This window comes from Ruditapes philippinarum, unplaced genomic scaffold, assembly GCF_026571515.1.
Source record: "Ruditapes philippinarum isolate M1 unplaced genomic scaffold, ASM2657151v2 ctg252_1_1_1_1, whole genome shotgun sequence".
Taxonomy (NCBI): domain Eukaryota; kingdom Metazoa; phylum Mollusca; class Bivalvia; order Venerida; family Veneridae; genus Ruditapes; species Ruditapes philippinarum.
The window spans coordinates 325660-448054 of NW_026859757.1; the positions used below are offsets into that span (position 1 = coordinate 325660).

General features: G+C 32.3%; 2 protein-coding genes across 8 annotated transcripts; both read right to left on the reverse strand.

The window, feature by feature from the left end:
* Nucleotides 1–2905: 2905 nt before the first annotated feature.
* Nucleotides 2906–29476, reverse strand: LOC132757819 (microtubule-associated protein RP/EB family member 1-like). The gene is made up of 8 exons (XM_060749254.1): nt 29313–29476; nt 26607–26744; nt 19849–19862; nt 18907–19034; nt 13684–13894; nt 10410–10549; nt 6631–6777; nt 2906–5791 (listed from the first exon to the last, which is right to left on the reverse strand). Exons 1-8 carry the CDS (start codon nt 29471–29473, stop codon nt 5738–5740), a joined length of 993 nt encoding a protein of 330 aa, XP_060605237.1. The 5' UTR covers nt 29474–29476; the 3' UTR covers nt 2906–5737.
* A 34447-nt stretch (nt 29477–63923) lies between these two features.
* LOC132757820 (adhesion G protein-coupled receptor L1-like) lies at nt 63924–120271 on the reverse strand. 7 transcript variants are annotated; one of them, XM_060749261.1, is made up of 23 exons: nt 120125–120271; nt 118417–119235; nt 113652–113868; nt 113184–113290; nt 102844–103083; nt 97252–97349; nt 96270–96464; nt 95718–95901; nt 94709–94849; nt 94022–94230; nt 92346–92395; nt 91935–92058; nt 91125–91228; nt 90005–90107; nt 89446–89599; nt 88959–89025; nt 86302–86368; nt 85435–85541; nt 84754–84810; nt 71082–71250; nt 70569–70694; nt 70274–70343; nt 63924–68724 (listed from the first exon to the last, which is right to left on the reverse strand). In XM_060749261.1, the coding sequence occupies exons 2-23, from the start codon at nt 118478–118480 to the stop codon at nt 67937–67939; spliced, it is 3441 nt and encodes a 1146-aa protein (XP_060605244.1). In that variant the 5' UTR covers nt 118481–119235; nt 120125–120271; the 3' UTR covers nt 63924–67936. The 7 variants fall into 7 exon arrangements, with proteins under 7 accessions (XP_060605244.1, XP_060605238.1, XP_060605241.1 ...); XM_060749255.1 differs by lacking the exon at nt 113184–113290 and adding an exon at nt 103978–104084 and having other exon boundaries at nt 120125–120270; XM_060749258.1 differs by lacking the exon at nt 113184–113290 and adding an exon at nt 103978–104084 and having other exon boundaries at nt 120139–120163.
* Between the last annotated feature and the right edge of the window lie 2124 nt (nt 120272–122395).

Consider the following 122395-nt stretch of genomic DNA (forward strand, 5'->3'; position numbering starts at 1 on the left):
GGATCCTGATCAGACTGCGCGGATGCGCATGCTAGTCTGGATCCATGCTGGTCGCAAACCCATTATGTTGGTTTTGTCGTGACGCGGCTCATATGATCATTATAGTGTCGATATAACTTAAAACACAACAAACAATAATTTTTCTCAATGCAAGTCATTTTGCACAATTTCAGCAGGGTTATGACAACATATCAGTTTTGTGAAGTAAACTATTTAAATGTATCACTATCCTAATGGTGGGATATCTTACATAAAATATTCACATGATGCAATTATTTCATGCACCATATAATATATGTCTTTCGGTTGGATAGACGATGGTATATCATGGAGGATCATTCATATATTTCATTTGCGCATTAATAAAATGAGCTGTGCAGAGAAATAATAAATTAAATGAATTTTTTCACAAGTCTTTATCATGACACCTTTTGAAAATGAAACTATCTCTATTTTAAACGATGTAAATGATACTCATGAACAAGACCATTCTAAGTGCTTGACAAAAAGAAAAAGGGCATACTCTGATAAAGGTTACTCATAGTCAAGGGACATGAAAACTTAACAAAGTGTTACGGCGACGCTAACGGGAGTACAATGGCTCTCAAAATTTTTCCAAATATATAACAATATCTCAATATATGTACGCTTTATGTGTAAAGGGAAGTAACCGAGCAAAAACATAGTAAAACTGCCTTACAGACTACTGCCCCTTTTTTGCATTACAGTTGCTAGTTATTGGTTCCTATCCAAACATCGAAAAGCATTCAGGACATCAATATTTTTGTATCCAATGTTCAAGTTGTCAATAATCTATTCAAATTTTATTGTTTTGAAAAGTTTATTGCCTTTTGACAAGTAATGCAGATACTGTCAACGTTCAAGCTAAATGTTAAGTGGTTTTAAGGAGGAACGCACATCTGAGTAGAAGTAAGATAGCAGGAATGCTTCCTCAATTGAAATAATATTCTAACAGAAACGAACAAGTGATTAGAAGTCAGCGACTTTAACCACAAGACAACAGAGGTTACTTATCCAATTATGTATATACTAGTCAAAGCTTGCTAAGCACCAAGAGTATTTTGTACCTATCTTATGTTGTGTGCCAAATATTAGATTCATTTCTGTTCTTATATATGACATAGATATTTATAAACATCATTTGTTACCAAATTTAATGTGTTTTCATGTGGATTTGTTTTCATTGTAATGAAATTGAGTTTTGGACGGATATGGTGGAATTTGTGAAAAACATTTAATAGCCAGTATGTGACCCAGTGTTGTCAATGACAGCTTGGCACCGTCGTTGCACACTCCCCATCAGGTTTCTTAGGACGGCTTGTGGAATGGTATTTCACTCGTCGACAAAAGCGGCACCAAGCTCATGGGTGGTTCTTTGCTGGACTTGACGGGCTGAAATACGGAGCTATAGCTCATTCAATACATACTCAATGGGATTAAGATCCGGGATCGGGCCGGTCAGTCCAAACGAGTAATACCCTGTCTTCGAGTATTGGACGACATTAGCTGTATGGGCGCGGGCATTATCATCCATCAAAATGAACCCATTACCAATTGCACCAGCATACAACCTTACCTTGGTGTCGAGGATCTCATCTCGATACCGCTGGGCAGTCAATGTGCCTCTGTCGAGAACAATGAGATCAGTACGTCCATCCCAGCTGATTCCACCCCAAGACCATTATTGATCCATCGCCATAGCGGGCGTGTTCCGCAATGTTTGCTGTATAGACCCGTTCCCCTGACCCTTTCCATACTATAGCCCGCCTATCTGTGTAGTCCAGGTAGTACCTGGATCGTCGGTGAAGAGGACAGCCCGCCAGCCCATCCTACTCCAACCAACATGGTTCATGGCTCAATCATATCGGATCCGGCAGTGGTCTCTAGACAGCGGGATCCGTATATATGGCCTTCTCGATCGCCGACCACTTTCATGCAAAGGTGTACGTATGGTTTGTGTTGACACACGCACTCGTGAAGCATTTGGAAGGTCAGAACGAAGTTGGGTTGCAGTTGAAAAACGGTTTCTTCGTACCTAGATGACCAGACAATGGTCCTCAGCCTCAGTAGTCACCCTTGTCACCAACATCTCGTCTAGCAGGTGTACCATGCTGTTGTAACCTTGCACAGGCTTGGGTAATAACAGATGCTTCACACCAAACCAATCTCACCCCTTGCTCCACCATAACAACTGCCCGCCACAACTCTGTTTTGATAAATGCCTTCTAACATTTGCATTCGCCATTATGCAATCTTAAATGTTCAATATTTAAATGGAAAATGAAGAATGAACACCCTCAACCTGTCGGTATGTGTATGCTGTGCCTAATAGACTATCAAAATACAGGGTCACCTTGTTTGTGGAAATGGCCTGTCATTAAAGGTTATGTGGACACAGGGTACACTCCCGATACATTACATTATAAGATGTAGAATGCACGATATGTGGAAAACTTGAGGCTAAGCAAACTTTGAGTAGTATAAGTTGTTTAAAATGATATTCTTTCTAAAATCCTGTCGACTTCTACATAGCAATTTCCATAAAATAAAGACGTATTAATGTATAAATCAAGTTTGTTAATCATTTGTCCATAATTTGAAGGAAAATTGCTCTGTGATATCTGAATTTTTATGAAGAATATAGGAGAGAGGACCAATCAAGGCAGCTTTGAAGTAAAATTGTAAAGGGTCAAATCATTATTCTTTCATCAGTGCACAAGTACAACAAAATAGTTCTTCTGAGCATGTTTAAAGTGGATTAGGGGACTTGTTTTAGGGGAGATAAATGTTGTACAAGATTATCATGAAGTTCACCTGTACCTCTGTTCTCCATTACACTAACAGAGAACTTAAAATCATTCAAGGAAAATAAAGAACACCAACAAAGAATTATGCAAATGTATTATCATTGTAACATGAACTCTAATTAATTATAACAAATACAAACTGATGATTGATTTGGTGCAAAATACAGCTTAAACTTGCAGAGCACAACTGAGTTTGTAATAAATAATGTAAAAAAACAACAGGTGCAACATTTATTGGTTTGTGTTTAAAAGTCACAATATCTAACACATGTATAACTTTGTACTGAAATGAAAATGTATTTTATGAAAGAAAAACAAATATCTGTACACAAGTTATTTTATGACTGTAAAAGTTTTCTCTGATAATTAAAGTTCTGATTACCAAATTAATCAACCTGGATATTAATCTTTTTGTTACAAAAGTGGTGTAATAAAATTTTATATTCGATCTTACATTTTTGAATAGAACATGGACAATAATTATGACAGTAAGAAAAAAAAGTATAAAATAAAATAGAAAATTCACACTACCTTCTATTCATTTAATGACAGCGTTATTGCTAAAATAAATGGAGGTTGATGTACAAGCATATTTTGTTTACTGTTTCATACTCATTTACAGATACAGTTTTGTTAATTAACAATTCAAAATTTTAATTATAAGTATAAACATTTGTATCATATATTCTCATATTTCAACAATTGAGATTCTCACTTGTTACTGTAACCTTTAAACTTGTCTAACATCATAAAACCTGCTTAAGTAGATTATTCTTTTCACTGTAGAAATAAATGATTATGAACACTTGTTAAAAATAAGAAAAAAAATAATCTTATATAGGCTCTGCAAATAAAGTCGAAAAAAAGGAGGTAAGCATTTCATCAGTGATGACACTAGTATATATATAATACATTTATTGAAATAAATAGATCTAACATTTATATATAAATGGTGTTGACATGTCCACATTCAAGCTTACAATGAATATTGTATACAAACATAATTCTTAACAAGAAACATTAAAAATTTACATTTAAACATGGTGAGCTGTGATACATGTATATATAATGTATTGTTATTTTTCTATATTTTCTACTTTGAAGAGCAATATAAAACGCATTATTCCCGACTGAAGAAAGCACAACTTAATAAAGAATGCATTTATGCATGCTTCAAATAATCACCAATTCCCAAAACAAAACAGAGAAAGTCTCAACAGTTCAATATCCAAAAAGAAAAAAATATAACTTTATTGTTAAATAGCAAAATACAGCTATAATCAAGTGCAAGTTCAAGAAAACAGTCTAAATTTTTTCTCAAATAATCTAGTTTATTTTTACTTGTATAGACATGTTATACCCTGATTACCATGGACACATTAATTATAGTTAACTCTTGTCTGTAATACAATTAGATTCAGTACCTGTGAGCAACTACAGCTAATAGTCCTGTATCTATGTATGGGAAGGTCATATTTCATCATGGATAATACGAAATACGAAAAAATTGGCTACCAAATCAAGAAATATGGGTAAGAGGGACAGACAAAGAAATCAGTGACAAGTAAGATTTATACAAAACAAGATCAATCATGTAACATTGTTTTTGTCCAGATTATTGGACAAAAGAGGAAGTAGCAAAACTAGCAGGACTGATGAAGTATTAAAGCACTTTGACTATGGTCTGTAGAATAAAGCAATGGTCAGTACATGCACTGGTGGGAGAGAGGGGTGGGGTATATTTAAAAAGAGCTCATGCACATATAATGAACAATAGCACTTAAAATGATCAGATCTGGTACAATGTCTTCCATTTCTGTGTCTCCATGGTTATACATAGCATCTATGACTGTCATGATACAAGATTACAAGTTTTCAGAGTATTATTCTCAGACAATGTTTTCAATGGTAATTCTCCACAAATTTATGAAGTAGAAAATTATCAAAACAAACAGAGACAGATTGAAAATAATGTTATAAGGAGGAGGAATTTTGGCATTGATGTATATACAGAAAGTCAACTGTATGACACAGATAAGATAACATTCCTACATGATAAAAGCCTTGTATGTCCAACAATGTCAAGGTGTAATGTATAAAACATGTTGACCACGGAACATCCAAAAACTGTGAACATTTATAATCACTTTCTTACAAACAGCTTTTACGTAAGCATTTGGGGATCAGCAGTGACATGGTTTATTCCATGGGGTTTAAGCTCCAATTGTTGAATTGAAAAAAAAAGCAACAGAAATCGGTTATTATATAATACATTGCTTGAAAGCTATTAGATATCAAATTAACATTTAACAAAATTTCTATGTATACAAAACTACCCGAAATTTAACATTTCTTGAAGCACTTAACTCAAAATATACAAATAAATAGCTAGAAAATATCTGTAACATATAGTGTTTTTTCATATTATTATATATTGTACTGCTGACATACACATGTAAACACTGGCACTATCAGATCCCTCTAGGTTAGCAAACATTTATGTTATATTTGTATATATTCACCAATTGTTGTCTCATCCTCTATACATGTTTATAACAAATGATCAGTTCTCAAAATTACAAGGAGAAAATAAAGTAAAATTCATCATTAAAACATGTCTGACAGCTCAAGAAACTCTCATAAGCAATCCATTACATTTCAGCCAAATGTTCTTTCCTTCATTCTTGGTATAACCACTTTTTTAAGCTATATTTTCAAAAAAATTCGAAGTCCACGCTATCAACTAAACTGATTGTTTAAACAATTTTACTCTCTTATCCAACTGCATGTTAACCTAAAGCTCTACAGTAACTTTAGTGTATATTTTGAACAAATCCTTCCAGATTGCGGTGGAGTAAGTGGGTCGGACAGACAGATGGAAATAAGAACAGACACAAACATAGTGGATACTAATATTCTTCTTCTTCACCATTAGCATCTTCTTCTGGTGGAGCAAAACCATCCTGTTAAAATATAAAATTATATATAACATGAGGCTATGAAATATAGAATATATCAACACTAAAACAACACAGTCCTTTCCATAGAGAATATAGCTAAGGCAAACTGATATGAAATGTATTTCTCTTTAGTTTAACATGGCCAAGATTCAAACATTTTATATCTTTTAAAGTACTTTGTTTTGTCTGTACAATAAGAACTGTTGGTAGGACAGCGTGCTTGACTATTCTCAGTGCTTAATAGTAAATAATGGAAGAATTTTTGAAGTTTAAAGAGGGATATAATTCTGTCAAAATCCATGTTAGAATTATTGGCCTAGGACAATGACCTCTTACTACGCTCTCAAATACGTGTGTGCAGTTTTTTCATCCCATTCCCTTCTGTAGTGTTGGAGATACCAACTTGCAAGGGAGTACAACAGCTCTCCCGATTCTTCAAATAGTCAAGCTTAAAATGCTGACAAAGCAGTGAAAACTTTTTTCGTCTCCAGAAACATGACATGTCTTTAGTTTTATATTCAATAAGCTCATTCCATTATTTTCTATACATTCCATATGTATATTTTGTGCACAATACAAGACTGAAATGATTATATACAAATGTTTGTAAGAAAGAGATACCGGTACTATAAAGCTTAGTTGATTATATTCCTCATGGGTACAAGAATCTATAATATCTCTTATATTGATGGGCAGTCTATATACTGCAGTTTGCTTAGTTTTAACATATTCATTTTAAGATATCTTAAATTAAACCACAGAAAATTCTAGTAGGCAAGTCCGCTACAAAAATTTAGAGTGACAAAAGGTAAATGTGGATTGATAAATAAGCCATCACTTACTTCAGTTGCATATAAAATTTCCATAATGCGTTTGTTAGAATCCGAGCTCTCATCTTCTTGACATATAATCTCTATATCTCTTAGTTTACCAAAGTAAAAATCTCGCTCCTTCTCTAATCCTTCCACAGTAAACCGCAACTCATTTAACTGTCAACACAAGAATAAACATTATATTCTGTATTTATTCCTTGTTTTCCTTATAAGTCAAACATAAATTGATCTATTTCGATAAAATGACTGACATGTTGCTATTAACGAACGAAAGTGATTCAGTGATATGCCACCAGAATAGAGCCAGGCCAGCCAGCATATCTGTGCAGTGTGACCAAGCTCTCTATATTGTTGGCTGACTAACTTTAATTTTTTATCTCGATACTCTCAAAGTTGATAATGGACAGTTCCAAAATTGAATGTTGGAAAAGTCCATTTTAGAAATTTTGCAGGTTAAAGATAAAGTCAGATGATCATTTCTCAGCACAAAAGAAGTTACTAAATTTTCTTTCAACAATTATGGCTTCAGGTTTGAAAAGGAACAACTCTGCACAGTTTACTCAACATCAGTCTTGACAATTTTTTTTTAAAGAGGATATTTGAAAATGTCAGTCCCTTTCTCTAATGGAACAAGCAAATTCGTTGAATTTATATCCCCCGCCGAGTACTGGTTATTATTAACACAACAACTGAAGACATAAGGCTTTATTTATATATTAATCATGGCATAATAAGTAATATTCTTTGAACTTGATAAATATTCAGGGCAATAACAGAGCCATAACTTTGTGTTAAATAGTAAAATCTGGAAATGCCAATGAGATGTATGCATACTACATAACTAATCAAGGGCCATAAATCTGAGTTATAAGTAACTGACCGGAACAAGGCGACTATATGCACATCTCCTCTTAGTATCCCATAAAGTTTCATTGAATTCCAGCCAGTAGTAGCAGAGAAGTAGCGAGGAAACAAATATTTTTCTATATGGATACTGCATAACTAATCAAGGGCCATAACTCTGAGTTAAAGTGTCTGACCGGAACAAGCCGATGATATGCGCATCTCCTCTTGGTATTGAAGGTTCCCATAAAGTTTCGTTGAATTCCAGCCAGTAGTTGCAGAGAAGGAGTGCGGAAACGATTTTTACTCCATATGCATATTGCATAACTAATCAAGGGCCATAACTCTGAGTTAAAGTGTCTGACCGGAACAAGCCGACGATATGCACATCTCCTCTTGATATTGATGATTCCCATAAAGTTTCCTTGAATTCCAGCCAGTAGTTGCAGAGAACTACTCCGGAAACGATTTTTACTCCATATGCATATTGCATAACTAATCAAGGGCCATAACTCTGAGTTAAAGTGTCTGACCGGAACAAGCTGACGATATGCGCATTTCCTCTTGGTATTGAAGGTTCCCATAAAGTTTCGTTGAATTCCAGCCGGTAGTTGCAGAGAAGTAGCGAGGAAACGATTTTTACTCCATATGCATATTGCATAACTAATCAAGGGCCATAACTCTGAGTTAAAGTGTCTGACCGGAACAAGCCGATGATATGGGCATCTCCTCTTGGTATTGAAGGTTCCCATAAAGTTTCGTTGGATTCCAGCCAGTAGTTGCAGAGAAGTAGTGCGGAAACGATTTTTACTCTATATGCATACTTCATAACTAATCAAGGGCCATAACTCTGAGTTAAAGTGTCTGACCGGAACAAGCCGACGATATGCCCATCTCCTCTTGATATTGATGATTCCCATAAAGTTTCGTTGAATTCCAGCCAGTAGTTGCAGAGAACTACTCCGGAAACGATTTTTACTCTATATGCATACTACATAACTAACAAGCAATTATCATAGTATTGCAAGCAATCCATAAGTCCCCTACCGGTTAGAACCCCATCAACATTCTGAAGGGCCATTGGCCATTCACTAGTGTTTCAATTTTTGTGTGTTTTTAATTTGTTGGAAAAGTTCTTTAAAAGTGATCACAGGAAACAGTTTTTATGAACAGACAGACAGACGGACTGAAGGACACTCTAAAGTTAATATTTGAAACATCCTTGTTACCAAAATATAACATTTTAAAAGCAAAATTCTTAAAGAGGAGATAACTCTTGAATTAAAGATGCAATTTCATAAAAATTTTCAGCTCTTTTTGACTAATCACAAATATTGTTATATTTGCCATGTTTTAAGCCTATTTGTTGCCAAGGCAACTGATATTTTTTCAAAATAGGAAGAACAGATAAGACATGCATAATCTCAAGACTGCTATCTACCAATATGTCAAGTTTCATAAAAATATTTCTAGTACTTTTTGAGTTTTGTGTAAAATTTGCCATATTTTCAGTCTATGTGTTGCCATAGCAACCAGAATTTTCAACATAGGAAGAAAAGAAAAAGACGTGCATAATCTCAAGACTGCCATCTACCTATATGTAAAGTTTCATAAAAATATTTCCAGTTCTTTTTGCATTATCACTGGATCCAGTTTATGTGTAAAATTTGCCATATTTTCAGCCTATTTGTTGCCATAGCAACCAGAATTTTCATCATAGGAAGAAAAGAAAAAGACGTGCATAATCTCAAGACTGCCGTCTACTCATATGTCAAGTTTCATAAAAATATTTCCAGTACTTTTTGCATTATCATGGGATCCAGTTTATGTGTAAAATTTGCCATATTTTCAGCCTATTTGTTGCCATAGCAACCAGAATTTTCAACATAGGAAGTAAAAAAAAAACGTGCATAATCTCAAGACTGCCATCTATCCATATACCAAGTTTCATAAAAATATTTTCAGTACTTTCCAGTTCTTTTTGCGTTATCACTGGATCCAGTTTATGTGTAAAATTTGCCATATTTTCAGCCTATTTGTTGCCATAGCAACCAGAATTTTCATCATAAGAAGAAAAGAAAAAGACGTGCATAATCTCAAGACTGCCATCTACTCATATGTCAAGTTTCATAAAAATATTTCCAGTACTTTTTGCGTTATCGTGGGATCCAGTTTATGTGTAAAATTTGCCATATTTTCAGCCTATTTGTTGCCATAGCAACCAGAATTTTCAACATAGGAAGTAAAGAAAAAGATGTGCATAATCTCCATACTGCCATCTATCCATATACCAAGTTTCTTAAAAATATTTTCAGTACTTTTCAAGTTATCGCGGGATCCAGTTTTGTGGACGGACGGACTGACAGACGGACGGACGGACAGAGGGTAAACCTAAAGTCCCCTCCGGTAAACCGGTAGGGGACTAATAAAGGGCCATAACTCTTGAGTTAAAGGGTCGGACCGGAACAAGCTGACGATATGCGCATCTCCTCATGATATTGATGATTCCTATAAAGTTTCGTTGAATTCCAGCCAGTAGTTGCAGAGAACTACTCTGGAAACGAAATTCGGACGGACGGATGGATGGACGGACGAACAACGCCAAAACTATATCCCCTCCCGATTCCATCGGCGGGGGATAAAAAAAAAAATACCATAGCCCATATCAGCCTGTTTTTATATGAAACATGTCTATAATATTTATACAAACTTTGAAAACAGTCACTTTAAGATCATTCCTGTGAAATTCAATTGAAATCTGACTATCAGTATTTTAGACATATGCTATTAATGTTTTCTTTTCTATCAGCAATAGAATTTGTCAAACAATTTGAAATGGAATTTTCAAAGTATTATTTCTGTAAATCTCATCAGTAATTGGCATATGATGTTTTAGTGAGTTTAAAATATACATGAAAAATTTGAACACTGCATAACTATGTTACCTGAGTTTCTAAAGCGTGAATTTTAGCCGAATCTCCTGAAGCTTGATGACCGATAACGGCTGTGGGTTTATTGGCAGCAGGTGCCCGCTGTGGTGCAGCTGGACTTCTCTGAGTAGTTGTTGTTTTACTGCTTGCTGTCACTGATAATATATAGAGGATATTTGTTTGCTTGTGTGTAAGATGAAATTTTATTTCATCGAGTGGGCTTTAAAAACAGTATTCTCATGAGTGGCGTCGCCACTCGTGAGAATACTGTTTTTAAAGTTCACAAGATGAAATATAATTACATCTTACACAACAACAAAACAAATTTTTTTTTTATTTTATGCTTAAAAACAAGTTAAAACGAAATTTCCATTATATTAAAGTTAATATTAAAATCTGTTTTCCCCATTGAGAGCCCCATTAAGTCGGAATTTCTCATTAAATACAAGAAGTCTTGAGCTGAAAAAATAGTTAACTGACGGTGATATTATTCATTTTATTAAAAAAAATATGAATGATCGCTTGTTTTAATAATAAAAACAAACAATTCTTGTAGTAGAAAAAGTCCAACCATTAATATGCCCAAATGTCATCAAGAGCAGTTTTGCATGTGGAAGGAATGTATTTTTCAGACTGTAAAAATGAAACAAAGAAATTTAGAGACGAAATTTGGTGATTGGAATTTGAATGAATAGAAGTAAGTTTTCTTCTTTTTATTACTTTTGACATTTAAGTTATTTATTAATTTCAGCTTTGCTTTTCTTTAAACAGCCTGACATTGTCAGAATTGTCAGCAAAAATAAAATTGAGGTACCACATGGGGAAAATCTTAAAAAAGTAGTTTCGTCATAGAAAAGTGTGAAATTATATTTTGATAATTTTCACTGTGATATTATCAAATATAATTTTCACGGATAAATCAGTAATCCACTGAAAAGCTTAAATTAAATAGAGGATATTTTTTTAGTTCAGTGTAAGATCGGAATATATTTCACCGAGTGAGCACCAAAAGGTATATTTCACGAGTGGCGCAGCCACGAGTGAAATATGAACTTTTGGTGTTCACAAGGTGAAATATATTTCGATCTTACACTAAACTAAACAAATTTTCTTTTCATTATATGCAAATAAACGTTTTAAAAAGACATTAAATCTAATACTGAATGAAAAGCGCGCCAAATTATAATACAACGTGACGTCATTGACGACGTCACGTCATTAAGTTGGTACCCAGTACTGTGCACGCTGGTATTTCACTGAAACAACGTAAGGGGCTTAAATTCAAAACAGTGAAATTATCAAAGTGGTAATTTCACTGTTTCAAACAGTGAAATTACCAGTTTTATATCACTGATATATTTCTATAAACCACCGAAAAGCATGTAATAAAACAATTTCTTTACTGAGTTTTTAGTCACAAATATGCTTATGGCCATTTTCCATTTTTATGGAAGAAGACCCTTACATGCATTATTCCAGGAATAGTTGGCAAAACAATAAAACCACCGAGATTATTACAAAGGGCTTTTTTTTATTTCTATAGAAGGGGCAGTTTAAGGGCAGCTGCCCTAAAGAATAATTGTTTGAAATAATGCAGTTTTTCCCCAAAAATTGAATTGACAGCATGTTTTTTCTTTCCCTTTTATAAAAATACCATTTTATTTTTTCCCGGGGAGAGGCTGCTTCCTCAGCCTGAAGCCCTGAGATAACTGGGTATCTTCTTCATGTAATGAATTAAAAGACTATATCTCTTGAAAATGTATTTTCATATCAATCACTTCACACAAAAATACATTTTAGTAAATAATCTAATTCACATTGCCACTATCCTGACACAAATATCCTGACATGCCACTTTGTGAAAGAAGTTTCATGCTGATATATTAAATGTTATGCTCTAGATAAAATTAAGTATGGAAATTAAAAGAAAGGGCAGTAACTCAAAATTTAATAAAGGTAACTAATGATTCTTGGGAAATGCACTTCTCCTCATTTAGATTTACCCATCTATGAAGTTTCTGGTTGATATCACCAATACTTTTTGAGATTAGCCCAAGACAAGCAAAACCCGATGTCTGGTGGACAAGCAGACTGCCAGATGGACACACTGTTGTCAGTATACCCACCTTACAACTTTGTTAAACAGGGGGTTGTATCTAAGGGGCCATGATATTTCACCTCAGTCTACTTGCTCAAAGTTATTGAAACATACACTCAGACATACAAAAATTTATAAAATCCAAACCTAACAGTGACTTCTAGAAGGATTGCATTGTTTTCATGAATTTGACATTGTGATCTAGTTATATCTAAGCTTACCAAAATTAAATCTTGTCAAAAGTAAAAATACAACACAATTTTGATAACAAGAGCGATCAGTGATCACATGTGTCGCCTCATGATGGCCAATTTCATGTTGGGACAAGTTTTGTGACAGACGGACAGACAGACAGACAGTGCACAACTAGACTTGGTACTGATCATTCCTGTAATGTTTGGATAAAATTGCACCAGTAGTTTATGAGGAGTAGTCCGGACAAGCTTTTGTGTATCTGGCAACACACAGAAAAAAACACCTTTTTATCAAAGGGCAATAACTCGGCCAAAAATCATTCAACCAGAAAACCCATGCAATATGCGCAAGGACTTGAGCTACAGATCAATCCTGTAAAGTTTCATTGAAATTACATTAGTGGTATAAGAGAAGTAGTCCGGACAAACTTTAAAAATAAAAATTATTAAAGGGCCATAACTCTGACAAAAATCATTGAACCGGAAAATGCTGACAATATGCACAACTAGACTTGGTACTGATCATTCTTGTAAAGTTTGGATGAAATTGCACCAGTAGTTTATGAGGAGTAGTCCGGACAAGTTTTGTGAGGGACGGACAGACAGACGACGGAGAAGTGATCCCTATATGTCGCCACTACTCCGTAGAGGCAACACAAAAAAAATTGCTGAACAATTAAAGAAAACTGACCTAGACTAACCCCCTTAAATAACTGAATTCATGATGCTCAAAAGTAATCATACCAATTTACTGCAGTCACTCTATAAACATCTTGAAAAGTTTTATGTTACATGAACTTACAATTTCGTTTAGAGGAGGTATGATTGCATTCTTTAAGCTTTCATTAGAAAACCTAAATTACAATACCTACAAAGCTTAAGCAGTTGTATTGAGTGTTTTGACTGATGGACGCACAGACAGACAACAGAGAAGTGATCCCTTTATGTTGCCATTACTTTGTAGCAGGAGACACAAATATGTGACCAAAACATTTACCTTTTGTTCCACCTTTTGCAAGTTGAGACACTACTTGTGGCTTTTTTTTAGGAGCAGCTTTACTAGATGAGCCTAGTGATTGTCCGTCTCGGGCGCCTACAGCGTCATATTCCTGACCTTGATAGTTAGCATCAAAAAACCTCTTGAACCATTGAACAAACTCAAAATTGTCTTGAAATTTACCTTTTACCAATTTTTCTACTGGTATCATCTGAAAAACAAATAGCAATCTTTCCTCAAAATAAGCTATAGTTCTGCTAAAAAAACAAGTGCTCTAAAATTCAATAATTAGGAGAAAAAATATCATTTTATGGAACATTTTAATCATGCATTTAGGAAAAAAAAAATTATCAAAATATTTTTACAATGTCCCTTTTTTCTTTTTCGAAAGTACTTCTCATTTAATTCTCATTAAAGAAAACAAAAACATGTACATAAAAATTCAATCTAATATATTGGCATCATTGGTGTGCATTAAACTTCAAAGCTTAATTCTAACAGTAGTATCAAACAAAGGGACTGGTCCAGGTTCCATTTTTGGAACTAGGGGATATAACAATGAAATATTGAAGTTAGTTAGCAACAGTATAGAGCCTGGTCAGATTGACTGGAAGTGCAGGCTGTACTGGTTATATACTGGTGGCAAACAATGAGTACAAGGAATTGTTACCATAACAGTTTGCTGCCAAATTAATTTTTGAACTTATTATGTTACCTTAATCTTTTAATTGCAAAGAAAATAACTTATGTCGAGTTATCAGAATAACAAATTTTCTAACCATAATTCACCTATGACAACATCCGTAACCACTTGGCCAAGGATGCTCAATTAACTCATTTGAAAGACTTTTTAATCTTTATTCTTCTAAATTTTGCCATGTAATCGTCCATTGAAGATAGATTAATATCAAAATCAAGCAGACTTGAAGAATGAAGAATGTGTAGGCTGACCATGGCCAAACATAGACCATCTATTATAGCATCTACATGAAGTTATTAATAACCGATTCCAGAAAATGGTATTATGGTAAACATTCCTGTGTTAGATATGATTTATATTTAAATGTACACTGTTTATGAGTAATGACAATGTTACAGTGATTCTTCAAACAACTGATCTATCAAAAATAAAATCAATCATCATAAAAACAAGTCATATATGAATTAACAAAACCATACATAACGAAACACCAAATCATCAATGTAGTTGAAAATGAAAATGATATACATGCTGATGGAGAATAATTATCATTAAAACTTTAAAACAGACAAGTGGTTAACAGAATTCAACCAGAATATAGTACTATGTGTAAGATTTCTAATATTTAAATTTCTTCCGATAAAAACAACATCCTATCATAAACATTGGTACTATGCTAATATTTATCCTAGTAAGTTTTGTGCACCATATCTCAACACTAGTAACATCAGCTGGGCAACATACTGGCTTATTCCTTTGATAAGTTCAGACATTTGTACAGTTATAATAGGGAGTAGAATCTATCAATATTAAAGATAAGATTACTTGAATACTGGCCATTCATAAACTTACGTAGACAGCATTCTTTGGCAAACATTATCACTTAATTGTATTGATTAGATGAACTTTTCCATTGTAAACTTAGTACTGATTCATCTAAATTTTAAAGCACATTCACCATTTCCTATTTACATAGTTTACTTACATGTAATTATCTGTCATTTGGTTGATAAAATTAACACTTGGAAAAAAAGTCATATAAGTAACATTATAAAATAGCTTTCTTAATAAGAAATTTTCTTCACACATCTTGGTTAAATATCAATCATCACTTTAATTCAAACTATCTCAATAAAGGGCAATCTTAAACAATTTCTGAACCAGTTATTTCACATTCAGATTAAGATATTTTGAAAAACCTGATGAAAGTGATAGAATAAAGACTAGCTCATCTATAGTGAATTTAAATCTTTCACACACTTAGTTGTATTGCAACATTGGACGAGACCTTGTATTATTTCAGAATCAAGCATATATTAGGTAAAACCATCAAACATTCATAATTTTGCAGGACATATAAATTCTACATTCCTGAAAGAATTGTAACTTATACAAAAGATAATTTCACTTAATCAATCATCATGTAGTAGTAATTTAAGATGTATAAAAGAAAATGTGTTAATATATAAAACATATTTGTAATTATTAAAAACAATTAAAAATATTAGAGGTACTACTGAAAATGTTAATAAAACAAACGAGTGCCACCATATCATTAAAAGAATATAAACATACCATCACCAAACCATTCAATGTATATACACTAAACAAATCTTATAAGTGTGCCTGTATAAATGGCCTAAATATGTGCATCAATATTGGTCATGCTGAAATATTCAGTATAGCACACACATTTTGACCCATTCTATGTGACACATTCATGTGATGAAGCTGACAGACTGTGATCAACAGTCGGGGTAGGCATACTTGTATAGCAGGCAACAAACATCATTCTGCAGCATTGACTTTTCACACACCATAACATTTATTAAGCATGTGTGTTAAATTTCTGAATGTTGTGAAATCAAATAAATGGAATATCATTTTATCATATGTCTCTCTACTACTGTAAGGATTGAAAATTTCAGCATGATCACTCAGGTCATTATTAACACTCATACTGAGCCCATTTATAGATGCACACTTAAAGAAATATGACAAGAAGTCATTTAAAGTGAAATATCAATGGACCATTTAAAGATATTTCAGCTAACTAAAGATTTTTTAAGCTCCTCGAAAGGGCAACAAAAAAAAATTATTCGAGCAAATTGATAAAGAGGACAAAAAAAAGCTGTATGTAGGGTTTTAGTTGCTGCTTAAAAAGGCTGGCAATATTTATATAAGCACACTTAATAAATAATGTACCATCAAAAAGGGTTACTAAGTTTGGTGATAATTCTAGAAAGCTTAAAGCTATCTATCAGGAAATAAATAAAGTTGACCATCAAAGGATGTTATAGTTCAGCTTTGCTAAAAATTCATACTCTGTTAAATTCATACTATGTTTCTTGTGAAAAAGTCATGTAAAGGCTTTCAAAGTCAGATGTATAAGGAAATTTTTATGTAGGATGGGAAATTTGACCAGTACTGTCAGGAGCTGACCATTATTGATGTTCTTTGACAAAGCAGCCAGTTTATGTTTGTTTTTCAGTTCTGTTGAATTCAAAACTTGATGGCCATATTCCTTCTTATATGTTCGCAAATACTGTATGATTTATAACAAAATTAGTCACCAACAATAATCCTTACACAAATGCTCTACTCAAATCTTTAATCTTAATACTCTATTTAGATAGAATAGCAAATGAAAGGTTCCAATTGAGTACTTAGTATTACAATAACAAGTCTCAAAATTATCTAAAAAGCATTATGAAGCAAATGTTTTCTAGAAATGCTTACTAAACAATTTCATATTGATCTGCATAAAAAAATAAAATCTACAACAATGTAAACTATGAAAGTAGTTGATTGAATTAAGATTAATTAAGCATAACGTGTGTGCAGTAACATATGTGTGTGCCAGTCTGACTAGAAAATATGTGTAACATATGGTACACAAAGATATACAATATATACAAAAGGAGCTACAACTAATGGTGAAAATTTGAAATAATAAATTGCCTACAATAAATCAAATCTTTTGTAGAGAATAATCATAATTTAAAGGTAAAAACCAAGCGGAGACAACAAATTTACTCTGACATTTGTATAAAGATTTGTAAAGTGTAGGATTTCTGGAACTGTAAAAAAAGCTATGACCAAATACAAATATGTTTTCTTTCGTTCTTTAATAATCTACAACAATTTATAATGTTTGAAAGGAGTGCTTATAAAGAAAATATGTTCAAGGTTTCAGACTTCCATGACCAACTAAAAAATAAATTAATTCCCTTTAAGATAATAATAGAATTATCTATGGTAAATGTGTAAATACACAAAATTATCATAAAATATCATAACTGGGAATAAATGACCAAGAAAAAACAAAAACTTCCCACAATACACAAGCAAGAACCTGTGAATGGACAAAAATACATGTGTAGAAATTGAAATAAGTTCAAGAGATACACACGCAAAGTATTTATAAAGGCTATAGTGGCACGATCGAGACACATTTAAAGTCACGCCGTTTCCACTTACCTTGTCCACGCCTAATTTTGAGAACGCTGATTGTAGAAACTTGAAATTCTGGATATATTCATGTTCTAAATTTGTACCGAATTTCACTTTTTTAAGCAAAACTGACCCTGCAAAGAACGAAAGGAAGAGAAAAAGGTTGTTAAGTATATAAGGTTATGATTGATTCAATATTGTAGTAATATAACTGATGCTAGTAACTGTAAAACATATTTGTAGTTAGTAGGCATGCATCAAAGTTTAGTCACTCATTGTATGGATTCTGATGTCTACGTACTGATATAAAAATTTCTCCCACAACCATACTGATCTTTTCTTGAAAAGAAAAACTCTGCTATATTGTATCTGTACTATCAAACACAATGAGACATCAAAATCCATGAAGCATATAGGGGTATAAATGCAGCATGAATCCTATATAGTAACCTTCTATATATAACATACATGTACTACAGATACCTGAGCACTCAATTTGTATCTTTAACACCCAAATCATAACATTTTACTTCCAAAGATATATAATACTCAGATTTCCATGTATACAGTTTTAGATAAGTTTGTGCAAGAGATGAAGTTTAATGCCAATATGAATATATTGTGAAGTGATTAAAGGAAAAAACAACAAAGCTGGACAGAGGACTGATGGTTATGATTATATATAGAAGGAACATACAGGAGTACACATGACCTGAAAGTATATAGCTATATAATGTTGTTTTTTTGTCAAAGTCTATACTTGTCATGCCAACACCCCCAACATGCTTGTGTTTCTCCACTGGTTGTAATTTACCTGTTTCTTATATAGATCTCACCTCTAACATTCTTTCTCCAACCCTCTTTTTAATAAATGTACATAATATAAATAAATATCACTGTACATCATTACAAAATGCAACATATTGAGAAAAGGTGGATAAGTGAGCTATTTTATAAGCCCATTAACAACCAGTGGAGTTCTACAAAGAGTGACATATATTAGCACAGGTAACATGTAAGGCTCTTGATTGGTTGCTTTTGTCTGGAAGGTTTCCACCTTCCCCCCTCACCTTATCCACTCCGAGTTTGTTGAAGTTCGACTGCAGTAACTTGAAATTTTGAATAAACTCGTGCTCAAGTTTCGTGTTGATTTTTACTTTTTTCATAACTAAGCTGCCTGGAAATTCAAAATTTTTGACTTTATATCTTCATCATGTTTTTATGTAGAGAACATTAAAAGCATAAGTACTAACAGAGTGAGTTACTGACTAAGCTATACAGTAAGCTTTAGAGTAATAATACACTGTTAATACACACATATGTAATCTAAAGTTTAGGTCACTTTAAACATGAAAATAAATGAGCCGCATCATGACAAAACCAACATAATGGGTTTGCGACCAGCATGGATCCAGACCAGCCTGCGCATCCGCGAAGTCTGATCAGGATCCATGCTGTTCGCTATCAGTTTCTCTACTTGTAATAGACTTGGTAAGGGAACATCATGGATCCTGATCAGACTGCACGGATGCGCAGGCTGGTATGGATCCATGCTGGTCGCAAACCCATTATGTTGGTTTTGTCATGACACGGCTCAAATGTAGTATACAGTATATAACTATCAAACATTCATGACCTAGTGTTTGTATTGGCAACCTCACACGCATGTTAAGGATACTCAATGGACCACTTCATTTCCCAATAAGATTGTCAGTATTGAATATATTATTGCCAGCTGTGTGTCACAGTTCATATTAAAGATCCCGTTAAGCACACATTTAGTATATTAAGTCTGCAGAGTTAAAGCCTGACACTTAAAATAGGGAATATTATCAAGCAGATGATAAATAAAACACTTCAACATAATCCACTATTGCAATAATTGAAATGTTTTAAAACATTAATCAGGAAGTGTTCATGAAAGCATTTTATACAAGTGAAGTGGAAATATAAATTGAGATAATTTCCATTGTGTAAATTGTCTATTCCTTATTAACTATAAGCCTGCGGGCAGAAACAGTACCTACTCATGTAACTTAAGCAGACCAAGATCATCTTGTTGCATTGCAGAAAGCAAGAGATGAAAGGAAACTATTTTCGTCTAATGATCATTATGACCTTGTATCTAAAGAATTCCACTTCTGATCACTGGCACATAGCAAATATACATATGTAGGCAAAACAATTCCGATCGGGTGGGGGCCACTAAAAGCTTTATTTATACATGTACAATCAGTTTAAGACCCATTCCACAATTTCATGTCACAAATATTTGTATTTTAGCAAACAAGTTACATCCTTGTATTATCAGGTTCAGAAGATTTTACTTATTCTTGGAGAATGTAGGTTTAAGAAAAGTATGGGTAATGATGATGTATATGACAGACTTGAGGCAATCACCAAAGCTTACCTCTGAACACATGAGTAATGGACTAAAAATGCTTCAAATTCAATAATGACTTATTTTTAACAAGTAATGCATTGTTCTCCCTATTTTTATTCAAAATACCGAAAAGAAAAATAATATAAAATTGAGTTAAGTTTATAGTTTATATGACATTGTTTAAGTTTGATTGTGTTTGAAGCTATAAGCTTATTGAAACACTATAGAATCCTTTTCTGAAACGGACCAGTACTAATTAGTGTAGTTTCTTACTCAAGGAAACAATGACTTGCCCCTGATGGGGTTTGAACATACTTATGAATTTAAGACCTTAAATTTCATGTTTCTTAACTTGGGAAGTTGGATTAAGTCTCAGATGAAAAGCATCCACTAAATTGTTGTACTTCAGCTAATACATGTTTATTGAAGTATTTCATTTATATATTTCTGGGTAACTTGCCATTATCAACAAACTTTTCAGTAATATGATTACAAATTCATCATACACATCTCTTGATTTAGCTGTGGTATCTATACATAAAGAAATGATTGCCTTAAATCAAATCTTTAACTAGAACTATCACTAAATGTGATTAATACCCCCACAAGTCTGCTTCGGAAATGAGGATGTTACTAGTAACAGAATACCTTTAATAGAATTGAAACATAGAGTTATGGTTGTGGGCAATTAAAGATAATTGTGGTTCATGTATGTTGCATTTCCTTTCAATGTGGTTGGCCATTGATGAAGTTTAATTCAATTACTCTGTAATAAGTCCAGAAAAGACAAAGAAAAAGAAAACAAAGGGCAATAACTCTATAAATACTGAAGATAAGAGTTATAGTTCTTGTGCACTGCACTTCCTCTTATTGTGCTTTGACCATTGTATGAAGTTGTTTTGAATTCCAACCAGTACGTTTTAAGTTATGCTCCGGACAAGGAAAAGTATCAAAGGGCAGTAACTCTGTATTTTTGTCAAAATGGAGTTATGGCTCTTGTGCACTGCACTTCCTTTTAATGTCTTGACAACTGTATGAAGTTGTACTGAATTCCAAACAGTAGTTTTCAAGTTATGCTCTGGACAAGGAAAAGCAACAAAGGGCAATAACTCTGTAATTAGTCAAGATGGAGTTATGGTTCTTGTGCACTGCACTTCCCCTTATTGTGCTTGACCATTGTATGAAGTTGTTTTGAATTCCAACTAGTAGTTTTCAAGTCATGCTCTGGACAAGGAAAAGTAACAAAGGGCAGTAACTCTGTAATTAGTCAAGATGGAGTTATGGTTCTTATGCACTGCACTTCCTTCAATGTGCTTGACCATTGTATGAAGTTATAATGAATTCCAACAATAAGTCTTCAAGTTATGGTCCGGACAAAAGAAAGCAATGGAAAAATAACAAAGGGCAATAACTCTGTAATTAGTCAAGATGGAGTTATGGTTCTTGTGCACTGCACTTCCCCTTATTGTGCTTGGCCATTGTATGAAGTTGTTTTGAATTCCAACCAGTAGTTTTTAAAAGTCATGCTCTGGACAAGGAAAAGAAACAAAGGGCAGTAACTCTGTAATAAGTCAAAATTGAGTTATGGTTCTTGTGCACTGCACTTCCTCTCAATGTGCTGGACATTGTATGAAGTTATAATGAATTGCAACAATTAGTCTTCAAGTTATGGTCCGGACAAAAGAAAGCAATGGAAAAGTAATAAAGGGCAATAACTCTGTAATTCCTTTAGATGAGTTATGGTTCTTATGCACTGCACTTCCTCTCAATGTGCTTGACCATTGTATGTAGTTATATTGAATTCCAACCATTAGTCTTCAAGTTATGGTCCGGACAAAAAAAGAGAGAAGGCAATGGAAAAGCAACAAAGGGCAATAACTCTGTAATTACATTAGATAGAGTTATGGTTCTTGTGCACTGCACTTCCCCTTATTGTGTTTGACAATTGTATGAAGTTGTTTTGAATTCCAACCAGTAGTTTTCAAGTTATGCCACGGACAAGGAAAAGTAACAAGAGCTGTCAGAAGGACAGCGCGCTCGACTTTTTTAGTGCTTGCCTATAAAACAAAACTTTGACAGTTAAGGGCACACAAGACTTTAACTAGAACTATCACTAAATGTGATTAATACCCCCACAAGACTGCTTCGGAAATGAGGATGTTACTAGTAACAGAATACCTTGTGAAAGAATTGAAATATAGAGTTATGGTTGTGGGCGATTAAAGATAGTTGTGGTTCTTGTATGTTGTTGCATTTTCTTTCATGTGGTTGGCCATTAATGAAGTTTTATTGAATTACTCTGTAATAAGTCCAGAAGACAAGGAAAAGGAATAAAGGGCAGTAACTCTATAAATACTGAAGATGGAGTTTTAAAGTTCTTGTGCACTGCACTTCCTCTTATTGGTGCTTGACCATTTTATGAAGTTGTTTTGAATTCCAACCAGTACTTTTAAGTTATGCTCCGGACAAGGAAAAGTATCAAAGGGCAGTAACTCTGTATTTTGTCAAAATGGAATGGCTCTTGTGCACTGCACTTCCTTTTAATGTCCTTGACAACTGTATGAAGTTTGTATTGAATTCCAAACAGTAGTTTTTTCAAGTTATGCTCTGGACAAGGAAAAAGTAACAAAGGGCAATAACTCTCTGTAAATACTGAAGATGGAGTTATGGTTCTTGTGCACTGCACTTCCGCTCAATGTGCTTGACCATTGTATGAAGTTATATTTAATTACAACCGTTAGTCCTTTCAAGTTATGCTCCGGACAAAAAAAGCAATGGAAAAGTAACAAAGGGCAATAACTCTGTAAATAGTCAAGATGGAGTTATGGTTCTTGTGCACTGCACTTCCCCTTATTGTGCTTGACCATTGTATGAAGTTGTTTTGAATTCCAACCAGTAGTTTTTTATGTCATGCTCTGGACAAGGAAAAGTAACAAAGGGCAGTAACTCTGTAAGAAGTCAAGATGGAGTTATGGTTCTTGAGCATTGCACTTCCTCTCAATGTGCTTGACCATTGTTATGAAGTTATAATGAATTCCAACAATTAGTCTTCAAGTTATAGTCCGGACAAAAGAATGCAATGGAAAAGTAACAAAGGGCAATAACTCTGTAATTACTTTAGATAAAGTTATGGTTCTTGTGCACTGCACTTCCCCTTATTGTGTTTGACAATTGTATGAAGTTGTTTTTAATTCCAACCAGTAGTTTTCAAGTTATGCCCCGGACAAGGGGAAAAGTAACAAAGGGCAATAACTCTGTAATTAGTCAAGATTGAGTTATGGTTCTTGTGCACTGCACTTCCTCTCAATGTGCTTGACCATTGTATGAAGTTATAATGAATTCCAACCATTAGTTTTCAAGTTATGGTCCGGACAAAAGAAAGCAATGGAAAGTAAACAAAGGGCAATAACTCTGTAATTACTTTAGATAAAGTTATGGTTCTTGTGCACTGCACTTTCCCTTATTGTGCTTGACAATTGTATGAAGTTGTTTTTGAATTCCAACCAGTAGTTTTTTCAAGTTATGCCCGGACAAGGAAAAGTAACAAAGGGCAATAACTCTGTAAATTAGTCAAGTAGAGTTATGGTTCTTGTGCACTGCACTTCCTCTCAATGTGCTTGACCATTGTATGTAGTTATAATTGAATTCCAACCATTTAGTTTCTTCAAGTTATGCTCCGGACAAGGAAAATGCAACGGACGTCTGGACCGACCGACCGACCGACCGACGGCCGCTCCGACCGACCGACCAACCGACCCACAGGGTGACTCCTATATACCCCCCCAAACATTCGTTTTTGGGGGGTATAACTAGGGGAATTTTCTAAGTACAAATCAAAGAAACATTTTCACAGAGTTATCTTCTCTTGCTTACAGATAGGGTCTCATGATGGCACATAAGAACTCCAACCTTTCCAAAGTAATATCTCAAATGGTTAAGTCAACAAGTGGACAAGAATGAAAATCTTAACTGAGTTTTTAAGTCAAAAAGGGCCATTAATTCAAATAAAATCCTTAACAGAATTACCTTCTCCTGCCCATGTTTTGGGACCATGATGGTAAACAAGTATTCCAACTTTCAAATTAATATCTCAAACAGTTCAGTCAAAAAGTGGACTGGTACTAAAAACTTAACCAAGATTCTAAGTCGATAAAAAGGCCTTAATTTTTTAAAACAAATCCTTGACAGAGTTACCTTCTCTTGCGTACAGATGGGGGTAATGATGTGAAATAGCATTAAAAGTTTCAAAGCAATATCTCAAAGGGTTAAGGCAATAAGTGGATTTTACCCATATTCAATGTATTTTCTAAGTCAAAAAGGGGCATAATCTGTCAAAAACCTTGACAGAGTTATGTCCTTTGTCTGTTGATGAAGGTCGTGATGGTAAAACAAGTATGGTCAGTTTCAAAGCAATACCTCCAATGGTTTTTGAAATAAAGTGAGGTGGTACAAAAAACTTAACCAAGCTCAATACACTTTATAAGTCAAAAAAGGGCCATAATTCTGTCAAAAACCTTGACAGAGTTATGTACTCTTGTCTGTAGATGGAGGTTATGATGGTGAACAAGTATGGTAAGTTTCAAAGCCATACTTGTAATACTTCTGAAATAAAGTGGGGTGGTACGAAAAACTTAACCAAGGTGTGACGCCAACACTAACGCCGACGCCGGGGCGAGTAGGATAGCTCCCCTTTTCATAGAAAAGTCGAGCTAACAAAGGGCAATAACTCTGTAATTAGTCAAGATAGAGTTATGTTTCTTACGCACTGCACTTCCTCTCAATGTGCTTGACCATTGTATGTAGTTATATTGAATTCCAACCATTAGTCTTCAAGTTATGCTCCAGACAAGGAAAATGCAACGGACAAAAAAAAAGCAATGGAAAAGCAACAAAGGGCAATAACTCTGTAATTACTTTAGATAGAGTTATGGTTCTTGTGCACTGCACTTCCCCTTATTGTGTTTGACAATTGTATGAAGTTGTTTTGAATTCCAACCAGTAGTTTTCAAGTTATGCCCCGGACAAGGAAAAGTAACAAAGGGCAATAACTCTGTAATTAGTCAAGATAGAGTTATGGTTCTTGTGCACTGCACTTCCTCTCAATGTGCTTGACCATTGTATGTAGTTATATTGAATTCCAACCATTAGTTTTCAAGTTATGCTCCGGACAAGGAAAATGCAACGGACGTCTGGACCGACCGACCAACCGACCGACCACCGGGTGACTCCTATATACCCCCCCAAACTTCGTTTTTGGGGGTATAATGAGGTCTGATACCTTATGCTTTCCCTTGCTAAGCTTGGAATAGACACAAAGCAGATTTTATGAAAATGCTTTAGGGAAAGACTTTTAACAGTTTACTATTAAATACTAACAGTTTTTCCACCTTTTTTACGTGAGTGAATTACTTTTTGATATTATTTAAAAATGAAAAAAAATTCTCTAAGGGATTTTAAAATCTTGAAAAAACAAAAGTGTGGCAAGGGAAAAAATTCCCAGGAAAAAACTACCATAAATTGACATAGCAGACCTGAACAAAAATAACATCTGGGTTAAAAAATAAAAACCCCAAATTTTTTAAAAAATGTAACTCTGTTGCTTCACTGCATCGTAAACATGGAAACAGTATCCAGGCAAAAAACCCCGGAAAAAAAATTAGAATGTGTATCAAAGAATGTAAATAAAGTGTACCCTTTTTCAAAAAAAATTAAAAAAATGGCCAAAACTTTTGTTAAAATTTTTTGGGCTAAAAAATGATCAGGTATCAAATTTAAGGGAGAAAGCGCAAAAAATCGATATGACATAAAAAATTTGACATGCAGACTGAGTTATTACAGTTCCAGTGACTTTGACCTTTATTTCCTTGACCTGAAAATTGGTAGAACTCATCAGTGTACTAATGTACAATCTACATGCAAAGTTTGAAATTCCTAGGTTAATACACTTTGACTTTATGGTCAGTTTTATGTTTTGTTGCAACAGATCCCAACGACATTGCCCTTTGAATTAACAGGAACTCATTATGGTAACATCTACATACTGTACAGTGTTTGAAAATCATAGGTCAGTGCAGTTTGATAAAATAACCAGTTTAATGTTCTGTTATTAAATATCCAAATAACCTTGACATTTGACCTGAAAATGAATGAAGCAGGTAAAACTCATCAAGGTGCATCTACATACACAGTTTGAAAATCTTATTTATGCAATTTGATTAAAGCTGTTTTTAATGATCTTTTTAATCATGTATGAAAGATGGTTCTCGTGATTAGTAAAGAAATACCACTGATGAATAATCTTGTAAATTGAAGTGACATTGCTTAACAGTAAAATAATCCAGTATGCATTAATGATTAATGAAAACTAACAAAGCAAGCAAAATGAACTTACCCGTACATAATTCTTCTATTTTACCATAACTAGTTTGTAAACTGTCATTAACCCATGTGAGAATATCATGTCTACTGAGGTTATCTTGTGTACAACTCGTACTGTACACATTCACTGCCATTGCTTCTATATTTCTGAAAGCACAAGAAAATAGTTCCATAAGTATCCTCTTTTTTATCTACTTGTAAATCCCAATTTAAAGTTGATTTTGTTGAATAACAATGAATTAGGTGTAAATGGATCAGAAATCCTGCAAGAAAAAAAATCACATCAAAGACCATGCACTGTTGCACATTTATCCTCATCTCAGTGAATTTAAGTAATGGACTTGTCTTAGCATCAACTTGGAATTGTCCATTTTTCAATTAAGAGATTTCAAAAAAATTGTCTAAAGTGTGATCAGCCGACCAACAAGTTTCTTGTATGACTGTAATGGCATGCAGGTTGGCCTGGCCATATACTAATGGCATCTAGGCAAGTCATTATTCCTACAAGTATTCAGAGAAATCAACATTGATTGTATTTTAACAAATCAATGAAGCAGGTACTTATGATTCATCAATCTCTCCAGACTATAACTCACAATGACAAATTTTCTTTTACACAAAACTAATACAAGTGTCTATAAAATGAACTGTAAATTTACTTCTTTTTCAGTGTTTTCCTCATTTTTACAGTTTTCAAAAATTAAGATACAACAATATAAACTCCAAGCATAAATGACTTAGTTCAAAGATGAAAACTCATTGAATAAATCTTCAACTTAATAAATCTTAAAGGCGGTATTTACTTTTTTACACATATTTCAATTGCTAGTAATTCTCAGATTAATTTATGTCATCTATTTATCAACTAAGTGGCGCACATGGAATTTTGATGCTAAATAATTTGTGGGATATAATGTGAACTTCTATGTTGTTTCCTGTGCTCTTTATCTAAATGGAAGGAAAAACCAAGCAGCAATCAAAAACTACTTTCTTTAAAAAATGAAGTTTATTTAAACAGATTCAACACTAAAATCATGAGACTGAGTGAGTTTGGAGATAACTTTATTCATACCATCAATGGAATGTTATTATTGTTGTACTATGTACCAGACAATAAAGGTTATCTCATGATAAACAGTGTGATAACAATACTATCACCACCTCTGATATTTAATTAAAGTTCAGCATCTAATATTAGAAATAGTATGAATGTACATGATTACAGATTTAATGTATACATAGAGGATATTGAATGGGTGTACAAACTGTAGGTTTAATACTAAATTTATTGAACGAGTTGAATAAAATCATATTATGCGAGCCTCTGGAGAGCATAATATTGTTTTATTCAACAAGTTCAATAAATTTGGTATTGAATCTACACGAATATATATTCTTTTTATCACATATACAAAATAAGAATGGTTTACAGTTAAATTAGCCATTTGTCATTGACGCACCTACAATGAAATGCTAACATTAGCGTGCTTTAACACTATGTTTGTATATAACGCAAATGACATCACGTCAAAGTGTTATTACACTAGTGTAATATCGTTTTTATTACATGACTTTATTTCACTCCTGCGTCTTAGTGTATATGATAAAACAAACTTGTCAACTCAGTCACAATTATTGTTCATTTAAGGTGTTAACACCCAAATTATTCATTATAATAGATTTTTAAATGAAAGCAACAACACATGAGAAAGTCAACGAAAACAAACCTAAACACAGAACTTATACATACTTTCCGTAACCAGGCATATTTTACTCTAAAATTACACAATAGTTCCAAACTAAATTGACTCTTTAAGAGTTCTATTTTCCATTTCTATAATCTTTAACATACAAGTTTAAAATGTGTCAACTTCAAATGCTCCTTCAGGCATAATGTTAAGTGGGCATAATGCCAATTACTCTTTAATTAGCGTTTAGTTTAAATCAATTGTAAATCATAGGGTGGAGTATATCTGATATACCATATCCCTTATCATGACAAAATATGACACCAGCCAGACAATCTACTTCGTGCACAAAAACACTACCTTTTGCCACTCAACTGTTCCCCATACTGTATAAATTATAACAAAATGCATAAATTATATCACAAAATGATAAAATTATTCCTACAAAGCAATATTGTTTGTTTACTGAAATAACAATTTAAATTCAGTGTTGCAGAAAATACTGATTTTTTTAATAATCATTTTTTAGATTTAATCTATTTGTACATTAAACTTGAAACTGTTGACAAAATAAACATGCCTGACCAAGCAAGCTTTATATGCTGAGTCAATGAAATTAATCAATTCATTTTTGTACCTCCAAAAATTATTCAATCACAGCCTTTTCTAACAATTAGCTTACTCCAATCATTTAGCTTATTTTAGGCATAATAGCTTATTTTGAACAAGCATTGAGCTTATTTTAAGTATATATCTTATTTCAAAGACTTAGCTTATTTAAAGCATACAGCTTATTTCAATAATTAAGCATATTTCAAGCATTTAGCTATTTCAATAATTTAGCTGATTCCAAAAATTTAGCTGATTCCAAGAACCTCACTGATTGAAAGAATTCAGCTTATTTTAAGTACTTCACTCTAGACTGTAGAGCTGTGTAACATATGGTGAGACAATATTGCTTAAACACACATTCCACAGCGAAAATATATCCAACACTTTCTCCTGTATATAAAATCCTTTTACTCACATAGGATGACATGAATGAACATTTTGGTACGAATGATAAGGACACTTGTAGGATTTAGTTTGCATAGAGTTACGAGCTAGTCCCCACAGTTCCATGGCACGCTGTCGCCGTAGCAATCTATCGCGTTCATCTGACGGAGACTTCCACATATTTTGCTTCATTTAAACGTATGAATTCTGATTAATCCATATTGATATGTAAGTATGTTTAGGTGTGTTATTGAATGTTACATCGACTTTAGCTACATCTGGACCTAACGGCGACATATGGGAAAATCACATATAGATAAAACTATTTATTGTACATGTCCCATTGTAATCATTATCAATACAAATATACGCTAAATAGAGTGGCAGGTTCATTCATTTTTGAAAAAAAAAATTGACAACAGTTGGTGAAATTTTTCTCACATTAAAAAATCGGATACTAAGAATTAAAAGGAACTCCCTTAGACTGAAAAAATCATAGAGGTGTCTTTTCTTAAAAACAAGAAAGCAAAGCAAGTTTTCAAATTAAGGGCAAGTGACACTCAAGACTTGTTTATTAATATCAAGTTAGACTGCAATTAGTCAAGACTGCAATCAAGTCAATACTATTACTATAAAGTCTCAGGTAATGTACTGTCTAATAAACAGTTCAACCAGTGTATGAATTCACTATGGAACTGTTTCTTTAAAGATCTTGTTTTTTTTAATGTAGGGAATTTTCTACCAAATTCAGTTCCGGGAAATCATATATAGTGCCATAATGTAGTGATACAGCTTATTCTGTTTGCATATATTAACAGAACCAAGACCTTCTGGGCAAACAGTAATTTCATGTCCCATAATGCAACATCAAAAAATACCAGATGCTCTGATAAGTTTGGTACCATTCACTTTTCTTATAATTATGCAAATAAAGCCAAATATAACATTTCTACATCAATACTGACTACTAACAATGACTCATGACACCAAACATGACAATAGGTTGAATAGTAATATGGATTAAGGAGAAAACAGGAAACTGTGACACACTGTTGTCTACATTATGCATAAGATTATATCTTCTTAGCTATATAAAACAATCAATATGATATGCTATATCTTTTCTTCATACGCATTGTTACATAATTATACAGATGAATGGTTACACATTTTTTTTATATTTTTTCCATCTATTTTTTTTTAATTGGAGAAAACATATGAGCATCTGCGCAGTCTGATCAGGATCCATGCTGTTCGCTATTAGTTTCTTTACTTGTTATAGGGTCTGTAAGCTAACAGCATGGATCCTGATCAGACTGCGCGGATGCGCAGGCTGGTCTGGATCCATGCTGGTCGCAAACCCATTATGTTGGTTTTGTCGTGACACGGCTCATATGCTATCTATAATTGGGAAAGAGGCCATATTTTGGTCCCTGGTGATAGATGCCTTGGAATGCTTCTCTCACCTGCAGGTTTGTCAAAGTATTTCAGTGTAAATCAATAAATTAAGGCTACATGAGCAAAAGTGAAAAATCTATATAAGCATGTTTCACAGTGAACCCTGTGACACCTTATTCCCTTAGTGATTACCTACCAAATATGACATCAGTCAATATAATTAATGAAAGCAATATGAGCACTTTTGCCCTTAACCTCTGTGATCCCATATTCCACATTCAGTTAGAGGACCACACATGGTATGTTCCTATCAATCATGAAAAACATCAGTCAATAAAATTATAAAAGGTGTTGGGGTAAAGGTTTTAACAATCTATATATAACATTTTTGCACTTAACCCTTGTAATCCCTCACTGCAAATCTATTTTTAGCACCAGTGACCTTGAATTAAATTTGTAAGTGAGCCCTAACTGCACACAAACAGGACCACCCAAGGCACCTACTAGTAACTGCATGTTTATAATGTGTAAAAATATATATGTGACCTAAAAACTGAACCCAGTGATCCAAAGTCAGTCTAGCCAAAGTTAGAGGACTATCCAAAGTCATTTGTATCTACATACCAAATATTTAAGATATGGGCCAATAAATGAAGTTGCTAGGAGAAACTGTAGGAAAGCATTCTTTATTTTTTTCTGATTATTTTATTAAGATTTCATTGAATAACTGAAGGCATTGCATTTTCTTCATTTTACTGTACACAATCACCGTAAAACTTTCTTTTGCCAAACAACAAACAAATATTGGCCTGCTTTAACATTCTGACACAAACCGCAATATATTTTACAGAGAATAAAGCAGTCTTGTAATATTTGCATCTCTCCATACTCTGAAGGACTTGGAATATGTTTCATCTTCATTATTAAATTTTAATCGAGCTAAACACAAGAAAGAGTAAATGGCTGTTTATAATGCATACTGTATTGTTTTTACGAGTAAAAATAATGCATACTAACAACAAAAGACACTAAGGTTTGATATGTTCTTATGTTCTTTATTTCTCTTGGTACTTGAAACTACAGAACTCGGAGGGTCTGTGCAACTTTTTACTAGAGATCGGTAGTTCGAGCCAACCGAGGTTGAACTATTATCATGTAGGACAAAGGCATAAATGTTTTATAGCTTACATTAGTCGAATGATAAATATGTCAATATAATTGTTTGTTAGTACATCAGTCCGTCGAATACGTCTTTTCTTTTAAATATTAAGAATTATTATCGCAGTGTTTTCAAATGAGTACTAACGGTACACTGTGTTAATCTATATTCATGCATATTGTAAATGGTTGAGTTCGATTGGACAATCATTTTCCAATCTTGTTGAACAATGTTCAAAATATATTTATATCTTTATTTTGGGATAAAATAAATTTTAAACAACGAATAAATAAAACATTTAAAATAAATTTAACAGCAGCATTATTTGTATTCATTTACTAAAATAAACACACATACAAGTATCATTCTATAGATTGTCACGTTACATTCACTACGGCTGTAATTAAAGTCGTCCCGGTAAACGTCATCTATTGACTGACTGCACATTTCACTTATTTCACAAGTTTTTTCTTCTTTTAATCTTTACTAAAGACAGCAAATAAACAAAATTATCATAACAAATAAAACACCTCTAATTTTGTATCAATTAACCTTAATTTCCTTTATCACGATCACAAGGTGTTAAAAACATGTCTCGCCGGCTGTCACTTATTTAGAACATGTCGCCCCCAACTTTTGTTGTCTTTTTGTGTTCAACCGAAAAGGTGTGATTTTAACTAAATTTCTGCCGAAGGGACCAGAGATCAGGTTCAACAGTTGGAGCGATAAGTGTTCAAGCAATCTGAGGTAGAACAATAAAAATTATATAGGAATTTTGCCAGGACTGGGCGATTAGTTCGAGCTCAGGGAGGTATTCGATAGGGCTGTCATTGAATATCGTGATATCGATATATCATCGATATTTTTTATCCAATACAATATCGATACACACTTTCACATATCGATCGATACAAGCTAAAAAAATTGTTTTATTTTTGTTAGTTAATATACCTCTCTATTTTGGCTTAAAAAGAGAAGTCACTTTTTTCTAGTTTTCTTGGCTAACTTGAACTTTATCTTCGTTTTCAAAATTTAATGTCAACGACAAGAAAAACATAAAAAAACAACTTTCTGTTAGTTTGTACTGTTTGTAATGTGTAATACAAGTATACATAACACCATGATCACAATTTATAACACATGTGTAAATGTTTTCATTGTATCTACTCAGTGTCAAAGTTGATATATTGTCCATATTTGTCTCTCGATATATCGATACAAAATTTTCCATCAATGACAGCCCTAGAAATTGAGCGATCCTAGTTCGAGCGAACGAACTTTAAGTACAGTCCAACCTCGTTTATTCGAAGTGCCTGGGACTGAATATTTACTTCGAATAATCGATGGGTTCGAATAATCGAAATCCGAATATTGTGATAGACGAAAACTACTCCACTTTGACCAATCATAGCAAAACTACCGTTAACAACACACTTACTTCCTGTAATCAATTGAGAAAAATAAATATTAAAGAAAAGATGCGTAAAAATTATTGTATTGACATTGAAGACATCAATACTTGCATTTTATTCAACATGACGTATCGTTTCATTTCGCGCAAAGCCTTGAAAATGGCCGTGTTGTCACTACAGTATTTACAGCTAAACTCTGGTATTTTCGATTAGGAAAAAGGCTATCATGTAGCGTTACAATTAATGAAAACATGTTTTGGATGTTTTGACAAATTTACATATACGGTATGTATGAAAATTTTTGCTGTCATCATAACAGTAACAAAATCGGACACGGTGCATTGCTTTTCATTTTCGGTGTTACAAAGAGTTATTATCATGATTGTCTAAATACACGCATGACTGATGTTTTTCACAAAGTCGACCGGTCAGCCAGTGGATCTGCGCCAATTAGTCTGGTTTCGAATAATAATTAGGCTGGCTTCGAATAATTAATAGGTGTGAAATTCTTTCATAATTGTATAATCGGGACCGAAATTATACTTCGAAAAATAGGAGGTATTCGGATAATGCATTTCGAATAATACGCTCGTATTTATATTGATTTGTATAGAGATAAAAACGGGACCGCCGATCTACTTCGGATAATGCCGGGTATTCGAATACAGGGTTGTCCAATAACCGGGGTAGGACTGTATTACACTCTTTGGTTTTTTTATCAAATTTAAATTATTTCTGTGCGTCCAAACTGATGCAAATTTTCATTTTCTAAGGGTCCTTCAGGTAAGCATATACATAAGAAGCACAATTTTGCTTCAGGAAAAACTCTGAATTATGAAGGATATCACAAAACATAAAGCAGCAGGCCTCCAGAAGATAACAGAAATATTGTCGTCTTACTACCAAGTTATGAATATTGCAAGGATCATTTTGCATATAGACTTTATAGTCACAAGAAATATTTTTTTACATGAGAACATCTTTCTGTACATTGTATCAAAATCATAATAATATTTTTTTTATTTGAAATTCATACTGATCTTTATAAAAATGTCTGCAGAGGCAAAATTTCAATGCCGAAGAATGTCCTATGATAATGTCAACATGTTTGATAGGTATATTTGTATTGGTGCTGGACTTGTTTTGTGACTCTAAAATCAAATCAATTTTCAAACTGAATCTTACAATTTTTTCGATCTTTTCAGAAAAGGAAATGAGTCAGGTCACCTAGAAAAATACAGTGGTCAAGGCCACAGTGACCCTGACCTTCAACTACTGAAAGGGAAATCTAATAGTTACATGTATGACCGACCACCACACCTAATCTTAAGACTTTAGGCTTATTAGTTCTCCCTTTTTTGTACAATTACTCTATTCTCAGGTTCACTTTATTTTTCTGTGTTTATTTATCTATTGTGTCCAACAGTCAAAATTATTGTTTCTATTTCAAAATAACATTGTTGAGGCAAACTTTCCCTTGATATTAGGCTTGCACATGTGTACTTTACTTTGCTGCCAATCACAGATGCAAATGACATTTTTCAAATACAATTTTTTTTGTCTGAAGTTTTTCAAATATTATAAGTAATGGAGTGGTATCTTAAAGATATATGCAACACATTTTTAAAAAGTTGATATATATAACAAAATTGTATTGATTCCGGTAAAACACCACCAATGCCGGTATTTTATTTGATACAATTATAATTATCCTACAATATAATATCTTTCAATTGACAACCGAGTTAATTCAAATACATATAAAATACTGCTGCTCTGTTATTGTATAGTTATCAAAGAAAAATAGCAGACTTTGCAGGATTTGTAACATGAAACTTATTTATAAATTATTCTGATGTTTGAAAATTATCATATATCAGAGAAAATAATTATATCCTTGTCTGGTACTACACTTGTCATTAAAACCATTACATCATTCTTAAGACTAAAGGACTTTATAATTTTATGCCACACATTGAAGCTTGCAAATTTATGAAATTTGAAAAAGGAAATTATCAAAATATTTTAAAAGGTTGTTGAACATCTAAACAAGACCTTCTACAGACAGCATACTCAACATTTCTCAGTCCTGGATAGTAAAATATTTGCAACATAGAAAAGGGGGCCTCCCCTGCCCTTAATGTTTCTAGTATGAGGTATGAAAAAAAAAAAATCTTCCTTTTAGAAATGCATTCCAATTGAAACAGTTAACTGAAAAAAATATTCTAAGTTTGGAGTGATTATACTGAACAGTTTTTGAGAAATTGACCTTAAATAGAAAATACTATATACTGTGCTCCTCTTAGTTCACAGTACTAAACGCTTTGAAACAAGAAGTAAAACAATGAACTTACAGCACAAAAAATATTAATAATTTGTAACATTTAGGTATTGTCTGTTATATGATACAAGAAAACAATCACATATTAAAATCAATCAAAATCAGATTCAATGGGCCAGACGTAGACCGTTGGTATGCCATTTTGAAAACAGTTTGTCAACATTTAAATCATGATAAATGGTGTTACAATCTAGATTTTTCATGTTTCAGTTAAAATTACTAAATGTTATATTGCTCAATTTTTAATATTAAAGTTATCTTTACTGTGTAAGCCAATATTATTTTTTTCAACAAATAAGAACATTTAGAAAATGATGATTTTTTTCCGGACGTATGCTAATATTATAATGGACTAATCACTAAATTGTGATTTATTGAGAAATTTGCGGTATGTCTTAAAACCGGATCGCAGATATGACTTAAAATACCGGATATGACTTATATTTTACAAAGTAATTTTTTTTTTATTAATTTTTTTTTTGAAATAATAAAATGATTTTACATGCAAAATATTGTTAAATTTGGTCCATAAATAAAAAAGTTATAAGTTATATTCGAATTACATTCTATAAAAGACATATCCGTAGCGGACAGGAGATACCGAATATGACTTATATTTTATAAATGAATCATTTTTTTATGAAAATTTTTATAAAATATAGGTCATATCCAGTATTTAAAGTCATATCCGCGGATATGAGTCATATCTGGTATTAAGTCATACCCAGAAATTTGTAAAATGTTGCTCTGTTTCATGTTAAAAATAAAATATACAGATTTAAAATATTTTGCACAAAAACTTAGTTGTTTAAGAGTATAACTAAAATATGTCAATTTTGACTAATTTAACACTAGTCATATGGAAATATGCCATTACTGATCAATGCGAAGTTAGTGATGTTGAGTATAGGTCAAAAAAGGGGCATAACTTTGAAAAAATAAATTGTAGGATAATCTGCCCTTCTGAAATGGTGTCATGTTTTGATAGTTAGAGAAAATGGACCTTAACAAAAAGGTTACAGGTCTGAAAATGGTTGATCAGGATTAAGTATCTAAGTTGAAAAATGGGGCTAGTCTTTGCAAAAAAATAATTTTCAGTTAATCTGACCCTTTGAAATGGCGTTTTTTATAGTTTGTCTGAAAAAAAAATTGGACCTTAAAAAAAATGCTGACGAAAGGGTCATGACAATAGCTCTTTTTTTTCTTTGTAACATAGATTAATAAATGAATTTATAGGGGTGAATCTTCTATAAATTACCAAGCTTGGTGTGAAACTTTTTTAGAATTGAAACTTCTTTGGAGGGAAGCATCTGACATTCCTCTAAATCACACATCTTGCAAGTAGGAAATAGCTTCAGGATTGATAGTATATCATAACTTCAGTTAATATTGATGGCAGAACATATAATCGTGATCTGTGATGGGTTAAAACGACCGATTATAATAACACCGAGAAAATATTCAGTCCCAGTAAGTGGGTGGGGAACTATTAAAAGAAGCTTACAGAGAGTAAATAGACATAAATGGCAAATACGCTTGTTTATACAGAAATCAATAACTTAAGTGCCTTAAATGTACTCATATAAAATACTCTAAGCCTTCAATGTACCTTTCTTGACGTCAAAATACACACTTTTCCGGGCCGAAATGAGGTTCAAAATTTTTGTAAGTCACGTGACAACATGGGGATGGTAACAGTGCTTATCGCCGTCACGTTCTTTACCGTACATGACTCATTTTTTTAAAAATAAAATAAAGTTTTATTTTGGAATTTTAAAACGTTCATGTTGAGAATTATAAACACACGACGCCAGTATTAGTGAGAATGCGTTTATAACGTAATCGGGTAACGGGAAACGGGAAACGTGAAACGTGAAACGATTCACTGTACAAATTAAGAGAATAAAAATAAATCATTACATGAAATACAAAGATAAATATATCAAAACATACAAATAAACGTACGATCATCAATCAAAACATTTGTATTTACCTCTCACATAAATTAAAACATATTTTACTAGAATTACAGTACTGTACAGCACACTTAAATAATCTTATTTAAGATATTTTCAATAAAATCCTAATATAAATTATCATTTTTTAACAAATAAATAAACATACCAACTATTGCGGCGTTTTAAATGTATCGTCGTGATGCTTATAAACTGTATGAACGTTTTTAAATTTGTTTTGATCATTGCGTTTCCGCTTACATAAAAATATGACGTAACGCGGCGTGTTAAGCCGCGCCAAACGATAACGTTATATTTGGTACAACAAAAATATCAGTAAATAAGAAAACGATATTATGTGAATTAAATATATGTAAGAAATAGAAAAATGTAAATATATAACAAAAATATAATGTTAAATCTTAATAAATTCAAAGAAGAATTTAATAGTATTAATATGTTGTATTATTATGAAGCAATACGACATCAGACAATTAATTTAATATCAACTTTGGTTTATCTGAAATGTTGTAGGATCACATGCATATAAACACTGTAACTTATAAAATAGTACCCAAGAGCTATAAATAACGTCAAATATATAACCAGGGTTTTTCATAGAACTGAAAGACCCTGATAAAATATTGAATTATATCTAAACTGTATGATCAAGTAGCATGCTATTATTATTATTTTATTTTTTTGATGTATTAAAATTTCAGGATATACAACAAAGTATATGCTACCTGCTCCCCATCATTTGAACAGTAATCTATAATTAACTGACGAAATAATATATGTAAATTATTTCTCACTTTGCAATTGAATGCTTTAATTTATATTCAAAGTGCTCCTTTTCTGATATGGATGAGGAGGAAACGTTACAATTCGAAGAATGATTCACTTCTCTTCGTGTATAGAGGTCATAATATTATGTCTATCGCAATTAACTTTTGGCCATTTCCTTCAGTTATTATGAATAATGGCTGAAGAAGATGTTCAGATTGAATATTTTGCCTGGGGAGTCAATTTTCTTAAAGAAAAACAACCGGGATTGCTTGTCTGTCCTAATTTTATATATAGTGAAAGTGACCTCTTTTCTGAAAATACCGCGAGTGTGAAATAATGCAGAAAATGATTGCCGTATCACACATAATTGACTTTTGACTTAAACATTATTGAACTATTGCAAACGTTGTTAATTACGTCTACATGTAGTAGGTGTTTAAATGTAATCGCTTTGTCCGTCAGTCTGTTTATTCGAAATATTGTCCGTTATATCCTCATTCTCACTTAATCACGGCATTAGAATATCTTCAATATTCTATTAATTATAAACCCGAATATTCCCGCGAAATGTTTTGACATCTTGTACTGTATTTATGAAATAATTTGAGCGCAAATTGAATAGCTTCTTGGTTTGACTTTGCCAGTGACAGTCACGAGTCAAGAAAAACAGCATTGAAGTGCTTGTCTTCAAAGTCGGTATCATTTACGAGTCTGGATTGAGAAATAATATATTAATCGTACATGATAACGCGTTAAAGGGTTATCCAATGGTAATATATAGACTATAGTAATATATATAGTCAACAACAATATGAACATTAAGAGAATCTGTACATTTGTATTTTACAAAAGTTTTTTTTTTTCACAAAACCATTTACGACGCACTTAAAAACTATAAGACAATAAGTTTTCAACAATATCGATCAAACTATCATACTTGATATATTTAGAGAGGATATTTGTCTTGCCTTTATTTAGTTTTTTTTAAATCAATAAAATAAACTCTCTTAAAGTTTCTTGGTCAAACAAACAGACTTTCTTTAATATTTACGAGCCTCTCATTTATTGGTCCCTGCCTCTTTCACCACCTCTTGTGTTTTACATTCTGTTTGTTTTGTTAAACAATTTTAACTTGCCAACGGACCTTGGGATTAATGAAATGGTAAACTTCCATGAAAACTATGAATTATCCATATATCTGAAATGTGTTTATTCTTTGCAGACTGCTTCTAAAAATCATAATTTTGTTATTGAAATTGACATATATTTTTCAGTGAATTTACTTCCATGAACGAATAAATTTAAACTTATATTGCAATCACAAAAAAAGAAGTAAACATGAAAACAGGCGTGGCCGTATCTGGCTGAAATGTCCCGTAAATGGTAAAATTGATTGTTAAATATTTATTAGTTAAGAATTTTTGATTGGTGTAAACGCAATAAGTTTGGAATATATAGTTTTACTTGTAAGATAGATGGTTCTATGGAGCATTGTAAGATAGATGGTACTATGGAGCAGGACTGATGTCAGGTAACTGGTATTTGTCCTTGAATAAATTAATTCTAAAAACTAAATAACTTTTCCTCATTTTTTTTTGTTAAATTGGATATAATTCTTCATGCATCTGCCTGTAAAATATTTTGCTTTATAGAGATATTTTATATCTGTTTAACAAACATCATTCATCAATTAGTTCTGCAGAAATAGACGTTTAATTAAAGGTATTTCTATTTTTTGCTTTAGCCGCCCCTAAAAGGGGTTAATCAAATTAATATGAGCAAACTTGATAAAAGACTACCCAAGAATGCTACAGACAAAGTTTGGTGATCATCCATCAATTAGTTCTGTAGAAGAAGATGTTTAAAGGTTTTTCTATTTTTAGCTCTGTTGACCCCTAAAATGGGCCTAACGAATTGACATGAGCAAATTCAAGTGTGACTGTCACAAAGATGCCTCAGACCAAATTTGAAGTAAATCTGGCCTTCAGTTTCAGAGAAGACGTTTGTTGACACATTACGACGGACACCGGAGCATCCCCCTTTGATACTAAAAGCTCACCCGGAACCTTCGGTTCTGGTGAGCTAATAAGGAAGGCTGGTGTTTTTACGGATAATTTTCACCGTGACATTTGCATGTGCTGCTTGACAACTGTTGCCCTGTTCCTCATATCTGCGTCTTGCAGGTCGTTCGGGATAATCAATTCCATTACATAGTGTTAACCCTTTCCCCCATGAGCATATTGTGAAAAATGGCCGTTTTCACTGAAAAGCCTCCTGTTACAAGTTCAAACTGCTATGAAACTATGAAAAATGCTTCAATACTAATCAAACTTGGCACAAATGTTGACTGGACCATTGCCTTTGTAACGACATGCTCAGTCTTAAATTTCCTGTTACCATGGCAACGAGGGGACATCTCAAAATTGCCAAAAATCACGATTTTGCCTCGATTTTTTCCACCAAAATTTATTTCAAAGTGCTGCAACTTCTCAAGGGATTGAGATAGAGTCAAAGGCTTTTCAGCGTTGGTTACACGTTACATTATGATCGACCTGGGGTCATTTTTAGCCTCTCACAAGTCCAAAATTTTCTTGGCGATGAGGGGGACTCCGCCCCCTTCAAACCCCCCTAACAGAAAGGGGCACACCCACTTCTAGCAACCCCCTGATGTATCTTTTGGATGGGGGGGGGGGGCGGCGCCAAAAAAGTGCTCAATTTTTTTAAGCAACCTTTCTCAAACGAAAACATGTGTTTGGGGCCCAAATAGGACATTTTTTCACTATTTGAGGCCTAAAAAGGGAGAGGGGTCGAAAGTGCGTTGTTTCGCGTATATATCAGGTAAAGGGTTAACTTGTTAAGGATATAACATCGCTTATGAATAGATTGGAAAAAACAAAGGGATTCCGTTTTCTGCATAACAGCAACAGGTGCTGTGTGGCAGTTGTAAAGATGTTGTCCCATAAGCCTATATACAATGTAATGTCAGCGTTGTTACATTCCACTGGTCATTTGAAATAATCAAGTTGAGGATTGACTGATCAGGCCCTATTTATTGACTGATGAACTTTAAATAATTTTCGTCACGTTATCCCAAAATTTGATTATGGACTACACAATTTTTGCAGTTCATTTATAAGATAAAAGATATTAGATTGATAATAAACAAAGATAACCCGAAATCATTAAAAGTATCAACATTTCTTGCATCATTACAATAAACATGCATATACCCTTGCCAACGCCGACGCTAAATAGCTATAATAAGTAACTACAATCAATGTACCTTGGACATCCCACACAAAGCCCCACTGATATTATAACGCTGTAATAGACATCTTTGATCAACAGAAGAAGCACAAAATGCCTTTATGTTTTGACCAAATAAACTGCCTTACCCAATATAATGCTTAAGAAACAAAATCATGTTGTATATATGTACATAAATTAATTGTTTACAAAGTAAAATCTATGGAAGCCCTGGAGGGACATTTGTAATAAATATTTAAAACTTATTAATTAATTCTAAATATTTAAAATTTAATTTTTGATATTTAAAAATTAATTCTTAATACTTAAAAATTAAGAACAGAATACATAAGACGCGGGTATTTGAATTCAACGGTCTCTTGCAAAAGGTTGTTACACGAAGAAAAATTGGCTAATTCGATATAGCTGCTTTCAGGTAATTGCCATTTTTTTTATATATATATACAATAAACATTCTGCGAAATATTATATCTCGATTGTTATATTTTTCATGCTAACAGTTGAAACCATTAAGATATGTTAGTTTTATCAAGGTGCCGCTTTACAATTTATTGACTACATGGTGTCAAAAGCAGCAGTTGAGAAAGTTTATCAATACAATTTGTTCTGATTGACAGAAATATACCTGCTTGCCAGGGGTTAGGTTTGTCTAACGATAATGTTTAGTTGTTGGTGGTTGATAACAATATTACATGTTTACTGCCACAGCCCTTTATTTTTACAATGCTATATTTCATTTATTTGTATTTCTTTTAAGGTCGTAAACATGGAGATCCCGTTGCTGTTTGCCTTTATCATTTTATTGAAAGTGACTCCTGTGTCAACAGATGTGTCATCCCTATTGCCATCTGGAATCGAAGCATTCTGACTTCAAGTACGCAGAAATTGTTTTACCACAACATACGCCTTGGTCTCCGTCAGTTAAAGAGGATACTTCGTTGTAATTATTACAGGCGTCACCGTGTCATGTATACTCTAAAAGAAGTAGGAAAAGAATTGCAGTTTAGCGGGGACGGCTTATGGTACCAAGGTGGATGAATACGTTGAAGGATTTGAGAGCTCGTGGACGAATTGATACGTCAAACTCTTTCATGCAAAATGCTTGCGATTTTATTTAGCGGATGTTCTTCAAGCGGGACTTTATTGCATTGTATTCACTGGAATTTACACAATAATGTGCGACCATAGAAACATGTAGACATGTGCACTTGTATTAGAAGAAAAGAAATAAAATGTTGTTAAATGTACTAGAACTATCGGGTTCTACTGATTATGGTGTTAATGTTGATTTGTATGATATTGAATATGAAACAAATCCAGATGATTGATCATTAGACAATAATATATATACTTTTTTAATGAATAAACATTGATGTTCATAGTTTTCCGAAGTATGTTTTTTATGTTTAACTGCTAGTTAAAAATTTTAGGCCGATCTCGAGTTCGCTTTACTTATTGTTAGAACAGGTCATGAATTAAACGGAAAAAAATAATAAAAGAACTTAAACACGAAACCTCTCTTTCTACATTGATGATTGCATGACAAATCTGACTTAGAATAAACATTGCTAGAAATCTAAGTAAACCGTATGTAGGAAATTAGAAAATAAACCATATGAGCTTTTTGTAGGCAGTACTAAAAATTTGCCAAATGTTCTCCAGAAGGGATCAAATTTTAGCGCTTTTTCACCCCAAAATACAAAGTTTCAACTTTGACCTACATATATGACCTATGATAATGTTGCAAGTTGTTCCAACTGAAAAAAAAAAAAAAAACATGTAGTGTTCAAAATGTTTTTCTTTGATTTGACCTATTTTTTACCCCATATGACCCAGATTCAAACTCGACCTAAAGATTATCCAGACAAATATTCTCATAAACTTTTAAGTTGTTCAAGTTGAAAATACAGCATTTAAAGTGTTCTCTATGTTTTTCCTTGATTTAAACTAGTGACCTAGTTTATGACCCCCAGATAACCCAGATTAAAAATTGACCTAGAAAATCAATTAGATAAACATTTTGAACAATGTTGATGAAGATGGGATACAAAATGTGACCTGTAATGTGTTCACAAGGGAAATGTTGAGAAACACACCGACAGACGACACACAGTGGGCAATGACAGTAGCTCACCTTTAAGCTGAGCTAAAAAGGAATCAAGATATATCAGATTTTCTCTTTATTGAATTAAACACAGAGCTCTATTCATTTCTGAACAGTTTTCAATGCAAATAGTTATGCATCTAAAAAATTTTTTTTAAATAAACTGGCCAACAAACGTTTGTATAGTAATGTTTGATCCACTAAGTCTGTGACAAGCTTTAAACCATCTATATTTTGTTTATTTTGCGTTTATTGTAAAAAAATAACTCTTGTGAGCTGAAATTAACAATGACGAGAACCCCCATCATTATCGACATTTTTTAAAAACAGTTGGTTACAAGAAATTGATATCTGGTCACAGGTTCCGTGAAAGAAATAGTAGTACAGTACTTTGACATCTTTTTCCATCAAATGGAAAATGTTCCTTATGTTTTCCCTGAGCATTAAGCATTTTCACTGATTTTACAGTGCAGTCAGCAGGTAACCATTCAGTTATGCACTGCTACTTTAAGACAAATAACAGCAAGAAAAGTATGGATTATAATATTTGTTTCCCTTACTGATGGCGTATAGATGGGTTTTAATTGTTTGTTAAAAAGTATAATTACAGTCCACTTAAAAATAAGGCAGTAAAGTCGGTGTAAAAACTTTTACTCTTTTATTACAATGACTTATCAAAGTACAAAATCAAAGCTAGGTATCTACACTCATCAATGAATAATCGCTTCAGGTCCAATTTCCAACTGATAACAATTTGGGGTAACCACCTACAGCATACAACATAAAAATAAAAGGGTATTCATTCAAAAGTTAAAAACATAGCAAGTTTTGCCATGTGGGTGAGAACTAAAGGCTCAACTAGGCAAACTCAACAAAAATGATTATGTTTCAACTAAATAGAACAAGAACTGTCACTAAAAATAAACATATGCCACAAATGTGCTTTGAGCATTAGGCAGGTACAAAAAAACTAACCTTTTACATTGTTAAAAGTGTTTAAGAAGCAAACATTACTATAATAATTACATCATCATCTATAATTGTCAATTAGTTTATATGTTTATAATTATCACAGGGCTACAGCATGTATGTCAGTAGTATACAATTTCACATGAAAACAGAACAACGATTGATACCACTACAAAATAAATTCCGTTTATCAACCATTTTTAAATGAATGTAATTATTATTTTTACCAAGAACCAAACAATTACTATCATCAACTTAAAAACTAAATATTTGATATGGCCCATTCAATACAAAATGTTGCTGCGATGAGGCTTCTGAACAATTATAAACGTTTCCATCTCTTCCTAGGAAGTGTTCTGTACTTCTGTTCTAGAAACCAAATACCCATCTTCAAACGGATCACTTTCATGAATTATCTTTTTCTGGACTCCCAGACGCATTAGAGCACCGCATTATTGATTGGCAAATACTTCAGATTGTTTTTCAGAATATAATGAGTGCTTAATTTTGCTGTACTTTATGTTAATAGTGTTGTCGCCCTTTTCTACAGGGACTCCATTTATCATGAAACTTTTGTTCTCCTTTTTTATCTCAGGTATATATGGCACTGTGACGCATACAAACTGTTAGCTCTTAAATACTCTGTGAAACTGCATGGATTTTGGTCTACATCAGTATAACTGTCAATCACTTGTCCTGATGCTTAAGCCAATGAGAAGTCGTAGTCCTCCACACTGTCCATGTTACTTTCTCCGTCCGGGAAATAGTTACTTAGCGCTTGATATCTTATTCTTTCTACTGCCAGACTTTCCCCAAATGTGTAATACATCACGCGTGCTTATCCACCTTTTGCTTCAGTATCAACTCTGTACTTTCCATCTCGGTAGTTCTGCCATCCCATTTTCATTTTATATGCACTGCTTTGTCCTCTGCCTTTCTTCACAGCAGTTGCCTAAAATATATTAGAGCTTTTATTAACAACCAATTTCATACAATTTTGGCCTAGAGGGACATACTCTATAACTGATGTCAAACTAAACAACCTCCAAAACATAAATAATAGAATCTTTGAAAATATTATAACTTAAATTAAAAGTTTAAGCTATACATTCCCAATCATTATCGATAAAATCAGCTGTTAAAATATGTTTGCAGTACTGTAAAAATAATCTATGTAGAGTTGTTGCTGTACAATTAATGGGTTGAAGCAATTTATTTCAGAACGCCTCTAAATTGATAAATTGTGGTAAAATGGGTTTCGTTCAGCATAGATTCTTTTTTGACATTGTATTTATTTATCATTTTACTTTCATTGAGCACAAACTTTTAATATGTTTCGATAATCTGCTAGATGTACGGTGTTCTCCTTTATCTACATCTAAAGTTTTGTTAACCAAACCTGTGGTAAGGTTTTTGCAAACTGCAGGCATTTGAAAGCACACTATTACAACCTATAAGTCTTGTAATGAAAATTTCCAATGCAAATCAATGATCATACCAATAGGATGATGGTAGCCCTAAAACACTCGTCTTAAAATCAAGGCTTTTCATTTAAGATTTACAGTACCTAAATCCCCAAGGGCAGCATGTCCAGCCTGCTTGATTGTTATGTTTATTTTATAGCAGACGCTGTGAACTGCATCAAAAATGGACTAGTCAATGTAGGTATAAACAAGAGCTGTCACAGGAGACAGCAAAGCTCGACTAATAAAATACTGGACGCAGTAAAGAAGAAAAAACTATGTAAGAAAAATAAATTTTGTATAATTATGTACTAAGTTATAGTAAAAAAATAACATTTGTTAACATAAATTCCAAGTTCAAGGGGGAATAATTTTGGAAATAGTCATGCTAGAGTTATGAACCTTGTTACACAAAATGTGTGTAATGATAAGAAATATATATTTGAAGTTTGAATAAGATACCTTAATAAAGAAGTTATAATATTTCTTAACCCATTACTTCATATACATGCCTTTTCACGCCTTTTTCACCCCCCCCCTTTTTGTCGTCTCAAATGGTGAAAAAATGCATTATTTAGAACCTTAACACTTGTTTTTGTTTGAGAAATGTTGTCAAAAAAAGTGACCACTTTTTCGGCGCGGCCCCCAACCAAAAGATACATCAGGGGGTTGCCAGAAGGGGGATGTGCCCCCTTCTGTTTTGGGGGGTTTGAAGGTGGGCGGATTCCCCCTCATCGCCAAGAAAATTTTTGACTTGTGAGAGGCTATAAATGACCCCAGATTGATCATAAGGTAACGTGTAACCAACGCTGAAAAGCATTTGACTCTATCTCAATCTATTGAGGAGTTGCAGCACTTTGAAATCAATTATAATGGAAAAAATCAACGCACAATAGTGATTTTTGGCAATTTTGAGATGTCCCCTCGTTGCCATGGTAACAGAAAATTTAAGCCTGAGCATGTTGTTGCAAGGGCAATGGTCCAGTCAACATTTGTGCCAAGTTTGATTAGTGTTGAAGCAGTTTTTATAGTATTATAGCAATTTGAACTTGTAACGGGAGACTTTTCAATGAAAACAGCCATTTTTCACAAAATGCTCATGAAGTAATGGGTTAAAGAAAATCCTAAGGTCAAAGAGAGATGAATCTGAAATATTGCTTCAAGAGTCGTAAACCTTGTCACATAAGATGTAATTGATTATAAGAAATAAGTTGTAGATACCTTTAAAACTAAAGGAGTTATCGTAAAAAATAACATTTCTCAGTAAAAAAAAAATCTAAGTTTATTGGGAGATAATTCTTGCAATATTGGTACTAGGGTTATGAACCTTGTCACATAACATGTGGTTAATTATAAGGAACATGTTTGTGAAGTATGAAGTTGATCCCTTAAGAAAAAAAAGAAGTAACAGTAAAAAATAATATTTTTAAGGAAAATTCTTAGTTCAAAGGGAGATAAATCTGAAAATATTGATGCTAGAGTTATAAACCTTGACGTATAAGATGTGGTTGATGACAAGGAGGAACATATATTTGAAATTTGAAGTTGATACCTTAAGAAATGAAAAGGTTATAGTAAAAACTATTTTACTGCACCAAAACTTTAATCTGAAATCTGGACGCTGACGCCGACGCTGGGGCGAGTAGGACAACTCTCCATATACTTCGTAAAAAGACAGCTAAATGTGACCTTGACCTTTGAGCATGTGTCTAACGTGCGACACACCTTGTCATGGTAGTAATGTACCAAATTATTTTATATTCCCCTCCGCCCAATTCTGACCTTTTACCCCTTTAATCTGGGACGGATTGTCTTTTGCAATAAATAAATAAATAAATAAATAAACCCGCCCAAGCCAGTCCTCACCATGAAATTAAGTGCGTGTGCGTTAAAACAGTTTTTCTTGTATATAAAGTCCAACTTACTTTACTTCCTTCGCTACTCGTATTCTTGCTGCCGCTACATGTGGCGTCAATCTGTCAACGGAATGGTTTCCCGCGTCCATTTTTAATGATAAGATTTAATTATTAAATATTAAAAATTTAATTTTAAATATAAAGAATTAAATTTTAAATAATAAGTTTTAAGTTTTAAATATTAATTTAAAATGTCCCTCCAGGGCTTCCATAAAAATCTGCTTTTTTTATGAAATTGTATTTATATAATCAGTACATGTACAATAAAAAAAAACGCTATATTTACCTTTCTTAATTTTTCTTATGAATTTGTATTGAAATACATGTATAAGTAGATCCAGCTCTGTTTTGTTGTAGTCATAAACATGAAAAATATTGCACATGAATTGATCGTTTTTTTCCCTTATAATCAGTTTGATATATACTTTTATAATACTGCACGTTTGTAACGTCACTTTTCATTGGATAATCGTGACGTTTATATAGTTTTATATACACGGCTGCTGTCGACTCATGAAGAAATCTTACTTTTTTCTTAAAAAATGATGCTTGCTGTATTATAAATTCGTTAAAAAGATTGTTGACAGGTTATATGGCCGTATATAAACGGCTGTTTGCAATATAACCCTCGCCTAGCGGCTCGGGTTATATTTACAAATAGCCGTTTATATAGGGCCATATATAACCTGTCAACAATCTTTATAACTAATAATATATATTTTCCATTACCATTTCACCCAGATATGTTGTGTAAAACGCGTGAGAGATATTTTAAAGTATAATACAGTGCATTGTATCGTTATTTGAAAATGAGAAAGATCTTTGCCAGATGGATTCCCCATTTGCTTACAGATAAGCAGAAAAGGGTTCGCTTGCAATGCGCTATAATTAAGTTGTTACTTAAACAGTATCCAAATTACAATTCACAGTCTTATGCAAATGTCTTCACTGATGACGAAACATGGGTACCTTTTAAAGAGCCAAAACGAAAACTCCAAAACAAGATTTGCATTGCAAGAAGGACCATCAGTGTATTACATTTTCTCTATAACTCAGGGTCCCGCCATTCAGTTTGCTGTTCCTAAAGGCAAATCTGTTAATGCTAAATTTTATAAAAAAAAAAGGTTCTTCGAAAACAAAAGAATACTTTTAAAAATGAAGACACGCAACGGGGGACAATGTCAGGTGGTTTCATGACAACGCGTTATCGCACAAGGCGTCTATAGACTTGCTAAAGCAGAAAAAATGTTGTGCTCCTCCATTCTCCGTATTCACCTGACCTTGCCGCCTTGTGATTTCTCTTTGTTATCAAAGTGATACAAGTACCTTTCAGGTCGAAAGTTTGTTCAGCGCAAACTTCTCGATTCTGGGATATTTCTGCGATATTCCAGTGTCTTCATTACATACCTCAAAAGATTATGAAAATGTCTTCAAAGACTGGATCAGGTAGACTGAAACTTTGTTTTTCTGTTGGAGAAATAGGAACAAAACAAGAAAAAAAATCAGTGAAACATATGAAGAATAAAACTTACGTGCTTGGATGCATTTATAAGTGAAAACACCTCGTTCATACTTATTTGTATCATTTAAATGTCAATACTATAACAATCAGACCAAATATTGTTATAAATAAATTGAGCAATCTCTAAATTACTTTGATGTAATGACATAGTTGATTCTCCAACTAAATGTTATCAAGATAATTTCACGAGGATTAGGTAAAACTGGAGACTGGTTTTAATATGAAAATATGATTCATACAAGACAGTTTTCATGTTTTGATGAGCACAATAGCTATTCCAGGAGTTCTTCATGGTTCAGCTGATCTAAACTCATAAACTTTTACCTGACGTTTTAAATGATTAACAGGAGTATATGATATGCATATAATTTACTTTACTTATGAAATCACTTACGTTTTTAACAAACTGATTTAAAAAAAATCAAATATTACCGAATTCAATTTCATCAGTTTGTTGCGAGTGTTCATTTCCAAGTATGAAGGTATTTCTTTATATCTAAAACTATATTCATAGTGCAATTTCCTGTCTTCGGAATCTGGTTCAAACTATTAATGCCATAATTAACGACCCACTTGCTTTCTAATGTGCATACTATAGGCAACTCTTGGATAAATGGTTGAGGTTGCCAACTTGTATCAAATTATTTATTTTAATAGAACTTGTTTAAGAAACAAGCTCTTCAATTTATATCAATCAATTGCGGACCCGGACTCATATGACGTACGAAGCCAGGTATACATGTATTTAGTTAACTAGTGTCTGTCTATCGAGGCAGATATCAAGATAAAGGGGGCAGGGGACCTAAAAATGAAAAATTTTGTATTTCAGTGTGACCAGAAACACAATTCCAAATATTTCAAAATCTGTTTCACAGGCAGATAACCAGTTGCACAGCATTATTCAATGATATATGACATACATTGAAGAAAATAATAGTTTGCATGCATTGCTCCTTCAAAAAATGACTGACAGCAATTTATATTTACCCCCACCCAGCCAAAATCACACCTAAAATATACCAATATGGGCAATCTTCTAGTTCTGGCTTCCAAAACTTTATAAGCCGCTTTTTAACATTTTTGTTTTTCATCTGATGCGGCATTAAAGTTTTGGATTAGACCCGTTACGAAACCTAACCAGAATAACATAAGTTGATTTATTCTTGTTTTTCACTTGCAAATACACTTGACCCAATCAATTCTTGTGCATTTTACGATAAAACAATCATTTTAATATCATTCTATACCAATTAAAGTATCAAAATATTAATACCGTCATTAAAATTGCCTATTTAACTGTAAAATATCAATTTACGCCGACTACAGTTGGCCATGACATTCAGGTGCCACGCGAGATCTCGTATGACGTCATTCGCGGGAACAGATTTGAATAGAGTCGTGTACTATATTTAGAACATTTTGTTGACATGATTTCGATACTTTTATTCAAGATAATGTTTTTATTTATTTTCATTAATTTTTTAGTACTTAAATACGATTGTATTGAATATAAAAGTCAGTAAATCACCTTTTTCAATATCTTTAAAAAAAGTAATTTATAAAAATATTGGAGGCACATGGGTTCGTAAAGGTCAATCTCGTAATCACGTGATCAAACATTTTGGCAATATGGCGGCCAAGTGCCGAAAATTTTACCTGTCGGAAACTATTAGGTAGTTTATGTTCGTAATAAGATTTTTATTTGTCCATCCTTGGCTTATCAACAGATTATATATAGTTTTATCAAGGTATGCTTCACTTTACTTCATGGCATGTTCGATGAATAAATACGAGCGTGTCAGATTCCTGGCACGATTATTGGTGGACTTTCCCTATGGGGTTATCTTCAGCGTTCACGTCATGTCATAGTATATAAACGGGTACGCTGAAGACCTTAAGCTAGCAATCTTCATGAAGGTGCAGCATACTCCAGAATCCGCCCGATTCCTTTAAAAATATCGGTAGCACGCAGTGCAAGCTATGGCATTTTCAGAAATGACAAATAAAGTGTCTGTCATACGTTTAGATTTTTCACAAAATTTATCTGAAATTTCTTACTTGTTTGGCGCCAACTGTCAAAGCTTGATTTTTAACTTTTTCACCTCCATTCGGAGAGTCAGAAATACATACAAAGCTACCAAAATGCTTAGTTTCGGGTAAAAACCCAAAAATATATCTCATTTCCTACACACAAACAAGAAAGAATTACAATGACAGAGAAATATCAGAAGTTATCAGTACCTTCAAAACACCATGTCTGAGTTATAAAAAAATTTGACCGGGGCCATCATTCGAATATGTCCCCTGCCCCCTAAGACAAGAGGGCCATGATGGCCCTGAGTCGCTCACAAAAAAAACAGCTTTTCAGTGTTGGAAATTATCCATTGTCAATATTTTCTTATATTTAATTTTAGCATAGAATATGTTTAAACAATAATTTGAAGAAATGCCATGACCTAGGGCATTTAAACATTAGCTTAAACGGGGCCAATCAAATTAATATGAGCAAACTTGATAAAAGACTATCTAATAATGCTACAAAGTTTGTTGATCATCTATCAATTATTTCAGTAGGAAATGATGTTCAAAGGTTTTTCTATATTTGGCTTTAGTGGCCCCTAAAACGGGCTAATAAAATAAATATGAGCAAACTTGATAAAAGAGTACCTAAGAATGCTACAGACAAAGTTTGGTCATCATCCATCAATTAGTTCTGTAGAAATAGACGTTTAAAGGCATTTCTATTTTTACCTTTAGCCGCCCCTAAAAGGGGTTAATCAAATTAATATGAGCAAACTTGATAAAAGACTACCCAAGAATACTACAGACAAAGTTTGGTGATCATCTGTAGAAGAAGATGTTTAAAGGTCTTTCTATTTTTAGCTTTAGCTGCCCCTTAAAGGAATCAATCACATTAATATGAGCAAACTTCATATAAGACTACCAAAGAATGCTACAGACAAAGTTTGGTGATCATCCATTAATTACATGCAGTTCTGTAGAAGAAGACGTTTAAAGGTTTTTCTATTTTAGCCCTAGCTAGAGACCCCTAAAGGGGGCCAATCAAATTAATATCAGCAAATTTGATAAAAGACTACCTAAGAATGCTATGTACACATAAAGTTTGGTGATTATCGATCCATTAGTTCTCTAGAAATGCATGTAGATGTTTAAAGGTATTTCTATTTTTAGCTTTAGCGGTCCCTAAAAGGGGCCAATCAAATTAATATGAACAAACTTAGTATACAAGTCTACCCAAGAATAATACAGACAAAAGTTTGGTGATCATCCATCTATTAGTTCTCTGTAGAAGATGTTTAAAGTTTTTTTCTATTTTTAGCCCTAGAGACCCCTAAAAGGGGCCAATCAGTTTAATATGAACAAACTTGATAAAAGACTACCCAAGAATGCTACAGACAAAGTTTGGTGATCATTCATCAATTTGTTCTGTAGTAGATGTTTAAAGGTTTTTCTATTTTTTGCTCTGTTGACCCCTAAAAGGGGCCAATCGAATGGACATGAGCAAATTCAAGTGTGACTGTCACAAGGATGCTACAGACCAAATTTGAAGTAAATCTGCCGTTCAGTTTCAGAAAAGAACACGATTGTTGACACATGACGACGGACACCGGAGCATCCCCCTTTTATACTAATAGCTCACCCTGAACCTTCGGTTCTGGTGAGCTTATAAGGAAGGCTGGTGTTTTTAAACTTCTACGGATAATTTTCACCGTGACATTTGCATGTGCTGCTTGACAACTGTATAGTTGCCCTGTTCCTCATATCTGCGTCTTGCAGGTCGTTCGGGATAATCAATTCCAATACATATTGTTAACTTGTTAAGGATATAACATCGCTCATGAATAGATTGGAAAAACCGAAGGGATTCCCTTTTCTGCACAACAGCAAGAGGTGCTATGTGGCAGTTGTAAAGATGTTGCCCCATAAGCCTATATACAATGTAATGTCAGCGTTGTTACATTCCACTGGTCATTTGAAATACTCTAGTTGAGGAGTGACTGATCAAGCGCTATTCTATTGACTGATGAACTTTAAATAATTTTCGTCATATCCCAAAAATTGATTATGGACTGTTCTAAAATGGAAACTGGGCACCACATGAGAAATTCAGTAGATACACTTACAATTTATCAAAAGGATAGCATAAGCAAATGTTGGTCATTATAAATAAATAACAAATACAGATCTTTCAACTCTCATTTATTCTAGCTTTCGTTTTAAAATTGAAGATAGGTAAAACAGTTTTTAAAATGAACTTACAAACACAATTATTGTTTGATTCCAATTGTTATTAGTCATTGTCCATTTCTATTTCACTCTATTTCTATAAATTAAAATACATAAAATCGGGGAACTATTTTTTTTCTAATATTTCAACTATTTACATATAAACTAACAGAATATAATTATCAAGTTTGTACTTTCTTTTTCTTTTCTTAAAAAAAACCAAGACAATTTAATATTATCTATGACTAAAATAAATCTTTTTTCAATTAAAATGGAACTTTGGTTAACATCGTTTAGTAAATACAAATCCAATTGAAATGCTAACATAAAAACTACAAATATAAAAATGTACAAAAAGTAAGAACACAAAATGACAGCACATTATTAAGACAATAGGTACACATTAATTATTATAAATCATTTAATGGTGAAAAAAGTATTAGTTTATTTACAAAGTCACAACCTTTTGAATGAGATATGTAGACCTCAAGTTTGGAAGTCATATATAATTATTTTTTGGCGTCTGTTATCCAAGAATCATCTCTTGTCCCTCTTTTTTCTTTCACAGCCTGGCATAATGTAAAGTGCATTCACTGCACTTCGTGTTGTAAGGTTCTGACCATGTTACAATCAATAATGTTGCAGAACAACCTTAAGCCATGCCAAGGTAGAAAAAGTTGGGACAAGATATGGGTATTAATACTGACAGAATATTTAGTCTGGTAAAATACTCACATCAAATACTCAAATATATTAAAAGAAAATACGATTATACACTATTTACTTTAAGTTTAATGTTACACTTTAATAGAGTAGATTCTACAATTGTTATTTTTTTCTGCAAATTTCTATTTCATTTAGATAGATGTGTAACATGTATGTTTGTATTTGTCAAAGCCTTGGACAAGACACACTATAGCTAAGATTGAAATAATATGTGTCTAACTGCTTACATGTCAAATCTAGCTCCACTAGTTGATATAAATTATATGACCTTAAAATGAGATGATGTAAAGTATATATGTGTGCACACTGTACCAGACTGGATATTCTATTAAGGTCACTTTGGTTTTCTAGTCTACAAGTTGTACAAAATATAGATTCTAAGTGCTGGTTGCATATACAACCTTGTTGAAATAGTCTTGATGAAAGAAATAACAAGTCATTTTAACTTGAAATACAACCCAAAAGTGAGAGAGAACTGTGATTGTAATTACAACATCAAGTGTAGGAGAGAGATCAGTAAATATATTAAATATATAGAGGATATTGAATGAGTGTAAGTTCAATACTGAATTTATTGCACGAGTTGAATAAAATTATATTATGCGAGCCTCTGGCGAGCATAATATTATTTTATTCCACGAGTGCAATAAATTAAGTAATGAAGTTACACGAATTTAATATTCTATTTATCACATACCCAAAATAAAGACCGTTTAAGGTAAAATAAGAGTCATTTTTCATTGACGCTTCTATAGTATAACGCTAACATACACTATGTTTGAATAACGCTAATGACTTCACGTCAAAATATATGCACGGCCGTGCAATACCATATTTACGGAGTCGCAAAATCGGCACAGGTGTGTAATAAAACAAGATACTGTCAAAAATAACTATTTCAAATAGAAATACAACCTTAAAGTGAGAAAAATATCAGTAATTGTAATGTAAATCATTATAATAGGAAATATTAGCAAATTTACTAGAAATACAACCTTACAGTGAGAATTTGGATTGAAATTCATTTGAATGTGATTTATATGTAACTTAACTAGAAATACAACCTTACAGTCAGAAAAATATCAGAAATTGTAATGAAATTTATTAGAACGGAAAATATCAGTAATTTAACTAGATATTCAACCTTACAGTGAGAAAAAATTATAAGTAATTGTAATGAAAATCATTGGTCATTTAGCTAGAAATAGAACAATAATCAACTTACTAATTGTTGTGAAATGTATACAGATGCTAAAGAAAAGTGATTTGATTTGAAATACACTGTCAAGGTGGGAAAATCTGTGAGTTTTAAGTAAAATAATGCCTAAAAGTGTGAAATATCAGTGGTTAAACATTTAATACAGTGGTTAATAATTAGGGAAATCAGAAATGATTACAGTGCTATACTATCAATACAAGTGATCAACATCCTATACATCATTATGTTAAGGAAGTCAAACATATCCCAAAACAAAATACAGCACCAAATTATTTTTTTATTTAGATGTATATTACATATATTACAATGATTTCAGGTCTATCAAAATAATAATACATGTACATATAACTTCACCTTCATATTAAGGATATTTCTATGAAAAGTTATTTATAATGTTGCTGATAAAGAAGTTTTGGTCCAAAATAGCTTACATTAACTCTTTTTTTTTTTAAATGTTTGTTAAAACTTTGTGGTGAATGAAGAATCACTTGATCAGGATATTTATTCTCTCAAGCATCAAATACATGTTGTTAAAACAGCTAATTCACTTATAAGGAATATTCACTATTAAAACTACTTTCAGTCAGTGCCATCAGTGGTCTTAATAGAGAGAATTTACCGTATAATCAATAAAATAGAAATTGATTGCTGTTTAGTCAAAACAGTATTTAACATATTTTTCATTTTAGTTTTTATATACATGTATATATATTTTTTCACCTTTCTTTACAAAAATGCACCATTTTATAATAGCTTGACAACTTTTCACTACCAGAAATTTCGTTGAAACAATTATTTTAAGTACTTTAAGCTATGTAACACAACATTACATGGGAGCATGATACTGATGACAATGAAAAATAAAGATGAAAAGTATTATGCAAAAAGACTTAACAAATTCTAAGCTTTTCATTTATTGGGATGACAAAATAGTATATATGCTTTGTTACTTATATATTACTTATATACAATTACAACAATGATGGGGTAATTACAAGTATCTTTTTCAGCATTGGGAAGCTCCTCAAAAAGGCCTTTAAAATCAATGTATTATCATTGTTATCTTTTTTATCATTTCAAGTTTACTTCTAAATGAAATTTCCTAAACATGGAAATACAATGTACATGAAACCTATGACTTCAGGATTGGTAACGAGTTTAGAAAAACCAAAAATACTTTCAATTATAAATATTTCTTGTATCCTACATACAGTAGAGGCTGTTCTGAAGTACTTTAAGCTTAAAAAACATTAGTGGATAATATAAAAATATATTTCAAAATAAACCATTAGATTATTTTATGCTCTTATGCCAAAATGGCATCATTCTCCCATATCTTTTACTTTGATTACTTGTTCAACATATCATAAAAACATAAAAAGGTAACAGATAAAAAATTAAAAACTGCAGTCTCAACTCTAAATATTTCTACTTCCTATCTATCTAGAATAAAATTTCAAAGACTTTAACAAAGTGTAAAATATAACATCTTAAATAGCTTGAAGATTTCATAAAAAGAAAATGGAAAACAACCTTGGATGTCTTCACAACCATATTCTATTCGATGGAATGAAAAAGAAGTAATTTTTAAATGCAAGAGATACCAAATGTAATTAAAAGATCTCAGTAAAACAATATCTTAACAACCCATACCTTAATATACTCTACAATGATTATATAAATTATGATAAATTTAGATGGAGGTATTTTCTTCTGTTTTTTTTGTCCAGTAACTGATGTTTTTGGAGGCAATAATGTCTAGTGAATATGTTTTACGAATTTTACTGAACTGTATAAAATCCAGAAATATGTTGTATTTCCTTTGAATATTAAGTCAACACATTTTAATTCTATTTCTTATCCTTCAGTCTTTGTAAGTATAAGTAAGTAAAACAAGTACATTAAAGTATGGTTTGAGATATATGTCTGACACAATTAAGTACCCACATATCACAACCATAGACAATACAATAAAGACAAATTATGACATTATGTTTGATATTCAACAATAAATGATTGACTGAGGAAATTTATGTACATTTCTTTCAATGGAATATGACATAAAAGTACACAAAAACATGATATGAAATATTTACAGAATTAAAACTGTACAATGAAATCATATATTACAATGCAGTTAGCACATTATTAATACTGGCCACTTACCTATGGCACATCAAACAGTATCCTTACTTTATAAAACAAAATTTATTCACACTCATTTTACTTTTAAAATATACTTTGAAACTCATTTTCTGTCATACAGAATAAAGTAATCATAACAAACTTAAATAATAAAAACAAAGAAATAAAACAATGAAATGCAAAGTCAGGTATATTATTCGGTGTTGGTCCCAAATTTGGCTGATTTAGAACAAGGGTCTGTATCAACATCCTCCTCTCGTCCTGTTGATATATCAGGTAAACTCCCTAACAGGGGGCGGGTCGATGATTCCAAATTTTTAATTATTACACAAAGGGGCAGGGTATTTAATATTTGGGACACTTTTGGTTTTACCATTGTTTTTACACTCATTGTTGGAGTCAATTATTGGATCAGAAGACTGACACTTTGTATATCTATTGGAGTTAAGGGAGCAAAATAAACAAGAGGGCCATGATGGCTTGGATCGCTCACCTGACACAACCGCATCCAAGCAATGTCTTAGACAAGCATCATGGCCAAGTTTGATGACAACTGAGTCAAACATGTGACCTCTAGTGTGTTAAAAAGGTTTTTCCATATTTGGGCAATGTGACCTATTTTTTGACCGGACACGACCCATATTCAAACTTGACCTAGAAATCATCAACCTTCCTGACCAATTTCCAGGAAATTTGGATCAAAACTGCAGCCACTAGAGTGTTAAAAAGATTTTTCTATTTTTAGCTCCTGTTACCTAGTTTTTGACCGGACATGACCAATCTTCGCACTTGACCCAGAAATCATCAAAACAACCTATCTGACAAATTTCCAGAATATTTGGTCAAAACTGCAGCCACTAGAGTGTTTACAAGCTTTTTCTATTTTTAGCTCCTGTGACCTAGATTTTGACCGGAGATGACCCATCTTCGAACTTGACCTAGAAATCATCAAAACGATCTTCCTGACAAATTTCCAGAATATTTAAATCAAAACTGTAGCCACTAGAGTGTTAACAAGCTTTTTCTATTTTTAGCTCCTGTGACCTAGTTTTTGACCGGAGATAACCCATTTTCAAACATGACCTAGAAATCATCAAAACAACCTTCCTGACAAGTTTCCAGAATATTTGGATGAAAACTGCAGCCCCTAGAGTGTTAACAAACTTTTTCTATTTTTTTCTCCTGTTACCTAGTTTTTGATCGGACATGACCCATCTTCAAACTTGACTTAGATATCATCAAAACAACCTTCTTGACAAATTTCCAGAATATTTAGATGAAAACTGCAGCCACTAGAGTGTTAACAAGCTTTTTTTATTTTTAGCTCCTGTGACCTAGTTTTTGACCTGAGATGACCCATCTTCGAACTTGATCTAGAAATCATCAAAACAACCTTCCTGACAAATTTCCAGAATGTTTAGATGAAAACTGCAACCATTAGAGGGTTAACAAGCTTTTTCTATTTTTAGCTCCTGTGACCTAGTTTTTGACCGGACATGACCCATCTTCGAACTAATAGAAATCATCAAAACAACTTTCCTGACAAATTTCCAGAATATTTGGATGAAAACTGCAGCCACTAGAACAAGCTTTTTCTATTTTTAGCTCCTGTGACCTAGTTTTTGACCCGAGATGACCCATCTTTGAACTTGACCTAGAAATCATCAAAACAACCTTCCTGACAAATTTCCAGAATATTTAGATGAAAACTTGGGCCATTAGAGTGTTAACAAGATTTTTCTATTTTTAGCTCCTGTGACCTAACTTTTGACCGGAGATGACCCATCTTCGACCTTGCCCTAGAAATCGTCAACACAACCTTCCTGACAAATTTCCAGAATATTTGGATGAAAACTGCAGCCTCTAGAGTGTTAACAAACTTTTTCTATTTTTAGCTCCTGTGACCTAGTTTTTGACCGGAGATGACCCATCTTCAAACATGACCTAGATATCATCAAAACAACCTTCCTGACAAATTTCCAGAATATTTGGATAAAAACTGCAGCCACTAGAGTGTTAACAAGCTTTTTCTATTTTTAGCTCCTGTGACCTAGTTTTTGACCGGACATGACGCATCTTCAAACTTGACTTAGATATCATCAAAACAGCCTTCTTGACAAATTTCCAGAATATTTGGATGAAAACTGCAGCCTCTAGAGTGTTAACAAGCTTTTTCTATTTTTAGCTCCTGTGACTTAGTTTTTGACCTGAGATGACCCAACTTCAAACTTGATCTAGAAATCATCAAATCAACCTTCCTGACAAATTTCCAGAATGTTTAGATGAAAACTGCAACCATTAGAGTGTTAAAAAGCTTTTTCTATTTTAGCTCCTGTGACCTAGTTTTTGACCGGGTATGACCCATCTTCGAACTAATAGAAATCATCAAAACAACTTTCCTGACAAATTTCCAGAATATTTGGATGAAAACTGCAGCCACTAGAGTGTAAACAAGCCTTTTCTATTTTTAGCTCCTGTTACCCAGTTTTTGACCGGGTATGACCCATCTTCGACCTTGACCTATAAATCATCAAAACAACCTTCCTGACAAATTTCCAGAATATTTGGATGAAAACTGCAGCCACTAGTGTGTAAACAAGCTTTTTCTATTTTTAGCTCCTGTGACCTAGTTTTTGACCGGAGATGACCAATCTTTGAACTTGACCTAGAAATCATCAAAACAACCTTCCTGACAATTTCCAGAATATTTAGATGAAAACTGCGGCCATTAGAGTGTTAACAAGATTTTTCTATTTTTAGCTCCTGTGACCTAACTTTTGACCGGAGATGACCCATCTTCGACCTTGCCCTAGAAATCGTCAACACAACCTTCCTGACAAATTTCCAGAATATTTGGATGAAAACTGCAGCCTCTAGAGTGTTAACAAACTTTTTCTATTTTTAGCTCCTGTGACCTAGTTTTTGACCGGAGATGACCCATCTTCAAACATGACCTAGATATCATCAAAACAACCTTCCTGACAAATTTCCAGAATATTTGGATAAAAACTGCAGCCACTAGAGTGTTAACAAGCTTTTTCTATTTTTAGCTCCTGTGACCTAGTTTTTGACCGGACATGACGCATCTTCAAACTTGACTTAGATATCATCAAAACAGCCTTCTTGACAAATTTCCAGAATATTTGGATGAAAACTGCAGCCTCTAGAGTGTTAACAAGCTTTTTCTATTTTTAGCTCCTGTGACTTAGTTTTTGACCTGAGATGACCCAACTTCAAACTTGATCTAGAAATCATCAAATCAACCTTCCTGACAAATTTCCAGAATGTTTAGATGAAAACTGCAACCATTAGAGTGTTAAAAAGCTTTTTCTATTTTTAGCTCCTGTGACCTAGTTTTTGACCGGGTATGACCCATCTTCGAACTAATAGAAATCATCAAAACAACTTTCCTGACAAATTTCCAGAATATTTGGATGAAAACTGCAGCCACTAGAGTGTAAACAAGCCTTTTCTATTTTTAGTTCCTGTGACCCAGTTTTTGACCGGGTATGACCCATCTTCGACCTTGACCTATAAATCATCAAAACAACCTTCCTGACAAATTTCCAGAATATTTGGATGAAAACTGCAGCCACTAGTGTGTAAACAAGCTTTTTCTATTTTTAGCTCCTGTGACCTAGTTTTTGACCGGAGATGACCAATCTTCGAACTTGACCTAGATATCATCATAACAACCTTCCTGACAAATTTCCAGAATATTTGGATGGAAACTGCAGCCACTAGAGTGTTAACAAGCTTTTTCTATTTTTAGCTCCTGTGACCTAGTTTTTGACCGGAGATGACCCATCTTCGAACTTGACCTAGATATCATCAAAACAACCTTCCTGACAAATTTCCAGAATATTTGAATAAAAACTGCGGCCACTAGAGTGTTAACAAGCTTTTTCTATTTTTAGCTCCTGTGACCTAGTTTTTGACCGGAGATGACCCATCTTCAGACTTGACCTAGATATCATCAAAACAACCTTCCTGACAAATTTCCAAAATATTTGGATGAAAACTGCAGCCTCTAGAGTGTTAACAATCTTTTTCTATTTTTAGCTCCTGTGACCTAGTTTTTGACCGGAGATGACCCATCTTCGAACTTGACCTAGAAATCATCAAAACAACCTTCCTGACAAATTTCCAGAATATTTGGTTCTTTATGCAGCCACTAGAGTGTTAACAAGCTTTTTCTATTTTTAGCTCCTGTGACCTAGTTTTTGACCCGAGATAACCCATCTTCGAACCCGATCTGCATTTCATTGAGACAAAGTTTGATGATGATATAATCAAAACTGTGACTGCTAGACTGTTAACAACCCAATTGTTGACGACGCACGACGACGGACGCTGGACATAGCCCCATAACTATACCTCACCTTTACCACTTCGTGGTCAGGTGAGCTAAAAAAATCAGTGAAACATATGAAGAATAAAACTTACATGTTTGGATGCATTTATATTTGAAAACACCTCGTTCAGACTTATTTGTTTCCCAATTAAATGTCAGTACCAACAGTCAGAACAAATATTGTTTTAGGTAAATTGTGCAATCTCTAAACTACTTTGATATAATGATATAGTTGATGCTCCAACTAAATTTTATCAAGAGCATCATTCAGGCATCATTTCGCGAGGATGAGGTGAAACTGGGGCTTGAAATTAGAGACTGGTTTTAATATGAAAATACGATTCGTCCAAGACAGTTTTCATGTTTGGATGAGCACAATAGCTATTCCAAGAGTTATTCATGGTTTAGCTGAGTTAAAATCATAAACTTTAAATTAACCTGACGTCACAAATGATTTAGATGAGCATATGATTTACATATAATTAACTTTATTTATGAAATAGTACGTTAATTTTTAACAAATTGATCTCAAATATTCCCGAATCTAGTTTCATCATTTTGTTGCGAGTGTCCATTTTTAGGTAGATCTAGGTGGGCATTTCTTTATACCTAAAATTATATTCATAATGCAATTTCCTGTCACGGCCCACTTGCTTTCAAATGTGCATACTATAGGCAACTTCCGCATGCAACTCAGAATTTGAAATATGCATTTATTTTTCTACATTCTCTTTCCAGAACCTCTGTGGTTGAATGGTTGAGTCGCTTGATCCTGTTTTGAATTGTATTTAATATTACATTATCTATTTTAATAGCACTTGTTAGTGAAACAAGCTCTTTTATTTATATCAATCAATTGTGGACCCGTTTTCCAGACCTGGTGTCATATGACGAAGCCTGTTACATTTAGTTAGGGTTCTAACTTTAATTATGTCAAATTCTCTTTTCCCTTCGGTACGTGTACGTCGTTGAGAAGCCACAGGGCATCGGCAGAAGATTTGGAGACTGGGGACGGCGAAATAGATCGAAACTTGTACTGCGGACCAGCTGTCGATGTCCTGACTAAAGTTGAGGGGAATGGCCCTACAAAGTAGCCTTCAGGTCGACGAGGATGGTGTGCTAAGGTGCGTGAGCCTTTAGCACGGTTAAACGGCTTGAACGGCAAGCCTTTTGCTGGCACCAACAGCCCTTTTCAGGGCTACCCTTTCATATTGTCTCAGGTTACTGTACATTTAGGTTCTCATTGACCGCCGTACAGTGACCTACTTTTGGCTCAAAATTCATATCTTTGGCTAATACTCCGTGGAAATTGCATGGAGGTAAATTATCACCACTTTGTGCTTCAAAATTAACTCTTTAAGAGCATGACTGGTGACATGTCCGGGGTCCGTACTCGACAGCGAAAGCTGCATTTTGTGCCCTTACGGGCGGATGGACCCTCATTAAGCATAAACTATATACATACATAATTCTGTCAATCAAGGCAACTGGTCATTCTGAGGATTTATTACCGCTAATGAACAGACTGAATAAACCGAAGTACAGTTCCAAAATGGAAGCTGGGTACCACATGAGAAATTCATTAGGCAAACTTAAAAGTTATCAAAAGGATAGCATAAGCAAATGTTGGTCATTATAAATGAATAACCAATACAGATCTTTCAACTCTCATTTATTCTAGCTTTCGTTTTAAATTGAAGAAAAGTAAAACAGTTTTTAAGATGAACTTACAAACACAATTATTGTTTGATTCAAACAGTCATTAGTCATTGTCCATTTCTTTTTCACTCTTTTTCTAAAAATTAAAATACATAAAATCGGGGAACTATTTTTTTTTCTTATATTTCAACTATTTACATATAAACTGACAGAAGACATCAAGTTTGTACTTTCTTTTTCTTTTCTTAAAAAAACCAAGACAATATTATCTATGACTAAAATAAATCTTTTTCAATCAAATACAACAATTAAAATGGAACTTTGGTTAACATCGTTTAGTAAATACAAATCCAATTGAAATGCTAACATAAAAACTACAAATATAAAAATGTACAAAAAGTAAGAACACAAAATGACAGCACATTATTAAGACAATAGGTACACATTAATTATTATAAATCATTTAATGGTGAAAAAAGTATTAGTTTATTTACAAAGTCACAACCTTTTGAATGAGATATGTAGACCTCAAGTTTGGAAGTCATATATAATTATTTTTTTGGCATCTGTTATCCAAGAATCATCTCTTGTCCCTCTTTCTTCTTTCACAGCCTGGCATAATGTAAAGTGCATTCACTGCACTTCGTGTTGTAAGGTTCTGACCATGTTACAATCATTAATGTTGCAGAACAACCTTAAGCCATGCCAAGGTAGAGAAAGTTGGGACAAGATATGGGTATTAATACTGACAGAATATTTAGTCTGGTAAAATATTCACATCAAATACTCAAATATATTAAAAGAAAATACGATTATACACTATTTACTTTAACTTTGATGTTACATTTTAAAAGAGTAGATTCTACACTGGTTATTTTTTTCTGCAAATTTTCTATTTCATTTAGATAGATGTGTAACATGTATGTTTGTATTTGTAATAGCCTTGGACAAGACACATTATAGCTAAGATTGGAATAATATGTGTCTAATTGCTTACATGTCAAATCTAGCTCCACCAGTTGACATAAATTATATGTCCCTAAAGTGAGATGATGTAAAGTATGTATGTGTGCACAGTGTACCAGACTGGATATTCTATTAAGGTCACTTTGGTTTTCTAGTCTACAAGTTGTACAAAATATAGATTCTAAGTGCTGGTTGCATATACAACCTTGTTAAAATAAAATCTTGATGAAAGAAATAACAAGTCATTTTAACTTGAAAAACAACCCAAAAGTGAGAGAGAACTGTGATTGTAATTACAACATCAAGTGTAGGAGAGAGATCAGTAAATATATTAAATATAACAAGATACTGTCAAAAATAATTATTTCAAATAGAAATACAACCTTAAAGTAAGAAAAATATCAGTAATTGTAATGTAAATCATTATAATAGGAAATATTAGCAAATTTACTAGAAATACAACCTTACAGTCAGAAAAATATGAAATTCATTAGAATGGAAAATATCAGTAATTTAACTAGATATTCAACCTTACAGTGAGAAAAAATTATAAGTAATTGTAATGAAAATCATTAGTCATTTAGCTAGAAATAGAACGATAACTTACTAATTGTTGTGAAATGTATTCAGATGCTAAAGAAAAGTGATTTGATTTGAAATACACTGTCAAGGTGGGAAAATCAGTGAGTATTAAGTAAAATAATGCCTAAAAGTGTGAAATACCAGTGGTTAAACATTTAATACAGTGGTTAATAATTAGGGAAATCAGAAATGATTACAGTCTATCAATACAAGTGATCAACATCCTATACATCATTATGTTAGGGAAGTCAAACATATCCCAAAAGAAAATACAGCACCAAACTAATTTTTTTATGGATGTATATTACATATATTACAATGATTTCAGGTCTATCAAAATAATAATACATGTACATATAACTTCACCTTCATATATTAAGGATATTTCTATGAAAATTTATTAATAATGTTGCTGATAAAGAAGTTTTGGTCCAAAATAGCTTACATTAACATTTTTTTTTTTTAAATGTTTGTTAAAACTTTGTGGTGAATGAAGAATCACTTGATCAGGATATTTATTCTCTCAAGCATCAAATACATGTTGTTAAAACGGCTAATTCACTATTAAGGCATATTTACTATTAAGACCACTTTCAATCAGTGCCATCAGTGGTCTTAATAGAGAGAATTCACCATATAATCAATAAAATAGAAACTGATTGCTTATTAGTCAAAATAGAATTTTACCTAATTTTCAATTTAGTTCTTATATACATGTATATATTTTCTTAACCTTTCTTTACAAAAAATTGCACCATTTTATAATAGCTTGACAAATTTTCACTACCAGAAATTTCGTTGAAACAATTATTTTAAGTACTTTAAACTATGTAACACAACATTACATCTGAGCATGATACTAATAGTATGGCATGATGACAATGAAAAATAAAGATGAAAAGTATTATGCAAAAAGACTTAACAAATTCTAAGCTTTTCATTTATTGGGATGACAAAATAGTATATATGCTTTGTTACTTATATATTACTTATATACAATTAGAACAATGATTGGGTAATTACAAGTATCTTTTTCAGCATTGGGAAGCTCCTCAAAAAGGCCTTTAAAATCAATGTATTATCATTATTTTCTTTTTTATCATTTCAAGTTTACTTCTAAATGAAATTTCCTAAACATGGAAATACAATGTACATGAAACCTATGACTTCAGGATTGGTAATGAGTTTAGAAAAACCAAAAATACTTTCAATTATAAATATTTCTTGTATGACATGACAGGCATCTTTTCATTAGTTAGTTTAGTTACTTATGAAGTTATTAAATACAACACATTATCCTACATACAGTAGAGGCTGTTCTGAAGTACTTTAAGCTTAAAAAACATTAGTGGATAATATAAAAATATATTTCAAAATAAACCATTAGATTATTTTATGTTCTTATGCTCTTGTTTTCAATTCAATAATTATGCCAACATAGCATCATTCTCCATTTTACCATATCTTTTACTTTGATTACTTGTTCAACATATCATAAAAACATAAAAAAGGTAACAGATAAAAACTTAAAAAATGCAGCCTCAACTCTAAATATTTCTACTTCCTATCTATCTAGAATAAAATTTCAAAGACTTTAACAAAGTGTAAAATATAACATCTTAAATAGCTTGAAGATTTCATAAAAAGAAAATGGAAAACAACCTTGGATGTTTTCACAACCATATTCTATTCGATGGAATGAAAAAGAAGTAATTTTTAAATGCAAGAGATACCAAATTTAATTAAAAGATCTCAGTAAAACAATATCTTAACAATCCATACCTTAATATGCTCTACAATGATTATTATAAATTATGATAAATTTAGATGGAGGTATTTTCTTCTGTTGTTTTTTTGTTCAGTAACTGATATTTTTAAAGGCAATAATGTCTAGTGAATATGTTTTACGAATTTTACTGAACTGTATAAAATTCAAAATTATGTTGTCTCTCATTTTCATATTTCTTTCTATTTCTTATCCTTCAGTCTTTGTAAGTATAAGTAAGTAAAACAAGTACATTAAGGTATGGTTTGAGATATTTAGTCTGACACAATTCTGTACCCCACATATCACAACCATAGACAATACAATAAAGACAAATTATGACATTATGTTTGATATTCAACAATAAATGATTGACTGAGGAAATTTATGTACATTTCTATCAATGGAATATGACATAAAAATACACAAAAACATGATATAAAATATTTACAGAATTAAAACTGTACAATGAAATCATATATTTCAATGCAGTTAGCACATAATTAATACTGGCCACTTACCTATGGCACATCAAACAGTATCCTTACTAAATTAATCGTCTTTATAAAACAAAATTTATTCACTTTTAAAATATACATTGAAACTCATTTCCTGTCATACAGAATAAAGTAATCGTAACAAATTTAAATAATAAAAACAAAGAAATAAAACAATGAAAATGCAAAGTCAGGTATATTATTCGATGTTGGTCCCAAATTTGGCTGATTTAGAACAAGGGTCTGTATCAACATCCTCCTCTCGTCCTGTTGATATATCAGGTAAACTCCCTAACAACGGGTGGGTCGATGAGTCCAAATTTTCATTATTACACAAGTGGGCAGGGTATTTTAGATTTGGAACACTTTTTGTTTTACCATTGTTTTTACACTCATTGTTGGAGTCAATTATCTCCTCAGAAGTACAAATTGGCTCACCTACAACATGAATACCATTTTTGTCTTTTGTATTCTGATACATAGAAAGTAACTCATTCAGTTTGTTTCTATCTTTTTCTGTATGACAACTGTTATTACTAGTTGAAAGAGTTTTCTTCTCTCCTTCCTGTAATACTGCATAGTTTATTTTTCCTTCTTCATTGTCAGAGTGAAACTCTGAGTTAAGTTTCAGGTTTGAATCTGTTGACAGAAATGACAGCCGATCTTTACTGACAGCATCTTGGTGGTTGTCTTTATGACAGTCATCCTCCGAGTTGTCTGACCCTGATGAGTAACGCCGTTTCTCATTTGACACCTGTAAGTTGTGCTGACAATATTCAGTAACGTATTCACTATCAATAACGGAAGCATCCATGACAGACAAATCTCCAACGACCCCGCCCTCATAATGCGTTGGCATAGCAGAGTAAACATTCTGACCATTTGGAAGAAGCTTATCACTCTGGTTGCTATAGCGATTAACTCCAGTACCAGTTGTGTTACCACTGCTGACATCAGATTTGAGAAAACTGTCAAAACTTCTACGATCTGAAAATTATAAAAACAAGAACCGGTTGAACCGGGTGATGCTCCCCGAGAAGGTTCTGGACACAGGAAAGTATAAAAAAAGTGAACAAAGGGCAAAAACTCCAAAATTAGGCAAAGCAGAGTTATGGTTTTTTTTGCACTGCACTTCTATTCAATGAGATCTATCTATCTATAAAGTTTCCTGATGATATCAGAGTTATGTCCCGGGTAAAAGTCAAAGTGTAAAAATGAACAAAGAGCAATAACTCCAAAAATTAGACCAGGCTTTGTTAAGGTTCTAAAGCATTGCAATTCTATCCAATTATATCTAGCTACCTACAAAGTTTCATGTTGATATCTCTAATAGTTTTAAAGTATTGTCCAGGACAAAAGTCAAAAAGTAAAAATAAACAAAGGGCAATTACTTCAAAATAAGGCAAGGCAGAGTAATGATTCTTAAGCACTGCACTTCCACCCAATGAGACCTATCTATCTACAAAGTTTCATGTTGATATCTCATATAATTTTAGAGTAATGTCCCAGACAAAGTTCAAAGTGTCAAAATGAACAAAGGGCAATAACTCCAAAAGTAGGCAAGGCAGAGTTACGGTTCTTGTGCACTGCACACCTACTCAATGAGATCTATCTACCTACAAAGTTTCATGTTGATACCTCTTATACTTTTAGAGTTATGTCCCGGACAAAGTTCAAAGTGTAAAATAAACAAAGGGGGATAATTCAAAAATAAGGCAAGGCAGAGTTACGGTTCTTGTGCACTGCACACTTACTCAATGAGATTTATCTACCTACAAAGTTTCATGTTGATACCTCTTATACTTTTAGAGTTATGTCCCGGACAAATTTCAAAGTGTAAAATAAACAAAGAGGGATAATTCAAAAATTAGGCAAGGCAGAGTTACGGTTTTTGTGCACTGCACACCTACTCAATGAGATCTATCTACCTACAAAGTTTCATGTTGATACCTCTTATACTTTTAGAGTTAAATCCCGGACAGAGTTCAAAGTGTAAAATAAACAAAGGGGGATAATTCAAAAATAAGACAAGGCAGAGATACGGTTCTTGTGCACTGCACACCTACTCAATGAGATCTATCTACCTACAAAGTTTCATGTTGATACCTCTTATTCTTTTAGAGTTATATCCCGGACAAGAAAAGGGGACAGACGGACGGAAAGACGGACGGACGGACAAGGCGGCGCCTATATGCTCGCCCGAAATTTTTTCGGGGAGCATAAAAATGTTATCATAAAAGCAACATGATCTTGGACTTGTGTGTGTTCTGCTGAAACTGATGATACTGCTAGGGTAGAACAGCAAGAAAAGTGGGTACCCCCACAGTGCTTCAGCAATCCCCCCACCAATTGTGCTTCAGCAGAGCAAAATTTATATGATCCCAATAAAATTGCGAGTCCAAAATGGGGTGTACAGGTTTTTATTCTTATCATGGTGAGAAAAGGTCTCTATTTTAATAATAAGCAGGATAAAGACTGTATGAGGAAAATAAAGGTATAAATTAGTCATTTTAGTTTTCAACCAAAAGATACTTACTTTTAGTATTAGTGCCAGAAGTTGAGGTGGATCTCTTCCTCTTTCTACCGCTCCAGAAACGAAGGAAGTACTGTCAAATAAAGTAAATATATGTTTGTTATAAGTATCATATATTTTAAATGTGAAAAAAATATTTCAAATTCATAGAGTGACAAATTTAAAGACACAATACATGTACAATCTTACAGGAAACTTAAAGGTATATTTAACACTTTTTTTCAACAAAACCCTTTCAAAGCTAATTACCTTATGCTATTTATAAAGCAAATATGTAAATTATATGCTATTAACTTACATTTTGAGGTCCCGAGGAAGATGAAGGTGGTGATGATAAATGCCCGTTGTATCCACCAATGTTAACACGACAGCAAATAGGTAACCACTTGGCTTTGTATATTGCTCTGCGCCATTCTTTCTTCACCTTTAAATTATATACAAGTAAATCAATTGAGATATGTATCATATTTTGTATACAGTCATCTGACATAGAAAGAACAAACATACTATTCATTATTATTATATAACAATTTACTGTTGATTTGTAAACTTAAGAATCTTGGTATTACCGAATCTCTTAACCCTTACCCTGTTTGCCACAATTGAATCTACAACTCATGCAACCAGATGTGCTGTCTGATCTTGGTCTGCACTGTTTGCTATACAGTCTGTAAATTTTCCATAAAAATGATGAACAGTTTTGTTCATATTGAAAGATGGACATGTCCATTTTTGATATTCAGAGTGGTTAAAATGTTAAAAACTTGACATGTTCATTCAACAAATTAAGCATTAAGCAAACAGAACCCACCTTTCTATCCATGAAACAATGGAATATGAAGATAAAGAGTCCCTGTAGACTGTTGAGAATGGTGAAGATGTAGGCAATAGCTACCATGTCCTCATCCAAATACAGGAAACCAAATGTCCATGTTAGACCTAGTAACACCACCAACACTGCACTACCCTTCAACCATGTCCTGTATAAACCAACAGTAAAATATTCATTATTAAATCATCAAAATATTCATTATTTAATCGTTAGGTTCAAATGGTGGTAAAAAAGCCTGTCAGGAGCTAAAACCTACATAGACAAACCAAATAATTTAATGTAAAAGAACAATGATTTATCAACTGGAAGCTAAAGAGTGCACTTTGTTTAATCAAATAATTGACACATACCAGTAGTTGTTATCAAGTACAAAGATGTGCTACAATATTAGAAATATCACAATATTTCATTTTTAAGTAAACATATTTTGTACTTTTTATCATGTATACGTTTTTAAAATCTTATATTATCCATTTCTGTTAATTGACTTTTAACATGTGTAAGACACAAAACAAACATCTTCTGTTAGATAAGAAATACATCAAAGGAATATTTTAGTTTTGGAAGCTATTATTGATCAGATTCAAAATATTTTACGAATTCTTAAACAAGAGGGCCATGATGGCCCTAGATCGCTCACCTGACTTATCAAACTCATCCAAACAATTACCTAGACAAGCATTCTGACCAAGTCTCATGACAGGTGAGTAAAAAATGTGACCACTACAGTGTTAACAAGGATTATCCATATTTGAGCAGTGCGACCTAGTTTTTTACCCAGGTGACATATATTCAAACTTGACCTAGAAATCATCAAAACAAACTTTCAGACCAATTTCCAGGATACTTGGATCAAAACAGTAGCAACTAGAGTGTAAACAAGATTTTTCTATTTTTAGCTCCGGTGACCTAGTTTCACATGCGATTTCGAACTCATCCAAGCAATTACCTAGACAAGCATCCTGACCAAGTTTGATGATAATTGAGTCGAAAATGTGAACACTAGAATGTTAACACGGTTTTTCCATATTTGGGCGGTGTGACCTAGTTTTTCATCCAAGATGACCCATGTTCGAACTTGACTTAGAAATCATCAAAACAAACTTTCAGACCAATTAACAGAATATTTGGATCACAACAGTAGCCACTAGTGTTAACAAGATTTTTCTATTTTTAGCTCCTGTGACCTGGTTTTTCATCCGAGATGACCCATGTTCGATTTATTCCCAGCAATGACCTAGACAAGTTTCCTGACCAAGTTTGATGACAATTGAGTCAAAATTGTGACCACTAGAGTGTTAACAAGGTTTTTCTATTCTTAGCTCCTGTGACCTAGTTTTTCATCCGAGATAACCCATGTTCGAACTCATCCGAGCTATCACCTAGACAAGCAACTTGATCAAGTTTGATGATGATTGATGCAAAAATGTGACCGCTAGAGTGTTAACAAGGTTTTTCTATTTTAAGCTCTGGTGACCTACTTTTCATCCGAGATGACCCATGTTCGAACTCATCCGAGCTATCACCTAGACAAACATCCTGACCAAGTTTGATGATGATTAAGGCAAAATTGTGACCTCTAGAGTGTTAACATGGTTTTTCTATTTTTAGCTCCGGTGACCTAGTTTTTCATCCGAGATGACCGATGTTCGAACTCATTCGAGCTATCACCTAGACAAGCATCTTGACCAAGTTTGATGATGATTAAGGCAAAAATGTGACCGCTAGAGTGTTAACAAGGTTTTTCTATTTTTAGCTCCGTGACCTACTTTTTCATCCGAGATGACCCATGTCCAAACTTATTCGAGCTATCAACTTGATAAGCATCCTTACCAAGTTTGATGATGATTGATGCAAAAATGTGACCGCTAGAGTGTTAACAAGGTTTTTCTATTTTTAGCTCTGGTGACCTACTTTTTCATTCGGGATGACCCATGTTCGAACTCATTCGAGCTATCACCTAGACAAGCATCTTGACCAAGTTTGATGATGATTGATGCAAAAATGTGACCGCTAGAGTGTTAACAACCCTTAGGAAAAGGAAAGGCATTTAACTTGCAGTTATTTAGCATTGTTTTTCTGACCAGTTTTAACCATTTATTAAGCAGTTTTCCTTGACAAATGTGATTATGTAGAAAGCATTTAAAATGCAGTTAAAATGCATTTAAAATGCAGTTATTTAGCATTGAAAAAGCATTGAAATCAGCCGAAATATGTAAATGAGATGACATCATAAAACTGCCTCCAAATATGGAGATAGCATTTCCAACCATTTATATGACCTCATAAATAACTGCCAAAAAATTGTGTTTGCATTTTCAACCATTTATATGACATCATTAAAAAACTTTCAAAAAACTACTGAAGCCTTTATATGACCTCATAAATAACTGCAAAAAAACTTTCAAAAAACTGTTGCATTTATTTGAGCTAATATAATACTGTTAACAACTGTTCACATCTGAAAATAATTGTACATGTACATGGAATTTCTATTACATTAACACATATGTATGTACATAGATTTCTTACAAATCACCAAATCCCCTAACTTTTCATGAACTCAAAAGCATTGCCCTTTTAGTTTCATTAGGCAACCAGTTTGATTACTGTGTGGACTTAAAGTTTTGGACACTTTTTAATGTATTTAACATTAGAAATTGCTAAGACGAACAACAGACATATTGAACTGTCAAAAATCTCACAATAAGCCTCTGGATCTTTTGAACTTTGAGATTAAAGGCCATATATGCGTTTGTAATGAGCAAAAATGTTAAGTACAAAAATCTTATCCAATGACATTGTTATGAACAAAACGAAAAAGAAATCATAGTATTTCTTCTTCTAAAATGGTCAAAATGTTGAAAAACACCACATAATTCTTGTAACGCCTACAAGACGTTACACCAAATAGTGCTTACATTTTAAAGCATTAAAAGATTGGATAACACCCTTGCAGAATTACTGGTAATTTACCAGGATTTTACTAGGATTTTAGTGGGAAATCCCAGGAATATTTACAGGGATAATTCCTAGGAAATGCAAGGAAATCTGAGGAATTTCCAGTTACTGGCTGGCGGTAATTGGAACGACTGAAAACTACTGGTAATAACTAGAAAAAAAATTTGAAACCAGGAATGCCTTAGATCGACTTGTACTGGAAAATCCTAATTACTGAGAATGACCTGCCCACGGTATTTGGAACATTTTTCTAGTCAATCCCAGGCATTTCAAGGCATTTCAAAGACCTATGATAATACCAGTAACTCCTGGTATTTTTACAATCTTAGGAATGACTGAGAATGACCTGCCCACGGTATTTGGAACATTTTTTCTAGTAATTCCTTGGCATTTCAAAGAACTTGGATATCCCAGACGTTCCTCAGGACCTGGTATTTCCATGATCTAAGGAATGGCTGGAATAGCCTAGGATTGCATTGTACTGAAATTTCTAGCAACTGGGTATGACTGGACCACAGCTGAATTACTGTTACTAGGGCCCCAAAAGGATCATTACGATTAAAATCAAATAATCAGTTTTGTAGAAGATATCATTACAAGAAATTGCTGACAATACAAGATGCCATTGGACACAGGGCAATCACATTACTTCACATAAGCACATTGTACTGATGTGAACTAAAATGTGCACTTTTAAATCCAGTTAAATGACAAGCAGTTCAACATCAGTCATAAGCAAACTATTAAATTTAATAAAAAGCATGATTGCATATGAAACAAAGTATTTTCCTTACAGTTTAATTGTTTTTGTATTGTTAAGACACACTTCTTTAGATATATATCATTGTAGTTACTGGAATGCAATGAGCTTTGGCAATAACACTTGACTTAAGATTCCTTTTTTTAAAACAGTGTAACATGTGACACCTCTTTGAATTTAGCACTAAAAGTTAAAACATTATAATACTTGACTAGGTCACTCCTAGATTTTAATTTGCTTTCATCATTTTCTTAACTGATTGAATGAGGGACATCACTTAAACAGTCTAAGAAACGTCACTTAAACAGTACAAAACATGACGAAAGAAACCTCCAGTATTACATGCAACTCCTACATTTTCTATTGCTGTCTTCTGAAATGAGTAAATCCTTGCTGTAAGATCCAATTTTTGCCGGTTTAATAATTTTCTTGTCATCAAATCTTTCATACTGAAAATCGCAGTAATCCACTGAATTGATGATCTCTGGTAATCAAATGAAATGTTGATCTTTGGTAATCCAACGACTTCTTTGCATTTTCACAGATATATATATACAACAGATAGGAAGCTCTAAAAATAGATAATAGTCAGATTTAGACCCACAATCCTTTGCAGGCTTTGGTGATAATTGGGTTTTCTCGATAGTCTCCAATTTTCGCACTCTCGTTAAACTTGGACGATATCCATGAATTATTGTTTACATACCCCGACATAGATTTTCATCAGAGAAATATTTGTATAGAAAGTGTGTATAGTACCTTTTACAATAAATAACTATTGCTTTCTATTTAAGCAAAAAAATGTTTCATCTTCCTCCGGGAATCCAATATGATGGTGTTTTGGCTATTTTTACCCAGGATGCATCAAATCTCTGAAAATCCCGCAACATATGATAACTTATAAGAACACAATTCTGCCAATACTGAATTTAACAGTGTGACATCACAGTTTCTTCTCCATGTTTATTTAGCTCCATGGCATTTTGTACAACTTGCCCTCTTTCAATTACCTGAAGAATTTATGACAGTTTCTTTATCAAACGTTTTTGACCCGTTTTATAGATTTAAGTTCTCACTCTCCTCAGCTTTGAACATCATCCACAAATTAGTTGAACTCCTCCCTTTGTGGCCTTGTGGTACCAATTCTTATCTGAAATCAAACAAATACATTTCTCTACATATGGAAATATACCAAGATATTTGAAAACGAAATAAATACAAATCACTTGGCAGGACGTGAAGTGGATGCACACTTGGTTCAAGCAAGTAAAATCATTGCAAACTTGACAAAATGGTTTCTGTGTCTTAAATATTTACAAAACTCTCACATATTTTTTCAGGTAAGTGGGTTTGTATGTTATTTGATTTCTTTTTAAATGGCCATTCATGAAGGACGTGTTTATGACACACTCTGTTCTGGGCCTCAGATTTGTAGCTTTTGGTTAAACAAAGCTATTGAAGTTATAAACTGGTCATGTACATATTTTGAAATTTGATAAGTGAAAATCCAGGGCGGTTTTTATGCTCATTTATTCACATATGTAAGTTTTGAAGTTCACCAAAAAAAGCAAACTAATGAAAATATATAATACTGTGCATTTTTTTTATTATTATTTATTATCATTGTTATTCCTGTAATTTAGTGATGTTGATCATTATTTCTGTAAAGTTGGTTGATTCTAACTCAAGCACTGAAGGAACAAATAACAGAACATAATGAAACGGTTTTTACGAAGTCAAGGGAAATAACTCTACAAATACGGGATAAATCCACAAGCGAAACCCAAGGTGCACAACTACATATGCTGACCGACCTTCCCTTAAGGTTTAATGACTATGTCAAATCCTTTTTGATTTACATGCAACAAGTTGAAAATTGCAAAAAAATTCTAAGTCAAGGTCAATAACTCTAAAAAAATAAAATAAATCCACACGAAAATATCCAGTGCACAACTTCACATGCTGATCAACATTCCTGCAAAGTTTCATGACTCTATGTCAAACCCATTTTGAGTTACATGCGACACAAGTTGAAAATTGCAAAATTTTACTAAGTCAAGGGCAATAACTCTAAAAATACTATATAAATCCAGACAAAAATACCCAGGTGCACAACTACACATGCTGATCAACATTCCTGTAAAGTTTCATGACTCTAGGTCAAATACTTTTTGAGTTACATCCGACACAAAAGAGAACGGACGGACAAGGGTAAATCTAAATGCCCGCCACTAAAGTGGGGCCACAAAAATATCTTGTTCAAGCGTGTTCAACCACTTCATGTCCTGCCCCCTAATACAATAACAGATTACAGTCACCGAATTTAGCACTGGCCCGGTGGCCCATGACCAGTGTAAATTTTAAGAGCTAAATATATAGTAGAATAAATTCAAAACTGGAATTCGGACGAGTATATTCAAAAATCTTAAATAAAATTCAATGACTGAGAGGCAATGTATTCAGGTTAGTGCTTAAAATATGACACTGTTTGTGCTATTTTTGTTCTTTGCAAATCATCATGTGGGATTTATTTTAATGGACCAGTATTCAGATTCTCTAGTATAGGCTTAGACAGTGTCAAAGACAAACCATTTTAGCTAGACTGTCACTTGGACCACTGAATGACTGATAAATTTTGGTGGCCTAGACAACTTTTTTAGTGGTCCAATAATTCCTATACATGCACAGAAATCTAGAGATTAAATCACACACAAACACACACATAAATCAAAAACAAACAGAAAACATGATTTCTGTTTCAAATAAATTTTTGGAGGTATCTTATTGTGATTTAAAAATACAGTCTGTCAGTAATGTGTTATTTTAAAATACAGACATGATGTAGGCTTATTGAACATCATCTTTTCTTGTTGATCTTGTTTATCATATTCTAAATATATAACTAGATCTACATAAATTAATGGTCATATAAAAATATTGTTTCTTTATGAAAAACTTTTTTTTCTAATACAAGTTCAAAATTGCTAAGGTAGTGAACTGTCTGCATACTAGGGTATTGCACTGTCTGGGTGTAAAAAAACTTTCTAGCCATGCATTTTTCAAAACAATATTTTAAATTTCAATATTTTTAAAGGGCATAAGCAAATAATTTCCTGCAGGGAAGCACAGCCATATTTATCGATGCTTTGTTTTTTATTTATTATTATTATTATATCTTTCCTGTTCAACAAAGAAATAAATAAAAACAGGTCGCGAAAATATGTGACAAATGTCCGTTTACGCATTTTTTCCAGTAAGGTTTAAGTATCTTAACTGTAACTAGGAATAAGCTGGAAATACAATTATTATTTCTATTGTTACAGTCGGCAAATTGCTACAAAATAATGCTTTTAGACGTGAAGAAAGGTCATTAAAATAATCTCTAGACTCTTCATTTTTTCTAGAGGTCATAAACACGCCGTCTCTGTTTGGGAAAAAAACAGTGCATTTATGATAATACTCACAGTGAATTTCACCGATTGCAGCTTTGAAGGTCTTCTTCTGATAATTTGCTTGGGCTATTTCACCTTCCTCGTTGTATGTCTTTATTGGGGAGACGATATCAGTTCACTGTCGATATGAGACGAAGTGTCTGCCGTCTTTGAATATTGCGCGCACAATAAACCTGTGTTCTACGTAATAAACCTGTGTACTACGTCAATAACATGTGCTTGATTCGCAAAATTTCGTGTAGTTCCGTTGTTTTTGCCGTCAATACAATGACTGAATAATTTCAATTATATCGTTGAATTTTATTTCACAAATCTATTATTTTAGCCCAACAAGCGCTTGAATGTCATACAAAGCTACAGTAGTTTCCAAAACAATTGTGTTGCTACGTCATCAGTATACGTATTAAATACGTCATGAAATTATGCTGTCTCGGTTAGCGTAAATATACGGAAATTGCTCGAGTATAATCGTAAAGGTTCGCTGGTTAAGTAAAGACTAAGTTATCATCGTTAATTTCCGTCAGCATAAATATGACCTGCCACATATAGGCCTACTTTAATTCAGGCGGAGATTCGGGTTTTGACTCGTGAAAATTTGGAAATGCACAAATTTGACACGTGAAAAAATCTGCACATGAGTCTATTTGCCACATGGGATTTTCAACTATGCAATAATAATCACCTTAAATCCACCCCTAATTAGATCTACATATGTTCAAATCACAATCAATAAAAATGTCAACAGGCAGTATAAGCCGTGCATAAAGTGGTTTATACACACAGCCTGTGCACTGAAGCATGACATCAGTGGATGCAATTTGACAGCGCTAAAAATAGCTCTACACAACTGATAAAAATTACATACTTCAGATGTCAATTATTGATTATTTTCTTAAGGTTTATAATACGTCTTTGATTTACTTGGAGTGCCTGAACATTTGTTATTTCTTTTTGGGTTATATATTCCTATTTAATATCTATTAATTAAATGGCCAATGATAAAATTGTCATAATGCAGGTTGACCATTACAGTAAGGTCAATTGATTATTAAATTTCAATTAAATAATAATAATAAAAGTAATCCTAGAAAAATATTATTAAATAGATCTAGATCAGTATGTTGTTTTATTTAAAAAAAGAAAGAAAACATTTTTATTTTCAATTTTATTATAATTATTATTGACATAATTATTAATTATTATGGACATAATTATTTTTGAACAATTGCCATAAATAAGATATCTATTCTCAATCTGATCCTCCAAATATCAGAAATTTTATATTAATACATGCTGATGTCTAATGCTGACTAGATTTAACTATAGAGCAAAATTAACAGATAAATTTTAGAGCTAGTGTCTTTACTCCCTATTGTTTTTTTTGGAAAGAGTGAGTCACTCTCAAGACACAAAAAAAAATAATTTTGTTTTACAATAATAATAATAATATGTAGGACTTCATAATGTCTTTTCATACCATTTAACTTGTCTGTCAAACATGCTTTCTTTCATTTACAGTGAAAGTTCCTATTTTCGCGGTACTAAAACAGCTAACAGTAATTTTGAAATCAAAGTTATATACTATTGTATAGTATTTTGCAAAGCTTCCTTTTGAAAGAAAATTGAAGAAAAGAATGCTGTAGAAATTTTGTTTTGGTTTGAAATTACGTTACCGCAAGCAGTATAATTTATAAAATACAACAGCTAGTGTCTGAGTTTCAACTCTGTAATTTATAAAATACAACAGCTAGTGTCTGAGTTTCAACTCTGTCGCAGGCATTGTAAACTACAACCTTCACATTGTACAGACAAACTATCTGGCTCATGAGTTTTAAAAAAAAAAAAGAGAAGACGACAGGGTTTGTTCATGTGATTTCTTTTGCTGCCTCTGGACGGCAGGACTCAGTTTGAAAGTAAATTTACACCCCACACCGGTGAGTTGTACACATACAATATTGCTATGATGCACTACAAGGTATTAAGTGAATATTAGTGTGCATGAATTATATTTTCCTAAAAGCATTTAAATAAAACTTGTAAAAACTGCAGCTTCTGTCACAATCTTTTAGCTTAAAAAAATGGTTCAAGAAAATAACTTGTAAAAAATGGTAATGTAAGTATTGTTTAACATCACCATTTATTTTTAAATGTTGAAAAACTGGTAAAAAATGCTGGACACAAGTTTTTTAACAACAAGTTTTTACCAGTTTTTTAAGAACTGCTGTTTAAATGGAATCCTACAAATTAAGATGAAGGGCAAAAAATTGTAAAAAAGGCATTTATTTGAAAAAACTGCTAAATAACTGCAATATAACTACAAGTTAAATGCCTTTCCTTTTCCTAAGGGAAGGTTTTTCTATTTTTAGCTCCGGTGACCTACTTTTTCAACCGAGATGACCCATGTTCGAACTCATCCAAGCTATCAACTAGATAAGCATCCTGACCAAGTTTGATGATGATTGATGCAAAAATGTGATCGCTAGAGTGTTAGCAAGGTTTTTCTATTTTTAGCTCCGGCGACCTACTTTTTCATCTGAGATGACCGATGTTCGAACTCATCCGAGCTATCACCTAGACAAACATCCTGACCAAGTTTGATGATGATTGAGGCAAAAATGTGACCTCTAGAGTGTTAACAAGGTTTTTCTATTTTTAGCTCTTGTGACCTAGTTTCTCATCCGAGATGACCCATGTTCGAACTCATCCGAGCTATCAACTAGATAAGCATCCTGACCAAGTTTGATGATGATTGGGGCAATATATGCGACCGCTAGAGTGTTAACAACTAAATGTGAACGGACGACGGACGGAAGATGGACGGACGACGGACAATCATCGATCCTAAAAGCTCACCCTGAGCATGCTCAGGTGAGCTAAAAAGGTAGAAATAATCAAAGTTGTGCATGCATTTTGTTCAAAATATTGTTCTAATTCTTAAAAAGGTAGAAAGAAAGTTATAATGAATAAGTTGTACATGCATTTTGTTGAAAAACTAAATTGAAGTCTACAGCATCACATCATGCAAATTTTATTATATCACAAGATGAAAGAAAAGTAAAAGATTGTCTTACACAGTGGTATGCCTAAATTTATAAAAAAAATAAATCTTTAAAAGAGATTGATGCCACAATTGAAAAAAAATATTATTACCATTTTTACATTTCTCAAAATCAAAATTAATATACACCAACAGAAAGAAAAAAATCCCTTGAAAATGTTAATATCATCACCTAGAAATATCGGATATTGAATGAGTGTAGGTTTAATACTAAATTTATTGGCAAGAATAATATTGTTTTATTCAACAAGTTCAATAAATTTAGTATTAAACTTACATGAATACAGACAAACGTGTATTAAGCGACCGTGCAAGGGAAACACCCAAAACGGTCGCTTAATGAAATGGTCTCTTAAGACAGTCAGCATGATATAAAAGTCAAAATTTATAAATGACATCTTTCTTATGCGGTGGGAATGTTTTTCCACTTCGTTTTATATACATGTTGAATAATAAATATACGCTCCGATAATCTAAATGGATGCAAATGTAAAAAATAACTTTCTAATATTTATTGACAAAAACAGTTTTGATCCATTATGTACATGTTTGACATTTTTCCAGAATTTTTTAACTTCTCCGTTGTTATTCCTTGATTCCAACACGAAAACCCTATTAGTGAAGATGTTTTCTGTTGTCCTTTTTTTCATTTGAAATAAACAAACTACATCTAATTGTTACGATTAATTTAATTGCTGATCAAGTTCAAGGTCAATTCAATGCAGTCTAAATGTCAACAAGCGAAGCGTATACACCATCTCAGTAGGGGCGGAGCGTTGCATTGTTTATCCGATATTATTGGATAATACACGTCACGCGTATACTTAACTTCATTTGCATACGCTTAAACGGTTTGGGAAATAGAGTTTTTCACACGTTTATTTGTTTATGTGTTTTGATTGTTGACACTTGACATTACGAGGTGGTGTTCTCTAAAAACTCAATCACTTGACAGGTAAAAGTGGTCGTTTAATGAAAAGATTTATCTCAATTAGGTGACTAATTAGCAGTCGCTGGTCGCGTTGAGCAAAAGTCGCTAAATACATTAAAGATATAGAGTGGTTGGACCAATGCTCGGCGCATACCAATGCTCGGCGTAAAAAATATTTTTTTTAGAATATCTGAAAATGTATTGAGTTATCTCCGATTTAGGTCACTGGTGCTTTTATTTACATCTTTCACCATTTTATCCTGGTGTGGTTCACTGCTGGTAAAGTCACGTGAATATTCTAATAGCAGACGAACAACCGTATGTAATCCCCAATATATAAATTATTAAAATCTTTTGACACTAGAGTTCTGGGGCTGTGAAATTTAAACTAAAAATTGGGTACTTGTAAATGTATGAACCTAATTTGGTTGTTACAATTTATTCAATATGTTTTCATCATAAGATAAAAAGAGATTTTATTCGAAAAACAATCCTGCATCATGTAGTATTGTACGCCGAGCTATGGTACAATTTCACGCAAACCACTCTTGTTTATCCGGACTATCTATAGCTCCAGCCATGCACATCATTGTGTGATTAGCGAATTTTACACAATGGCTATATAAAACAATATCATCGGTCTTGAAAATGGACATATAACATTGAGGTTTGTTGACGTTGATTTGAATTTGCTATATAAAATATAGTATGTTTACGCCGAGCGTTGGTCTACCCACTCTAGAGAGAAAATGATCGGGGGGAATTTAAAGTGGTCGTTTAAGACAAAAGTTGCTTAATACACGTGGTCGCATGGGCAAGTTAGACTGTATAATATTCCATTTATCACATACAGTATCTAAAATAAGAATGGTTTAGAGTTAAAAAGAGTAATTTTTCATTGCACCTGTAGTGGTACACCGACATTAGCGCTCTTTCATGCTATGTTTGTATATTCAATGTATCTTAAAGTATTATAACACTAGTGTAATATCGTTTTTATTAAATGGGTTAAATACACTCCTGCACTGTGGTTTATTTGATAAAATTACTTATATTATAGGAGTATAATTCAAACTAATCAACTATACAAAATCACTAACAGGATTCGGAATAGGGGCTAGCCACTACAGTGTTGATACATGGAAACATAACAGAGAAAATCCTTTACCACAATGTTACACCTGTTAATTCCTTTATCTTAAATACATCATAATAAATGCTCCAATTATATTTTCACTCTGTCCTTTTTGTTTTAAATCAATGAAAAATGTAATATAATTTCTGGCATGCTAACATATCAGCCTTTAAGCATTTCATTAAGACAAAATCATGCTGTTATACTAGTAGTAAACTCTAATAGCTAAGTTCCTAAAGTTCCACTAAGCAGAACATTTCAAATAATGCAAGATCAGGCAAATTTTAACAATTTTAAAATTAAAGAAAAGAGGTCTGAAATATAGAAGAAGAATTCTGCAAACAAGATCATTTTACTGTTATTTTAAATGGTCTTGTTAGCAGAATGTTTTTGTTCAGATATCTTCAGACCATCATCAATTTTACCATGCTGCAAAAACATGCTATATAAATCACTTCACTTAATTTTCTAACAATGCTTTTACATGCTCTACAGGTTTATACTTCAATTAGAGGACACAAGCTTACAAAACATTTGTTTAAACATAAAATAATAAACCAGGTCTTAAAATAACTTCCAACAATCATGTACATATCTTTCAGCTTTACATTTTGATAGCTAATTTTTAGCCATTTCCTAGTTGTTTTATTATTTTTAAAATTAACCTACACAATGTTGTTTTTGCAAAAAAATTATTACAATGAAACTTTTGGATACCAAAAACTAAAAGGCATTCCCTAAACTGTGCAATTGTCAGGAAGTTTTTTTTAAGACTTAGTTTAAGAAACGGATAGAGTACAACATAACACCTACATCCAATTGTTATCTGTACTCATACATTGTTTGAAACATGCTGTCTTCATACTGCTATGGACATTACAAAAACGCATAGAGATCTTTATAACTTTAAATAAATATAGAAATCTGTTGTCCCTAACACAATTGTTTAATTTGGTAATGCTGTTTTATTTAGATATGCAGCAGTATGTTTTAACCTCTAACCTGCTGAATTTATACAATGAATTTGTACAGAACAATTTTTTCAAGAGTCAGAAGACTTTAATACCAAAATACAAAAGTTGAGCTACAAACAGTATATAGCATGGTCAATCTGCAGGGAGTGCAGGCTGACCGGGCTCTATACTGGTAGGGCATTGCTCTATACTAGTAGCAAAGGTTAATCACTTTTATTTGTAGCAGGTCAAGGGTTCAAATACAGCAGTATGAATCAAAATGTATGAATACAAAGATAAAGGAATTATAATCCCATATATAGATAGTAGAATAGAGAGATGTACACATGACAAAATTAGAGAGATGTTGATCTACACATTACAGTGTGGAGGTAACTTACGGCAGATCTACAGCCGTAGATGTTTCACTCACTATGCTGTTTTTGCCTCCGCCATGTCTGTTGTTAGCAAATTTTGTATCAGTAAGCAAACAATATACTTAAAATTACATCAGACATCTAAACTGAATATTTATCTATTCTTGTAGTTACAATCTTTGCCGTCATTTTTAGTGTCAAGAAATAATTTCAGAAAATAAAATAGTCCAATAATATCATTCATTTTAGATATCTGATGTTTTCAATATGTTAGTGACTGAACTACAATAAATAATAGTTTGGCATGCAATAAGCTTATAACTGAAATCTTAAATTGTTTTATGCCTTATATAAAACTTCAACTTCAGTTTCTCAATTTGCACTTCTCACAGGGGAATTAAGCATTTCATGACACAAATTATTGCTCAGTTGTGTCCCTTTGATTATATTTAATGCCTCGCACTTCCAAACTTATAGAATTCCGACTGGCCTTTTACCTTTCATTCAAGATATTTTTCAAAATGCATATAAATACATGTAACTCTATATATAGTGTATATACCTAGCTTATGTCTGTATCAATAACCTTCCTCATGTAAATATAACCAGCATTGTTTTATAATTATATCATTATATGTTACATTTCAAACAATCAAATGTGCATATTAATATTATACAATATAATTATGTGTATATAAAACCTACCCCATCTTCTCTAGTTTTCCTTTCTGTCTGGCCTGTATGGAGGAGGCAGTCACTCCAGCGTGACGACACATCATGTATATAGCTATACTCAACATTACCACGTTAATCTGGTAAAGTAACAAAACAATATCAATTACATGTATTTCTGTACAAGATATAACTGACTTAACCTGCTGAATTTGTGTAATAGACTTGCCCTGGTTTGAATTTGGAAGAGTCCATTCAAATCTAAATTGATTTTAGTAACAAAATACTACAAATTGAGCTGGCAACAATATAGAGCCTGGTCAGACTGTGAAGGCTATAATGATGACAAAGGTTAATCTGTGACTTTTAATTCCAGAAAGTTAAAGCATTAAAGTTTATATGGCAGTAATAGAAAAACTGGTTTGGAATTGATCTTATAAAACTTGCTAATGACCTAAGTTTAAAAATCTTTGGATAATAGTAAACATTCAAACATGTCAACAAATGCATCGAGTCCATTGGCTAGCAAACTTACAAATCAAGTTTTGATTTATTGATATGACACCTACATGCAATTCAAACACTGATCCCATTAATTAACTATCAATTAACTATTCAGTTAAATTCATTTGATGAATGATACTGATAAAACACTTCATCAAACTGACTTTCAAGTTTTAATGTAAAAAAAGTTCTGTATTAAAATAAAAATAAAAATATTTTTGAACAATAATTGCTAGGGAATGTTTAAATGCACGATACAGGTCTGATAAATACAAAGACACAGCATTTTACATAATTACCAACTATGAAATGGGCAATTGTAGATACACATCTTTAAAAAAACATTTTGTTTTTACTACAAATGAAAATAAATGCTAAAAGTGCAAAGAGACTTACAAGAACTACTATGGCGGCTGGTATAACAAAACTCAGGATAAAATAATTGTCCGTCCTCAACCAGCAACTGAAATTATAGTTCATAATTATACTGTATAAATACAACAATTTATATCTTTAATTCTTTGAAAACTAGCTAGCAATAATTACAACAGTTGAGAGCTTGATTTTAACAGACCATATACAGTTTGCTGCCTAATTTGTCAAACATTAATAATAATACAGCAATTTAGTTCTGTAAACAACACCCCATTATTATGCATTTGTCTACAGATCTATTATCTTAAATGTCATGTTCAGTTTCATGTTCTGTACAGGGTGTAAAAAGGGTGGTGTTATAATCAACTCATTACAATAATAAATGGCCTATTAAATATAACAACAGATTCTCACAGAATGTCACATTCAAAGCATATCAGTCAATATATACATTTTTTTTCTTCATAACAATTGAGTTTAATTCTTTCAAAACATTTCAAATGAGTTTATAAAACTAGAATATCTATCAAATGCATTTTTTAAACTTTATTTAATGACATGACATGGCAGGAAATAAGGCAATAATGAGACTTTATAAAGTTTCACAAGGATGGGTTAAACAATCATATGTCATTGTTTTTTCCAGACAACAGTTAACACAACAGGAAAACAATTATTTGCCTTTTGTAAAATGTAAATCATGAAATAAATTGTACAATCATAAATGATGAGGCGAGAGAAATTGATGGGTGGTTAAAAGGTCAAATCTACAGAAAATATTCTTTCCATTTCTTTTTCTTAATATAATTAGTTAAACATACTGAACATGTATTTAATTGCAACAGAGTAAGACCCAATATAAGATAAGATAAGATAAGATAGTTTATTAATGTCTCATCCATCATGTACAATATTAAAATAATACAAATATAAAACCTACGACATTGTACATAAATGCCACTCATAGTTGAGTTATAAGAGACTATACATAACTTTACAACAAATCTAACATACTGGACATATCTACAAAGTTACTTAAAAATAAAAACAAGTATTTTTTCTTCTTTTTTTTTTAAAAATAATGTGAAGAGTTGAGACAACCAGACTGTATTTAATTTATTTGAAATTCTGTGTAGTTTGTGTTGTTATTGCTGGTTGTAAGATTTGAATGTTACAGCCAGAGCTGCATCAGTACTAAGGGTGTAGTACTTAAGTACCAGTACCAGTACTTGACAAATTTTGCAGTACCATTACCAGTACCAGTACTAGATTTTAGCTTGGTACTGCAGTACCAGTACTTTTTTTGGTGAAGGAATTAAGTATCAGTACCATTACTTTTATATATTCATCAAAGTTTGAAAACATACAGTGTTAAACAAATAATTGCAAATATTATTCAGCAAAGAAATAAAATCATAATTTACTTTAAAGTAAACATAACATATTTACAACTTTATAGTTTTAACATACTTTTTACAAACAATATTTACAACATATATTCATGTCATATCTAATTATTTAGTAACCAGTCAACTGTATAAATACAATGCAAACATCTTTCATTTAAAACACAACAGTCTTTTGTTGCCTTTCACACCTTCACACCTCTGTTCAATTTATACCAAAGTAAATAACAACTTTTTATGGTGCTAATAATGTCACTTTTTTTCACTTGAAATGGGATTATTTAGAATAGAAGAAATTAATTAGTGTTTATTTTGCTCTTTTACTAGTAAATACAAAGTAATAAAAGATTTTAATAAGGATATTTTAGGGTAAAGAGATATTGAGTCTGTTTATCTTAATTTAAGTTTTATTTAAAGTCTTTGGTGCTTTTTATGATGAATATTATGTTAACATTTGAAGGAATATTGCAGCAAATTATCTTTAGATTTGATAACTTACTTTTTCACAAAAATAAAATATAGTTAATGTAATTTACAGCCTTATGTTATGAGAAAAATTGATGCTATTTTAATTTTTATCAAAACCAAAAGTACTGGGTAATGCAGTAGCAGTACCACTTTTTAAGACAGTAATGCAGTACCAGTACCAGTAGTAGCAAAATTTTGTAAGAGTAATTCAGTATCAGTACCAGTACTTGCAAAATCGCTGCAGTAGGTACTGCAGTACCAGTACCAGTACCAGTAATGCAGCTCTGGTTACAGCAGTGTACAAGTTTACAGTGTTACGAGAAACGCCCAGATATATGCAGATCCTACACACATCCGAATGTTCATCCAAACACTATACCCTTGATAAAATATGTATGTGTGTTTTATCTAAATAACAATAAGATTGGGTGTAAAGCAATAAACAAGAAAATGTGATTTATTCATGACTAGACATTGCAGTCCTATAGTATCATAAGACCTATTTGTATGTTAATACAACTGTATCTGTTACAATGGTTGAATTCAAGAAGTGTACTATCTATAGAGCTGGCCCTATTAGTCATCCTTCAACTTGTATAATATCATGATAAATTGATAACTTCCGTATGCATAACAAGTCTTTATCTATATACAAGGAGCAGTCAACTGAATCACAAAAACTGTTCTTCAAAGTTATCCTATTTCAAATTAGAACGTAAGTCTTTGTTTTGTTTTATAACACACCTAAATGCACAATATATTGTAATACATGTAGACAAAAGGACATATAATACACAAACTTACTGGTTTTCTGTTCCATATCCTGTATTGTCTATGGCTGCTGATATTCCAACAATCAGAGCTGGTACACCTGCATAAATATATCATTGAAATGTAAATATACATAAATAATGTGTTTGTTAAGACTTAAGAAACATGAAGTGAAAGTATTCAACCCTTAGTCTGCTCCATATTGAAAGATGAACAAGTCCATTTAAGATATTTAGCAGGGTAAAGATTAATGTAATTTTTATTTGGAATGAATATAATCCATAATATCAATCATTTCAGATTCAGCAGTCTTTATACAGGAAAGGAATGTTTAAATGGAATACAATTATACTTTTCTTGCATCTATCACCTAGTAACTAGCTATGGAACTTTTAAATTATGAAGATAATTTTAAGTTATTTCAAGCTAACCAAATAGTGAGAGGTATCAAACAGTATGGTTTGCACTAAAATATATTAAAATAAATCAATGACATATCAATCTTATTATAAAAGCTTACCATATCCGAAAGCGTAAAACCATCTGACCCTTGACCTCTCTGCCTCGAATACCTCAATTAACATAAAGTACAGTTGGATACCTTCTAGACACATCCATGAGAATGAGGTCAGAAAGAAGAAATGCAGGAAACCTGCAATCACTGAACATAAAACCTGTAATATAAAACATACATATATCATAAAACATTTCATAAACATTGATGTATTAGAGTATATCTCTTTCATTAAGCTTGGATGACCCTCTGTATTTGAAAATTTCTTCATTTAATTCAATCTACTATACAAATTATGAAACAGGTTGGATTACATGCATTCACTTTTTACATTATGGTTCAAGCCATTATGTCCATACAAATTATGAAAACCCTTAATTAATCCACCAATATAAAAAAGTCTACCTTTGTTTTTTTGGAAAATATTCAATTTGACCACAAGACGCTTATTTGCCTTGATTTTAATCAATGCTTAACAGTAACTATTTAATGAACATTTTTAGGGTTTAAATTCTCTAATGATATTTTTTCCTTAAAACGGTGAGAATCAGAATTGATATCTTACCGGATTCTGTGTTTGTCCTATACCAAACAAGAACAATAACTCTGCTATCATTAGACAGAGTACAAGGTTTTTATGAATCGTGTTTCTATCAGATTGCAAATTCCTGAAAATTAAAAAAAAATGCAATTTGTAATAATAAATCTATAATAAAAGTTTTTATTCATCCTAAAATTCAGTTATAATCACGTATCATAGTTAATTTCTATTAATATTTCCAAAAATTACAATAAAAAAACCCAACTATTATTAGTTTAAACAAATTAAATGTATCATAAAACTAAAACATCTAACAAATATGATCAATTAAAACACTTTCTACACTTACATAAAAACATAACAAAATACTTTGATGTCAGGCTAGTAAACCAATAAATCTTTACTTTGCCAGCGCATCAATTAAACTGCACATTCCATAATCATTTTTGTAAACATTTAGTTTAACATTTTCTATATCTATCAACAAATTTTTGTTCATTTGCTAACTTAAAATATAAATCATGTCATTAAAAACAAAGTTTAAATCAATCTATTTATTATGTAGCTTTAGCACAATAATAAAGTACCTGACAACAAAGGTTAAACATAAAATGTTGATTTCAAAATCACATGATACATGTTTTTGAAATATCAACTCTATGTTAAACTTATAGGTTATCAATCAAAAATGTTAATTTGAACAACATTGTTATAAAGTTTCTAAATGTATGTAGTTTCTTAGAAATGAAACCCTCCTGTAAGAAAGGCTGCTTCTAGGCTAGGGGCTAAAGTTAACTAAACTTTCTTTCAAGCGACATTATGCTCATATTTTCATTGTTGAGCTGAATTGACTATGTATTTAAAAAGACTGACTAAAACATAGTGATTGACCAACAGTTGATATTGGAAAATGATTAGGATAAAATATAAATCTGCATAAAATATAAATAGACTGCCCCTTTGACTTTCACCTTTTCAATATTATAGTCCCTTGAACAGGCATAATATCATTAAAAATATTGTTAATATATATTATCCAACCAAGTTTAGCTCTTAGCCCCACAATAATACGAGAAAACAGGATACTAGTTTTCTGTAACAACATCTTACAGACAGTAGAGTATAGAATAAATAAAAAACAAACCTGAAAATGCTGAATGATATGAAGCACATAAGGAGGCACACAATAGATATCGTACATCCAACATAGGTAATGGCTTGTAGAGACATTCTGTGCCATTTATTCAACTGCAAACACAATATTCATACTTGAGAATAAATTAGACAAACTGGAGAAAATAAAGTTATTATAATGACTGTAAAACAAACTTGTGACATCCATAATGGTCTTAGGAAACTGTAAAACTGTACAATATAGGTGTTTCATTTATTTCTAGTCACTGTATTTCATTAGAAGACTATATTATAAGAAATATGTTTCCTAAAATTGAACATAAAACTTGAAACATTTTCAGCTCGGGGCACTGCAATGGTAAAACTATGCTTTAATAAACAGATCCATGCTTTTCATCATATTTTACTGTTAACCTGCTGATTTTGAGTAAAGGATTTGCCTTGGAGCAATGCATTCAAAGTTTAATGAATTTCAACATTAAAATATAAAAGTTGAGCTACCAACAGTATAGAGCCTGGTCAGACTGCACATTTATGCAGACTGGAATGACACTTTTAGTTCCAATATTTTGCAGTCAAATCAGATTCAGCATTTGTGGTCTGCTTTATTGTAGAATAAAGCATCTTTAAATTCATGGAACTTTTCTCAAGCTCTTCTTAATTCAAAGCAAGTCAAGTCTATTTTAGAAAATAGCTTAGATAAGTTAACTCAACCTTCTCTTTTTTAATTCAAGAACACTGTAAAAAATTCTTGTTCAGAACTGCAGTTACTAGTAGAAGTACCCTTTCATCAAGGGCCTACCTTCGTTCAAGGACATACCTTTGTTCCAGTGACATCCATGAGGACAGCAAAGTTTGTCAGATGAACACATTCACATGTTGTAAAATCATCATTTGTATCAACAACTCTACAACCTTCATCTGACCATTCTCCTACCAGTGAACTGTAAATATAATAAATATGATGTTAAGAAGTATATTTATTTAAATTGTCCTGTCTTATGTGGATATTGCAAAGCAAGTCTACAAGTACAAGAACTACAGATTATTACAGGCGAAGGCCCACAATAATGTTGCAAAAAAATTTGACCCAACTCTTTTGTATAGTGTGTAGATATGTGGTGTAAAAGTGATGTATATTTATATATTAAACTAAACAGATTATAATCAGTAATTAATGACTGTAAAATATGTTCATAAAGTTTTGTATTTGATTTAAGCAGCACAATACCTTTCATTGTATTTCCAGAATGCACAAACAGGTTCTTTGTCTTTCAACATCTGTAAACATATATACATATCATCACAAATATGGAAACTGCAGTCATATGATCAACATATAGATAAGTGGCACAATTAAATTGGTCTACATTAACTGGTAACAAAAATATTAAGTGGCAACACAAAATGGGTCAACATTAATTGACAACATACAATTGGTTTATGTTCACAAGCAACAAGAAATTGGTATACATTAACAGGCACCATTGAATTGGTATACATTAACTGGCAACAAGAATTGGTATACATTAACAAGCACCATTAAATTGGTAATCATTAACTGGCAACAAGAACTAGTTTACATTAACTGCCAACATAAAAGGAGTCTATGTTAGATGGCAACATATAATTGATCTACATTAACTAGCACCATTAAATTGGTATATATAAACCTGCACCATTAAATTGGTATATATTAAATGGCACCATTAAATTGGTATACATTAACTGGCAACAGGAATTGTTGTACATTAACAGGCATCATTAAATGGTATGCATTAAATGGCAACAAGAAATTGGTAATCATTAACTGCCAACAAGAATTGGTTTACACTAATTGCCAACATAAAATGAGTCTACAATAAATGACTACATATAACTGGTCTACACTAACTGGCACCATTAAATTTGTATACATTAACTGGCAACATTAGAAGGGTATACAAACAATTCTTGCAACACTTATTTTACTATCAGGTCTACTATTGGTAAGTTATGTCATTCAATCATTATAATTTTTATAAATTAATTAAAAAGAAGTACAACAGCATTATAAATACACATTATATATCTTTATGATTAAAAGAAGCTTCCTTTAACAGAGAGACAGAATCAGCAGATTTGCTGCATTTATAACATGACATTCTGTAATCAATGAATTACAAGTATCAGGAGATTACTGTTGGAAGATGACTGACATCTCTGCTATAATTGATTAATCACATGAATTATATATTATGTAGCAATTGTCTGGGTTAACAAATTTTTAAACAATATTATCAGAAATGGCCTAGTAATTAATTAAAAAAAATGTTTTTACTAGACACATTCTAGGAAACATAAAAGATATTTTGAACAGAATCATTTTAAAATCACATTCAAAGTTGGAAAATCTATTTATGGAATGACAGCTTTGGTGAATTATTGAAGACTAATATCAAAGAAATATTAAAGACATCGAGGATTTGGTAATTTCTTGTTTATAGAGAGCCATTAATAGTTTGAGCTTAAAATTAAAGCAGTGAGAAATTTATCTTTTAATCATCAAAGAAAATGTTAAAAAGACATTCTTAGTTTGATTGGGTTTTGCATTACATGAACACTGTACATGTCATATTGCAACTTTCCAGCTCTTCTGTAAGAGGATGACCTCTTGTGCCCCTAGATGTATATTTTCAGGAAAGAGCAGGCAAATAAGTAGAACTATGATCTTATGTTAGCAAGCTTGTTAATCTTCCCACATGAAAAAGTTAAAAGTCTCTGATAAGATTTGAACTTACAGTGGTCAAATGTGATTTAAAATCAGCAAAATTACCAAACATATCCTTTTTTTAAATTTGACAGGAAAACAAAGTTTTCAAAAACAACAACAAAAAACAAACAAAAACTGTTAGTGACAGAACTTACATGTTTATGAGAAAGTTTAAAGGTCATAGGTCTTTTCAATTGTGTTTTAGAATGAGGTTGGACAACATCAGGTGTATGCTTCATAACTGATGCAGCAATTATGTTGGAGTTGATCACAGAGTTTTGGGTTTGCTCTTCTGGCTGGTCAGTAGATGGGTTCATCAGTTCTTCCAGGTTATTGTAGAATAAATAAGTCACTGTTACATCATCTGTGAATAGAAGATAAAGAAATAAGATAAAGTGGTACAAATACATGTAGATGTAAAGGTGTAAAATGCTTGGCTAGATAAACACTTTTATAACTGTTAAAGGAATGCATTCAGTAAATAATATTTTGTTTACAATATTCTAAGGGTATCATGGTTTGGAAATGGTTTAATGTATAACAGTACAACTCTTTACATAAAAGAAGTATAAAACTAAATGGGATCATTAACCACTTTACACTGGTATTTTGTAAAGCTATTATGTACTCAACTCCTGGCACTTGCAGCCAGTATATTCCATTCATTAACGAAGATAAAGTGTATTATGGGAACTATTCAAGGAAAAAACTCCTCCCCCATTATCATTCATATTACGTCATTCTCTGGAATTTTGTAAACATGTTATACTTGGGAAGAAACAGTGATGATTTTGGTACATAGACAGCATTTTGGTAAATTGTGAAGATTCTGGCAAATTTACCTGTAGATTTTAGCCCTGAAACAGCATCAAGTGGCAGAGTGAAGTCATGGAAACCATCTGTTGGCCCCTGTGTATACTGATTGATGGGTAATTTTAGATCATGTTGTGTTCTCGACATCTTCATCACACTTACTTCCATTACTGGTGAAAACAAAAAGTTGAAATGAGGCAATCATTAAATGAATCTTAACTTAAAATTTTATGACTGGAAGAATTTAATAAGCATTTAAATGCTACATTATGTGGTTTTAATCAGCATGGAGGAATTAATGTTTGTTTTAATAGAATAATGCTGAAAGAAGAAGCATATATGAAAATTTCATAACTATTTATCAACATTATTAAAGTTTTTTTACCTATTAACAATGTTAAGTATTCATAAACGCCTCACGTTAAAATGACATACCGGCCATTTTTTTCATCATCTAGTAGTAATTAAAAGCTCTTTATTGTTTACTCTTAGGTCAATTATTCTATGAATTAGCCTCATTCTTAAATACCATCCTCAAGCATTTCATCAGAACACAATTAGACATCAAAAGGAAATATGACAGTAAATGTGTTACTTAGAAATAAAATATTGTAAATAAATGATCATAACAACAACATTCACAAGTTTATACATCTTGTCTTTTGATGTTTTTCCCCTGTTTACTTCTACTGTGTTGTTATTAACATACTAATATCATTATGTTTGTTTTTGCTTTTTATTACTCAATATCATCAGCTAAGTGGTTGTATAACTATTATTTATAACTATTTTTTGCTTTTCTATAGTAAAATCAATAGGATTTAAAGTCAAATGGCAACTTTCTATCTTACTTACAGTTGGATGCCCACTGAAATACCTCAATGCATTATTTCAGGGACAGTAGAGAGACAACTGGGTGTTCAATAAGCTAGCAGAATTTCTGCAACACAAGAACAATTATGTAAACAGTTTGAAATAACAAACCATAATTTATGTCAGTAGATTCTATTTTAGTGGAAATAATTAATTTTACAATACCAATATTCTGTTCAGCCGATGCAACAGTTTCATGTTTATCTATTGTTGATGCGACTTCTAGCGCCATCTGTTCAAGGGAAACAATCAGGGATGTTGCAGCCTTCTTGCGCTCCTCTTGTCGGAGGCCCCTCCATGACTGCTGCTGTGTAGCATTTAACAAACCACTACCAGATTTAACCATCTCCTGTACAATATATCATCAACATTCATTATTTATTGCCCAATTAATCATATACAATGTAACATAAACGCAGGTGTACAATTTATGTGAGACAGTCAGATTTACTTATATAATTACCATCTCTTTATTTTTTAAATTTTACTGAAATGGACTTAAAACTATCTGAAGTCCTTTTGAAAAAAGAAAAGCCATCACCTTTTACCTTGACCAGGCTTATCAAATTCAAATACTAGCAATTTCTCAATTTAATTTTTAGGCATACCAATCATTGGTACATTTTCACCATTGTTTTAAGTTAAATTTACTATAATATTTTATGGAAGGCAGCCCAACAGTTACACATCATTGATACACCTTTTCCACGAACTTACCTTTGTAAAGCTCTGTACTTTCTCTTTCTTCACTTGTTTTGGCATATCCCTGGTCATCTCTTTCTTCATTTTAGTAACAAGACGAGGTAGGACATTGATGGAAGCTTGTTTTAGATCTCCAGCACCAAGAACTTTCCCCTTCATCTTACTGTTTAATTTAGATATTGTCAACTCTGCAGACACTTCAAAATCAATCTGCCAAACAAAAAAACAAAAAAATACACATTGTTGAAAATTTTCCAATTTTGATTTTTGTCCTGCATAAATTTGCAATCTATCTCATAAAGTTTCTGAAGGCATTATACAAAATCTAAAATGAACATTAATATAACACTGTTTAAGATTCAATCCAGGTGTGCTTTATTTTTTTAGCCATAAATCTTTTAACTGCACTCAAATTGAAAAGGCCCCTCTCTGAATGCATAATTACTCAACATTATTTTCCTTACTGCATCTTATGAAAGTTGAAGAAAAGGTTTACCAAAATATCATTAAAATTCATACAACAGATTTATTTAAAACTTCCATCACAATCAACATGATTTAACAAAACTTAAGACAATGTTATGACATGCTTCTAATCATGTCTGAAATAACACAAAAGTAGGGCTTAATGTTCCTTTACACAAGTATAGCCAGATAGTCAGATGAAATTAAATTTCATGCTGCCTTTAAACAACCCACAAAAAATGCAAGAAATTAACATGGTCATACAGGCACACTTGAGAATGGGTTGTAATAACAATTACTGATACAGTCAAGACAAAGTAGACAAATATACAGATGCATTTATTTAGTCAGTGAATTTCAACCCAATAACCACCACTAGATTCCTGTGGTGAAATTGCCCCACTGTCCATTGCCAATCCTGCAGTTGAGAATATGAAACCTGAATCGGACAACACTTGTGTACGAACTGACCTAAATTTATACTGGAGACAGACCTCCATATGACTGGTTATAAATTTTAAATTATAATTACCATGGTTTGAAGTTCCTCCATCCATACAGAGACACAGTCTGTTAGGTCGGGATACCTGTCCCACTTGCCATTCCTACCACACTGTCTTCGTGCTTCACCTGATAATATAAGATAAATTTATGTTTTGAAAAACAGAACTATATACAGATTTTCATTAAATAATGAAGGAAATACTGCTGTATCAATGACTGACACAATTTTGAGACAATCAAAGGTCATGACTCTGTAATTAAGGGTACCCTTTTGGCCAGCAGGCACAGCCATACAATTTGACCAGGCCCTACACTGTAGGCTGACTAACTTTAATTTCATCTTGATATCACCAAAACTGATAATAGATGATCCCAAAAATGGAAACTGGGCAAGACTATTTAAGAAATTTATAAGGTTAAAAGTTGATAGAGAACACCACTGGAAGATTTCATTTGAAACCCCTATATAATGAGCTGCTGAGAGGTACAAACTTTCCTGCTATTTTAAATAAAGTAGAATAGAATTAAACATTTTAAATTTAAGTTACTACATTTCAACTTATACAATGTACATTAATCACAATAAATTATCACATAATATGCAAAAATCTTATCAGTTTATAAAAAAATATGTTACGTAAAATAATCACAGGCTTTGCACATATACTGCTAGTGTGCCACTGTGATTTATTGTATCATAGTAAAACCCCAATCAATTTTAATATGTCATTATAAAGTTATTAAATTACATTTTAAATTCTGGCAAGTTTAGTTAAAACAAGAACTGTGGGAGGACAGTATTGGCTCGACTATTCAAAAAGTTGTCACAAGGGTGTTTTATTGAGTATAATAATGCTAGTTACCTATGAATACATAAAATTGACCGAAAAGGTACAAAGGCTTGTTATTAAGATGTTTTATCAAGTAAACCACTGCTTTATTATTATGAATGCATAAAAATGTCCCAAAAAAGGCACAAACTCTTCAGTAGTTATGGAGATAACAGCTTACAAGCAAAACTTTACCATGAAAAAACTTTACCATGAATTTCTAAGTTGAAAAAGGGGAGAAAAATCAGCCTAAATGCAAGATAGAATTATGGATCTTGGTCAGTGACCTACAATTATGATTCTAAATGCATATGTGAAGTTTTAAATAAATATCTTTAATAGTTATTGAGATATGTAAAACTTGCATGTAAACATTAACCAAGAGACTAAGTAGAAAAGGGGAGATGAATAAGCCTAAATGTGAGTAGAGTTATGGAACTTGGTCAGTGACATACAATTATGACTCTCCAATTATGACCCTAAGTACATGTGTTAAGTTTTAAGTAAATATCTTTGAAGACCTTTAACCTTTGAATAAAATTTCTAAGTTTCAAAGGGGCAAATAATTCTGCAAATATTGCAGGCAGAGTTATGCAATTTTGCAAACTGATGTACATTGTTACTATAAAAAAGTATTGTAAAAAAGTATTGTAAATTTCAATTGAATATCTCAAGCAATAATTGAGATATTCGACTCTACAAAAAAACTTTAACCAAAATATCTAAGTTATAAAAGGGCATAATTCTGTAAATATTATAGGCAAATATTATAGGCAGAGTTATCCTACTTGTCAATCTGATGTACATTGTTACTATAAATAAGTATTGTAAGTTTCAGCAATAACTGAGATATTTGAATTTACAAAAAACTTTAACCAAAATTTCTAAGTTAAAAAGGGGCATAATTCTGTAAATATTGTAGGCAGAGTTATCCAACTTGTCAATCTGATGTACATTGTTACTATAAATAAGTATTGTAAGTTTCAATTGAATATCTCAAGCAATAATTGAGATATTTGAATTTACAAAAAACTTTAACCAAAATTTCTAAGTTAAAAAGGGGCATAATTCTGTAAATATTGTAGGCAGAGTTATCCAACTTGTCAGTCTGATGTACATTGTTACTATAAATAAGTATTGTAAGTTTCAATTGAATATCTCAAGCAATAATTGAGATATTTGAATTTACAAAAAACTTTAACCAAAATTTCTAAGTTAAAAAGGGGCATAATTCTGTAAATATTGTAGGCAGAGTTATCCAACTTGTCAATCTGATGTACATTGTTACTATAAATAAGTATTGTAAGTTTCAATTGAATATCTCAAGCAATAATTGAGATATTTGAATTTACAAAAAACTTTAACCAACGCAGACGCGGACGCCGGGGCGACTACAATAGCTCTCATATTCTTCGAATAGTCGAGCTAAAAATGTGAAGAATTTTTATAGTATAACAGTTTGCATTAACATAAACTAGAAATGTGTCATCATGCCACGGATGCCCCCGCATGCAGCCAAAATTTCAGATGGTGCATTAATTTTTTTTTTCATTTTAAGTTCAAAGCCCTTAAAACTTTAAAATGTTAACACAAACCATTTTCATACAATGTTCAAGACACTGAAATTATTCAGTCTTAACCTTTTAAAAATAACATATTTCATATTTGTAGCCAAAATAATGGCTAAAAGTATGAGTGCTGAAACTGAAAGTACAAAATTTTTCCAACATTCAGGAAAGATAAGTTTGTCTAAAATCATTAAACCACAACCAAATTCATACTTAAACTGCTTATTCCTAAGATGTATCTATATTATTTTCAAAGTGAAAGGGACATAACTCTGCAAAAAAAAATCATCAAACCATGACCAAATTTCAACTTGACCTGCCCATTCCTTTGACATATCCATATGTCAAATTAATGTTGAATATGTAACACTGTTGGGTAGATAATGAACAGAAACTGTAAATTTCATATTATTTTCAAAGTGAAAGGGGCATAACTCTGCCAAAAATCATTGAACCATGACCAAATTCCAACTTGGCCTGGGCATTCCAAAAACATATCCATATGTCAAATTTGAGTTGAATGTGTTGTACTGTTGGGGAGATAATAAACGGAAACTGAAAAGTTCCAGGGCTCACACTGGCTCAAATAAAATAATAGCCAATAATTTTAACTTAAAAAAATAATAGCCAAAAGTTCAGCGGACTATTCACAAATTAGCGATTAACAAGTTGACATAAGCAGTTGATTAAATAAACATTACATTTATATCTTTCAGTTTTATAAGGATTCTCAAATAAACTGATACATTTGTGTATATTGATAACTACCTTTTTTTAAATAGAACCACAACTTTAATTGTTATTATAGAACAGAATAAAAACGTTATAATTAGTATAATTACTGTATAACAATAATATTAAAGATTCATTATAACTTTACATAATGCTGTTATCAGACAACTTTTTTTGTTTGTTCTAATCAAATTTTGTCAGCTATAACCACTGTCAATTTCACACAGAACTGGAGTAGATCTAGGTCATATATATATTAGCCTATGGAAATAACACAAGTTTGCAAACTCATTCACAGAATGCAGCCTTTTTTCTGAATAATTTACTGAAAAATATCATCATCACCAATGTAATACAAATTTTCTGCCATAGTAGTAAAGATTTTTAAACAGAACATAGCTTAATTCACCTTTAAAAAATTATCAAAATTATCGGTGTCGCGAAAATATGTGACAATCGGATTTTTCCTGTTTTCTTGAGAAATATTCACAATTTTGGTTGTTGTGCAAATAGTTGTTTGGAATTTAATACTTTTTAAATATTTTACCATTGTTTTCCACTGGCGATTTAGTCAAGTAGCTTAAAAAAAATCAAAATTTGCAATTACTGGAATTCACGGTAAATTTTGGGTAAGTCAATATACAGTTTATCAATTTTAAAACGATTTTTGTGGCTAATTGACGGATATTTGATGGCTATTATAAATGCTGGACAATATCTTTGAAGTACTTATACAATTATACATCTCGCATGTATTTTATCACCTCGGGCAATATAGTTAGCAGCACGTGACCGGTAAAAAGTTGACACTCGATTAAATGCACCCCGCTGGTGTTAATTGGGACTACTGCATTCATTATCGATTTTTACACCTTATATAAACACTGTTGGAAGTAAAAAATAATCGCCAGATTTTGTAGCCAAAATGCAAAAATAATCGCCAATCTTATAAAATAATCGCAAATGGCGACTATGGCGACCGACAGCGTGAGCCCTGAGTTCATATTACTTTCAAAGTGAAAGGGGCATAACTCTGCCAAAAATCATTGAACCATGACCAAATTTGAACATGGACCTGCGCATTCTTTTGACGCATCCATATGTCAAGTTTGAGTTGAATGTGTTGTACCGTTGGGGAGATAATGAACGGAAACTGAAAATTTCACATTATTTTCAAAGTAAAAGGGGCATAACTCTGCCAAAAATCATCGAACCATGACCAAATTCGAACTTGACCTGTATTTTGTCATGACATATTCATATGTCAAGTTTGAATTGAATGTGTTGTACCGTTGGGGAGATAATGAACGGAAACTGAAAATTCACATTATTTTCAAAGTAAAAGGGGCATAACTCTGCCAAAAATCATCGAACCATGACCAAATTCGAACTTGGCCTGTATTTTTTAATGACATACCCATATGTCAAGTTTGAGTTGAATGTGTTGTACCGTTGGGGAGATAATGAACGGAAACTGAAAATTTCATATTATTTTCAAAGTAAAAGGGGCATAACTCTGCCAAAAATCATCGAACCATGACCAAATTCGAACTTGACCTGTATTTTGTCACTGCATATCCATATGTCAAGTTTGAGTTGAATGTGTTGTACCGTTGGGGAGATAATGAACGGAAACCGAAATTTCATATTATTTTCAAAGTAAAAGGGGCATAACTCTGTCAAAAATCATCGAACCATGACCAAATTCGAACTTGACCTGTATTTTGTCATGACATATTCATATGTCAAATTTGAGTTGAATGTGTGCAACCGTTCTTAAGATAATGAACGGAAACTGATGATGACGGAATGACAGAATGACGGAAGGACGGAAGGACGGAATGACGGAACAGGGTAACACTATATGCCCCGGCCATTACATGGCGGGGGCATAAATATGATGAAACAATCTGTCATCACAGGTATATATCAGATATGGGCAACATTACATTAAAATTTGGAAAATGTGAATTATTTTCAAAACTTATTCAAAGATTTATCATGAAATCAAAGAAATTTACATTTATATAAAACACTGACATTGCAAAATATACCTCTCAGGACGCTTACTGCTTAAAAGTTTAAAAAATATTAAACAAGAGCTGTCAGAAGCACAGTGTTCTTGATTATTTTCAGTGTTTGATAGTTAAACAGGAGCCTGGATAATGTAAAATTTTCTAAGTTTAAAAATGACCATAATTCTGTAAGAATCTATGTTAGAGTTATGGGCCTGGGACAGTGTCTTCCTACTATGCTCTAATGTATGTGGAGTTTCAACCCATTCCCTTCTAGTAACATGCTTGATAAAACTTCACTAAAATGTGATATTTAACAGTTTTGTAAATTGAGACAGTGCTTAAAATTATGCTTTTATGTACCTTTTTTATATGCAAAAAATATCACTTTGACCAGTCCTTACACTTTATTTAAATTTAGTTACTTAAAAAGTTAATTTATTGTGTCATATAAATTAAGTTAATTGATATTTACCTAACATATCTACAGGACAGTCAGTGATCGACATTTTCCCTGCTAAAGTCTTCTCCCAAAACAAACCATGTAACTCCTCCTCCGGGCAGTGTTTCACGTTCTTCCACGACTGTGGAGCTTCAGTGACATGTTTCTTATGTTCTAGTGTTGTAACTTCAGGATATATGGTGGTTGTAGCTTCAAACGTTGTTGGATTAACAATGGTATACGGTGGTTCTGTTTCCTCTGTGATTTCATTGGCTGGAAAAAACAGAAACTTCCATAACTTGTTTTAAATAATTTTTCTTTCTTGTAAATGCAATGCATTGCGACAGTCTTAAAATCTGTTTTCAAGGAAAATTATGATATTTTATTTAAATGTCTTACAGCTTATATAGTATCTTATCCATATCTTAACCATAGATAAATTGGGAGAGATATAACTACATTCGGGTAGGTTAAAATTTCATATTTGCACAGGTTTTCTTAAATTTAAACTTCAGAAAATATCTTATGACACTGACAGATGCAAAATTATACTCACAAATAAAGTAAAAATAAAACCCAACAAAACCCACATGCTATAATTATAGTGAAATAACCTACAATGAAATTTAATAAATGGGCAAATATAACACTTTAGACTGTATTGAAGCTGGTATAATGAGGGAATAAATCAATCTGTGATTGACATGCATTTGTTTATTCATCTGCAGTAAATTACAACAGCAACAAAACACCTACTATCTCTCTAGTCTGTATCCAGGTGCTCTTCCATTCAATAAACAGATTTACACATTACAAAAAACACTTAAATACGGGAGGAAATTAAATAAGCTACCAAGTTTGCTTATTATAATAGACAACTGCTGTATGGGTTATAAAAAGAGGTTGTTTGTTGGCAATTAATGTCAAATTTTTCAAAGTATGCAGTACTATTATAATTTTGGGTAATATCTCAACATAAAATGTTTCCATACGTGAAATATCTCATCATAAAATAAATCATTGTTTTAAAATACTATTAAGTAAATGAATGTACATAAGATTTGTGAGAGGAAAAAAAACAACACAAAATAAAAAACTACGTGTTCTTAAATTTGAATATTCTAAAAGTAAAATGAGAAATAGCAGTATCAACATGCTGGTAATTACCTCTTTCACAGAAATATCGAACCTCAATGTACTTTTTGGTATCATTACACGGGTCTCCGAAGAGTTTGTTACTGGCTTGGAAAGTACACTTTGTTCTGTTATCACATCTGCAGGGTAACATACAAAAATAACATAACAAGGGTTTGCATGCTTCATTCAAAATCTGGGTAATAAATAAAGGTTATACAGTCAAACTTGTACTTAACAACCACCCCTGGATCAGCACCATGTAACACTCTAGGCTAATTAACTAAGGGCTATAATACGTTATCCGGAACTCAGCAAAAGTGAGTTTTTCCCGCACAAACAAACGTTTACAGTTTTAAGCTTCATGGTGCACTACCGGTCACAAGAGATTAGCCAACCCGTTGCGTTTATTTTCAAAGCTGTAACTGTAAGATTGTTTGAACCTTCTGATTAGCTGGAAAAAACTAACAAATTCTTAATTCCGGAGTAAGTCTATTATGGCTCAATTAAGCCCGTCTCACACAAAACACGGTTGGACACACGATTCCCATACGGTATACTCGGTTATACACGGGTTGACTGGTACGAGTTTTGAGCTCCAACCGTGCTTGTGGTTTAGTTGGCACGAATTAGACTCGAATATAGCATGAGTATGTACAAACTGAGCACGGATATATTCGGTCAAGCAAGGTTTGAACACGATTTGCATACGAATACGTACGACTGTTGTACGGTTCCAAGTACGGTCTAGTACGGTCTGGTACGATTAAACACGACTTTTACTCAATTTACTCGACTTTCACAGGATTTACATAGGGTCCCGCCGACTTTTGTTCGAGTAAGTCTCGAAATATCACACATTTGTGTATGTTTTGATATAAATTAACCCATTTTGATGACTTGGCTTCATGAATTTTCGAAATTTCAACGAAGAACACTTATATATAGATCATTATAATACTGCACGTTTGTAACGTCGCTTTTCATTGGATAATCGTGACGTTTATATATTTTTATATACACGGCTGCTGTCGATTTATAAAGAAATCTCGCTTTATTCCTCTAAAAATGATGCTTGCTGTATTATAAATTCGTTATAAAGATTGTTGACAGGTTATATGGCCTTATATAAACGGCTGTTTGCAATATAACCCTCGCCTAGCGGCTCGGGTTATATTTACAAACAGCCGTTTATATAAGGCCATATAACCTGTCAACAATCTTTATAACTAATATTAACATCAATAAATGAATAAAAAGTGAAGCAATGTAAAATGAATGTGTCTTTTTTTCTGTTGTGTAGCGGTTGCTGGAGGGTCCACTGAGCTGGCATTGTAGTCTGAATCCCTGGGAGACACGGTTATTACCGGTTGGTCCTCTAGCTTATCAGGGTCAATAAGTTGGAGTGGTCGGTGGGCCTGGATGGCTCTTCTTGTATTCCTTCTATGCGTCCAAAACTTCTTCTTTGGATACATTCTAGTGTGATGCAGCAAGCACTCTTGGTAGGGTGGCAGCAGGTAGTTGTGTTTTTTGTACAGTTCTTGCTGACGTAGAGGCTGTGTTAGACCGTACGAGGCCATGTGAGACCCTGTATACCCGTACTTTACCGTGTCGGCCATGTATGTTTCGTATATGAACCGTATTGGTCGTATGGCGATCGTATAAAACCGTGTGTGCACTCGTTTGAATCGTACCGTGATCTTGTGACATTCGGGTGTTAATCGGGTGTTGGATGTAGGACTTGGGGACGGTCTCGAACGATTCCATACGATTTATACACGACCTTGATACGGTTGGGCTCACTCGTGGAGTGAACTTCACATACGGCTGTATATACGGTCTGATACGGTCTCACACGGTCTCTTACGGTCTTGTACGGTCGCTTATACGGTCATACACGGACATGGCATCCGTACCAGTTTTTTAAAAGTTTTAAAAATCATACACGGCTTACACGGATACACTCGAATGGCCCGAGTGTAACTCGGATAACGCTACGGTTAGTTCGGTTGTATGTACGGTTTACACGGGTGGCCAACCGTGTAAGCCGTGTGTCCTGTGTGAGATGGGCTTTAGACCAATCCTATTTCAAAATGACCTGCTTAATCCTTACCCTGCTTTTCTTTTTTATAATGGACAAGTCCTGTTTTGACATTGTAAACCGACAAATCAGTGGTCAGTATAGCCAGGATGCACCCTGATCTGGCTCTATACTGGTTGCATAGACAATTCATTATTGTCTGGTTTAAAGAGATCATTTCATCCATTTCTAATGATTTGTCTTTATAGACAAGTTTGACTGTAGCTAAAAAATCTCTCTACATTATGTACATTGATATTATTACCGTGGTAACGGATTTTAGAATATGTCAATGAAAATTCTATTCTCAGAAAATCAACATTGTCACAGCTGGTATGTCTGTATATATGCAAAAATGTCACATATAGATACACTTCTACATATGTCTAATCTTGTAAGAAAAATATTACATTTTGTTTTATATATCTAAAAAAATAGTCCATTTTTTTATAGTAATCAGAATATTCATTTTAAGTCCAATCAAAAATAGGGGAAAAAAGATGACCCACAATGTAGAGAATTTTGTAGCATTTCAAATACAGTATATTATGGCAAAATTTCTAACAAACTTTAAAACAACAAACACCTAAAACATGCATGACACTACAAAAATTAGTCACACAGCAATCATTAAATCACTTAATAAAATATAACAAAAACAACATTCTATATGAAAATGATAATAAAAGTTAACATACTGGATAATAAATGTTAGGTACAATGATGCTGATAATAATATTGACAACAATACTGTTATTTGGGTGAAAATATCGATAATGATAAAAGCAATTTTGATGATGATGATGATGATAATAACTTTTATATAGGGGAGGGTTTAAATGTTGATGATGATATAAATAATGCTGAAAATAATGCTGTTGATGATGATTATGATATAAATAATATCAATAATGTTGATGATGATATAAATAATGTAGTTGATGTATATGATATAAATGTTTACCATGATATTAATAATGTTGATAACAATATCAATACTGTTGTTGTTGTTGTTGTTGATGATGAATATGACATAAATGTTTACCATGATATCAATAATGGTGAAAACGATATCAATACTGTTGTTGTTGTTGTTGATGAATATGACATAAATGTTTACCATGATATCAATAATGCTATTGTTGATGATTATGGCATCTTTTAGGTATGATATCAATAATGTTAATAATGATGATGCTGCTAATGATACTAAAAATGATGATAATGATAATTATCAATGATAATGTTGATGATGATGAAATCAATCATTTAAATCATGAGGGTGATAATATTAGTAATGTTTGACAATAAATATTAATTATAATATCATGTTTCTAACAATGATGACGATGACTAATCCAATAATCATAATTATCATGTTGATGATCTCTATAATTACAGGGATAATTAAACATTTGTTGTTGATGATGCAAATTGGTAAAATCTATAATAATGCTTTTAAATAATTAAATAAACAATTATGATAATCATGATGATAGCTTTACAAATATCTATTGATATTATATAATGAAGCATTGTATATCCAATGTTTTATACAGACTTCAACACCAGTTCATTTCAGTTTAAATTCACTAATTTTAATATACAACTTGTGTTTTGTATATCGTTACCACCAGCAGTTATGATATCTAGGTAAAAATCTAGATGGGCGACCATTTTTGTCTGTCTAATAAATTATTTACAACATGCCTTATGCAGGCACAAATTGATATACTGTGTGTACAGCTGTAAAGTTATATCAAAGGAAGCTGAATTAATATTTCAGATACAGCATACCAGTAACATCAAAGTCTCCATGAAGTTTGACTTAATAAGAAGTTGGACCATATTTCTCAAAGTTAATGTTTACAATTCATTGATTTGCAGATTCATTATATAGCTTATAGTTGAAATATATCCCAGATAAGTTCATAAATGGTTATGTTTAATGGCTTTAGCCAAGTAAAAACTCAATCAACAAGAATGTTTTGGTTGAAATTTAGATGAAATATTCTTCCTGAAAGAATTAACTTAAAACATGTGAAAATTTATTAGAATGATAAACTTTAAACATTTCCCCAACAGTTATTTAGTCCATAATTTATTCAATGCATGTTGCATCAATAATATCTGTCTAAATATTTTGATATTTCAGTTTTGTTGGAGCAGAAGTAAAATAAAATACATCATTAAACTAAATGTGATTCAATACACAAGGAAAAAATCAATACCAGTGAAATTTCAGACAACATTAAAAGTTTACCTGGTTTATTTGCATTTTATAAAAAAAAAGATGGCAAAGAAGTGCAAAAAATGGTATTTTAGGGTGGGTTAAACAGTACCAGATTAGTGGCTGGCGAATGATCAAACAATGTGGTTATCTTGGTGCCATATAACTTCAATAGCAGGAAATTAATTAACTCTTTCTGCCACAAAACAAGCTTACTAATTATATAACACAAACTTTTCCTGTTTTTAATTTGGGATGGTCCAATATTATCTATTAAGATGATGTATTTTATTGAGTAGCCAAAAGTATAGTATAGCTGGGGGGCTGAGAGTCTGCTGGCATGGAATTATACTGATTCCATAACTGTCACTGATAGTACTCAAAGTTTAAAATGCTTACTGAAATAACCTTATGGGCATACACTTTTCATTTATATCTCTCATGAACAGACTCAGTCAAACAGAGTCTGCAATTTTCACCTTTTGAGGGATCTCTCATTTTCCAGATTTCTAGATTCACAACAGCACTAATCTTGATAGCTGTTTTAACCGTCATAATGTGACACTGATACTTCATCTAAGTGATTTAATATTCTGGTATTTTTTGCTATCATTGATTCTAACCCTTTTTTGGTCTTAAGCTGGTGCTACGGGTCGTGAGAGTTATAATTACATATCTCTTGAACACATTCAAACAGTCTGCATTTTTCACCTTTTTACTCTTGTTATCATTCCTCTTGCAGGATCTTCCCTTTTTTCTAGATTAAATTTTTATATTTTTATGCTGTTATAAAATAGTCAATTTTGAAGTATAATACAGTATTCATCAAAGTACATATATGTATATAAAAAGACAATTTCTGTATTTTCTTATTTAAACATTAAACAATCCAGAATATCAAATAAAAATGTATGTGTTTTTATAAAAGTAAACTATTTAAAATATTAACTTATAAAACAAACATACACCTACGAAACTTAAAATTTAGAGCAACAGTTATGATTCATTAATCTTGTTTACCACATTTTTACATTTGATCATGATGTGAATATAAAAAACAGTCACACATTCTTATCGAAACATTTTTTTTTGTGCCCTAAATGACGTAAAATGGTACAAAAATTACCTTGTAAAGGATGTTTTACCTTTAACCCACCATTATAATATTTAAAGGTGCCATCACTAGATTGTTAATTGTTTATTTTTTTTTGAATACTTTACATAGTCCAAATGTTTTATGTTAACAACAATGATAATTGTTTTGCAGAATGGCTGAGTGGTTAATGAGTCAGACTAGAAATCTAAGGATTGCTGACTGCATGGGTTCAAACTCTGTCAGGGGCAAGCTGTTGTTTCCTTCAGCAAGAAACTTAACATTAATTGCTTAGTACTGGTTGGCTGGAAATTGAATCGAGAGTGTTTAAAGAAGTTTATGGATTCTAACACAATCAAACTAAAGTACTTTTGTATAAACTAACAATTATAATTCTATTTTGTGCACAAAAACTTTGTTATGGTCATAATTGCCTATCTAGCTTAATGGATAGAAGAAGACTTAACAAATGCCCCTTTATGCATTATTTCTAGTAGAATCCGGCTTCAACAATGTTTCAACGTACAACAATCGACGTTAACACACGCCAGCTCGATAAGATCCTTCAGTGTACATTACTCTCTTAATTGTATTATGATCAGTCTTTTCTTAAAAACTCATAAGTATATACATTGACTCATTTCAAATACAAAGAAAATAATATCTGAGCATGAAACTATTTTATTAGTTTTTCGTGTGTGTTTTTTGTTTTAAAGCATTTTTATATTGGAAGTCTCTGAGATGATACAATTCAACAGAAATTAATAAAAAATATAAATGAAAAGTTTGAAAATAAAAAGAAATAAATTCAAATATAAAGCATATCATTCAATAAAAATAAGAGGACAATAAATAGATCATCATTTTAACATTGTCCATCCCTGAATTGTAAATTTATCATAGAATTGTGATAATTTATGAATAATATGAAACAAAATCCAAACATAAACAATAGGAAAATTGAAAAATTCCTACTTATTGTGGTGACCACAACAATTTATGAACCTTATTGTTTACTGGAAATTTGAAGTGCTGACTGCATTTAAAATGATGACAAATTCAACCTTTAGAATACAAAATTGTAGACATTTTGTATTTTAAGCAAACCTTGCAAAATAAAAAAAAAAATTAATTGGAAATGAATTAAGATAACATTTTTCGCTGAGTCACACAATTATTGAGGAGACAAAAAATGTTGATGGAAAACAAAGCTGTGTGATCCGACCCATTGACAGAAGACATTACATCATGACAGACAGATTTTAGACTTCAATTATTTTTTGTTTGAACCCTAAAATCTCCCTGGTCTGTAATTCCTTTGTCTTCCTGCTTCATTAAATCAACCAAACACAGAACGCTACAAAAATGTTCAGACACAAAGACCAATTTTGTCAAAGAATTTCTAATTAATCCAGACAATGCCCCCTCTAATTCCAATAATCTTAAGATTAAACTGAATTCAATTTCTCTCCGACACTTTCCCCTGGAATGAGACAAGAGAACCAATTTAATACCGTCACTATGGCAGCGCCCTTAAAATATCCTTAAAGTGATCATAATTCTGCTAATTATTTGTCACATGTAAAAGAAAAGCTTCGTAACTTGGAAAGAATTTTTACTGTTAATGTAATGTTCAGTGCCATATGGCAATTAGTTGACCTCTCCTGACAGTTCTACTGAAGATTTTGATATGCTGTTAAATTTGCATGTAACTTTGAAAGCCCAGCCACATTACAAACAAAATTTAATCATATAGGTCCATAGACATTTCATTTGAATTTTAAAGTTCATAACATACATTGTATATTTATTACAAAGTAGAAAGTCCAAAACCTTTGGATTTTAAGTCTTATCTTAATTTTTTTTTAGTAATTATATGTCAAGAGTTGTAATTTATGAGGTTATTTCAAAGGCTATGTCCTATTGATTGTCTTCAATGGCTTCAAAATGTTCATCATTTCTAATCTCATATAATTAACTATTCACTTTCACTTTCCATGTTTGGAGCTTCATATATCATTGACTATAACTCGAAAACCTATCCTTCAATGCCAAAAGCTGTACCTTATATTAAACAAGATTGGTTACAGATTACAGAATTAAATTTCATTCTCTTCAATATTTCTAGGTTAATCAACACCGCATTTATTTCATTATAAACTGATGAAAATCATCTGTACTTTTTTTTAAATTTGAAGCCAGTTGCACGCTTTATGAGCAATGAAATACAAATAAATCTTAACAATAGGTTCAGTTTCTAATTACACTAATTAGTTTATAGTTGCAGGTGCCTCAGACAAAATATACCTTTAATTAAGTTGTACCTTTGTTACAATATAAAAAAGAGCTGTCCGTAAGACAGCGCGCTCGACTTTTTTATTGCTTGCCAATAAAAAAAGTTTTTGCAGTAAAAGGCAATACAAGAATCTCTGTATTTTTAAAGTGAACAATGGCCATGAGCATTAAGATATTTAGTGAAGAATTATTTTACTGAATTGTGTGATACCCTTACAGCAATGTTTATATGACATAATTTATGGTAAAGTGAACAAGTGGATAGGAATGAATTTTTTTAGATTTTTTAAGTTTTTTAGTGCTTGCCTATAATACAAAACATTGACAGTTAAGGGCCATAATTCAAATAAAATCTTTGACAGAATTACCTTCTCCTGGACATGTTTGGGAATCATGATTGTAAACAAGTATTCCAACTTTCAAATTAATATCTCAAACAGTTCAGTCAAAAAGTGGACTGGTACTAAAAACTTAACCAAGATTCTAAGTCGATAAAAGGCCCTTAATTTTTAAAACAAATCCTTGACAGAGTTACCTTCTCTTGCGTACAGATGGGGGTAATGATGTGAAATAGCATTAAAAGTTTCAAAGCAATATCTCAAAGGGTTAAGGCAATAAGTGGATTTTACCCATATTCAATGTATTTTCTAAGTCAAAAAAAGGGGCATAATTCTGTCAAAACCTTGACAGAGTTATGTCCTCTTGTCTGTTGATGAAGGTCGTGATGGTAAACAAGTATGGTCAGTTTCAAAGCAATACCTCCAATGGTTTTGAAATAAAGTGAGTGGTACAAAAAACTTAACCAAGCTCAATACACTTTCTAAGTCAAAAAAGGGCCATAATTCTGTCAAAAACCTTGACAGAGTTATGTACTCTTGTCTGTAGATGGAGGTTATGATGGTGAACAAGTATGGTAAGTTTCAAAGCCATACTTGTAATACTTCTGAAATAAAGTGGGGTGGTACGAAAAACTTAACCAAGGTGTGACGCCAACGCCGACGCCGGGGCGAGTAGGATAGCTCCCCTTTTCATAGAAAAGTCGAGCTAAAAACCCACTTGGTTAACATCAGACTAGTTCACATAATCTTATTTCCCTATTTATTTATATTCTGGATTAGTGTGCTCATTGATCCAGACATGAACAAATATTCAAGTTGACATTTCTTTATATTTAAAATGCAGCTAACATTAAAATGTGACTTAAGTTTGTGCTATTGATTTTTTTTATGAAATACATAGGCAAATAAAAAGTAAAGACAAAATTCAATGTGCATTAAGCTGTCAATAATATCATAAATACAGAAAGCAAAATATTATGTTGTATTTATTGTTTATAAAAATAACCCATATTTTCACCAAAACAAATCTAGATAAAAAAGTTGCGTACACTATAAAAATAAAAATTTGTGGGAGTAAAATGGAAAACTGATATGGTGTCAAAACATTGAGGGACAACAACTGTGCAAGATGCAACAAAACGTAGTTACTAGGGACATCATGCTGGTTGCCATGGGACATGCTTCCTTGACAACTTCTCTTACCCCGTGGGCACCAGTATTGTACCATCAGATATTTAGTAGTAGAGGGACATGGGTCCCCAAAAATTTCATTGTGAGCACGAATATTGCAGCTCAGCTTGTAATCACACCTAGAAATGTGCAGGAAATAATGCAATAACATGTTTATATGTGAATAGCAAGATTATACTCTCTGCACAAAAATTATAGCACAAATGTGATGATACACTGACACTGTGAACAGAAACAAAACATGTTCAAAAAATGAAATATATGGTAAATCAATTTCATATAATATATTTATAAAAGTTACAAGTAACAGATGGCAAATGAGCGTTGTTATTATATAATGTGTTTTGGTACTAAATAAATAACTAAATTACAAATCAAGCAAGAGTGTAAATCTATTTTAAGATGATGTGAAGACCTACTGTGACAGAACTGTTATAATTAATAGAATGTCAGGGGGAGATACATGTAATCAAATATTACCTTTCAGTGACAACTTCCATGGAAATTTTGGAGCTACATTGCACATTCCAACCTTTATGGATGCCATCTTGATTGCAGACAACAAGACTAAAGCGACCATAATTTGCAAGGAGGATTCTAATTTTTGTGCCAGGTTCCTTGCATTTCAATGTAATATAACTATCCTGACATGCAAACGCTACCTTACGCTCCTCTTTAGACGGATATCTCGGTGGAACTGTAAATAATTAGATAAAGACAATATTAATGTTAACCACATAATTATATATAATGTGTTTTGTCCTGTTTTGATATAAAGACTATCCATTGTTCTTAATTTAAGAGTTTTAAGGATTTTTAACAACAACTTGTATCATAGTTTGGAGATCTTTTTGTTGAAAATGTGTCAGAATTATATCGTATACCCATACATGCACAGTGCCCATACATGTTTTAATAGTATGTATTTGTTACCCGCACTCAACTCACTGTCAAAATAAAGCGATGCTCATTGATTGGCTCATTTTTTTGTGTGTTTACTTATTGTGATGAAGGGGAAAAGGATAACGATAGAAAAGTCGAAATCAGATGCTTGTACATTACTATTTTCTGGGGTTTCATATTGTGATGAAATGAATGTAATTTTATTTTATTTTACAATCAAAACATTCGGGGTCGATGCTTAGACTTTCTATTACTTAGAGCCACACACTGGTCAGACTATATGGATTTGCTGACGGGCCTGGTTAATTCTACAACAAGTAGAACAACTGAATTGTAACATTATAATCTCTGAAAGCTAAATAAAACTAAGGATGCACTAACAAACTTTTAATGTAATAATAATGACAATAGTTCATTAATAACAATTAGAAATAAACCACATGACCACTAGTCTATTACCTTTTAATGACACATTACATTTATTTGCTTGGTATTTTGTTACAATTAAAAATACAAGTAAGTATATAGAATATACTGCTCTGTTATACTTATTTTGTCTTTTTTTGTCTCTGTTTTAGTTTAATGTATAATGGTTTTCAGAAATAGCTAATAATTTAGGAGTTTTCAGGGTTCTTCATAATTGTTTTCTCAAATGTAATTGGCTTTACATATATTACGTAAGAACTCTACAAAAAAAAATTAAGAGAATATAAATTATGAAATATTGTAATGCTCTAAAGGTCAAGTCAAAATGAAAAAAGGTACCAAATTTTAAATGGTTATTATGATATTACATGGTGTCTTGTTTTATTTTAAACATTATTTTGTTCACCAATGTGTCCACACATGATGCTCCCACATTACACTGACTGAGACAGCTCAATGTACAGACAATAGCAAATCTATATGCTCCTCATTCTCCCCTAATTCTTGCATATCAGACTGGCGTTTCCGTTAGTTTTACCCATGCCGGAAATTTTCATCTGGCATGGGGGGTTCCAGATGAGTCGCGTGCTGTACAATGGCACGATAAAGATGACGTCATTTTACCGTTATGAATGATTTTGTAATTCATACGCTGTTGAATGAAAGTAGTTACGGTTGTAATGATATAAATTTTCATTGAAAATAAAGATAAAGAATTTAAAATATAACGGAATATGGTAGAATATGCAAGAAAAAATATCTGACATATGTTTGCGGTTCGGCAAGCCTCGTTACCACCCAATGGGCGGATCACCTCGGGACGGATATTCCGATCCGAACCGCAAAATATGACAGATATTATTATTCTATACCATTATCAACTGAGCAGGGCTTGAATTTAACACTCACAAACTCGCAAAATGCTAGTTGAAAAATGATTTTGCGAGTTAGATTTATGACCTTTAAAACATGACTGTGATCAATATAAACTGTTTTTTTTCCAAATGTAAAATGTTCTATATCACTCAATTTATAAGCTATTAAACAATCAGCCTTGGTGTTTGTGAAATTGGCACCAAAGAATGCCAATGGAATATGTTAAATACTTCTGATAGGATGATCATTAGCCAAGACAACCAAAATGAACTTTGATAAAAATATAAATCTTCAACACTGAGGAAAGTTATGTTTTTCAGACTTTGTATTGTATTTTATCTTGCAATGTCAGGAAATGTGAGAAGATCTGTATAAAAAGTTTCTCATTTATTTGGATACATAACAACAGTGTGTGTTGTCAAACTGTGACAGAATACAAGCACAACCCATAATAAAACATGTAAACTTATACCAGGTAATTACAGACAAAATACTGACTCCTGTCACTCAAACAAATTAAACCTTAATCTTGTTAAACTGTAAAATGGACTTTCCCTGTGCTTTCAATTTTGAATTTCCCATTGTAAAGTTAAGGGAAATCAGTTTCAAAATGCTGACTGGTTGAGTCAATTTGGCCAGATGGCTAAGCTGCAATCAAGTCCAAGAGTAAAAGTGGAAATACCAACACTTTTTATATGCATTTTAGTATCGTATAATTCCTAGTAAATAATTTATCAAAGAAAAACAAAACAGAAATCAATCATGATCACAGTTTCCAGCAGATATAATAAGATTAGCTTATAAGCTGAAACCTCTTCATTTCGCTGTTACTTGTTTGTTTTGGGTTTAGCCCGAAAGTGTATACTTATTTCTGGCATATATTACAGGATAGTCTGCCCACCAAAATATGTATGATACTTTTTACAGTGCAAGCCTGTTTGGGCTAAAATTTCTACATACTTTTAATCATGAATGGTGTATATAAAGAGGTTGTAGATATATCACAACAGTTGCAACATTTCATTAAAAACAATTATGTTATAGATTTCATTCAGAACTTGACAAAAGTGGGTTTTTCCCATCACACCTAAGGTACAAGCATACTTTTAATGTTATAGCTTCATGTCAACAAACCTTGTGAATATTTTATAATATTGATATATTTATTATCTTTACAAAGTTGTAACTGTAAAAAAAATTGTAACCAAGGCAGGTAAAAGTCAACATTTGTTGATTTCTAGAGTATTCCTCAATGTCAGAACATTTTGAATAATAAATACTTTGGTATATAAAATAAAAATGTCAAATATTGTCATTCAATAAAAATATTATTGAGCAATAAAAGAAAATAAAACTCCACTCCACTTTTATTGATCATAACTCAGAATTTGTATTACCTTTTGTGAATATTCAGAAAAATTAAAAAATATGAATTATATTTTGTTTCACTTTTTTTTTTTAAATTTGCAAAGAAATTGGTTTGATTTTCTGTTAACATGTTTAGTTTGCGTATTTGAATGCACATGAAAATGTAATGTTTGTTTTTTTTTAAATGGGAGTGGGCTTTTTGATAAAATTGTACTTTTAAATAACCGAAGACAGCGATGCATTTTCATGTTTTAAAGATTATTTAGATAAATTCACTGGTATTGAAGTGGCAGAAAAATAATAAACATGGGTCCACAGACCAGAACAAAAAGCCTTGAAAGGTTTCACATGGTTGCAAAGAAAAAAATTACAAATTTATCACATAATTTTTTTTATAAACTCATATAATCATGTTTGACTGCAACATTATTACTACAGAAAATGAATAATGGAGACATTTAGACATTTAACAATGTAACCACATCCATTTTATCTACCACAATAATTATGTCTGCTTTGTACAAAATATGTGGAAAATGCATGACAAAATGTACTGTGCATTAAATTACACCTTTTACCTATACATTTATAAATGTTTAGGAGAGTTAAAATGTTTTGAATGAACAAATTGAGCATGTAAACACAGGAAAATTACTCAGTGTTTACTCAGTGTTTACTCATGCAGTGTTTACTCATTTTTCTTTAATTTATTTTATACACGAAATACTCTTAAGTAAATTTATGAAAATCAAATTCTTAATATTAAACTCTTTGAAGTTCAAGTGCAAAAAACTTCCAGTAATTGTATTTGATATATCTAAATATAACATCTATTACAGTGTATCAGTTCTGACCGTAGACAGTATCAGTGGATAAACCATAGGCGGTGGACTCCCTGACAAACCTATAAAGAAGCGCAGACTGACATACTAGTGGCATAGCTAGGTCACTTTAAAATATTGTCACATTTGTCTCTTGTTACTAAGGGTTAGTAAAGAATATATCAGTATTATACAAAAAGGCATGAACAATGCTTAGTGTTCCTGGACTACAGATATTTAATAATGATAAGTCTGCTAATAACTTCTAACTTCATCATATAATACTGGTATATCATATATCATTTATAACCTATCAGCATAGTATTGAATGTAACATCTGGCTGCTGTGTATGTCATTAAAGGCTTAAAAATGTAAAACTCCTTTAAAGTTATATTAAATAGCTCACTGTATTGTTCTTAATCTTGCTGACTTGAAATTAAACTTATCTTATCTGTTAATTGATAGGCTGTATATTAATAACAAAATGAAATTAAATGAGCCGCGTCACGACAAAACCATTGTAATGCATTTGCGCCCAGCATGGATATAGACCAGCCAGCGCATCTGCGCAGTCTGATCAGGATCAATGCTGTTGGCTTACCAACTCTATGTCAATATTGACTGCAAGCTTGATCTAGAATTCGTTCTGGGCAAATCTCGATAGTTGCCAGACAGAACACAATATCGCCGGATACATTAGTTGGACTACACTTATTACAATCGAGAACTGAACGACGCATGATCCTGATCGACTGCCAATGCAGGCTACTGGATCCATGATGGTCCAAACGCACTATGTTGCTTTTGTCATGACACGGCTCATTAATGAGTTTAATATGAATTAACTTACCATCAGCATTGAGGAGACAGACGAGGCTCAGAAAAATGGAGGTAAATGTCAGTATATATCCCATCTTGTATATCAACTAAACTTTAGTTAATTCATGTAACACTAATTTCACACTTCTTTATGCATCGAAAAAGTTAACTGTATTTTTTTAAAATTACACCTACATTAAAATCCTAAAGTTCACTTTTTAAGAAGCGTAATATTTTTTTTCCCCTTTTTATCACTGTTTATGTCCAACTGCCAGTATGTAACACTCCTCTAATTCACTTTACTGGTACTGTTACACTCTCAGTGCTATTTCACACACAAGTAACACTATTTACACTTTTGACACAAAATGTTCAAAGAATTGTTATCAGTTGTTATAAATTAAAAATAACCTTTACAACATCCATTCTACAGAACTATAGTGACTAGATAGTTAAAAACATAAGCTTTCGATTCTGTTTGATCTCTTAATTAACAATATTTCCACTTAAACACTGCTCAAGGAAAACTATTTCCAATTTGAAGTCAGTTTAAAGCCCAAGTGTTTTCGTTATACAGCAAATTAAGCACTTGTCTGGTCTCTTACTTCCTAATATAATGCTGTAGGAAAAAAAATCAATTTTCTAGCTCTTCCTCAAATATGTTCTCAAGTTGAAAAGTTATAACCATAGTCATATTCTAAAATCTATTAAAATGTCCCATTCTTCTTCCTGCACTTCAAAATAATTCTGATTGATAGAAAATTCTTTGATGGTTTTCCAATATCCTTTCACTTTCTCTATCTCAGCTCCTCCCCTTGTTTCTTCTTTCTGATGTTTAAGGTTTTAACAGCTGAAAACATAAATTACATGCATTTTATACTGATTTAATGTTAAGTACATAGTTTTGGTACAAGTCAAGCTTAAAGTTCAATACCTCTTGTGCAATAAATAACATAATCTGCTAAAAAAATCTAAATGTGTAGGTGAAATTAGCTTTAAAAATTAACTGTAAAACTTGTAAAGAAAACACACATTGAGTATCAAACCCTATTTCAAAGCGTTTATCAATGATCGAATGTCAAAAGTGTTTGCAGTTAAATCATGATACGGTTTAGGTCACACCGGGTCAAGTTTACAAATATGGTAGTTTTTCTTATTGATACAATGAAATACCTCTGACGCCATGTTTTAATCTTTAAGATAACAAAAGTTAATATTCCCAGCATGAGTCATAAATTGATGAATATATAAATATCTTGTTGCGACTGAAATACAAATCCAGATATAAATTTCAGTCACGGAACTGCACCGACTTAATTTCAAGTAGTCTTTACAAAAATAGTAACATAATATGACATATGGTCAATATACTGTCATGATTTGATTACATAGTACAAAGGTACAAACTTTAGCCAGGATCATAGATATAACAATTATTCGAATAAAAAATTTAAGTAACTTCCTTAACAAAATGATCACTTAAAAACATAACTTTACATCAATAAGGTTTAAAAAGGAAGTATACAAAATTGGTTACGGGATAAAAAAAAACTACATGCCAATAATTATAAACAAGGTATTTTAAAATGCACTTGAGAAAAATCAGATTAATCCATATTTAAAAGAAAGCTTTGTATTTAAAAATTTAAAATCCATTTTCTTTCATTCCCCTTTCAATATACCGCATAAAACACTCAATGTATATCTTTATTTAATGATGACATTATAATAATCCACACCTCCGTCTTAATACTTTATACGAAACATATCCCATAATCAATCTCGAAAATGCAAGAACATGCGACCAAACTTGAACATAGTGTGTGTTGCAATACGAAATCTCATCCATACAGTGTCAGTACAAAACATACATGGCCACGGACCAATAATCGGCATTCATAAAATACCACTCAAAATCTGGTATAAAAGGCGAAATGCAATTCAGTTGTCAGTAATGACAGCGACTTCTATAATGTTAAAATATCTCCACCGGGGCAAAAATATCCTCTTACATTTCAATACCGTTCTAACTTATCATATGAAAAATGTCCATTAGATTAATTTGAGACCCTGAAAAGTATTTAACATTACGCCAGTAAGGTATTTATAAATGATGTACATTGTAACAATTTTATTACAGTGGGAGAGGAAATATTTTATGACGTCTTTGTTTGTGACGCTATAAAATATTAAGCTATGGCAATAAATATGTACCATAAATAACTATTTTGCCAACCTATATCTAGAATTTATCCTTTATTTCTCAAGAATGGCGAAGGTAAATGTTGACATTCATTTTTGTATTTTTTACAGTTAAACCTGTGTCAAAGACTGCATCTAATGAAAGAACACATACATGTATACAGAAAACCTGAGCCTAAACAAAAGACAACATTTTATTGCCCCTTTCAATGGTTATACAGGGCAAATGAACTTCTATGAGGTACTACCTTAAGTGTCATGCCATTTGAATGGTTATATGGGGGAAATTAACTACCTTGAGGAACTACCTAGTTGAAATGAATAATCATGCCATTTGAATGGTTATATGGGGCAAATGAACTACCTTGAGCAGTTACCTCCAAAAAAAGCTATATAAACTAAAGAAAACTCATGTCATTGCTTTCTAAGACAGGAAAAATTTATTTCATTCTGAGGTATAATGTGCCTTTTAATGAAATAAAACTATGGAGGAAATTTGATTTATTTGGAATGGCAATATTATATTTTGAAATTTAGTACTATTTTAGATTGCACGACTTTATCTAGAAGAGAAATTACTTCTAATCAAATATTTAGACCAATAATTAAATAAACAAATACAATACACATCAAATATTCATGTCATCAACAGTTGCTCCATAAAGGGATATAATAATGATTACAGAAAAGAAAAAACATGTCACCTTAAACTCATTTTTTCAGAATTAATTCATTCATCAGATTATACATTTGAGCCGCTTCATGACAAAACCAACGTAATGTGTTTGTGACCAGCATGGATCCAGACTAGCCTGCGCTGCGCATCCGCGCAGTCTGATCAGGATCCATGCTGTTCGCTTACCAACTCTATTACAAGTAGAGAAACTGATAGCGAACAGCATGGATCCTGATCAGACTGCGCTGATGCGCAGGCTGGTCTGGATCCATGCTGGTCTCAAACGCACTATGTTGGTTTTGTCGTGACACGGCTCATTTGTATTTCCTACATGTTATATTACATACTCCTTTTGGGATATGCTTGAGGATCAATTCCAAGTTTAAGTGTTCTAAACCACTTGGCCACAGAGTCTACCCCTCTATTAAATGTAAAACTGAGTTTTTAAATCTATTAATTATATTGTCTGTATTATGATGTGCCTTTTTTCTTATATAAAATTATGTAATACATCATAATTAATAATCATATAAAGTAAATAAGTAAATGTTCTAAAAATACATTTTGTTAAATTTTAACTTAAATAGTTAAAATTAATATCAAAATTTTTGTCTTTAAACATAGATTTCAAATATTTCAATTTTATTTTTCTATTTTGAACTTTGTTCCAAAAATTGTTATTTGGTTGTATTTTATTATAAATTTCCTTGAATAAGCTTTAGAATTCTAAACATTTGCAATTGTTATTTTTGGCAAATGGTTTCCATTAGCACCTTTTGTTCTGTAAAGGATGTTTGTCATTGTGTTAACTTGTTGGCTTTTAATAAGCTGATTAGCATTAACATGAAATTACTAGAAAAACACCAAAGCTGAGAGATTTCTCAGTTCAAATGGCACCTCCCACTCTTCAACTTTGTGACAATCTTGATTTCTGGACCAATCATCACAAACCAGGTTCAGAAAGAACCAATCATCATGTTGTACCAGAAACGAAGACAAGTTTTAAAATAAGGAAATTTTGGAGCCAAAGTATCATTCTTATGTGATACTTTGGACTTAATAAATTTGTTGTTAATTAAAATACTGTCTTCGTCATTTCCAGGTATGTACAACATAATATATTTTTTATTGT

Coding starts and splice junctions, on each gene's coding strand:
- LOC132757820 (XM_060749261.1), bottom strand. CDS start 118,480: ATGGGATATATACTGACATTTACCTCCATTTTTCTGAGCCTCGTCTGT. Junction 97,350..102,843: donor CTGTCCTGTAGATATGTTAG/GTAAATATCAAT, acceptor TTATATTATCAG/GTGAAGCACGAAGACAGTGT. Junction 84,811..85,434: donor GGAAAACTAGAGAAGATGGG/GTAGGTTTTATA, acceptor TGCTAACAACAG/ACATGGCGGAGGCAAAAACA.
- LOC132757819 (XM_060749254.1), bottom strand. CDS start 29,473: ATGAAGCAAAATATGTGGAAGTCTCCGTCAGATGAACGCGATAGATTG. Junction 26,745..29,312: donor GTTCATTCATGTCATCCTAT/GTGAGTAAAAGG, acceptor TTGTGCTTTCAG/AAATATAGAAGCAATGGCAG. Junction 6,778..10,409: donor TTCACGCTTTAGAAACTCAG/GTAACATAGTTA, acceptor TTGTGTTGACAG/TTAAATGAGTTGCGGTTTAC.